This window comes from Spermophilus citellus (assembly GCF_964194105.1).
Source record: "Spermophilus citellus genome assembly, chromosome: 10".
Lineage (NCBI taxonomy): Eukaryota > Metazoa > Chordata > Mammalia > Rodentia > Sciuridae > Spermophilus > Spermophilus citellus.
Genome location: NC_138197.1, coordinates 19497653 through 19641831, shown reverse-complemented (window position 1 = coordinate 19641831; position 144179 = coordinate 19497653).

Here is a 144179-nt window from a genome sequence, read left to right as displayed (position 1 = left end):
TGATCATTACCTGAAAGTGTCATCAAGATTGGGTGAAAAAATGTGTGCTGAGATTGCAGGAAACTCGTAGTTTTTTGGAAGCTTGGCAAACCCTTTCCATGAAAGTGATTTGCGCCAGTCTCTGCTTAGGGCTACATCAATAGGAAACAAACCATAGAGATAGGACTTGGAACTACTTTATTTTGTGAAGTTTCAAAGAGCTAGCACAAACCGTGTTTGATTTAGAGTTCCAACTACATGTATCCCTATAAGAGAAAAGAGAGGGAAACCTAAAAATTAAAACAGTTACTGCCAACGCACGGTTTAACTTAGAAGAACGAAATTTGGTGATCCAAGTGGGATTGGGTTGCTGATCATTACCTGAAAGTGTCATCAAGATTGTGTGAAAAAATGTATGCTGAGATTTCAGGAAACTCGTAGTTTTTTGGAAGCTTGGCAACCCATTTCCATAAAAGTGATTTGCGCCAGTCTCTGATTAGGGCTACAGCAATAGGAAACAAATCATAGAGATAGAACTTGGAATTAATTTATTGTGTCAAGTTTCAAAGAGCTAGCACAAACCATGTTTGATTTAGAGTTCCAACTACATGTATCCCTATAGGAGAAAACAGAGTGAAACCTAAAAATTAAAACTGTTACTGCCAACGAACGGTTTAAACTTGAAGAACGAAATTTGGTGAGCCAAGTGGGATTGGGGTACTGATCATTACCTGAAAGTGTCATGAAGATTGATTGAAAAAATGTGTGCTTAGATTTCAGGAAACTCGTAGTTTTTTGGAAGCTTGGCAACCCCTTTCCATGAATGTGATTTGCGCCAGTCTCTGCTTATGGCTACATCAATAGGAAACAAACCATAGAGATAGAACTTGGTACTACTTTATTGTGTCAAGTTTCACAGAGCTAGCAAAAACCGTGCTTGATTTAGAGTTCCAACTACATGTATCCCTATAGGAGAAAACAGAGTGAAACCTAAAAATTAAAACAGTTACTGCCAACCAACGGTTTAACCTAGAAGAACTATATTTGGTGATCCAAGTGGGATTGGGTTACTGATCATTACCTGAAAGTGTCATCAAGATTGTGTGAAAAAATGTGTGCTGAGATTTCAGGAAACTCTTAGTTTTTTGGAAGTTTGGCAACCCCTTTGCATGATAGTGATTTGTGCCAGTCTCTGCTTACTGCTACAGCAATGGGAAACAAACCATAAAGATAGAACTTTTAACTACTTTACTGTGTCAAATTTCAAAGAGCTAGCGCAAACCGTGTTTGATTTAGAGTTCCAACTACATGTATCCATATAAGAGAAAACAGAGTGAAAGCTAAAAATTAAAACTGTTACTGCAAAGGAATAGTTTAACCTAGAAGAACGAAATTTGGTGAGCCAATTGAGATTGGGGTACTGATCATTACCTGAAAGTGTCATCAAGATTCGGTGAAAAAATGTGTGCTGAGGTTTCAGGAAACACGTAGTTTTTGGAAGTTTGGCAACCCCTTTCCATGAAAGTGATTTGCGCCAGTCTCTGCTTAGGGCTACCTCAATAGGAAACAAACCATAGAGATAGAACTTGGAACTACTTTATTGTGTCAAGTTTCAAAGAGCTAGAATAAACCATGTTTGATTTAGAGTTCCAACTACATGTATCCCTATAGGAGAAAAGAGAGGGAAACCTAAAAATTAAAACAGTTACTGCCAACGCAGAGTTTAACATAGAAGAATGAAATTTGGTGAGCCAAGTGGGATTGGGGTACTTATCATTTCCTGAAAGTGTCATCAAGATTGGCTGAAAAAATGTGTGCTGTGATTTCAGGAAACTCGTAGTTTTTTGGAAGCTTGGCAACCCCTTTTCATGAAAGTGATTTGCGCCAGTCTCTGCTTGGGCTACATCAATAGGAAACAAACCATAGAGATAGGACTTGGAACTACCTTATTTTGTCAAGATTCAAAGAGCTAGCACAAACTGTGTTTGATTTAGACTTCCAACTACATGTATCCCTATAGGAGAAAACAGAGTGAAACCTAAAAATTAAAACTGTTCCTGCCAACCAGTGGTTTAACCTAGAAGAACTAAATTTGGTGAGACAAGTGGGATTGGGGTACTGATCATGATCTGAAAGTGTCATCAAGGTTGGGTGAAAAAATGTGTGCTGAGATTTCAGGAAACTCGTAGTTTTTTGGAAGCTTGGCAACCCCTTTCCATGAAAGTGATTTGCGCCAGTCTCTGCTTAGGGCTACATCATTAGGAAACAAACCATAGAGATAGTATTTGGAATTACTTTATTTTGTCAAGTTTCCAAGAGCTAGCACAAACCGTGTTTGATTTAGTGTTCCAACTACATGTATCCCTATAGGAGAAAAGAGAGGGAAACCTAAAAATTAAAACAGTTACTGCCAACGCCCGGTTTAACTTAGAAGAACGAAATTTGGTGATCCAAGTGGGATTGGGTTACTGATCATTACCTGAAAGTGTCATCAAGATTGTGTGAAAAAATATATGCTGAGATTTCAGGAAAATCGTAGTTTTTTGGAAGCTTGGCAACCCCTTTCCATAAAAGTGATTTGCGCCAGTCTCTGCTTTGGCTAAATCAATAGGAAACAAACCATAGAGATAGGACTCGGAACTACTTTATTTTGTCAAGATTCAAAGAGCTAGCACAAACCGTGTTTGATTTAGACTTCCAACTACATGTATCCATATAGGAGAAAACAGAGTGAAACCTAAAAATTAAAACTGTTACTGCCAACCAGTGGTTTAACCTAGAAGAACTAAATTTGGTGAGACAAGTGGGATTGGGGTACTGATCATGATCTGAAAGTGTCATCAAGGTTGGGTGAAAAAATGTGTGCTGAGATTTCAGGAAACTCGTAGTTTTTTGGAAGCTTGGCAACCCCTTTCTATGAAAGTGATTTGCGCCAGTCTCTGCTTAGGGCTACATCATTAGGAAACAAACCATAGAGATAGTACTTGGAATTACTTTATTGTGTCAAGTTTCCAAGAGCTAGCACAAACCGTGTTTTATTTAGTGTTCCAACTACATGTATCCCTATAGGAGAAAAGAGAGGGAAACCTAAAAATTAAAACAGTTACTGCCAACGCACAGTTTAACTTAGAAGAACGAAATTTGGTGATCCAATTGGGATTGGGTTACTGATCATTACCTGAAAGTGTCATCAAGATTGTGTGAAAAAATGTATGCTGAGATTTCAGGAAACTCGTAGTTTTTTGGAAGATTGGCAACCCCTTTCCATAAAAGTGATTTGCGCCAGTCTCTGATTAGGGCTACAGCAATAGGAAACAAATCATAGAGATAGAACTTGGAATTAATTTATTGTGTCAAGTTTCACAGAGCTAGCACAAACCGTGTTTGATTTAGAGTTCCAACTACATGTATCCCTATAGGAGAAAACAGAGTGAAACCTAAAAATTAAAAAAGTTACTGCCAACGAACGGTTTAAACTTGAAGAACGAAATTTGGTGAGCCAAGTGGGATTGGGGTACTGATCATTACCTGAAAGTGTCATGAAGATTGATTGAAAAAATGTGTGCTTAGATTTCAGGAAACTCGTAGATTTTTGGAAGCTTGGCATCCCCTTTCCATGAAAGTGATTTGCGCCAGTCTCTGCTTAGGGCTACGTCAATAGGAAACACACCACAGATACAGGACTTGGAACTAATTTATTGTGTCAAGTTTCAAAGAGCTAGCACAAACCTTGTTTGATTTTGTGTTCCAACTACATGTATCCCTATAGGAGAAAACAGAGTGAAACCTAAAAATTAAAACTGTTACTGCCAACAAACGGTTTAACCTAGAAGAACGAAATTTGGTGAGCCAAGTGGGATTCGGGTACTGATCATTATCTGAAAGTGTCATCAAGATTGGGTGCAAAAATGTGTGCTGAGATTTCAGGAAACTCGTAGTTTTTTGGAAACTTGTCAACCCCTTTCAATTAATGTGATTTGCGCCAGTCTCTGCTTATGGCTACATCAATAGGAAACACACCATAGAATCAGGACTTGGAACTTCTTTATTGTGTCAAGTTTCAAAAAGCTAGCACAAACCGTGTTTGATTTAGAGTTCCAACTACATGTATCCCTATAGGAGAAAACAGAGTGAAACCTAAAAATTAACACTGTTACTGCCAACGAACGGTTTAACCTAGAAGAACAAAATTTGGTGAGCCAAGTGGGATTGGGGTACTGATCATTACCTGAAAGTGTCATCAAGATTGGGTGAAAAAATATGTGCTGAGATTTCAGGAAACACGTAGTTTTTGGAAGCTTGGCAAACCCTTTCCATGAAAATGATTTGCGCCAGTCTCTGCTTAGGTCTACATCAATAGGAAACAAACCATAGAGATAGAACTTGGAACTACTTTATTGTGTCAAGTTTCCAAGAGCTAGCACAAACCGTGTTTGATTTAGTGTTCCAACTACATGTATCCATATAGGAGAAAACAGAGTGAAACCTAAAAATTTATACTATTACTGCCAACGAACGCTTTAACCTAGAAAAACGAAATTTGGTGAGCCAAGTGGGATTGGTGTACTGATCATTATCTAAAAGTGTCATCAAGATTGGGTGAAAAAATGTGTGCTGAGATTTCAGGAAACTCGTAGTTTTTTGGAAGCTTGGCAACCCCTTTCCATGAAAGTGATTTGCGCCAGTCTCTGCTTCGGGCTACATCAATAGGAAACAAACCATAGAGAGAGAACTTGGAAGTATTTTATTGTGTCAAGTTTCAAAGAGCTACCAAAAACCGTGTTTGATTTAGAGTTCCAACAACATGTATCCACATAGGAGAAAACAGAGAGAAACCTGAAAATTAAAAAAGTTACTGCCAACGAACGGTTTAACTTAGAAGAACGAAATTTGGTGATCCAAGTGGGATTGGGTTACTGATCATTACCTGAAAGTGTCATCAAGATTGTGTGAAAAAATGTGTGCTGAGATTTCAGAAAACTCGTAGTTTTTTGGAAGCTTGGCAAACCCTTTCCATGAAAGGGATTTGCGCCAGTCTCTGCTTAGGGCTACATCAATAGGAAACAAACCATAGACATAGAACATGGAAGTACTTTATTGTGTCAAGTTTCAAAGAGCTACCACAAACCGTGTTTAATTTAGAGTTCCAACAACATGTATCCACATAGGAGAAAACAGAGTGAAACCTGAAAATTAAAACAGTTACTGCCAACGAACGGTTTAACTTAGAAGAACGAAATTTCGTGATCCAAGTGGGATTGGGTTACTGATCATTACCTGAAACTGTCATCAAGATTGTGTGAAAAAATGTGTGCTGAGATTTCAGGAAACTCGTAGTTTATTGGAAGCTTGGAAACCCCTTTCCATGAAAGTGATTTGCGCCAGTCTCTGCTTAGTGCTACTTCAATAGGAAACAAACCATAGAGATAGAACTTGGAACTACTTTATTGTGTCAAGTTTCAAAGAGCTAGCGCAAACCGTGTTTGATTTAGAGTTCCAACTACATGTATCCATATAAGAGAAAACACAGTGAAAGCTAAAAATTAAAACTGTTACTGCAAAGGAATGGTTTAACCTAGAAGAAGGAAATTTGGTGAGCCAATTGAGATTGGGGTACTGATCATTACCTGAAAGTGTCATCAAGATTCGGTGAAAAAATGTGTGCTGAGGTTTCAGGAAACTCGTAGTTTTTGGAAGCTTGGCAACCCCTTTCCATGAAAGTGATTTGCGCCAGTCTCTGCTTAGGGCTACCTCAATAGGAAACAAACCATACAGATAGAACTTGGAACTACTTTATTGTGTCAAGTTTAAAAGAGCTAGAATAAACCGTGTTTGAATTAGACTTCCAACTACATATATCCCTATAGGAGAAAACAGAGTGAAACCTAAAAATTAAAACTGTTCCTGCCAACCAGTGGTTTAACCTAGAAGAACTAAATTTAGTGAGACAAGTGGGATTGGGGTACTGATCATGATCTGAAAGTGCCATCAAGTTTGGGTGAAAAAATGTGTACTGAGATTTCAGGAAACTCGTAGTTTTTTGGAAGCTTGGCAACCCCTTTCCATGAAAGTGATTTGCGCCAGTCTCTGCTTAGGGCTACATCAATAGGAAACAAACCATAGAGATAGAACTTGGAACTACTTTATTGTGTCAAGTTTCACCGAGCTAGCACACACCGTGTTTGATTTAGAGTTCCAACTACATGTATCCATATAGGAGAAAACAGAGTGAAAGCTAAAAATTAAAACTGTTACTGCAAACGAACGGATTAACCTGGAAGATGGAAATTTGGTGAGCCAAGTGGGATTGGGGTACTGATCATTACCTGAAAGTGTCATCAAGATTGGGTGAAAAAATGTGTGCTGAGATTTCAGGAACTCGTAGTTTTTGGAAGCTTGGCAACCCATTTCCATGAAAGTGATTTGCGCCAGTCTCTGCTTAGGGCTACATCAATTGGAAACAAACCATAGAGATAGAACTTGGAACTACTTTATTGTGTCAAGTTTCAAAGATCTACCACAAACCGTGTTTGATTTAGAGTTTCAACAACATGTATCCCAACAGGAGAAAACAGAGTGAAACCTAAAAATTAAAACAGTTACTGCCAACGAACGGTTTAACTTAGAAGAACGAAATTTGGTGATCCAAGTGGGATTGGGTTACTGATCATTACCTGAAAGTGTCATCAAGATTGTGTGAAAAAATGTGTGCTGAGATTTCAGGAAACTCGTAGTTTTTTGGAAGCTTGGCAACCCCTTTTACTGAAAGTGATTTGCACCAGTCTCTGCTTGGGCTACATCAATAGGAAACAAACCATAGAGATAGGACTTGGAACTACTTTATTTTGTCAAGATTCAAAGAGCTAGCACAAACCGTGTTTGATTTAGACTTCCAACTACATGTATCCCTATAGGAGAAAACAGAGTGAAACCTAAAAATTAAAACTGTTCCTGCCAACCAGTGGTTTAACATAGAAGAACTAAATTTGGTGAGACAAGTGGGATTGGGGTACTGATCATGATCTGAAAGTGCCATCAAGGTTGGGTGAAAAAATGTGTGCTGAGATTTCAGGAAACTCGTAGTTTTTTGGAAGCTTGGCAACCCCTTTCCATGAAAGTGATTTGCGCCAGTCTCTGCTTAGGGCTACAGCAATAGGAAACACACCACAGATACAGGACTTGGAACTAATTTATTGTGTCAAGTTTCAAAGAGCTAGCACAAACCTTGTTTGATTTTGTGTTCCAACTACATGTATCCCTATAGGAGAAAACAGAGTGAAACCTAAACATGAAAACTGTTACTGCCAACAAACGGTTTAACCTAGAAGAACGAAATTTGGTGAGCCAAGTTGGATTCGCGTACTGATCATTATCTGAAAGTGTCATCAAGATTGGGTGCAAAAATGTGTGCTTAGATTTCAGGAAACTCGTAGTTTTTTGGAAGCTTGTCAACCCCTTTCAATTAATGTGATTTGCGCCAGTATCTGCTTACGGCTACATCAATAGGAAACACACCATAGAATCAGGACTTGGAACTTCTTTATTGTGTCAAGTTTCAAAAAGCTAGCACAAACCGTGTTTGATTTAGAGTTCCAACTACATGTATCCCTATAGGAGAAAACAGAGTGAAACCTAAAAATTAAAACTGTTACTGCCAACGAACGGTTTAACCTAGAAGAACGAAATTTGGTGAGCCAAGTGGGATTGGGGTACTGATCATTACCTGAAAGTGTCATCAAGATTGGGTGAAAAAATGTGTGCTGAGATTTCAGGAAACTCATAGTTTTTTGGAAGCTTGGCAACCCCTTTCCATGGAAGTGATTTGCGCCAGTCTCTGCTTAGGGCTACATCAATAGGAAACAAACCATAGAGATAGAACTTGGAACTACTTTATTGTGTCAAGTTTCACAGAGCTAGCACACACCGTGTTTGATTTAGAGTTCCAACTACATGTATCCATATAGGAGAAAACAGAGTGAAAGCTAAAAATTAAAACTGTTACTGCAAAGGAATGGTTTAACCTAGAAGAACGAAATTTGGTGAGCCAATTGAGATTGGGGTACTGATCATTACCTGAAAGTGTCATCAAGATTCGGTGAAAAAATGTGTGCTGAGGTTTCAGGAAACTCGTAGTTTTTGGAAGCTTGGCAACCCCTTTCCATGAAAGTGATTTGCGCCAGTCTCTGCTTAGGGCTACCTCAATAGGAAACAAACCATATAGATAGAACTTGGAACTACTTTATTGTGTCAAGTTTCAAAGAGCTAGAATAAACCGTGTTTGATTTAGAGTTCCAAATACATGTATCCCTATAGGAGAAAAGAGAGGGAAACCTAAAAATTAAAACAGTTACTGCCAACGCAGTGTTTAACATAGAAGAATGAAATTTGGTGAGCCAAGTGGGATTGGGGTACTTATCATTACCTGAAAGTGTCATCAAGATTGGGTCAAAAAATGTGTGCTGAGATTTCACGAAACTCGTAGTTTTTTGGAAGCTTGGCAACCCCTTTTAATGAAAGTGATTTGCACCAGTCTCTGCTTGGGCTACATCAATAGGAAACAAACCATAGAGATAGGACTTGGAACTACTTTATTTTGTCAAGATTCAAAGAGCTAGCACAAACCGTGTTTGATTTAGACTTCCAACTACATGTATCCCTATAGGAGAAAACAGAGTGAAACCTAAAAATCAAAACTGTTCCTGCCAACCAGTGGTTTAACATAGAAGAACTAAATTTGGTGAGACAAGTGGGATTGGGGTACTGATCATGATCTGAAAGTGCCATCAAGATTGGGTGCAAAAATGTGTGCTGAGATTTCAGGAAACTCGTAGTTTTTTGGAAGCTTGGCAACCCCTTTCCATGAAAGTGATTTGCGCCAGTCTCTGCTTAGGGTACATCAATAAGAAACAAACCATAGAAATAGAACTTGGAACTACTTTATTGTGTCAAGTTTCACAGAGCTAGCACAAACCGTGTTTGATTTAGAGTTCCAACTACATGTATCCATATTGGAGAAAACAGAGTGAAAGCTAAAATTAAAACTGTTACTGCAAACGTACGGTTTGTCCTAGAAGAACGAAATTTGGTGAGCCAAGTGGGATTGGGTTACTGATCATTACCTGAAAGTGTCATCAAGATTGGGTGAAAATATGTGTGCTGAGATTTCAGGAAACTCGTAGTTTTTTGGAAGCTTGGCAACCCCTTTCCATGAAAGTGATTTGCGCCAGTCTCTGCTTCGGGCTACATCAATAGGAAACAAACCATAGAGATAGAACTTGGAACCACTTTATTGTGTCAAGTTTCAAAGAGCTAGCACAAACCGTGTTTGATTTAGAGTTCCAACTACATGTATCCCTATAGGAGAAAACAGAGTGAAACCCTAAAATTAAAACTGTTACTGCCAACGAACGGTTTAAACTAGGAGAAAAAAAATTGGTTAGCCAAGTGGGATTGGGCTACTGATCATTACCTGAAAGTATCATCAAGATTGGGTGAAAAAAAGTGTGCTGAGATTTCAGGAAACACGTAGTTTTTTGGAAGCTTGGCAAACCTTTTCCATGAAAGTGATTTGCGCCAGTCTCTGCTTAGGGCTACAGCAATAGGAAACAAACCATAGAGATAGAACTTGGAAATAATTTATTGTGTCAAGTTTCAAAAAGCTAGCACAAACCGTGTTTGATTGAGAGTTCAAACTACATGTATCCCTATAGGGGAAAACAGAGTGAAACCTAAAAATTAATACTGTTACTGCCAACGAACGGTTTAACCCAGAAGAACGAAATTTGGTGAGCCAAGTGGGATTGGGGTACTGATCATTTTCTGAAAGTGTCATCAAGATTGGGTGAAAAAATGTGTGCTGAGATTTCAGGAAACTCGTAGTTTTTTGGAAGCTTGGCAAACACTTTCCATGAAAGTGATTTGCGCCAGTCTCTGCTTAGGGCTACATCAATAGGAAACAAACCATAGAGATAGGATTTGGAACTACTTTATTGTGTCAAGTTTCAAAGAGCTAGCACAAACCTTGTTTGATTTAGAGTTCAACTACATGTATCCATATAGGAGAAAACAGAGTGAAACCTAAAAATTAAAACTCTTACTGCCAATGAACGGTTTAAACTAGAAGAACAAAATTTGGTGAGCCAAGTGGGATTGGGTTACTGATCTTTACCTGAAAGTGTCATCATTATTGGGTGAAAAAAAGTGTGCTGAGATTTCAGGAAACACGTAGTTTTTTGGAAGCTTGGCAAACCCTTTCCATGAAAGTGATTTGCGCCAGTCTCTGCTTAGGGCTACAGCAATAGGAAACAATCCATAGAGATAGAACTTGGAACTAATTTATTGTGTCAAGTTTCAAAGAGCTAGCACAAACCGTGTTTGATTTAGAGTTCCAACTACATGTATCCCTATAGGAAAAAACAGAGTGAAACCTAAAAATTAAAACTGTTACTGCCAACGAACGGTTTAACCTAGAAGAACGAAATTTGGTGAACCAACTGGTATTGGGGTATTGATCCTTACCTGAAAGTGTCATCAAGATTGGTTGAAAAAATGTGTGCTGAGATTTCAGGAAACTCTTAGTTATTTGGAAGCTTGGCAACCCCTTTCCATGAAAGTGATTTGCGCCAGTCTCTGCTTAGGGCTACATCAATAGGAAGCAAACCATAGAGATAAAACTTGGAACTACTTTATTGTGTCAAGTTTCAAAGAGCTAGCACAAACCGTGTTTGATATAGAGTTCCAACTACATGTATCCATATAGGAGAAAACAGAGTGTAACCTAAAAATTAAAACATTTCCTGCAAACGAACGTTTTAACCTAGAAGAACGAAAGTTGGTGACCCAAGTGGAATTGGGGTACTGATCCTTATCTGAAAGTGTCATAGAGATTGGGTGAAAAATTGTGTGCTGAGATTTCAGGAAACACGTAGTTTTTTGGAAGCTTGGCAACCTCTTTCCATGAAAGTGATTTGCTCCAGTCTATGCTTAGGGCTATATCAATAGCAAAAAAGCCATAGAGATAGAACTTGGAACTACTATATTGTGTCAAGTTTCAAAGAGCTAGCACAAACAGTGTTTCATTTAGAGTTCCAACTACATGTATCCCTATAGGAGAAAACAGAGTGAAACCAGAAAATTAAAACTGTTACTACCAACGAACGGTTTAAACTTGAAGAACGAAATTTGGTGAGCCAAGTGGGATTGGGGTACTGATCATTACCTGAAAGTGTCATCAAGATTGGGTGAAAAAATGTGTGCTGAGATTTCAGAAAACTCGCAGTTTTTTGGAAGCTTGGCAACCCCTTTCCATGAAAGTGATTTGCGCCAGTCTCTGCTTAGGGCTACATCAATAAGAAACAAAGCATAGAAATAGAACTTGGAACTACTTTATTGTGTCAAGTTTCACAGAGCTAGCACAAACCGTGTTTGATTTAGAGTTCCAACTACATGTATCCATATTGGAGAAAACAGAGTGAAAGCTAAAATTAAAACTGTTACTGCAAACGTACGGTTTGTCCTAGAAGAACGAAATTTGGTGAGCCAAGTGGGATTGGGTTACTGATCATTACCTGAAAGTGTCATCAAGATTGGGTGAAAAAATGTGTGCTGAGATTTCAGGAAACTCGTAGTTTTTTGGAAGCTTGGCAACCCCTTTCCATGAAAGTGATTTGCGCCAGTCTCTGCTTCGGGCTACATCAATAGGAAACAAACCATAGAGATAGAACTTGGAACTACTTTATTGTGTCAAGTTTCAAAGAGCTAGCACAAACCGTGTTTGATTTAGAGTTCCAACTACATGTATCCCTATAGGAGAAAACAGAGTGAAACCCTAAAATTAAAACTGTTACTGCCAACGAACGGTTTAAACTAGAAGAAAAAAAATTGGTTAGCCAAGTGGGATTGGGGTACTGATCATTACCTGAAAGTATCATCAAGATTGGGTGAAAAAAAGTGTGCTGAGATTTCAGGAAACACGTAGTTTTTTGGAAGCTTGGCAAACCCTTTCCATGAAAGTGATTTGCGCCAGTCTCTGCTTAGGGCTACAGTAATAGGAAACAAACCATAGAGATAGAACTTGGAAATAATTTATTGTGTCAAGTTTCAAAAAGCTAGCACAAACCGTGTTTGATTGAGAGTTCAAACTACATGTATCCATATAGGGGAAAACAGAGTGAAACCTAAAAATTAATACTGTTACTGCCAACGAACGGTTTAACCCAGAAGAACGAAATTTGGTGAGCCAAGTGGGATTGGGGTACTGATCATTTTCTGAAAGTGTCATCAAGATTGGGTGAAAAAATGTGTGCTGAGATTTCAGGAAACTCGTAGTTTTTTGGAAGCTTGGCAAACACTTTCCATGAAAGTGATTTGCGCCAGTCTCTGCTTAGGGCTACATCAATAGGAAACAAACCATAGAGATAGGATTTGGAACTAATTTATTGTGTCAAGTTTCAAAGAGCTAGCACAAACCTTGTTTGATTTTGTGTTCTAACTACATGTATCCCTATAGGAGAAAACAGAGTGAAACCTAAAAATTAAAACTGTTACTGCCAACGAACGGTTTACCCTAGAAGAACGAAATTTGGTGAGCCAAGTGTGATTGGGGTACTGATCATTACCTGAAAGTGTCATCAAGATTGGGTGAAAAAATGTGTGCTGAGATTTCAGGAAACTCGTAGTTTTTTGGAAGCTTGTCAACCCCTTTCAATTAAAGTGATTTGCCGCAGTCTCTTCTTACGGCTACATCATTAGGAAACACACCATAGATACAGGACTTGGAACTTCTTTTTGTGTTAAGTTTCAAAAAGCTAGCACAAACCGTGTTTGATTTAGAGTTCCAACTACATGTATCCCTATAGGAGAAAACAGAGTGAAACCTAAAAATTAAAACAGTTACTGCCAACGAATGGTTTAACCTAGAAGAACGAAATTTGGTGAGCCAAGTGGGATTGGGGTACTGATCATTATCTGAAAGTGTCATCAAGATTGGGTGAAAAAATGTGTGCTGAGATTTCAGGAAACTCGTAGTTTTTGGAAGCTTGGCAACCCATTTTCATGGAAGTGATTTGCGCCAGTCTCTGCTTAGGGCTACATCAATAGGAAACAAACCATAGAGATAGAACTTGGAACTACTTTATTGTGTCAAGTTTCAAAGTGCTAGCACAAACCATGTTTGATTTAGAGATCCATCTACATGTATCCCTATAGGAGAAAACAGAGTGAAACCTAAAAATTAAAACTGTTACTTCCAACAAACGGTTTAACCAAGAAGAAGGAAATTTGGTGAGCCAAGTGGGATTGGGGTACTGATCATTACCTGAAAGTGTCATCAAGATGCGTGAAAAAATGTGTGCTGAGATTTCAGGAAACTCGTAGTTTTTTGGAAGCTTGGCAACCCCTTTCCATGAAAGTGATTTCCGCCAGTCTCTGCTTAGGGCTACAGCAATAGGAAACAAATCATAGAGATAGAACTTGGAATTAATTTATTGTGTCAAGTTTCAAAGAGCTAGCACAAACCGTGTTTGATTTCGAGTTCCATCTACATGTATCCCTATAGGAGAAAACAGAGTGAAACCTAAAAATTAAAACTGTAACTACCAACGAACGGTTTAAACTTGAAGAACGAAATTTGGTGAGCCAAGTGGGATTGGGGTACTGATCATTACCTGAAAGTGTCATCAAGATTGGGTAAAAAAATGTGTGCTGAGATTTCAGAAAACTCGTAGTTTTTTGGAAGCTTGGCAACCCCTTTCCATGAAAGTGATTTGCGCCAGTCTCTGCTTAAGGCTCCATCAATAGGAAACAAACCATAGAGAAAGAACTTGGAACTACTTTATTGTGTCAAGTTTCAAAGAGCTAGCACAAACCGTGTTTGATTTAGAGTTCCAAATACATGTATCCCTATAGGAGAAAACAGAGTGAAACCTAAAAATTAAAACAGTTACTGCCAACGAAGGGTTTAACCTAGAAGAAGGAAATTTGGTGAGCCAAGTGGGATTGGGGTACTGATAATTATCTGAAAGTGTCATCAAGATTGGATGAAAAAATATGTGCTGAGATTTCAGGAAACTCGTAGTTTTTTGGAAGCTTCGCAACCCCTTTCCATGAAAGTGATTTGCGCCAGTCTTTGCTTAGGGCTACATCAATAGGAAACAAACCATAGAGATAGAACTTGGAACTACTTTATTGTGTCAAGTTTCACAGAGCTAGCACACACCGTGTTTGATTTTGTGTTCCAACTACATGTATCCCTATAGGAGAAAACAGAGTGAAACCTAAAAATTAAAACTGTTACTGCCAACGAACGGTTTAACCTAGAAGAACGAAATTTGGTGAGCCAAGTGGGATTGGGTTACTGATCATTATCTGAAAGTGTCACCAAGATTGGGTGAAAAAATGTGTGCTGAGATTTCAGGAAACTCGTAGTTTTTTGGAAGCTTGGCAACCCCTTTCCATGAAAGTGATTTGCGCCAGTCTCTGCTTAGGGCTACATCAATAGGAAACAAAACATAGAGATAGAACTTGGAACTACTTTATTTTGTCAAGTCAAAGAGCTAGCACAAACCGTGTTTGATTTAGAGTTCCAACTACATGTATCCCTATAGGAGAAAACAGAGTGAAACCAAAAAATTAAAACTGTTACTGCCAACGAACGGTTTACCCTAGAAGAACGAAATTTGGTGAGCCAAGTGGGATTGGGGTACTGATCATTACCTGAAAGTGTCATCAAGATTGGGTGAAAAAATGTGTGCTGAGATTTCAGGAAACTCGTAGTTTTTTGGAAGCTTGTCAACCCCTTTAAATTAAAGTGATTTGCGCCAGTCTCTTCTTACGGCTACATCATTAGGAAACACACCATAGATACAGGACTTGGAACTTCTTTTTGTGTTAAGTTTCAAAAAGCTAGCACAAACCGTGTTTGATTTAGAGTTCCAACTACATGTATCCCTATAGGAGAAAACAGAGTGAAACCTAAAAATTAAAACAGTTACTGCCAACGAATGGTTTAACCTAGAAGAATGAAATTTGGTGAGCCAAGTGGGATTGGGTTACTGATCATTATCTGAAAGTGTCATCAAGATTGGGTGAAAAAATGTGTGCTGATATTTCAGGGAACTCGTAGTTATTTGGAAGCTTGGCAACCCCTTTCCATGAAAGTGATTTGCGCCAGTCTCTGCTTAGGGCTACATCAATAGGAAACAAACCATAGAGATAGAACTTGGAACTACTTTATTGTGTCAAGTTTCACAGAGCTAGCACACACCGTGTTTGATTTAGATTTCCAACTACATGTATCCATATAGGAGAAAACAGAGTGAAAGCTAAAAATTAAAACTGTTACTGCAAACGAACGGTTTAACCTGGAAGATGGAAATTTGGTGAGCCAAGTGGGATTGGGGTACTGATCATTACCTGAAAGTGTCATCAAGATTGGGTGAAAAAATGTGTGCGAGATTTCAGGAAACTCGTAGTTTTTGGAAGCTTGGCAACCCATTTTCATGGAAGTGATTTGCGCCAGTCTCTGCTTAGGGCTACATCAATAGGAAACAAACCATAGAGATAGAACTTGGAACTACTTTATTGCGTCTAGTTTCAAAGAGCTAGCACAAACCTTGTTTGATTTAGAGTTCCAAATACATGTATCCCTATAGGAGAAAACAGAGTGAAACCTAAAAATTAAAACAGTTTCTGCCAACGAACGGTTAAACCTAGAAGAACGAAATTTGGTGAGCCAAGTGGGATTGGGGTACTGATCAATACCTGAAAGTGTCATCAATATTGGGTGAAAAAATGTGTGCTGAGATTTCAGGAAACTCGTAGTTTTTTGGAAGCTTGGCACCCCCTTTCCATGAAAGTGATTTGCTCCAGTCTCTGCTTGGGCTACATCAGTAGGAAACAAACCATAGAGATAGGACTTGGAACTACTTTATTGTGTCAAGTTTCAAAGAGCTAGCACAAACCGTGTTTGATTTAGAGTTCCAACTACATGTATCCATATAGGAGAAAACAGAGTGAAAGCTAAAAATTAAAACTGTTACTGCCAAGGAACGGTTTAACCTAGAAGAACGAAATTTAGTGAGCCAAGTGGGATTGGGGTACTGATCATTATCTGAAAGTGTCATCAAGATTGGGTGAAAAAATGTGTGCTGAGATTTCAGGAAACTCGTAGTTTTTTGGAAGCTTGGCAACCCCTTTCCATGAAAGTGATTTGCGCCAGTCTCTGCTTTGGGCTACATCAATAGGAAACAAACCATAGAGATAGAACTTGGAATTAATTTATTGTGTCAAGTTTCAAAGAGCTAGCACAAACCGTGTTTGATTTAGAGTTCCAAATACATACATCCCTATTGGAGAAAACAGAGTGAAACCTAAAAATTAAAACTGTTACTGCCAACGAACGGTTTAAACTTGAAGAACGAAATTTGGTGAGCCAAGTGGGATTGGGGTACTGATCATTACCTGAAAGTGTCATCAAGATTGGGTGAAAAAATGTGTGCTGAGATTTCAGGAAACTCGTAGTTTTTTGGAAGCTTGGCAACCCCTTTCCATGAAAGTGATTTGCGCCAGTCTCTGCTTAGGGCTACATCAATAGGAAACAAACCATAGAGATAGAACTTGGAACTATTTATTGTGTCAAGTTTCAAAGAGCTAGCACAAACCGAGTTTGATTTAGAGTTCCAACTACATGTATCCCTATAGGAGAAAACAGAGTGAAACCTAAAAATTAAAACAGTTACTGCCAACGAATGGTTTAACCTAGAAGAACGAAATTTAGTGAGCCAAGTGGGATTGGGGTACTGATCATTATCTGAAAGTGTCATCAAGATTTTGTGAAAAATAGTGTGCTGATATTTCAGGAAACTCGTAGTTTTTTGGAAGCTTGGCAACCCCTTTCCATGAAAGTGATTTGCGCCTGTCTCTGCTTTGGGCTACATCAATATGAAACAAACCATAGAGATAGAACTTGGAACTACTTTATTGTGTCATGTTTCACAGAGCTAGCACACACCGTGTTTGATTTAGAGTTCCAACTACATGTATCCATATAGGAGAAAACAGAGTGAAATCTAAAAATTAAAACTGTTACTGCACACGAACGGTTTAACCTAGAAGAAGGAAATTTGGTGAGCCAAGTGGGATTGGGGTAGTGATCATTACCTGAAAGTGTCATCAAGATTGGGTGAAAAAATGTGTGCTGAGATTTCAGGAAACTCGTAGTTTTTGGAAGCTTGACAACCCATTTCCATGAAAGTGATTTGCGCCAGTCTCTTCTTAGGGCTACATCAATAGGAAACAAACCATAGACATAGAACTTGGAACTACTTTATTGTGTCAAGTTTCAAAGAGCTAGCACAAACCGAGATTGATTTAGAGTTCCAACTACATGTATCCATATAGGAGAAAACAGGGTGAAACCTAAAAATTAAAACAGTTACTGCCAACGAACGGTTTAACTTACAGGAATGAAATTTGGTTATCCAAGTGGGATAGGGATACTAATCATTACCTGAGAGTGTCATCAAGATTGGGTGAAAAAATGTGTGCCGAGATTTCAGGAAAACTTAGTTTTTTGGAAGATTGGCAAACCCTTTCCATGAAAGTGATTTTCGCCAGTCTCTGCTTCGGGCTACATCAATAGGAAACAAACCATAGAGATAGAACTTGGAACTAATTTATTGTGTCAAGTGTCAGAGAGCTACCACACACCGTGTTTGATTTAGAGTTCCAACTACATGTATCCATATAGGAGAAAACAGAGTGAAAGCTAAAAATTAAAACTGTTACTGCCAACGAACGGTTTAACCTAGAAGAACGAAATTTGGTGAGCAAAGTGGGATTGCGGTACTGATCATTATCTGAAAGTGTCATCAAGATTGGATGAAAAAATTTGTGCTGATATTTCAGGAAACTCGTAGTTTTTTGGAAGCTTCGCAACCCCTTTCCATGAAAGTGATTTGCGCCAGTCTCTGCTTCGGGCTACATCAATAGGAAACAAACCATAGAGATAGAACTTGGAACTACTTTATTGTGTCAAGTTTCACAGAGCTAGCAGAAACCGTGTTTGATTTAGAGTTCCAACTACAATTATCCATATAGGAGAAAACAGAGTGAAAGCTAAAATTAAAACTGCTACTACAAATGAACGGTTTCTCCTAAAAGAACGAAATTTGGTGAGCCAAGTGGGATTGGGGTACTGATCATTACCTGAAAGTGTCATCAAGTTTGGGTGAAAAAATGTGTGCTGAGATTTCAGGAAACTCGTAGTTTTTTGGAAGCTTGGCAACCCCTTTCCATGAAAGTGATTTGCGCCAGTCTCTGCCTAGGGCTACATCAATAGGAAACAAACTATAGAGATAGAACTTGGAACTACTTTATTGTGTCAAGTTTCAAAGAGCTAGCACAAACCGTGTTTGATTTAGAGTTCCAACTACACGTATCGCTATAGGAGAAAACAGAGTGAAACCTAAAAATTAAAACTGTTACTGCCAACGAACGGTTTAACCTAGAAGAACGATATTTGGTGAGCCAAGTGGGATTGGGGTACTGATCATTACCTGAAATTGTTATCAAGATTTGGTGAAAAAATGTGTGCTGATATTTCAGGAAACTCGTAGTTTTTTGGAAGCTTGGCAACCCCTTTCCATGAAAATGATTTGCGCCAGTCTCTGCTTAGGTCTACATCAATAGGAAACAAACCATAGAGATAGAACTTGGAACTACTTTATTTTGTCAAGTTTCCAAGAGCTAGAACAAACCGTGTTTGATTTACTGTTCCAACTACATGTATCCATATAGGAGAAAATAGAGTGAAACCTAAAAATTAATACTGTTACTGCCAACGAACGGTTTAACCTAGAAGAACGAAATTTGGTGAGCCAAGTGGGATTGGGGTACTGATCATTATCTGAAAGTGTCATCAAGATTGGGTGAAAAAAATGTGTGCTGAGATTTCAAGAAACTCGTAGTTTTTTGGAAGCTTGGCAACCCCTTTCCATGAAAGTGATTTGTGCCAGTCTCTGCTTGGGCTACATCAGTAGGAAACAAACCATAGAGATAGGACTTGGAACTACTTTATTGTGTCAAGTTTCAAAGAGCTAGCACAAACCGTGTTTGATTTAGAGTTCCAACTACATGTATCCCTATAGGAGAAAACAGAGTGAAACCTAAAATTAAAACTGTTACTGCCAACGAACGGTTTAAACTTGAAGAATGAAATTTGGTGAGCCAAGTGGGATTGGGGTACTGATCATCACCTGAACGTGTCATCAATATTGGGTGAAAAAATGTGTGCTGAGATTTCAGGAAACTCGTAGTTTTTTGGAAGCTTGGCAACCCCTTTCCATGAAAGTGATTTGCACCTGTCTCTGCTTTAGGCTATATCTATAGGAAACAAACCATAGAGATAGAACTTGGAACTACTTTATTGTGTCAAGTTTCAGAGAGCTATCACACACCGTGTTTGATTTAGAGTTCCAACTACATGTATCCATATAGGAGAAAACAGAGTGAAAGCTAAAAATTAAAACTGTTACTGCCAACGAACGGTTTAAACTTGAAGAATGAAATTTGGTGAGCAAAGTGGGATTGCGGTACTGATCATTATCTGAAAGTGTCATCAAGATTGGATGAAAAAATTTGTGCTGATATTTCAGGAAACTCGTAGTTTTTTGGAAGCTTCGCAACCCCTTTCCATGAAAGTGATTTGCGCCAGTCTCTGCTTCGGGCTACATCAATAGGAAACAAACCATAGAGATAGAACTTGGAACTACTTTATTGTGTCAAGTTTCACAGAGCTAGCAGAAACCGTGTTTGATTTAGAGTTCCAACTACATGTATCCATATAGGAGAAAACAGAGTGAAAGCTAAAATTAAAACTGCTACTACAAATGAACGGTTTCTCCTAAAAGAACGAAATTTGGTGAGCCAAGTGGGATTGGGGTACTGATCATTACCTGAAAGTGTCATCAATTTTGGGTGAAAAAATGTGTGCTGAGATTTCAGAAAACTCGTAGTTTTTTGGAAGCTTGGCAACCCCTTTCCATGAAAGTGATTTGCGCCAGTCTCTGCCTAGGGCTACATCAATAGGAAACAAACCATAGAGATAGAACTTGGAACTACTTTATTGTGTCAAGTTTCAAAGAGCTAGCACAAACCGTGTTTGATTTAGAGTTCCAACTACATGTATCCCTATAGGAGAAAACAGAGTGAAACCTAAAATTAAAACTGTTATTGCCAACGAACGGTTTAAACTTGAAGAATGAAATTTGGTGAGCCAAGTGGGATTGGGGTACTGATCATTACCTGAACGTGTCATCAATATTGGGTGAAAAAATGTGTGCTGAGATTTCAGGAAACTCGTAGTTTTTTGGAAGCTTGGCAACCCCTTTCCATGAAAGTGATTTGCACCTGTCTCTGCTTTAGGCTATATCAATAGGAAACAAACCATAGAGATAGAACTTGGAACTACTTTATTGTGTCAAGTTTCAGAGAGCTAGCACACACCGTGTTTGATTTAGAGTTCCAACTACATGTATCCATATAGGAGAAAAGAGCGTGAAACCTAAAAATTAAAACAGTTACTGCCAACGAATTTTTTAACTTAGAAGAACGAAATTTGGTGAGCCAAGTGGGATTGGGGTACTGATCATTATCTGAAAGTGTCATCAAGATTGGGTGAAAAAATGTGTGCTGATATTTCAGGAAACTCGTATTTTTTTGGAAGCTTGGCAACCCCTTTCCATGAAAGGGATTTGCGCCAGTCTCTGCTTCGGGCTACATCAATAGGAAAAAACCATAGAGATAGAACTTGGAACTACTTTATTGTGTCAAGTTTCACAGAGCTAGCACACACCGTGTTTGATTTAGAGTTCCAACTACATGTATCCATATAGGAGATAACATAGTGAAATCTAAAAATTAAAACTGTTACTGCAAACGAACGGTTTAACATAGAAGAAGGAAATTTGGTGAGCCAAGTGGGATTGGGGTAGTGATCATTACCTGAAAGTGTCATCAAGATTGGGTGAAAAAATGAGTGCTGAGATTTCAGGAAACTCGTAGTTTTTGGAAGCTTGGCAACCCATTTTCATGAAAGTGATTTGCGCCAGTCTCTGCTTAGGGCTACATCAATAGGAAACAAATCATAGAGATAGAACTTGGAACTACTTTATTGCGTCTAGTTTCAAAGAGCTAGCACAAACCGAGATTGATTTAGAGTTCCAACTACATGTGTCCGTATAGGAGAAAACAGGGTGAAACCTAAAAATTAAAACAGTTACTGCGAACGAACGGTTTAACTTACAAGAATGAAATTTGGTGATCCAAGTGGGATTGGCTTACTGATCATTACCTGAAAGTGTCATCAAGATTGGGTGAAAAAATGTGTGCTGAGATTTCAGGAAACTCGTAGTTTTTTGGAAGCTTGGCAACACCTTTCCATCAAAGTGATTTGCGCCAGTCTCTGCTTCGGGCTACATCAATAAAAAACAAACCATAGATACAGGACTTGGAATTTCTTTATTGTGTCAAGTTTCAAAAAGCTAGCACAAACCGTGTTTGATTTAGAGTTCCAACAACATGTATCCATATAGGAGAAAACAGGGTGAAACCTAAAAATTAAAACAGTTACTGCCAACGAACAGTTTAACTTAGAAGAACGAAATTTGGTGATCCAAGTGGGATTGGGTTACTGATCATTATCTGAGTGTGTCATCAAGATTGGGTGAAAAAATGTGTGCTGAGATGTCAGGAAACACGTAGTTTTTTGGAAGCTTGGCAAACCCTTTCCATGAAAGTGATTTGCACCAGTCTCTGCTTAGGGCTACAGCAATAGGAAACAAACCATAGAGATAGAACTTGGAACTAATTTATTGTGTCAAGTTTCAAAGAGCTAGCACAAACCATGTTTGATTTAGAGTTCCAACTACATGTATCCATATAGGAGAAAACAGAGTGAAACCTAAAAATTAAAACTGTTACTGCCAACGAACGGTTTAGCCTAGAAGAACGATATTTGGTGAGCCAAGTGGGATTGGGGTACTGATCATTACCTGAAATTGTCATCAAGATTGGGTGAAAAAATGTGTGCTGAGATTTCAGAAACTCGTAGTTTTTTGGAAGCTTGGCTACCCCTTTCCATGAAAGTGATTTGCGCCAGTCTATGCTTAGGGCTACATCAATAGGAAAAAAGCCATAGAGATAGAACTTGGAACTACTTTATTGTGTCAAGTTTCACAGAGCTAGCACACACTGTGTTTGATTTAGAGTTCCAACTACATTTATCTATATAGGAGAAAACAGAGTGAAAGCTAAAAATTAAAACTGTTATTGCAAACGAAGGGTTTAACCTAGAAGAAGGAAATTTGGTGAGCCAAGTGGGATTGGGGTACTGATCATTACCTGAATGTGTCATCAAGATTGGGTGAAAAAATGTGTGCTGAGATTTCAGGAAACTCGTAGTTTTTTGGAAGCTTGGCAACCCCTTTCCATGAAAGTGATTTGCGCCAGTCTCTGCTTAGGGCTACATCAATAGGAAAAAAACCATAAAGATAGAACTTGGAACTACTTTATTGTGTCAAGTTTCAAAGAGCTAGCACAAACCTTGTTTGATTTAGTGTTCAACTACATGTATCCTTAAAGAAGAAAACAGAGTGAAACCTAAAAATTAAAACTCTTACTGCCAACGAACGGATTAAACTAGAAGAACAAAATTTGGTGAGCCAAGTGGGATTGGGGTACTGATCATTTCCTGAAAGTGTCATCAAGATTGGGTGAAAAAATGTGTGCTGAGATTTCAGGAAACACATAGTTTTTGGAAGCTTGGCAAACCCTTTCCATGAAAGTGATTTGCGCCAGTCTCTGCTTAGGGGTACAGCAATAGGAAACAAACCATAGAGATAGAACTTGGAACTAATTTATTGTGTCAAGTTTCAAAGAGCTAGCACAAATCGTGTTTGATTTAGAGTTCCAACTACATGTATCCATATTGGAGAAAACAGAGTGAAAGCTAAAATTAAAACTCTTACTGCCAACGAACGGTTTAAACTAGAAGAACAAAATTTGGTGAGCCAAGTGGGATTGGGGTACTGATCATTACCTGAAAGTGTCATCAAGATTGGGTGAATAAATGTGTGCTGAGATTTCAGAAACTCGTAGTTTTTTGGAAGCTTGGCAACCCATTTCCATGAAAGTGATTTGCGCCAGTCTATGCTTAGGGCTACATCAATAGGAAAAAAGCCATAGAGATAGAACTTGGAACTACTTTATTGTGTCAAGTTTCACAGAGCTAGCACACACCGTGTTTGATTTAGAGTTCCAACTACATGTATCCATATAGGAGAAAACAGAGTGAATGCTAAAAATTAAAACTGTTACTGCAAACGAACGGTTTAAACTAGAAGAACGAAATTTGGTGAGACAAGTCGAATTGGGGTACTGATCCTTATCTGAAAGTGTCATCAAGATTGGGTGAAAAAACATGTGCTGAGAATTCAGGAAACTCGTAGTTTTTTGGAAGCTTGGCAACCCCTTTCCATTAAAGTGATTTGCGCCAGTCTATGCTTAGGGCTACATCAATAGGAAAAAAGCCATAGAGATAGAACTTGGAACTACTTTATTGTGTCAAGTTTCAAAGAGCTAGCACAAACCGTGTTTCATTTAGAGTTCCAAATACATGTATCACTATAGGAGAAAACAAAGTGTAACCTAAAAATTTAAACTGTTACTGCCAACGAACGGTTTAACCTAGAAGAACGAAATTTGGTGCACCAAGTGGGAATGGGGTACTGATCATTACCTGAAAGTGTCATCAAGATTGGGTGAAAAAATGTGTGCTTAGATTTCAGGAAACTCGTAGTTTTTTGGAAGCTTGGCAACCCCTTTCCATGAAAGTGATTTGCGCCAGTCTCTGCTTATGGCTACATCAATAGGAAACACACCATAGATACAGGACTTGGAACTAATTTATTGTTTCAAGTTTCAAAGAGCTAGCACAAACCTTGTTTTATTTTGTGTTCCAACTACATGTATCCCTATAGGAGAAAACAGAGTGAAACCTAAAAATTAAAACTGTTACTGCCAACGAACGGTTTCACCTAGAAGAACGAAATTTGGTGAGCCAAGTGGGATTGGGGTACTGATCATTATCTAAAAGTGTCATCAAGATTGGGTGATAAAATGTGTGCTGAGATTTCAGGAAACTCGTAGTTTTTTGGAAGCTTGTCAACCCCTTTCAATTAAAGGGATTTGCGCCAGTCTTTGCTTACGGTTACATCAGTAGGAAACACACCATAGATACAGGACTTGGAACTTCTTTTTCTGTCAAGTTTCAAAAAGCTAGCACAAACCGTGTTTGATTTAGAGTTCCAACTACATGTATCCCTATAGGAGAAAACAGAGTGAAACCTAAAAATTAAAACAGTTACTGCCAAGGAACGGTTTAACCTAGAAGAACGAAATTTGGTGAGCCAAGTGGGATTGGGGTACTGATCATTATCAGAAAGTGTCATCAAGATTGGGTGAAAAAATGTGTGCTGATATTTCAGGAAACTCGTAGTTTTTTGGAAGCTGGGCAACCCTTTCCATGAAAGTGATTTGCGCCAGTCTCTGCTAAGGCCTACATCAATAGGAAACAAACCATAGAGATAGAACTTGGAACTACTTTATTGTGTCAAGTTTCAAAGAGCTAGCACAAACCGTGTTTGATTTAGAGTTCCAACTACATGTATCCATATAGGAGAAAACAGAGTGAAACCTAAAAATTAAAACTGTTACTGCCAACGAACGGTTTAACCCAGAAAAACGAAGTTTGGTGAGACAAGTGGAACTGGGGTACTGATCCTTATCTGAAAGTGTCATCAAGATTGGGTGAAAAAATGTGTGCTTAGATTTCAGGAAACTCGTAGTTTTTTGGAAGCTTGGCAACCCCTTTCCATGAAAGTGATTTGCGCCAGTCTCTGCTTATGGCTACATCAATAGGAAACACACCACAGATACAGGACTTGGAACTAATTTATTGTGTCAAGTTTCAAAGAGCTAGCACAAACCTTGTTTGATTTTGTGTTCCAACTACATTTATCCCTATAGGAGAAAACAGAGTGAAACGTAAAAATTAAAACTGTTACTTCCAACGAACGGTTTAACCTAGAAGAACGAAATTTGGTGAGCCAAGTGGGAATGGCGTACTGATCATTATCTGAAAGTGTCATCAAGATTGGGTGAAAAAATGTGCGCTGAGTTTTCAGGAAACTCGTAGTTTTTTGGAAGCTTGTCAACCCCTTTCAATTAAAGTGTTTTGCGCCAGTCTCTGCTTACGGCTACATCAATAGGAAACACACCATAGATACAGGACTTGGAACATCTTTTTCTGTCAAGTTTCAAAAAGCTAGCACAAACCGTGTTTGATTTAGAGTTCCAACTACATGTATCCCTATAGGAGAAAACAGAGTGAAACCTAAAAATTAAAACAGTTACTGCCAAGGAACGGTTTAACCTAGAAGAACGAAATTTGGTGAGCCAAGTGGGATTGGGGTACTGATCATTATCAGAAAGTGTCATCAAGATTGGGTGAAAAAATGTGTGCTGATATTTCAGGAAACTCGTAGTTTTTTGGAAGCTGGGCAACCCTTTCCATGAAAGTGATTTGCGCCAGTCTCTGCTTCGGCCTACATCAATAGGAAACAAACCATAGAGATAGAACTTGGAACTACTTTATTGTGTGAAGTTTCACAGAGCTAGCACAAACCGTGTTTGATTTACAGTTCCAACTACATGTATCCATATTGGAGAAAACAGAGTGAAAGCTAAAATTAAAACTGTTACTGCAAACGAACAGTTTGTCCTAGAAGAACGAAATTTGGTGAGTCAAGTGGGATTGGGGTACTGATCATTACCTGAAAGTGTCATCAAGATTGGGTGAAAAAATGTGTGCTGAGATTTCAGGAAACTCGTAGTTTTTTGGAAGCTTGGCAACCCCTTTCCATGAAAGTGATTTGCACCAGTCTCTGCTTAGGGCTACATCAATAGGAAACAAACCATAGAGATAGAACTTGGAACTACTTTATTGTGTCAAGTTTCAAAGAGCTAGCACAAACCGTGTTTGATTTAGAGTTCCAACTACATATATCCCTATAGGAGAAAACAGAGTGAAACCTAAAAATTAAAACTGTTACTGCCAACGAACGGTTTAACCTAGAAGAAAAAAATTTGGTGAGATAAGTGGGATTGGGGTACTGATCATTACCTGAAAGTGTCATCAAGATTGGGTGAAAAAATGTGTGCTAAGATTTTAGGAACCACGTAGTTTTTTGGAAGCTTGGCAAATCCTTTCCATGAAAGTGATTTGCGCCAGTCTCTGCTTAGGGCTACAGCAATAGGAAACGAACCATAGAGATAGAACTTGGAACTAATTTATTGTGTCAAGTTTCAAAGAGCTAGCACAAACCTTGTTTGATTTTGTGTTCCAACTACATGTATCACTATAGGAGAAAACAGAGTGAAACCTAAAAATTAAAACTGTTACTGCCAACGAACGGTTTAACCTAGAAGAACGAAATTTGGTGAGCCAAGTGGGATTGGGGTACTGATCATTATCTGAAAGTGTCATCAAGATTGGGAGAAAAAATGTGTGCTGAGATTTCAGGAAACTCGTAGTTTTTTGGAAGCTTGTCAACCCCTTTAAATTAAAGTGATTTGCGCCAGTCTCTGCTTATGGCTACATCAATAGGAAACACACCATAGATACAGGACTTGGAACATCTTTTTGTGTCAAGTTTCAAAAAGCTAGCACAAACCGTGTTTGATTTAGAGTTCCAACTACATGTATCCGTATAGGAGAAAACAGAGTGAAACCTGAAAATTAAAACAGTTACTGCCAACGAACGGTTTAACCTAGAAGAACGAAATTTGGTGAGCCAAGTGGGAATGGGGTACTGATCATTACCTGAAAGTGTCATCAAGATTGGGTGAAAAAATGTGTGCTGAGATTTCAGGAAACTCGTAGTTTTTTGGAAGCTTGGCAACCCCTTTCCATGAAAATGATTTGCGCCAGTCTCTGCTTAGGTCTACATCAATAGGAAACAAACCATAGAGATAGAACTTGGAACTACTTTATTGTGTCAAGTCTCCAAGAGCTAGCACAAACCGTGTTTGATTTAGTGTTCCAACTACATGTATCCATATAGGAGAAAACAGAGTGAAACCTAAAAATTAATACTGTTACTGCCAACGAAAGGTTTAACCTACAAGAACGGAAATTTGGTGAGCCAAGTGGGATTGGGCTACTGATCATTACCTGAAAGTGTCATCAAGATTGGGTGAAAAAATGTGTGCTGAGATTTCAGGAAACTCGTAGTTTTTTGGAAGCTTGGCAAACCCTTTCCATGAAAGTGATTTGCGCCAGTCTCTGCTTCGGGCTACATCAATAGGAAACAAACCATAGAGATAGAACTTGGAACTACTTTATTGTGTCAAGTTTCAGAGAGCTAGCACACACCGTGTTTGTTTTAGAGTTCCAACTACATGTATCCATATAGGAGAAAACAGAGTGGAAGCTAAAAATTAAAACTGTTCCTGCCAACAAACGGTTTAACCTAGAAGAACGAAATTTGGTGAGCCAAGTGGGATTGGGGTACTGATCATTATCTGAAAGTGTCATCAAGATGGGGTGAAAAAATGAGTGCTGAGATTTCAGGAAACTCGTAGTTTTTTGGAAGCTTGGCAACCCCTTTCCATGAAAGTGATTTGCGCCAGTCTCTGCTTAGGACTATATCAATAGGAAACACACCATAGATAAAGGACTTGTAACTTCTTTTTTGTGTCAAGTTTCAAAAAGCTAGCACAAACCGTGTTTGATTTAGAGTTCCAACTACATGAATCCCTATAGGAGAAAACAGAGTGAAACCTAAAAATTAAAACTGTTACTTCCAACGAACGGTTTAACCTAGAGGAAGGAAATTTGGTGAGCCAAGTGGGATTGGGGTACTGATCATTACCTGAAAGTGTCATCAAGATTGGGTGAAAAAATGTGTGCTGAGATTTCGGGAAACTCGTAGTTTTTTGGAAGCATGGCAACCCCTTTCCATGAAAGTGATTTGCGCCAGTCTCTGCTTAGGGCTACAGCAATAGGAAACAAATCATAGTGATAGAACTTGGAATTAATTTATTGTGTCAAGTTTCAAAGAGCTAGCACAAACCGTGTTTGATTTAGAGTTCCAACTACATGTATCGATATAGGAGAAAACAGAGTGAAACCTAAAAATTAAAACTGTTACTTCCAACGAACGGTTTAAACTTGAAGAACGAAATTTGGTGAGCCAAGTGGGATTGGGGTACTGATCATTACCTGAAAGTGTCATCAAGATTGGGTGAAAAAATGTGTGCTGATATTTCAGGAAACTCGTATTTTTTTGGAAGCTTGGCAACCGCTTTCCATGAAAGGGATTTGCGCCAGTCTCTGCTTCGGGCTACATCAATAGGAAAAAACCATAGAGATAGAACTTGGAACTACTTTATTGTGTCAAGTTTCACAGAGCTAGCACACACCGTGTTTGATTTAGAGTTCCAACTACATGTATCCATATAGGAGATAACATAGTGAAATCTAAAAATTAAAACTGTTACTGCAAACGAACGGTTTAACATAGAAGAAGGAAATTTGGTGAGCCAAGTGGGATTGGGGTAGTGATCATTACCTGAAAGTGTCATCAAGATTGGGTGAAAAAATGTGTGCTGAGATTTCAGGAAACTCGTAGTTTTTGGAAGCTTGGCAACCCATTTTCATGAAAGTGATTTGCGCCAGTCTCTGCTTAGGGCTACATCAATAGGAAACAAATCATAGAGATAGAACTTGGAACTACTTTATTGCGTCTAGTTTCAAAGAGCTAGCACAAACCGAGATTGATTTAGAGTTCCAACTACATGTATCCGTATAGGAGAAAACAGGGTGAAACCTAAAAATTAAAACAGTTACTGCGAACGAACGGTTTAACTTACAAGAATGAAATTTGGTGATCCAAGTGAGATTGGCTTACTGATCATTACCTGAAAGTGTCATCAAGATTGGGTGAAAAAATGTGTGCTGAGATTTCAGGAAACTCGTAGTTTTTTGGAAGCTTGGCAACACCTTTCCATGAAAGTGATTTGCGCCAGTCTCTGCTTCGGGCTACATCAATAAAAAACAAACCATAGATACAGGACTTGGAACTTCTTTATTGTGTCAAGTTTCAAAAAGCTAGCACAAACCGTGTTTGATTTAGAGTTCCAACTACATGTATCCATATAGGAGAAAACAGGGTGAAACCTAAAAATTAAAACAGTTACTGCCAACGAACAGTTTAACTTAGAAGAACGAAATTTGGTGATCCAAGTGGGATTGGGTTACTGATCATTATCTGAGTGTGTCATCAAGATTGGGTGAAAAAATGTGTGCTGAGATGTCAGGAAACACATAGTTTTTTGGAAGCTTGGCAAACCCTTTCCATGAAAGTGATTTGCACCAGTCTCTGCTTAGGGCTACAGCAATAGGAAACAAACCATAGAGATAGAACTTGGAACTAATTTATTGTGTCAAGTTTCAAAGAGCTAGCACAAACCATGTTTGATTTAGAGTTCCAACTACATGTATCCATATAGGAGAAAACAGAGTGAAACCTAAAAATTAAAACTGTTACTGCCAACGAACGGTTTAGCCTAGAAGAACGATATTTGGTGAGCCAAGTGGGATTGGGGTACTGATCATTACCTGAAATTGTCATCAAGATTGGGTGAAAAAATGTGTGCTGAGATTTCAGAAACTCGTAGTTTTTTGGAAGCTTGGCAACCCCTTTCCATGAAAGTGATTTGCGCCAGTCTATGCTTAGGGCTACATCAATAGGAAAAAAGCCATAGAGATAGAACTTGGAACTACTTTATTGTGTCAAGTTTCACAGAGCTAGCACACACTGTGTTTGATTTAGAGTTCCAACTACATTTATCTATATAGGAGAAAACAGAGTGAAAGCTAAAAATTAAAACTGTTATTGCAAACGAAGGGTTTAACCTAGAAGAAGGAAATTTGGTGAGCCAAGTGGGATTGGGGTACTGATCATTACCTGAATGTGTCATCAAGATTGGGTGAAAAAATGTGTGCTGAGATTTCAGGAAACTCGTAGTTTTTTGGAAGCTTGGCAACCCCTTTCCATGAAAGTGATTTGCGCCAGTCTCTGCTTAGGGCTACATCAATAGGAAAAAAACCATAAAGATAGAACTTGGAACTACTTTATTGTGTCAAGTTTCAAAGAGCTAGCACAAACCTTGTTTGATTTAGTGTTCAACTACATGTATCCTTAAAGGAGAAAACAGAGTGAAACCTAAAAATTAAAACTCTTACTGCCAACGAACGGATTAAACTAGAAGAACAAAATTTGGTGAGCCAAGTGGGATTGGGGTACTGATCATTTCCTGAAAGTGTCATCAAGATTGGGTGAAAAAATGTGTGCTGAGATTTCAGGAAACACATAGTTTTTGGAAGCTTGGCAAACCCTTTCCATGAAAGTGATTTGCGCCAGTCTCTGCTTAGGGCTACATCAATAGGAAAAAAGCCATAGAGATAGAACTTGGAACTAATTTATTGTGTCAAGTTTCAAAGAGCTAGCACAAACCGTGTTTGATTTAGAGTTCCAACTACATGTATCCCTATAGGAGAAAACAGAGTGAAACCTAAAATTAAAACTGTTACTGCCAACGAACGGTTTAACCTAGAAGAAAAAAATTTGGTGAGCCAAGTGGGATTGGGGTACTGATCATTACCTGAAAGTATCATCAAGATTGGGTGAAAAAATGTGTGCTGAGATTTCAGGAAACTCGTAGTTTTTTGGAAGCTTGGCAACCCCTTTCCATGAAAGTGATTTGCGCCAGTCTCTGCTTAGGGCTACATCAATAGGAAACAAACCATAGAGATAGAACTTGGAACTACTTTATTGTGTCAAGTTTCAGAGAGCTAGCACACACCGTGTTTGTTTTAGAGTTCCAACTACATGTATCCATATAGGAGAAAACAGAGTGAATGCTAAAAATTAAAACTGTTACTGCAAACGAACGGTTTAAACTAGAAGAACGAAATTTGGTGAGACAAGTCGAATTGGGGTACTGATCCTTATCTGAAAGTGTCATCAAGATTGGGTGAAAAAACATGTGCTGAGAATTCAGGAAACTCGTAGTTTTTTGGAAGCTTGGCAACCCCTTTCCATGAAAGTGATTTGCGCCAGTCTCTGCCTAGGGCTACATCAATAGGAAAAAAGCCATAGAGATAGAACTTGGAACTACTTTATTGTGTCAAGTTTCAAAGAGCTAGCACAAACCGTGTTTCATTTAGAGTTCCAAATACATGTATCACTATAGGAGAAAACAAAGTGTAACCTAAAAATTTAAACTGTTACTGCCAACGAACGGTTTAACCTAGAAGAACGAAATTTGGTGCACCAAGTGGGAATGGGGTACTGATCATTACCTGAAAGTGTCATCAAGATTGGGTGAAAAAATGTGTGCTTAGATTTCAGGAAACTCGTAGTTTTTTGGAAGCTTGGCAACCCCTTTCCATGAAAGTGATTTGCGCCAGTCTCTGCTTATGGCTACATCAATAGGAAACACACCATAGATACAGGACTTGGAACTAATTTATTGTTTCAAGTTTCAAAGAGCTAGCACAAACCTTGTTTTATTTTGTGTTCCAACTACATGTATCCCTATAGGAGAAAACAGAGTGAAACCTAAAAATTAAAACTGTTACTGCCAACGAACGGTTTCACCTAGAAGAACGAAATTTGGTGAGCCAAGTGGGATTGGGGTACTGATCATTATCTAAAAGTGTCATCAAGATTGGGTGATAAAATGTGTGCTGAGATTTCAGGAAACTCGTAGTTTTTTGGAAGCTTGTCAACCCCTTTCAATTAAAGGGATTTGCGCCAGTCTTTGCTTACGGTTACATCAATAGGAAACACACCATAGATACAGGACTTGGAACTTCTTTTTGTGTCAAGTTTCAAAAAGCTAGCACAAACCGTGTTTGTTTTAGAGTTCCAACTACATGTATCCCTATAAGAGAAAACAGAGTGAAACCTAAAAATTAAAACAGTTATTGCCAACGAACGGTTTAACCTAGAAGAACGAAATTTGGTGAGACAAGTGGAATTGGGGTACTGATCCTTATCTGAAAGTGTCATCAAGATTGGGTGAAAAAATGTGTGCTGAGATTTCAGAAACTCGTAGTTTTTTGGAAGCTTGGCAACCCCTTTCCATGAAAGTGATTTGCGCCAGTCTCTGCTAAGGCCTACATCAATAGGAAACAAACCATAGAGATAGAACTTGGAACTACTTTATTGTGTCAAGTTTCAAAGAGCTAGCACAAACCGTGTTTGATTTAGAGTTCCAACTACATGTATCCATATAGGAGAAAACAGAGTGAAACCTAAAAATTAAAACTGTTACTGCCAACGAACGGTTTAACCCAGAAAAACGAAGTTTGGTGAGACAAGTGGAACTGGGGTACTGATCCTTATCTGAAAGTGTCATCAAGATTGGGTGAAAAAATGTGTGCTGAGATTTCAGAAACTCGTAGTTTTTTGGAAGCTTGGCAACCACTTTCCATGAAAGTGATTTGCGCCAGTCTATGCTTAGGGCTACATCAATAGGAAAAAAGCCATAGAGATAGAACTTGGAACTACTTTATTGTGTCAAGTTTCAAAGAGCTAGCACAAACCGTGTTTCATTTAGAGTTCCAAATACATGTATCCCTATAGGAGAAAACAGAGTGTAACCTAAAAATTTAAACTATTACTGCCAACGAACGGTTTAACCTAGAAGAACGAAATTTGGTGCACCAAGTGGGAATGGGATACTGATCATTACCTGAAAGTGTCATCAAAATTGGGTGAAAAAATGTGTGCTTAGATTTCAGGAAACTCGTAGTTTTTTGGAAGCTTGGCAACCCCTTTCCATGAAAGTGGTTTGCGCCAGTCTCTGCTTATGGCTACATCAATCGGAAAAACACCATAGATACAGGACTTGGAACTTCTTTTTGTGTCAAGTTACAAAAAGCTAGCACAAACCGTGTTTGATTTAGAGTTCCAACTACATGTATCCCTATAGCAGAAAACAGAGTGAAACCTAAAAATTAAAACAGTTACTGCCAACGAACGGTTTAACCTACAAGAACAAAATTTGGTGAGCCAAGTGGGATTGGGGTACTGATCATTATCTGAAAGTGTCATCAAGATTGGGTGAAAAAATGTGTGCTGGTATTTCAGGAAACTCGTAGTTTTTTGGAAGCTTGGCAACCCCTTTCCATGAAAGTGATTTGCGCCAGTCTCTGCTTAGGGCTACATTAATAGGAAACAAACCATAGAGATAGAAATTGGAACTAATTTATTGTGTCAAGTTTCACAGAGCTAGCACAAACCGTATTTGATTTAGAGTTCCAACTATATGTATCCATATTGGAGAAAACAGAGTGAAAGCTAAAATTAAAACTGTTACTGCAAACGAACGGTTTGTCCTAGAAGAACGAAATTTGGTGAGCCAAGTGGGATTGGGGTACTGATCATTACCTGAAAGTGTCATCAAGATTGGGTGAAAAAATGTGTGCTGAGATTTCAGGAAACTCGTAGTTTTTTGGAAGCTTGGCAACCCCTTTCCATGAAAGTGATTTGCGCCAGTCTCTGCTTATGGCTACATCAATCGGAAAAACACCATAGATACAGGACTTGGAACTTCTTTTTGTGTCAAGTTACAAAAAGCTAGCACAAACCGTGTTTGATTTAGAGTTCCAACTACATGTATCCCTATAGGACAAAACAGAGTGAAACCTAAAAATTAAAACTGTTACTGCCAACGAATTGTTTAACCTAGAAGAAAAAAATTTGGTGAGCCAAGTGGGATTGGGGTACTGATCATTACCTGAAAGTATCATCAAGATTGGGTGAAAAAATGTGTGCTGAGATTTCAGGAAACACATAGTTTTTTGGAAGCTTGGCAAACCCTTTCCATGAAAGTGATTTGCGCCAGTCTCTGCTTAGGGCTACAGCAATAGGAAACAAACCATAGAGATAGAACTTGGAACTACTTTATTGTGTCAAGTTTCACAGAGCTAGCACAAACCGTGTTTGATTTAGAGTTCCAACTACATGTATCCATATTGGAGAAAACAGAGTGAAAGCTAAAATTAAAACTGTTACTGCAAACGAACGGTTTGTCCTAGAAGAACGAAATTTGGTGAGCCAAGTGGGATTGGGGTACTGATCATTACCTGAAAGTGTCATCAAGATTGGGTGAAAAAATGTGTGCTGAGATTTCAGGAAACTCGTAGTTTTTTGGAAGCTTGGCAACCCCTTTCCATGAAAGTGATTTGTGCCAGTCTCTGTTTAGGGCTACATCAATAGGAAACAAACCATAGAGATTGAACTTGGAACTAATTTATTGTGTCAATTTCAAAGAGCTTGCACAAACCGTGTTTGATTTAGAGTTCAACTACATGTATCCTTATAAGAGAAAACAGAGTGAAAACTAAAAATTAAAACTCTTACTGCCAACGAATTGTTTAAACTAGAAGAACAAAATTTGGTGAGACAAGTGGGATTGGGGTACTGATCATTACCTGAAAGTGTCATCAAGATTGGGTGAAAAAATGTTTGCTGAGATTTCAGGAAACACGTAGTTTTTTGGAAGCTTGGCAACCCCTTTCCATGAAAGTGATTTGCGCCAGTCTCTGCTTAGGGCTACATCAATAGGAAACAAACCATAGAGATAGAACTAGGAACTAATTTATTGTGTCAAGTTTCAAAGAGCTAGCACAAACCGTGTTTGATTTAGAGTTCCAACTACATGTATCCCTATAGGAGAAAACAGAGTGAAACCTAAAAAGTAAAACTGTTACTGCCAACGAACGGTTTAACCTAGAAGAACGAAATTTGGTGAGCCAAGTGGAATTGGGGTACTGATCCTTATCTGAAAGTGTCATCAAGATTGGGTGAAAAAATGTGTGCTGAGATTTCAGAAACTCGTAGTTTTTTGGAAGCTTGGCAACCCCTTTCCATGAAAGTGATTTGTGCCAGTCTATGCTTGGGGCTACATCAATAGGAAAAAAGCCATAGAGATAGAACTTGGAACTACTTTATTGTGTCAAGTTTCAAAGAGCTAGCACAAACCGTGTTTCATTTAGAGTTCCAAATACATGTATCCCTATAGGAGAAAACAGAGTGTAACCTAAAAATTTAAACTGTTACTGCCAACGAACGGTTTAACTTAGAAGAACGAAATTTGGTGCACCAAGTGGGAATGGGGTACTGATCATTACCTGAAAGTGTCATCAAGATTGGGTGAAAAAATATGTCCTTAGATTTCAGGAAACTCGTAGTTTTTTGGAAGCTTGGCAACCCCTTTCCATGAAAGTGATTTGCGCCAGTCTCTGCTTATGGCTACATCAATAGGAAACACACCACAGATACAGGACTTGGAACTAATTTACAGTGTCAAGTTTCAAAGAGCTAGCACAAACCTTGTTTTATTTTGTGTTCCAACTACATGTATCCCTATAGGAGAAAACAGAGTGAAACCTAAATTTAAAACAGTTACTGCCAACGAACGGTTTAACCTAGAAGAATGAAATTTGGTGAGCCAAGTGGGATTGGGGTACTGATCATTACCTGAAAGTGTCATCAAGATTGGGTGAAAAAATGTGTGCTGAGATTTCAGGAAACTCGTAGTTTTTGGAAGCTTGGCAACCCCTTTCCATGAAAGTGATTTGCGCCAGTCTCTGCTTAGGGCTACAGCAATAGGAAACAAATCATAGTGACAAAACTTGGAATTAAATTATTGTGTCAAGTTTCAAAGAGCTAGCACAAACCGTGTTTGATTTAGAGTTCCAACTACATGTATCCCTATAGGAGAAAACAGAGTGAAACCTAAAAATTAAAACTGTTACTGCCAACGAACGGTTTAAAGTTGAAGAACGAAATTTGGTGAGCCAAGTGGGATTGGGGTACTGATCATTACCTGAAAGTGTCATCAAGATTGGGTGAAAAAATGTGTGCTGAGATTTCAGGAAACTCGTAGTTTTTTGGAAGCTTGGCAACCCCTTTCCATGAAAGTGATTTGCGCCAGTCTCTGCTTAGGGCTACATGAATAGGAAACAAACCATAGAGATAGAACTTGGAACTACTTTATTGTGTCAAGTTTCAAAGAGCTAGCACAAACCGTGTTTGATTTCGAGTTCCATCTACATATATCCTTATAGGAGAAAACAGAGTGAAACCTAAAAATTAAAACTGTTACTTCCGACGAACGGTTTAACCTAGAAGAAGGAAAATTGGTGAGCCAAGTGGGATTGGGGTACTGATCATTACCTGAAAGTGTCATCAAGATTGGTTGAAAAAATGTGTGCTGAGATTTCAGGAAACACGTAGTTTTTTGGGAGGTTGGCAAACCCTTTCCATGAAAGTGATTTGCGCCAGTCTCTGCTTAGGGCTACAGCAATAGGAAACAAATCATAGTGACAGTACTTGAAATTAATTTATTGTGTCAAGTTTCAAAGAGCTAGCACAAACCGTGTTTGATTTAGAGTTCCAACTACATGTATCCCTATAGGAGAAAACAGAGTGAAACCTAAAAATTAAAACTGTTACTGCCAACGAACGGTTTGAACTTGAAGAACGAAATTTGGTGAGCCAAGTGGGATTGGGGTACTGATCATTACCTGAAAGTGTCATCAAGATTGGGTGAAAAAATGTGTGCTTAGATTTCAGGAAACACGTAGTTTTTTGGAAGGTTGGCAAACCCTTTCCATGAAAGTGACTTGCGCCAGTCACTGCTTAGGGCTACAGCAATAGGAAACAAACCATAGAGATAGAACTTGGAACTACTTTATTGTGTCAAGTTTCCAAGAGCTAGCACAAACCGTGTTTGATTTAGAGTTCCATCTACATGTATCCCTATAGGAGAAAACAGAGAGAAACCTAAAAATTTAAACTGTTACTTCCAATGAACGGTTTAACCTAGAAGAAGGAAATTTGTTGAGACAAGTGGGATTGGGGTACTGATCATTACCTGAAAGTGTCTTCAAGATTGGGTGAAAAAATGTGTGCTGAAATTTCAGGAAACTCGTAGTTTTTTGGAAGCTTGGCAACCCCTTTCCATGAAAGTGATTTGCGCCAGTCTCTGCTTAGGGCTACATCAATAGGAAACAAACCATAGAGATAGAACTTGGAACTACTTTATTGTGTCAAGTTTCAAAGAGCTAGCACAAACCGTGTTTGATTTAGAGTTCCATCTACACGTATCCCTATAGGAGAAAACAGAGTGAAACCTAAAAATTAAAACTGTTACTTCCACCGAACGGTTTAACCTAGAAGAAGGAAATTTGGTGAGCCAAGTGGGATTGGGGTATTGTTCATTACCTGAAAGTGTCATCAAGATTGGGTGAAAAAATGTGTGCTGAGATTTCAGGAAACTCGTAGTTTTTGGAAGCTTGGCAACCCCTTTCCATGAAAGTGATTTGCGCCAGTCTCTGCTTAGGGCTACAGCAATAGGAAACAAATCATAGTGACAGAACTTGGAATTAATTTATTGTGTCAAGTTTCAAAGTGCTAGCAGAAACCGTGTTTGATTTAGAGTTCCAAATACATATATCCCTATTGGAGAAAACAGAGTGAAACCTAAAAATTAAAACTGTTACTGCCAACGAACGGTTTAAACTTGAAGAACGAAATTTGGTGAGCCAAGTGGGATTGGGGTACTGATCATTACCTGAAAGTGTCATCAAGATTGGGTGAAAAAATGTGTGCTGAGATTTCAGGAAACTCGTAGTTTTTTGGAAGCTAGGCAACCCCTTTCCATGAAAGTGATTTGCGCCAGTCTCTGCTTAGTGCTACATCAATAGGAAACAAACCATAGAGATAGAACTTGGAACTACTTTATTGTGTCAAGTTTCAAAGTGCTAGCACAAACCGTGTTTGATTTAGAGTTCCATCTACATGTATCCCTATAGGAAAAAACAGAGTGAAACCTAAAAATTAAAACTGTTACTTCCAACGAACGGTTTAACATACAAGAAGGAAATTTGGTGAGCCAAGTGGGATTGGGGTACTGATCATTACCTGAAAGTGTCATCAAGATTGGGTGAAAAAATGTGTGCTGAGATTTCAGGAAACTCGTAGTTTTTTGGAAGCTTGGCAACCCCTTTCCATGAAAGTGATTTGTGCCAGTCTCTGCTTAGGGCTACAGCAATAGGAAACAAATCATAGTGATAGAACTTGGAATTAATTTATTGTGTCAAGTTTCAAAGAGCTAGCACAACCCGTGTTTGATTTAGAGTTCCAACTACATGTATCCCTATAGGAGAAAACAGAGTGAAACCTAAAAATTAAAACTGTTACTGCCAACGAACGGTTTAACCTAGAAGAACGAATTTTGGTGAGCCAAGTGGGATTGGGGTACGGATCATTACCTGAAAGTGTCATCAAGATTGGGTAAAAAAATGTGTGCTAAGATTTCAGGAAACTCGTAGTTTTTTGGAAGCTTGGCAACCCCTTTCCATGAAAGTGATATGCGCCAGTCTCTGCTTAGGGCTACATCAATAGGAAACAAACCATAGAGATAGAACTTGAACTACATTATTGTGTCAAGTTTCAAAGAGCTAGCACAAACCGTGTTTGATTTAGAGTTCCATCTAATAGTATCCCTATAGGAGAAAACAGAGTGAAACCTAAAAATTAAAACTGTTACTGCCAACGAACGGTTTAAACTTGAAGAACGAAATTTGGTGAGCCAAGTGGGATTGGGGTACTGATCATTACCTGAAAGTGTCATCAAGATTGGGTGAAAAAATGTGTGCTGAGATTTCAGGAAACTCGTAGTTTTTTGGAAGCTTGGCAACCCCTTTCCATGAAAGTGATTTGCGCCAGTCTCTGCTTAGGGCTACATCAATAGGAAACAAACCATAGAGATAGAACTTGGAACTACTTTATTGTGTCAAGTTTAAAAGAGCTAGCACAAACCGTGTTTGATTTAGAGTTCCAAATACATATATCCCTATTGGAGAAAACAGAGTGAAACCTAAAAATTAAAACTGTTACTGCCAACGAACGGTTTAAACTTGAAGAACGAAATTTGGTGAGCCAAGTGGGATTGGGGTACTGATCATTACCTGAAAGTGTCATCAAGATTGGGTGAAAAAATGTGTGCTGAGATTTCAGGAAACTCGTAATTTTTTGGAAGCTTGGCAACCCCTTTCCATGAAATTGATTTGCGCCAGTCTCTGCTTAGGGCTACAGCAATAGGAAACAAATCATAGTGATAGAACTTGGAATTAATTTATTGTGTCAAGTTTCAAAGAGCTAGCACAAACCGTGTTTGATTTAGAGTTCCAACTACATGTATCCCTATAGGAGAAAACAGAGTGAAACCTAAAAATTAAAACTGTTACTGCCAACGAACGGTTTAAACTTGAAGAACGAAATTTGGTGAGCCAAGTGGGATTGGTGTACTGATCATTACCTGAAAGTGTCATCAAGATTGGGTGAAAAAATGTGTGCTGAGATTTCAGGAAACTCGTAGTTTTTTGGAAGCTTGGCAACCCCTTTCCATGAAAGTGATTTGCGCCAGTCTCTGCCTAGGGCTACATCAATAGGAAACACACCATAGATACAGGACTTGGAACTTCTTTATTGTGTCAAGTTTCAAAAAGCTAGCACAAACCGTGTTTGATTTAGAGTTCCAACTACATGTATCCCTATAGGAGAAAACAGAGTGAAACCTAAAAATTAAAACTGTTACTGCCAACAAACGGTTTAACCTAGAAGAACAAAATTTGGTGAGCCAAGTGGGATTGGGGTACTGATCATTACCTGAAAGTGTCATAATGATTGGGTGAAAAAATGTGTGCTGAGATTTCAGGAAACTCGTAGTTTTTTGGAAGCTTGGCAACCCCTTTCCATGAAAGTGATTTGCGCCAGTCTCTGCTTAGGGCTACATCAATAGGAAACAAACCATAGAGATAGAACAAGGAACTACTTTATTGTGTCAAGTTTCACAGAGCAGGCACACACCGTGTTTGATTTAGAGTTGCAACTACATGTATCGATATAGGAGAAAACAGAGTGAAAGCTAAAAATTAAAACTGTTACTGCAAACGAACGGTTTAACCTAGAAGAAGGAAAATTGGTGAGCCAAGTGAGATTGAGGTACTGATCATTACCTGAAAGTGTCATCAAGATTGGGTGAAAAAATGTATGCTGAGATTTCAGGAAACTCGTAGTTTTTGGAAGCTTGGCAACCCATTTCCATGAAAGTATTTTGCGCCAGTCTCTGCTTAGGGCTACATCAATAGGAAAGAAACCATAGAGATAGAACTTAGAACTACTTTATTGCGTCTAGTTTCAAAGAGCTAGCACAAACCGTGTTTGATTTAGAGTTCCAAATACATGCATCCCTATAGGAGAAAACACAGTGTAACCTAAAAATTAAAACTGTTACTGCCAACGAACGGTTTAACCTAGAAGAACGAAATTTTGTGCACCAAGTGTGACTGGGGTACTGATCATTACCTGAAAGTGTCATCAAGATTGGGTGAAAAAATGTGTGCTGAGATTTCAGGAAACTCGTAGTTTTTTGGAAGCTTGGCAACCCCTTTCCATGAAAGTGATTTGTGCCAGTCTCTGCTTATGGCTACATCAATAGGAAACACACCACAGATACAGGACTTGGAACTAATTTACAGTGTCAAGTTTCAAAGAGCTAGCACAAACCTTGTTTGATTTTGTGTTCCAACTACATGTATCCCTATAGGAGAAAACATAGTGAAACCTAAAAATTAAAACTGTTACTGCCAACGAATGGTTTAAACTTGAAGAACGAAATTTGGTGAGCCAAGTGTGACTGGGGTACTGATCATTACCTGAAAGTGTCATCAAGATTGGGTGAAAAAATGTGTGCTGAGATTTGAGGAAACTCGTAGTTTTTTGGAAGCTTGGCAACCCCTTTCCATGAAAGTGATTTGCACCAGTCTCTGCTTATGGCTACATCAATAGGAAACACACCATAGATATAGGACTTGGAACTTCTTTATTGTGCAAGTTTCAAAAAGCTAGCACAAACCGTGTTTGATTTAGAGTTCCAACTACATGTATCCCTATAGGAGAAAACAGAGTGAAACCTAAAAATTAAAACAGTTACTGCCAACGAACGGTTTAACTTATAAGAAGGAAATTTGGTTATCCAAGTTGGATTGGGTTACTGATCATTACCTGAAAGTGTCATCAAGATTGGGTGAAAAAATGTGCGCTGAGATTTCAGGAAAACGTAGTTTTTTGGAAGTTGGCAAACCCTTTCCATGAAAGTGATTTGCGCCAGTCTCTGCTTCGGGCTACATCAATAGGAAACATACCATAGAGATAGAACTTGGAACTACTTTATTGTGTCAAGTTTCAGAGAGCTAGCACACACCGTGTTTGATTTAGAGTTCCAACTACATGTATCCATATAGGAGAAAACATAGTGAAAGCTAAAAATTAAAACTGTTACTGCCAACGAACGGTTTAACCTAGAAGAACGAAATTTGGTGAGCCAAGTGGGACTGGGGTACTGATCATTATCTGAAAGTGTCATCAAGTAGGGTGAAAAAATGAGTGCTGAGATTTCAGGAAATTCGTAGTTTTTTGGAAGCTCGGCAACCCCTTTCCATGAAAGTGATTTGCGCCAGTCTCTGCTTAGGGCTACATCAATAGGAAACACACCATAGATACAGGACTTGGAACTTCTTTTGTGTCAAGTTTCAAAAAGCTAGCACAAACCGTGTTTGATTTAGAGTTCCAACTACATGTATCCCTGTAGGAGAAAACAGAGTGAAACCTAAAAATTAAAACTGTTACTGCCAACAAACGGTTTAACCTAGAAGAACAAAATTTGGTGAGCCAAGTGGGATTGGGGTACTGATCATTACCTGAAAGTGTCATCAAGTTTGGTTGAAAAAATGTGTGCTGAGATTTCAGGAAACATGTAGTTTTTTGGAAGGTTGGCAAACCCTTTCCATGAAAGTGACTTGCGCCAGTCTCTGCTTAGGGCTACAGCAATAGGAAACAAACCATAGAGATAGAACTTGGAACTACTTTATTGTGTCAAGTTTCCAAGAGCTAGCACAAACCGTGTATGATTTAGTGTTCCAACTACATGTATCCATATAGGAGACAACAGAGTGAAACCTAAAAATTAATACTGTTACTGCCAACGAACGGTTTAACCTAGAAGAACGAAATTTGGTGAGCCAAGTGAGATTGGGGTACTGATCATTACCTGAAAGTGTCATCAAGATTGGGTGAAAAAATGTGTGCTGAGATTTCAGGAAACTCGTAGTTTTTGGAAGCTTGGCAACCCCTTTCCATGAAAGTGATTTGCGCCAGTCTCTGCTTAGGGCTACAGCAATGGGAAACAAATCATAGTGACAGAACTTGGAATTAAATTATTGTGTCAAGTTTCAAAGAGCTAGCACAAACCGTGTTTGATTTAGAGTTCCAACTACATGTATCCCTATAGGAGAAAACAGAGTGAAACCTAAAAATTAAAACTGTTACTGCCAACGAACGGTTTAAAGTTGAAGAACGAAATTTGGTGAGCCAAGTGGGATTGGGGTACTGATCATTTCCTGAAAGTGTCATCAAGATTGGGTGAAAAAATGTGTGCTGAGATTTCAGGAAACTCGTAGTTTTTTGGAAGCTTGGCAACCCCTTTCCATGAAAGTGATTTGCGCCAGTCTCTGCTTAGGGCTATATCAATAGGAAAGAAACCATAGAGATAGAACTTGGAACTACTTTATTGCGTCTAGTTTCAAAGAGCTAGCACAGACCGTGTTTGATTTAGAGTTCCAAATACATGTATCCCAATAGGAGAAAACAGAGTGTAACCTAAAATTTAAAACTGTTACTGCCAACGAATGGTTTAACCTAGAAGAACGAAATTTGGAGAGCCAAGTGGGATTGTTGTACTGATCATTACCTGAAATTGTCATCAAGATTGGGTGAAAAAATGTGTGCTGAGATTTCAGGAAACTCGTAGTTTTTGGAAGCTTGGCAACCCCTTTACATGAAAGAGATTTGCACCAGTCTCTGCTTATGGCTACATCAATAGGAAACACATCACAGATACAGGACTTGGAACTAATTTACAGTGTCAAGTTTCAAAGAGCTAGCACAAACCTTGTTTGATTTTGTGTTCCAACTACATGTATCCCTATAGGAGAAAACAGAGTGAAACCTAAATTTAAAACAGTTACTGCCAACGAACGGTTTAACCTAGAAGAATGAAATTTGGTGATCCAAGTGGGATTGGGGTACTGATCATTATCTGAAAGTGTCATCAAGATTGGGTGAAAAAATGTGTGCTGAGATTTCAAGAAACTCGTAGTTTTTTGGAAGCTTGTCAACCCCTTTCAATTAAAGTGATTTGCGCCAGTCTCTGCTTAGGGCTACAGCAATAGGAAACAAACCATAGAGATAGAACTTGGAACTACTTTATTGTGTCAAGGTTCCAAGAGCTAGCACAAACCGTGTTTGATTTAGTGTTCCAACTACATGTATCCATATAGGAGACAACAGAGTGAAACCTAAAAATTAATACTGTTACTGCCAACGAACGGTTTAACCTAGAAGAACGAAATTTGATGAGCCAAGTGGGACTGGGGTACTGATCATTATCTGAAAGTGTCATCAAGATTGGGTGAAAAAATGTGTGCTGAGATTTCAGGAAACTCATAGTTTTTTGGAAGCTTGGCAACCCCTTTCCTTGAAAGTGATTTGTGCCAGTCTCTGCTTAGGGCTACATCAATAGGAAACAAACCATAGAGATAGAACTTGGAACTACTTTATTGTGTCAAGTTTCAAAGAGCTAGCACAAACCGTGTTTGATTTAGAGTCCATCTACATGTATCCCTATAGGAGAAAACAGAGTGAAACCTAAAAATTAAAACTGTTACTTCCGACGAACGGTTTAACCTAGAAGAAGGAAATTTGGTGAGCCAAGTGGGATTGGGGTACTGATCATTACTTGAAAGTGTCATCAAGATTGGGTGAAAAAATGTGTGCTGAGATTTCAGGAAACTCGTAGTTTTTTGGAAGCTTGGCAACCCCTTTCCATGAAAGTGGTTTGCGCCAGTCTCTGCTTAGGGCTACATGAATAGGAAACAAACCATAGAGATAGAACTTGGAATTAAATTACTGTGTCAAGTTTCAAAGAGCTAGCACAAACCGTGTTTGATTTAGAGTTCCAACTACATGTATCCCTATAGGAGAAAACAGAGTGAAACCTAAAAATTAAAACTGTTACTGCCAACGAACGGTTTAAACTTGAAGAACGAAATTTGGTGAGCCAAGTGGGATTGGGGTACTGATCATTACCTGAAAGTGTCATCAAGATTGGGTGAAAAAATGTGTGCTGAGATTTCAGGAAACTCGTAGTTTTTTGGAAGCTTGGCAACCCCTTTCCATGAAAGTGATTTGCGCCAGTCTCTGCTTAGGGCTACATGAATAGGAAACAAACCATAGAGATAGAACTTGGAACTACTTTATTTTGTCAAGTTTCAAAGAGCTAGTACAAACCGTGTTTGATTTAGAGTTCCATCTACATATATCCTTATAGGAGAAAACAGAGTGAAACCTAAAAATTAAAACTGTTACTTCCGACGAACGGTTTAACCTAGAAGAAGGAAAATTGGTGAGCCAAGTGGGATTGGGGTACTGATCATTACCTGAAAGTGTCATCAAGATTGGTTGAAAAAATGTGTGATGAGATTTCAGGAAACACGTAGTTTTTTGGGAGGTTGGCAACCCCTTTACATGAAAGTGATTTGCGCCAGTCTCTGCTTAGGGCTACAGCAATAGGAAACAAATCATAGTGACAGAACTTGAAATTAATTTATTGTGTCAAGTTTCAAAGAGCTAGCACAAACCGTGTTTGATTTAGAGTTCCAACTACATGTATCCCTATAGGAGAAAACAGAGTGAAACCTAAAATTAAAACTGTTACTGCCAACGAAAGGTTTGAACTTGAAGAACGAAATTTGGTGAGCCAAGTGGGATTGGGGTACTGATCATTACCTGAAAGTGTCATCAAGATTGGGTGAAAAAATGTGTGCTTAGATTTCAGGAAACACATAGTTTTTTGGAAGGTTGGCAAACCCTTTCCATGAAAGTGACTTGCGCCAGTCACTGCTTAGGGCTACAGCAATAGGAAACAAACCATAGAGATAGAACTTGGAACTACTTTATTGTGTCAAGTTTCCAAGAGCTAGCACAAACCGTGTTTGATTTAGAGTTCCATCTACATGTATCCCTATAGGAGAAAACAGAGAGAAACCTAAAAATTTAAACTGTTACTTCCAACGAACGGTTTAACCTAGAAGAAGGAAATTTGGTGAGCCAAGTGGGATTGGGATACTGATCATTACCTGAAAGTGTCATCAAGATTGGGTGAAAAAATGTGTGCTGAGATTTTAGGAAACTCGTAGTTTTTGGAAGCTTGGCAACCCATTTCCATGAAAGTATTTTGCGCCAGTCTCTGCTTAGGGCTACATCAATAGGAAAGAAACCTTAGAGATAGAACTTGGAACTACTTTATTGCGTCTAGTTTCAAAGAGCTAGCACAAACCGTGTTTGATTTAGAGTTCCAAATACATGCATCCCTATAGGAGAAAACAGAGTGTAACCTAAAAATTAAAACTCTTACTGCCAACAAACGGTTTAACCTAGAAGAACGAAATTTTGTGCACCAAGTGGGACTGGGGTACTGATCATTACCTGAAAGTGTCATCAAGATTGGGTGAAAAAATGTGTGCTGAGATTTCAGGAAACTCGTAGTTTTTTGGAAGCTTGGCAACCCCTTTCCATGAAAGTGATTTGCGCCAGTCTCTGCTTATGGCTACATCAATAGGAAACACACCACAGATACAGGACTTGGAACTAATTTACAGTGTCAAGTTTCAAAGAGCTAGCACAAACCTTGTTTGATTTTGTGTTCCAACTACATGTATCCCTATAGGAGAAAACAGAGTGAAACCTAAAAATTAAAACTGTTACTGCCAACGAACGGTTTAAACTTGAAGAACGAAATTTGGTGAGCCAAGTGGGATTGGGGTACTGATCATTACCTGAAAGTGTCATCAAGATTGGGTGAAAAAATGTGCGCTGAGATTTCAGGAAAACGTAGTTTTTTGGAAGTTGGCAAACCCTTTCCATGAAAGTGATTTGCGCCAGTCTCTGCTTCGGGCTACATCAATAGGAAACATACCATAGAGATAGAACTTGGAACTACTTTATTGTGTCAAGTTTCAGAGAGCTAGCACACACCGTGTTTGATTTAGAGTTCCAACTACATGTATCCATATAGGAGAAAACATAGTGAAAGCTAAAAATTAAAACTGTTACTGCCAACGAACGGTTTAACCTAGAAGAACGAAATTTGGTGAGCCAAGTGGGACTGGGGTACTGATCATTATCTGAAAGTGTCATCAAGTAGGGTGAAAAAATGAGTGCTGAGATTTCAGGAAATTCGTAGTTTTTTGGAAGCTCGGCAACCCCTTTCCATGAAAGTGATTTGCGCAAGTCTCTGCTTAGGGCTACATCAATAGGAAACACACCATAGATACAGGACTTGGAACTTCTTTTGTGTCAAGTTTCAAAAAGCTAGCACAAACCGTGTTTGATTTAGAGTTCCAACTACATGTATCCCTGTAGGAGAAAACAGAGTGAAACCTAAAAATTAAAACTGTTACTGCCAACAAACGGTTTAACCTAGAAGAACAAAATTTGGTGAGCCAAGTGGGATTGGGGTACTGATCATTACCTGAAAGTGTCATCAAGTTTGGTTGAAAAAATGTGTGCTGAGATTTCAGGAAACATGTAGTTTTTTGGAAGGTTGGCAAACCCTTTCCATGAAAGTGACTTGCGCCAGTCTCTGCTTAGGGCTACAGCAATAGGAAACAAACCATAGAGATAGAACTTGGAACTACTTTATTGTGTCAAGTTTCCAAGAGCTAGCACAAACCGTGTATGATTTAGTGTTCCAACTACATGTATCCATATAGGAGACAACAGAGTGAAACCTAAAAATTAATACTGTTACTGCCAACGAACGGTTTAACCTAGAAGAACGAAATTTGGTGAGCCAAGTGAGATTGGGGTACTGATCATTACCTGAAAGTGTCATCAAGATTGGGTGAAAAAATGTGTGCTGAGATTTCAGGAAACTCGTAGTTTTTGGAAGCTTGGCAACCCCTTTCCATGAAAGTGATTTGCGCCAGTCTCTGCTTAGGGCTACAGCAATAGGAAACAAATCATAGTGACAGAACTTGGAATTAAATTATTGTGTCAAGTTTCAAAGAGCTAGCACAAACCGTGTTTGATTTAGAGTTCCAACTACATGTATCCCTATAGGAGAAAACAGAGTGAAACCTAAAAATTAAAACTGTTACTGCCAACGAACGGTTTAAAGTTGAAGAACGAAATTTGGTGAGCCAAGTGGGATTGGGGTACTGATCATTTCCTGAAAGTGTCATCAAGATTGGGTGAAAAAATGTGTGCTGAGATTTCAGGAAACTCGTAGTTTTTTGGAAGCTTGGCAACCCCTTTCCATGAAAGTGATTTGCGCCAGTCTCTGCTTAGGGCTATATCAATAGGAAAGAAACCATAGAGATAGAACTTGGAACTACTTTATTGCGTCTAGTTTCAAAGAGCTAGCACAGACCGTGTTTGATTTAGAGTTCCAAATACATGTATCCCAATAGGAGAAAACAGAGTGTAACCTAAAATTTAAAACTGTTACTGCCAACGAACGGTTTAACCTAGAAGAACGAAATTTGGAGAGCCAAGTGGGATTGTTGTACTGATCATTACCTGAAATTGTCATCAAGATTGGGTGAAAAAATGTGTGCTGAGATTTCAGGAAACTCGTAGTTTTTGGAAGCTTGGCAACCCCTTTACATGAAAGAGATTTGCACCAGTCTCTGCTTATGGCTACATCAATAGGAAACACATCACAGATACAGGACTTGGAACTAATTTACAGTGTCAAGTTTCAAAGAGCTAGCACAAACCTTGTTTGATTTTGTGTTCCAACTACATGTATCCCTATAGGAGAAAACAGAGTGAAACCTAAATTTAAAACAGTTACTGCCAACGAACGGTTTAACCTAGAAGAATGAAATTTGGTGATCCAAGTGAGATTGGGGTACTGATCATTATCTGAAAGTGTCATCAAGATTGGGTGAAAAAATGTGTGCTGAGATTTCAAGAAACTCGTAGTTTTTTGGAAGCTTGTCAACCCCTTTCAATTAAAGTGATTTGCGCCAGTCTCTGCTTAGGGCTACAGCAATAGGAAACAAACCATAGAGATAGAACTTGGAACTACTTTATTGTGTCAAGTTTCCAAGAGCTAGCACAAACCGTGTTTGATTTAGTGTTCCAACTACATGTATCCATATAGGAGACAACAGAGTGAAACCTAAAAATTAATACTGTTACTGCCAACGAACGGTTTAACCTAGAAGAACGAAATTTGATGAGCCAAGTGGGACTGGGGTACTGATCATTATCTGAAAGTGTCATCAAGATTGGGTGAAAAAATGTGTGCTGAGATTTCAGGAAACTCATAGTTTTTTGGAAGCTTGGCAACCCCTTTCCTTGAAAGTGATTTGTGCCAGTCTCTGCTTAGGGCTACATCAATAGGAAACAAACCATAGAGATAGAACTTGGAACTACTTTATTGTGTCAAGTTTCAAAGAGCTAGCACAAACCGTGTTTGATTTAGAGTCCATCTACATGTATCCCTATAGGAGAAAACAGAGTGAAACCTAAAAATTAAAACTGTTACTTCCGACGAACGGTTTAACCTAGAAGAAGGAAATTTGGTGAGCCAAGTGGGATTGGGGTACTGATCATTACTTGAAAGTGTCATCAAGATTGGGTGAAAAAATGTGTGCTGAGATTTCAGGAAACTCGTAGTTTTTGGAAGCTTGGCAACCCCTTTCCATCAAAGTGATTTCCGCCAGTCTCTGCTTAGGGCTACAGCAATAGGAAACAAATCATAGTGACAGAACTTGGAATTAAATTACTGTGTCAAGTTTCAAAGAGCTAGCACAAACCGTGTTTGATTTAGAGTTCCAACTACATGTATCCCTATAGGAGAAAACAGAGTGAAACCTAAAAATTAAAACTGTTACTGCCAACGAACGGTTTAAACTTGAAGAACGAAATTTGGTGAGCCAAGTGGGATTGGGGTACTGATCATTACCTGAAAGTGTCATCAAGATTGGGTGAAAAAATGTGTGCTGAGATTTCAGGAAACTCGTAGTTTTTTGGAAGCTTGGCAACCCCTTTCCATGAAAGTGATTTGCGCCAGTCTCTGCTTAGGGCTACATGAATAGGAAACAAACCATAGAGATAGAACTTGGAACTACTTTATTTTGTCAAGTTTCAAAGAGCTAGTACAAACCGTGTTTGATTTAGAGTTCCATCTACATATATCCTTATAGGAGAAAACAGAGTGAAACCTAAAAATTAAAACTGTTACTTCCGACGAACGGTTTAACCTAGAAGAAGGAAAATTGGTGAGCCAAGTGGGATTGGGGTACTGATCATTACCTGAAAGTGTCATCAAGATTGGTTGAAAAAATGTGTGATGAGATTTCAGGAAACACGTAGTTTTTTGGGAGGTTGGCAACCCCTTTACATGAAAGTGATTTGCGCCAGTCTCTGCTTAGGGCTACAGCAATAGGAAACAAATCATAGTGACAGAACTTGAAATTAATTTATTGTGTCAAGTTTCAAAGAGCTAGCACAAACCGTGTTTGATTTAGAGTTCCAACTACATGTATCCCTATAGGAGAAAACAGAGTGAAACCTAAAATTAAAACTGTTACTGCCAACGAAAGGTTTGAACTTGAAGAACGAAATTTGGTGAGCCAAGTGGGATTGGGGTACTGATCATTACCTGAAAGTGTCATCAAGATTGGGTGAAAAAATGTGTGCTTAGATTTCAGGAAACACGTAGTTTTTTGGAAGGTTGGCAAACCCTTTCCATGAAAGTGACTTGCGCCAGTCACTGCTTAGGGCTACAGCAATAGGAAACAAACCATAGAGATAGAACTTGGAACTACTTTATTGTGTCAAGTTTCCAAGAGCTAGCACAAACCGTGTTTGATTTAGAGTTCCATCTACATGTATCCCTATAGGAGAAAACAGAGAGAAACCTAAAAATTTAAACTGTTACTTCCAACGAACGGTTTAACCTAGAAGAAGGAAATTTGGTGAGCCAAGTGGGATTGGGATACTGATCATTACCTGAAAGTGTCATCAAGATTGGGTTAAAAAATGTGTGCTGAGATTTCAGGAAACTCGAAGTTTTTGGAAGCTTGGCAACCCATTTCCATGAAAGTATTTTGCGCCAGTCTCTGCTTAGGGCTACATCAATAGGAAAGAAACCTTAGAGATAGAACTTGGAACTACTTTATTGCGTCTAGTTTCAAAGAGCTAGCACAAACCGTGTTTGATTTAGAGTTCCAAATACATGCATCCCTATAGGAGAAAACAGAGTGTAACCTAAAAATTAAAACTCTTACTGCCAACAAACGGTTTAACCTAGAAGAACGAAATTTTGTGCACCAAGTGGGACTGGGGTACTGATCATTACCTGAAAGTGTCATCAAGATTGGGTGAAAAAATGTGTGCTGAGATTTCAGGAAACTCGTAGTTTTTTGGAAGCTTGGCAACCCCTTTCCATGAAAGTGATTTGCGCCAGTCTCTGCTTATGGCTACATCAATAGGAAACACACCACAGATACAGGACTTGGAACTAATTTACAGTGTCAAGTTTCAAAGAGCTAGCACAAACCTTGTTTGATTTTGTGTTCCAACTACATGTATCCCTATAGGAGAAAACAGAGTGAAACCTAAAAATTAAAACTGTTACTGCCAACGAACGGTTTAAACTTGAAGAACGAAATTTGGTGAGCCAAGTGGGATTGGGGTACTGATCATTACCTGAAAGTGTCATCAAGATTGGGTGAAAAAATGTGTGCTGAGATTTCAGGAAACTCGTAATTTTTTGGAAGCTTGGCAACCCCTTTCCATGAAAGTGATTTGCACCAGTCTCTGCTTATGGCTACATCAATAGGAAACACACCATAGATATAGGACTTGGAACTTCTTTATTGTGCAAGTTTCAAAAAGCTAGCACAAACCGTGTTTGATTTAGAGTTCCAACTACATGTATCCCTATAGGAGAAAACAGAGTGAAACCTAAAAATTAAAACAGTTACTGCCAACGAACGGTTTAACCTAGAAGAACGAAATTTGGTGAGCCAAGTGGGATTGGGGTACTGATCATTATCTGAAAGTGTCATCAAGATTGGGTGAAAAAATGTGTGCTGAGATTTCAGGAAACTCGTAGTTTTTTGGAAGTTGGCAAACCCTTTCCATGAAAGTGATTTGCGCCAGTCTCTGCTTCGGGCTACATCAATAGGAAACATACCATAGAGATAGAACTTGGAACTACTTTATTGTGTCAAGTTTCAGAGAGCTAGCACACACCGTGTTTGATTTAGAGTTCCAACTACATGTATCCATATAGGAGAAAACATAGTGAAAGCTAAAAATTAAAACTGTTACTGCCAACGAACGGATTAACCTAGGAGAACGAAATTTGGTGAGCCAAGTGGGACTGGGGTACTGATCATTATCTGAAAGTGTCATCAAGTAGGGTGAAAAAATGAGTGCTGAGATTTCTGGAAATTCGTAGTTTTTTGGAAGCTTGGCAACCCCTTTCCATGAAAGTGATTTGCGCCAGTCTCGGCTTAGGGCTACATCAATAGGAAACACACCATAGATACAGGACTTGGAACTTCTTTTGTGTCAAGTTTCAAAAAGCTAGCACAAACCGTGTTTGATTTAGAGTTCCAACTACATGTATCCCTGTAGGAGAAAACAGAGTGAAACCTAAAAATTAAAACTGTTACTGCCAACAAACGGTTTAACTTAGAAGAACAAAATTTGGTGAGCCAAGTGGGATTGGGGTACTGATCATTACCTGAAAGTGTCATCAAGTTTGGTTGAAAAAATGTGTGCTGAGATTTCAGGAAACACGTAGTTTTTTGGAAGGTTGGCAAACCCTTTCCATGAAAGTGACTTGCGCCAGTCTCCGCGTAGGGCTACAGCAATAGGAAACAAACCATAAAGATACAACTTGGAACTACTTTATTGTGTCAAGTTTCCAAGAGCTAGCACAAACCGTGTTTGATTTAGTGTTCCAACTACATGTATCCTTATAGGAGACAACAGAGTGAAACCTAAAAATTAATACTGTTACTGCCAACGAACGGTTTAACCTAGAAGAACGAAATTTGGTGAGCCAAGTGGGATTGGGGTACTGATCATTATCTGAAAGTGTCATCAAGATTGGGTGAAAAAATGTGTGCTGAGATTTCAGGAAACTCATAGTTTTTTGGAAGCTTGGCAACCCCTTTCCATGAAAGTGATTTGTGCCAGTCTCTGCTTAGGGCTACATCAATAGGAAACAAACCATAGAGATAGAACTTGGAACTACTTTATTGTGTCAAGTTTCAAAGAGCTAGCACAAACCGTGTTTGATTTAGAGTCCATCTACATGTATCCCTATAGGAGAAAAGAGAGTGAAACCTAAAAATTAAAACTGTTACTCCCGACGAACGGTTTAACCTAGAAGAAGGAAATTTGGTGAGCCAAGTGGGATTGGGGTACTGATCATTACCTGAAAGTGTCATCAAGATTGGGTGAAAAAATGTGTGCTGAGATTTCAGGAAACTCGTAGTTTTTGGAAGCTTGGCAACCCCTTTCCATGAAAGTGATTTGCGCCAGTCTCCTCTTAGGGCTACAGCAATAGGAAACAAATCATAGTGACAGAACTTGGAATTAAATTATTGTGTCAAGTTTCAAAGAGCTAGCACAAACCGTGTTTGATTTAGAGTTCCAACTACATGTATCCCTATAGGAGAAAACAGAGTGAAACCTAAAAATTAAAACTGTTACTGCCAACGAACGGTTTAAACTTGAAGAACGAAAATTGGTGAGCCAAGTGGGATTGGGGTACTGATCATTACCTGAAAGTGTCATCAAGATTGGGTGAAAAAATGTGTGCTTAGATTTCAGGAAACACGTAGTTTTTTGGAAGGTTGGCAAACCCTTTCCATGAAAGTGACTTGCGCCAGTCACTGCTTAGGGCAACAGCAATAGGAAACAAACCATAGAGATAGAACTTGGAACTACTTTATTGTGTCAAGTTTCCAAGAGCTAGCACAAACCGTGTTTGATTTAGAGTTCCATCTACATGTATCCCTATAGGAGAAAACAGAGTGAAACCTAAAAATTAAAACTGTTACTGCCAACGAACGGTTTAAACTTGAAGAACGAAATTTGGTGAGCCAAGTGGGATTGGGGTACTGATCATTACCTGAAAGTGTCATCAAGATTGGGTGAAAAAATGTGTGCTGAGATTTCAGGAAACTCGTAGTTTTTGGAAACTTGGCAACCCATTTCCATAAAAGTGATTTGTGCCAGTCTCTGCTTAGGGCTATAACAATAGGAAACAAATCATAGAGATAGAACTTGCAACTACTTTATTGCGTCTAGTTTCAAAGGGCTAGCACAAACCGAGATTGATTTAGAGTTTCAACTACATGTATCCGTATAGGAGAAAACAGGGTGAAACCTAAAAATTAAAACAGTTACTGCCCACGAACGGTTTAACTTACAAGAATGAAATTTGGTGATCCATGTGGGATTGGGTTACTGATCATTACCTGAAAGTGTCATCAAGATTGGGTGAAAAAATGTGTGCTGAGATTTCAGGAAACTCGTAGTTTTTTGGAAGCTTGGCAACCCCTTTCCATGAAAGTGTTTTGCGCCAGTCTCTCCTTAGGGCTACAGCAATAGGAAACAAATCATAGTGACAGAACTTGGAATTAATTTATTGTGTCAAGTTTCAAAGAGCTAGCACAAACCGTGTTTGATTTAGAGTTCCAAATACATGTATCCCTATAGGAGAAAACAGAGTGAAACCTAAAAATTAAAACTGTTACTGCCAACGAACGGTTTAAACTTGAAGAATGAAATTTGGTGAGCCAAGTGGGATTGGGGTACTGATCATTACCTGAAAGTGTCATCAAGATTGGGTGAAAAAATGTGTGCTGAAATTTCAGGAAACTCGTAGTTTTTTGGAAGCTTGGCAACCCCTTTCCATGAAAGTGTTTTGCACCAGTCTCTGCTTAGGGCTACATCAATAGGAAACAAACCATAGAGATAGAACTTGGAACTACTTTATTGTGTCAAGTTTCAAAGAGCTAGCACAAACCGAGTTTGATTTAGAGTTCCAACTACATGTATCCATATAGGAGAAAACAGGGTGAAACCTAAAAATTAAAACAGTTACTGCCAACGAACGGTTTAACTTAGAAGAACGAAATTTGGTGATCCGAGTGAAATTGGGTTACTGATCATTACCTGACAGTGTCATCAAGATTGGGTGAAAAAATGTGTGCTTAAATTTCAGGAAACTCGTAGTTTTTTGGAAGCTTCTCAACCCCTTTCCATGAAAGTGATTTGCGCCAGTCTCTGCTTTGGGCTACATCAATAGAAACAAACCATAGAGATGGAACTTGGAATTAATTTATTGTGTCAAGTTTCAAATAGCTAGCACAAACCGTGTTTCATTTAGAGTTCCAAATACATATATCCCTATTGGAGAAAACAGAGTGAAACCTAAAAATTAAAACTGTTACTGCCAACGAACGGTTTAAACTTGAAGAACGAAATTTGGTTAGCCAAGTGGAATTGGGGTACTGATCATTACCTGAAAGTGGCATCAAGATTGGGTGAAAAAATGTGTGCTGAGATTTCAGGAAACTCGTAGTTTTTTGGAAGCTTGGCAACCCCTTTCCATGAAAGTGATTTACACCAGTCTCTGCTTAGGGTTACATCAATAGGAAACAAACCGTAGAGATAGAACTAGGAACTACTTTATTGTGTCAAGTTTCAAAGAGCTAGCACAAACCGAGTTTGATTTAGAGTTCCAACTACATGTATCCATATAGGACAAAACAGGGTGAAACCTAAAAATTAAAATAGTTACTGCCAATGAACGGTTTAACAAAGAAGAACGAAATTTGGTGATCCAAGTGGGATTGGGTTACTGATCATTACCTGAAAGTGTCATCAAGATTGGGTGAAAAAATGTGTGCTTAAATTTCAGGAAACTCGTAGTTTTTGGAAGCTTGTCAACTCCTTTCCATGAAAGTGATTTGCGCCAGTCTCTGCTTAGGGCTACATCAATAGGAAACAAACCATAGAGATAGAACTTGGAACTATTTATTGTGTCAAGTTTCAAAGAGCTAGCACAAACCGAGTTTGATTTAGATTTCCAACTACATGTATCCATATAGGAGAAAACAGGGTGAAATCTAAAAATTAAAACAGTTACTGCCAACGAACGGTTTAACTTAGAAGAACGAAATTTGGTGAGCCAAGTGGGATTGGGGTACTGATCATTATCTGTAAGTGTCATCAAGATTGGGTGAAAAAATGTGTGCTGATATTTCAGGAAACTCGTAGTTTTTTGGAAGCTTGGCAACCCCTTTCCATGAAAGTGATTTGCGCCAGTCTCTGCATTGGGCTACATCAATAGGAAACAAACCATAGAGATAGAACTTGGAACTACTTTATTGTGTCAAGTTTCACAGAGCTAGCACACACCGTGTTTGATTTAGAGTTCCAAATACATGTATCCATATAGGAGAAAACAGAGTGAAAGCTAAAGGTTAAAACTGTTACTGCCAACGAACGGTTTAACCTAGAAGAACGAAATTTAGTGAGCCAAGTGGGATTGGGGTACTGATCATTATCTGAAAGTGTCATCAAGATGGGGGGAAAAAATGAGTGCTGAGATTTCAGGAAACTCGTAATTTTTTGGAAGCTTGGCAACCCCTTTCCATGAAAGTGATTTGCGCCAGTCTCTGCTTAGGGCTACATCAATAGGAAACACACCATAGATAGAGGACTTGGAACTTGTTTATTGTGTCAAGTTTCAAAAAGCTAGCACAAACCGTGTTTGCTTTAGAGTTCCAACTACATGTATCCCTATAGGAGAAAACAGAGTGAAACCTAAAAATTAAAACTGTTACTGCCAACAAACGGTTTAACCTAGAAGAACAAAATTTGGTGAGCCAAGTGGGATTGGGGTACTGATCATTACCTGAAAGTGTCATCAAGATTGGTTGAAAAAATGTGTGCTGAGATTTCAGGAAACACGTAGTTTTTTGGAAGCTTGGCAAACCCTTTCCATGAAAGTGATTTGCGCCAGTCTCTGCTTAGGGCTACAGCAATAGGAAACAAATCATAGTGACAGAACTTGAAATTAATTTATTGTGTCAAGTTTCAAAGAGCTAGCACAAACCGTGTTTGATTTAGAGTTCCAACTACATGTATCCCTATAGGAGAAAACAGAGTGAAACCTAAAAATTAAAACTGTTACTGCCAACGAACGGTTTAAACTTGAAGAACGAAATTTGGTGAGCCAAGTGGGATTGGGGTACTGATCATTACCTGAAAGTGTCATCAAGATTGGGTGAAAAAATGTGTGCTTAGATTTCAGGAAACACGTAGTTTTTTGGAAGGTTGGCAAACCCTTTCCATGAAAGTGACTTGCGCCAGTCACTGCTTAGGGCTACAGCAATAGGAAACAAACCATAGAGATAGAACTTGGAACTACTTTATTGTGTCAAGTTTCCAGGAGCTAGCACAAACCGTGTTTGATTTAGAGTTCCATCTACATGTATCCCTATAGGAGAAAACAGAGAGAAACCTAAAAATTTAAACTGTTACTTCCAACGAACGGTTTAACCTAGAAGAAGGAAATTTGGTGAGCCAAGTGGGATTGGGGTACTGATCATTACCTGAAAGTGTCATAAAGATTGGGTGAAAAAATGTGTGCTGAGATTTCAGGAAACTCGTAGTTTTTTGGAAGCTTGGCAACCCCTTTCCATGAAAGTGATTTGCGCCAGTCTCTGCTTAGGGCTACATCAATAGGAAACAAACCATAGAGATAGAACAAGGAACTACTTTATTGTGTCAAGTTTCACAGAGCAGGCACACACCGTGTTTGATTTAGAGTTGCAACTACATGTATCGATATAGGAGAAAACAGAGTGAAAGCTAAAAATTAAAACTGTTACTGCAAACGAACGGTTTACCCTAGAAGAAGGAAAATTGGTGAGCCAAGTGAGATTGAGGTACTGATCATTACCTGAAAGTGTCATCAAGATTGGGTGAAAAAATGTGTGCTGAGATTTCAGGAAACTCGTAGTTTTTCGAAGCTTGGCAACCCATTTCCATGAAAGTTATTTGCGCCAGTCTCTGCTTCGGGCTACATCAATAGGAAACAAACCATAGAGATAAAACTTGGAACTACTTTATTGTGTGAAGTTTCACAGAGCTAGCACACACCGTGTTTGATTTAGAGTTCCAACTACATGTATCCATATAGGAGAAAACAGAGTGAAAGCTAAAAATTAAAACTGTTACTGCAAACGAACGGTTTAACCTAGAAGAAGGAAAATTGGTGAGCCAAGTGAGATTGAGGTAATGATCATTACCTGAAAGTGTCATCAAGATTGGGTGAAAAAATGTGTGCTGAGATTTCAGGAAACTCGTAGTTTTTGGAAGCTTGGCAACCCATTTCCATGAAAGTATTTTGCACCAGTCTCTGCTTATGGCTACATCAATAGGAAAGAAACCATAGAGATAGAACTTAGAACTACTTTATTGCGTCTAGTTTCAAAGAGCTAGCACAAACCGTGTTTGATTTAGAGTTCCAAATACATGCATCCCTATAGGAGAAAACAGAGTGTAACCTAAAAATTAAAACTGTTACTGCCAACGAACGGTTTAACCTAGAAGAACGAAATTTTGTGCACCAAGTATGACTGGGGTACTGATCATTACCTGAAAGTGTCATCAAGATTGGGTGAAAAAATGTGTGCTGAGATTTCAGGAAACTCGTAGTTTTTTGGAAGCTTGGCAACCCCTTTCCATGAAAGTGATTTGCGCCAGTCTCTGCTTATGGCTACATCAATAGGAAACACACCACAGATACAGGATTTGGAACTAATTTACAGTGTCAAGTTTCAAAGAGCTAGCACAAACCTTGTTTGATTTTGTGTTCCAACTACATGTATCCCTATAGGAGAAAACAGAGTGAAACCTAAAAATTAAAACTGTTACTGCCAACGAATGGTTTAAACTTGAAGAACGAAATTTGGTGAGCCAAGTGGGATTGGGGTACTGATCATTACCTGAAAGTGTCATCAAGATTGGGTGAAAAAATGTGTGCTGAGATTTGAGGAAACTCGTAGTTTTTTGGAAGCTTGGCAACCCATTTCCATGAAAGTGATTTGCACCAGTCTCTGCTTATGGCTACATCAATAGGAAACACACCATAGATATAGGACTTGGAACTTCTTTATTGTGCAAGTTTCAAAAAGCTAGCACAAACCGTATTTGATTTAGAGTTCCAACTACATGTATCCCTATAGGAGAAAACAGAGTGAAACCTAAAAATTAAAACTGTTACTGCCAACGAACGGTTTAACCTAGAAGAACGAAATTTGGTGAGCCAAGTGGGATTGGGGTACTGATCATTATCTGAAAGTGTCATCAAGATTGGTTGAAAAAATGTGTGCTGAGATTACAGGAAACTCGTAGTTTTTTGGAAGCTTGGCAACCCCTTTCCATGAATGTGATTTGCGCCAGTCTCTGCTTCGGGCTACATCAATAGGAAACAAACCATAGAGATAGAACTTGGAACTACTTTATTGTGTCAAGTTTCACAGAGCTAGCACACAACATGTTTGATTTAGAGTTCCATCTACATGTATCCATATAGGAGAAAAGAGAGTGAAATCTAAAAATTAAAACAGTTACTGCCAACGAAAGGTTTAACTTATAAGAATGAAATTTGGTGATCCAAGTGGGATTGGGTTACTGATCATTACCTGAAAGTGTCATCAAGATTGGGTGAAAAAATGTGCGCTGAGATTTCAGGAAAACGTAGTTTTTTGGAAGTTGGCAAACCCTTTCCATGAAAGTGATTTGCGCCAGTCTCTGCTTCAGGCTACATCAATGGGAAACATACCATAGAGATAGAACTTGGAACTACTTTATTGTGTCAAGTTTCAGAGAGCTAGCACACACCGTGTTTGATTTAGAGTTCCAACTACATGTATCCATATAGGAGAAAACATAGTGAAAGCTAAAAATTAAAACTGTTACTGCCAACGAACGGTTTAACCTAGAAGAACGAAATTTGGTGAGCCAAGTGGGACTGGGGTACTGATCATTATCTGAAAGTGTCATCAAGTAGGGTGAAAAAATGAGTGCTGAGATTTCAGGAAATTCGTAGTTTTTTGGAAGCTTGGCAACCCCTTTCCATGAAAGTGATTTGCGCCAGTCTCTGCTTAGGGCTACATCAATAGGAAACAAGCCATAGAGATAGAACTTGGAACTACTTTGTTGAGTCAAGTTTCCAAGAGCTAGCACAAACCGTGTATGATTTAGTGTTCCAACTACATGTATTCATATAGGAGAAAACAGAGTGAAACCTAAAAATTAATACTGTTACTGCCAACGAACGGTTTAACCTAGAAAAACGAAATTTGGTGAGCCAAGTGAGATTGGGGTACTGATCATTACCTGAAAGTGTCATCAAGATTGGGTGAAAAAATGTGTGCTGAGATTTCAGGAAACTCGTAGTTTTTGGAAGCTTGGCAACCCCTTTCCATGAAAGTGATTTGCGCCAGTCTCTGCTTAGGGCTACATCAATAGGAAACAAATCATAGTGACAGAACTTGGAATTAAATTATTGTGTCAAGTTTCAAAGAGCTAGCACAAACCGTGTTTGATTTAGAGTTCCAACTACATGTATCCCTATAGGAGAAACAGAGTGAAACCTAAAAATTAAAACTGTTACTGCCAACGAACGGTTTAAACTTGAAGAACGAAATTTGGTGAGCCAAGTGGGATTGGGGTACTGATCATTACCTGAAAGTGTCATCAAGATTGGGTGAAAAAATGTGTGCTGAGATTTCAGGAAACTCGTAGTTTTTTGGAAGCTTGGCAACCCCTTTGCATGAAAGTGATTTGCGCCAGTCTCTGCTTAGGGCTACATGAATAGGAAACAAACCATAGAGATAGAACTTGGAACTACTTTATTGTGTCACGTTTCAAAGAGCTAGCACAAACCGTGTTTGATTTGGAGTTCCATCTACATATATCCTTATAGGAGAATACAGAGTGAAACCTAAAAATTAAAACTGTTACTTCCTACGAACGGTTTAACCTAGAACAAGGAAATTTGGTGAGCCAAGTGGGATTGGGGTACTGATCATTACCTGTAATTGTCATCAAGATTGGGTGAAAAAATGTGTGCTGAGATTTCAGGAAACTCGTAGTTTTTTGGAAGCTTGGCAACCCCTTTCCATGAAAGTGATTTGCGCCAGTCTCTGCTTAGGGCTACAGCAATAGGAAACAAATCATAGTGATAGAACTTGGAATTAATTTATTGTGTCAAGTTTCAAAGAGCTAGCACAAACCGTGTTTGATTTAGAGTTCCAACTACATGTATCCCTATAGGAGAAAACAGAGTGAAACCTAAAAATTAAAACTGTTACTGCCAACGAACGGTTTAAAGTTGAAGAACGAAATTTGGTGAGCCAAGTGGGATTGGGGTACTGATCATTTCCTGAAAGTGTCATCAAGATTGGGTGAAAAAATGTGTGCTGAGATTTCAGGAAACTCGTAGTTTTTTGGAAGCTTGGCAACCCCTTTCCATGAAAGTGATTTGCGCCAGTCTCTGCTTAGGGCTATATTAATAGGAAAGAAACCATAGAGATAGAACTTGGAACTACTTTATTGCGTCTAGTTTCAAAGAGCTAGCACAAACCGTGTTTGATTTAGAGTTCCAAATACATGTATCCCTATAGGAGAAAACAGAGTGAAAGCTAAAAATTAAAACTGTTACTGCCAACGAACGGTTTAACCTAGAAGAACGAATTTTGGAGAGCCACGTGGGATTGTTGTACTGATCATTACCTGAAATTGTCATCAAGATTGGGTGAAAAAATGTGTGTTGAGATTTCAGGAAACTCGTAGTTTTTGGAAGCTTGGCAAACCCTTTACATGAAAGTGATTTGCACCAGTCTCTGCTTATGGCTACATCAATAGGAAACACACCACAGATACAGGACTTGGAACTAATTTACAGTGTCAAGTTTCAAAGAGCTAGCACAAACCTTGTTTGATTTTGTGTTCCAACAACATGTATCCCTATAGTAGAAAACAGAGTGAAACCTAAATTTAAAACAGTTACTGCCAACGAACAGTTCAACCTAGAAGAATGAAATTTGGTGAGCCAAGTGGGATTGGGGTACTGATCATTATCTGAAAGTGTCATCAAGATTGGGTGAAAAAATGTGTGCTGAGATTTCAAGAAACTCGTAGTTTTTTGGAAGCTTGTCAACCCCTTTCAATTAAAGTGATTTGCGCCAGTCTCTGCTTAGGGCTACAGCAATAGGAAACAAACCATAGAGATAGAACTTGGAACTACTTTATTGTGTCAAGTTTCCAAGAGCTAGCACAAACCGTGTTTGATTTAGTGTTCCAACTACATGTATCCATATAGGAGACAACAGAGTGAAACCTAAAAATTAATACTGTTACTGCCAACGAACGGTTTAACCTAGAAGAACGAAATTTGGTGAGCCAAGTGGGATTGGGGTACTGATCATTATCTGAAAGTGTCATCAAGATTGGGTGAAAAAATGTGTGCTGAGATTTCAGGAAACTCGTAGTTTTTGGAAGCTTGGCAACCCATTTCCATGAAAGTATTTTGCGCCAGTCTCTGCTTAGGGCTACATCAATAGGAAAGAAACCATAGAGATAGAACTTAGAACTACTTTATTGCGTCTAGTTTCAAAGAGCTAGCACAAACTGTGTTTGATTTAGAGTTCCAAATACATGCATCCCTATAGGAGAAAACAGAGTGTAACCTAAAAATTAAAACTGTTACTGCCAACGACGGTTTAACCTAGAAGAACGAAATTTTGTGCACCAAGTGTGACTGGGGTACTGATCATTACCTGAAAGTGTCATCAAGATTGGGTGAAAAAATGTGTGCTGAGATTTCAGGAAACTCGTAGTTTTTTGGAAGCTTGGCAACCCCTTTCCATGAAAGTGATTTGCGCCAGTCTCTGCTTATGGCTACATCAATAGGAAACACACCACAGATACAGGACTTGGAACTAATTTACAGTGTCAAGTTTCAAAGAGCTAGCACAAACCTTGTTTGATTTTGTGTTCCAACTACATGTATCCCTATAGGAGAAAACAGAGTGAAACCTAAAAATTAAAACTGTTACTGCCAACGAACGGTTTAAACTTGAAGAACAAAATTTGGTGAGCCAAGTGGGATTGGGGTTCTGATCATTACCTGAAAGTGTCATCAAGATTGGGTGAAAAAATGTGTGCTGAGATTTCAGGAAACTCATAGTTTTTTGGAAGCTTGGCAACCCCTTTCCATGAAAGTGATTTGCACCAGTCTCTGCTTATGGCTACATCAATAGGAAACACAGCATAGATATAGGACTTGGAACTTCTTTATTGTGCAAGTTTCAAAAAGCTAGCACAAACCGTGTTTGATTTAGAGTTCCAACTACATGTATCCCTATAGGAGAAAACAGAGTGAAACCTAAAAATTAAAACAGTTACTGCCAACGAATGGTTTAACTTATAAGAATGAAATTTGGTGATCCAAGTTGGATTGGGTTACTGATCATTACCTGAAAGTGTCATCAAGATTGGGTGAAAAAATGTGCGCTGAGATTTCAGGAAAACGTAGTTTTTTGGAAGTTGGCAATCCCTTTCCATGAAAGTGATTTGCGCCAGTCTCTGCTTCGGGCTACATCAATTGGAAACATACCATAGAGATAGAACTTGGAACTACTTTATTGTGTCAAGTTTCAGAGAGCTAGCACACACCGTGTTTGATTTAGAGTTCCAACTACATGTATCAATATAGGAGAAAACATAGTGAAAGCTAAAAATTAAAACTGTTACTGCCAACGAACGGTTTAACCTAGAAGAACGAAATTTGGTGAGCCAAGTGGGACTGGGGTACTGATCATTATCTGAAAGTGTCATCAAGTAGGGTGAAAAAATGAGTGCTGAGATTTCAGGAAATTCGTAGTTTTTTGGAAGCTCGGCAACCCCTTTCCATGAAAGTGATTTGCGCCAGTCTCTGCTTAGGGCTACATCAATAGGAAACACACCATAGATACAGGACTTGGAACTTCTTTTGTGTCAAGTTTCAAAAAGCTAGCACAAACCGTGTTAGATTTAGAGTTCCAACTACATGTATCCCTGTAGGAGAAAACAGAGTGAAACCTAAAAATTAAAACTGTTACTGCCAACGAACGGTTTAACCTAGAAGAACGAAATTTGGTGAGCCAAGTGGGATTGGGGTACTGATAATTACCTGAAATTGTCATCAAGATTGGGTGAAAAAATGTGTGCTGAGATTTCAGAAACTCGTAGTTTTTTGGAAGCTTGGCAACCCATTTCCATGAAAGTGATTTGCGCCAGTCTATGCTTAGGGCTACATCAATAGGAAAAAAGCCATAGAGATAGAACTTGGAACTACTTTATTGTTTCAAGTTTCACAATGCTAGCACACACCGTGTTTGATTTAGAGTTCCAACTACATGTATCCATATAGGAGAAAACAGAGTGAAAGCTAAAAATTAAAACTGTTACTGCAAACGAACGGTTTAACCTAGAAGAACGAAATTTGGTGAGACAAGTGGAATTGGGGTACTGATCCTTATCTGAAATTGTCATCAAGATTGGGTGAAAAAATGTGTGCTTAAATTTCAGGAAATTCGTAGTTTTTTGGAAGCTTGGCAAACCCTTTCCATGAAAGTGATTTGCGCCAGTCTCTGCTTAGGGCTACATCAATAGGAAACACACCACAGATACAGGACTTGGAACTAATTTATTGTTTCAAGTTTCAAAGAGCTAGCACAAACCTTGTTTGATTTTGTGTTTCAACTACATGTATCCCTATAGGAGAAAACAGAGTGAAACCTAAAAATTAAAACTGTTACTACCAACGAACAATTTAAACTTGAAGAACGAAATTTGGTGAGCCATGTGGGATTGGGGTACTGATCATTACCTGAAAGTGTCATCAAGATTGGGTGAAAAAATGTGTGCTGAGATTTCAGGAAACTCGTAGTTTTTTGGAAGCTTGGCAACCCCTTTCCATGAAAGTGATATGCGCCAGTCTCTGCTTAAGGCTACATCAATAGGAAACAAACCATAGAGATAGAACTTGGAACTACTTTATTGTGTCAAGTTTCAAAGAGCTAGCACAAACCGTGTTTGATTTAGAGTTCCAAATACATGTATCCCTATAGGAGAAAACAGAGTGAAACCTAAAAATTAAAACAGTTACTGCCAACGAACGGTTTAACCTAGAAGAACGAAATTTGGTGAGGCAAGTGGGATTGGGGTAGTGATCATTACCTGAAAGTGTCATCAAGATTGGGTGAAAAAATGTGTGCTCAGATTTCAGGAAACTCGTAGTTTTTTGGAAGCTTCGCAACCCCTTTCCATGAAAGTGATTTGCGCCAGTCTCTGCCTAGGGCTACATCAATAGGAAACAAACCATAGAGATAGAACTTGGAACTACTTTATTGTGTCAAGTTTCACAGAGCTAGCACCAACCGTGTTTGATTTAGAGTTCGATCTACATGTATCCATATAGGAGAAAACAGAGTGAAAGCTAAAATTTAAACTGTTACTGCCAACGAACGGTTTGTCCTAGAAGAACGAAATTTGGTGAGCCAAGTGGGATTGGGGTACTGATCATTATCTGAAAGTGTCATCAAGATTGGGTGAAAAAATGTGTGCTGAGATTTCAGGAAGCTCGTAGTTTTTTGGAAGCTTGGCAAACCCTTTCCATGAAAGTGATTTGCGCCAGTCTCTGCTTAGGGCTACATCAATAGGAAACAAACCATAGAGATAGAACTTGGAACTACTTTATTGTGTCAAGTTTCAAAGTGCTAGCACAAACCATGTTTGATTTAGAGTTACATCTACATGTATCCCTATAGGAGAAAACAGTGTGAAACCTAAAAATTAAAACTGTTACTTCCAACGAACGGTTTAACCTAGAAGAAGGAAATTTGGTGAACCAAGTGGGATTGGGGTACTGATCATTACCTGAAAGTGTCATCAAGATGCGTGAAAAAATATGTGCTGAGATTTCAGGAAACTCGTAGTTTTTTGGAAGCTTGGCAACCCCTTTCCATGAAAGTGATTTGCGCCAGTCTCTGCTTAGGGTTACAGCAATAGGAAACAAATCATAGAGATAGAACTTGGAATTAATTTATTGTGTCAAGTTTCAAAGAGCTAGCACAAACCGTGTTTGATTTAGAGTTCCAACTACATGTATCCATATAGGAGAAAACAGAGTGAAACCTAAAAATTAAAACTGTTACTGCCAACGAACGGTTTAACCTAGAAGAACGAAATTTGGTGAGACAAGTGGAATTGGGGTACTGATCCTTATCTGAAAGTGTCATCAAGATTGGGTGAAAAAATATGTGCTGAGATTTCAGAAACTCGTAGTTTTTTTGGAAGCTTGTCAACCCCTTTCCATGAAAGTGATTTGCGCCAGTCTCTGCTTAGGGCTACATCAATAGGAAACAAACCATAGAGATAGAACTTGGAACTACTTTATTGTGTCAAGTTTCACAGAGCTAGCACAAACCGTGTTTGATTAAGAGTTCCAACTACATGTATCCATATAGGAGAAAACAGAGTGAAAGCTAAAATTTAAACTGTTACTGCCAACGAACAGTTTGTCCTAGAAGAACGAAATTTGGTGAGCCAAGTGGGATTGGGGTACTGATAATTACCTGAAAGTGTCATCAAGATTGGGTGAAAAAATGTGTGCTGAGATTTCAGGAAACTCGTAGTTTTTTGGAAGCTTAGCAACCCCTTTCCATGAAAGTGATTTGTGCCAGTCTCTGCTTAGGGCTACATCAATAGGAAACAAACCATAGAGATAGAACTTGGAACTAATTTATTGTTTCAAGTTTCAAAGAGCTAGCACAAACCGTGTTTGATTTAGAGTTCCAACTACATGTATCCCTATAGGAGAAAACATAGTGAAACCTAAAAATTAAAACTGTTACTGCCAAGGAACGGTTTAACCTAGAAGAACGATATTTGGTGAGCCAAGTGGAATTGGGGTACTGATCCTTATCTGAAAGTGTCATCAAGATTGGGTGAAAAAATGTGTGCTGAGATTTCAGAAACTCGTAGTTTTTTGGAAGCTTGGCAACCCCTTTCCATGAAAGTGATTTTCGCCAGTCTATGCTTAGGGCTACATCAATAGGAAAAAAGCCATAGAGATAGAACTTGGAACTACTTTTTGTGTCAAGTTTCAAAGAGCTAGCACAAACCGTGTTTCATTTAGAGTTCCAAATACATGTATCCCTATAGGAGAAAAGAGAGTGTAACCTAAAAATTTAAACTGTTACTGCCAGCGAACGGTTTAACCTAGAAGACGAAATTTGGTGCGCCAAGTGGGAATGGGGTACTGATCATTACCTGAAAGTGTCATCAAGATTGGGTGAAAAAAATGTGTGCTAAGATTTCAGGAACCTCGTAGTTTTTTGGAAGCTTGTCAACCCCTTTCAATTAAAGTGATTTGCGCCAGTCTCTACTTATGGCTACATCAATAGGAAACACTCCATAGATACAGGACTTGGAACTTCTTTTTGTGTCAAGTTTCAAAAAGCTAGCACAAACCGTGTTTGATTTAGAGTTCCAACTACACGTATCCCTATAGGAGAAAACAGAGTGAAAGCTAAAATTAAAACTGTTACTGCAAACGAACGGTTTGTCCTAGAAGAACGAAATTTGGTGAGCCAAGTGGGATTGGGGTACTGATCATTACCGGAAAGTGTAATCAAGTTTGGGTGAAAAAATGTGTGCTGAGATTTCAGGAAACTCGTAGTTTTTTGGAAGCTTGGCAACCCCTTTCCATGAAAGTGATTTGCGCCAGTCTCTGCTTAGGGCTACATCAATAGGAAACAAACCATAGAGATAGAACTTGGAACTACTTTATTGTGTCAAGTTTAAAAGAGCTAGCACAAACCGTGTTTGATTTAGAGTTCCAACTACATGTATCCCTATAGGAGAAAACAGAGTGAAACCTAAAAATTAAAACTGTTACAGCCAACGAACGATTTAACCTAGAAGAAAAAAATTTGGTGAGCCAAGTGGGATTGGAGTAGTGATCATTACCTGAAAGTATCATCAAGATTGGGTGAAAAAATGTGTGCTGAGATTTCAGTAAACACGTAGTTTTTTGGAAGCTTGGCAAACCCTTTCCATGAAAGTGATTTGTGCCAGTCTCTGCTTAGTGCTACAGCAATAGGAAACAAACCATAGAGATAGAACTTGGAACTAATTTATTGTGTCAAGTTTCAAAAAGCTAGCACAAACCGTGTTTGATTGAGAGTTCCAACTACATGTATCCCTATAGGAGAAAACAGAGTGAAACCTAAAAATTAATACTGTTACTGCCAACGAACGGTTTAACCCAGAAGAACGAAATTTGGTGAGCCAAGTGGGATTGGGGTACTGATCATTATCTGAAAGTGTCATCAAGATTGGGTGAAAAAATGTGTGCTGAGATTTCAGGAAACTCGTAGTTTTTTGGAAGCTTGGCAAACCCTTTCCATGAAAGTGATTTGCGCCAGTCTCTGCTTAGGGCTACATCAATAGGAAACAAACCACAGAGATAGAACTTGGAACTACTTTATTGTGTCAAGTTTCAAAGTGCTAGCACAAACCATGTTTGATTTAGAGTTCCATCTACATGTATCCCTATAGGAGAAAACAGAGTGAAACCTAAAAATTAAAACTGTTACTACCAACGAACGGTTTAAACTTGAAGAACGAAATTTGGTGAGCCAAGTGCGATTGGGGTACAGATCATTACCTGAAAGTGTCATCAAGATTGGGTGAAAAAATGTGTGCTGAGATTTCAGAAAACTCGTAGTTTTTTGGAAGCTTGGCAACCCCTTTCCATGAAAGTGATTTGCGCCAGTCTCTGCTTAGGGCTACATCAATAGGAATCAAACCATAGAGATAGAACTTGGAACTACTTTATTGTGTCAAGTTTCACAGAGCTAGCAAAAACCGTGTTTGATTTAGAGTTCCAACTACATGTATCCATATTGGAGAAAACAGAGTGAAAGCTAAAATAAAAACTGTTACTGCAAACGAATGGTATGTCCTAGAAGAACGAAATTTGGTGAGCCAAGTGGGATTGTGGTACTGATCATTACCTGAAAGTGTCATCAAGATTGGGTGAAAAAATGTGTGCTGAGATTTCAGGAAACTCGTAGTTTTTTGGAAGCTTGGCAACCCCTTTCCATGAAAGTGATTTGCGCCAGTCTCTGCTTAGGGCTACATCAATAGGAAACAAACCATAGAGATAGAACTTGGAACTACTTTATTGTGTCAAGTTTCAAAGAGCTAGCACAAACCGTGTTTGATTTAGAGTTCCAACTACCTGTATCACTATAGGAGAAAAAAGAGTGAAACCTAAAAATTAAAACTGTTACTGCCAACGAACGGTTTAACCTAGAAGAACAAAATTTGGTGAGCCAAGTGGGATTGGGGTACTGATCATTACCTGAAAGTGTCATCAAGATTGGGTGAAAAAATGTGTGCTGAGATTTCAGGAAACTCGTAGTTTTTTGGAAGCTTGGCAACCCCTTTCCATGAAAGTGATTTGCGCCAGTCTCTGCTTAGGGTTACAGCAATAGGAAACAAATCATAGAGATAGAACTTGGAATTAATTTATTGTGTCAAGTTTCAAAGAGCTAGCACAAACCGTGTTTGATTTAGAGTTCCAACTACATGTATCCATATAGGAGAAAACAGAGTGAAACCTAAAAATTAAAACTGTTACTGCCAACGAACGGTTTAACCTAGAAGAACGAAATTTGGTGAGACAAGTGGAATTGGGGTACTGATCCTTATCTGAAAGTGTCATCAAGATTGGGTGAAAAAATATGTGCTGAGATTTCAGAAACTCGTAGTTTTTTGGAAGCTTGTCAACCCCTTTCCATGAAAGTGATTTGCGCCAGTCTCTGCTTAGGGCTACATCAATAGGAAACAAACCATAGAGATAGAACTTGGAACTACTTTATTGTGTCAAGTTTCACAGAGCTAGCACAAACCGTGTTTGATTAAGAGTTCCAACTACATGTATCCATATAGGAGAAAACAGAGTGAAAGCTAAAATTTAAACTGTTACTGCCAACGAACAGTTTGTCCTAGAAGAACGAAATTTGGTGAGCCAAGTGGGATTGGGGTACTGATAATTACCTGAAAGTGTCATCAAGATTGGGTGAAAAAATGTGTGCTGAGATTTCAGGAAACTCGTAGTTTTTTGGAAGCTTAGCAACCCCTTTCCATGAAAGTGATTTGTGCCAGTCTCTGCTTAGGGCTACATCAATAGGAAACAAACCATAGAGATAGAACTTGGAACTAATTTATTGTTTCAAGTTTCAAAGAGCTAGCACAAACCGTGTTTGATTTAGAGTTCCAACTACATGTATCCCTATAGGAGAAAACATAGTGAAACCTAAAAATTAAAACTGTTACTGCCAAGGAACGGTTTAACCTAGAAGAACGATATTTGGTGAGCCAAGTGGAATTGGGGTACTGATCCTTATCTGAAAGTGTCATCAAGATTGGGTGAAAAAATGTGTGCTGAGATTTCAGAAACTCGTAGTTTTTTGGAAGCTTGGCAACCCCTTTCCATGAAAGTGATTTTCGCCAGTCTATGCTTAGGGCTACATCAATAGGAAAAAAGCCATAGAGATAGAACTTGGAACTACTTTTTGTGTCAAGTTTCAAAGAGCTAGCACAAACCGTGTTTCATTTAGAGTTCCAAATACATGTATCCCTATAGGAGAAAAGAGAGTGTAACCTAAAAATTTAAACTGTTACTGCCAGCGAACGGTTTAACCTAGAAGACGAAATTTGGTGCACCAAGTGGGAATGGGGTACTGATCATTACCTGAAAGTGTCATCAAGATTGGGTGAAAAAAATGTGTGCTAAGATTTCAGGAACCTCGTAGTTTTTTGGAAGCTTGTCAACCCCTTTCAATTAAAGTGATTTGCGCCAGTCTCTACTTATGGCTACATCAATAGGAAACACTCCATAGATACAGGACTTGGAACTTCTTTTTGTGTCAAGTTTCAAAAAGCTAGCACAAACCGTGTTTGATTTAGAGTTCCAACTACACGTATCCCTATAGGAGAAAACAGAGTGAAAGCTAAAATTAAAACTGTTACTGCAAACGAACGGTTTGTCCTAGAAGAACGAAATTTGGTGAGCCAAGTGGGATTGGGGTACTGATCATTACCGGAAAGTGTAATCAAGTTTGGGTGAAAAAATGTGTGCTGAGATTTCAGGAAACTCGTAGTTTTTTGGAAGCTTGGCAACCCCTTTCCATGAAAGTGATTTGCGCCAGTCTCTGCTTAGGGCTACATCAATAGGAAACAAACCATAGAGATAGAACTTGGAACTACTTTATTGTGTCAAGTTTAAAAGAGCTAGCACAAACCGTGTTTGATTTAGAGTTCCAACTACATGTATCCCTATAGGAGAAAACAGAGTGAAACCTAAAAATTAAAACTGTTACTGCCAACGAACGATTTAACCTAGAAGAAAAAAATTTGGTGAGCCAAGTGGGATTGGAGTAGTGATCATTACCTGAAAGTATCATCAAGATTGGGTGAAAAAATGTGTGCTGAGATTTCAGTAAACACGTAGTTTTTTGGAAGCTTGGCAAACCCTTTCCATGAAAGTGATTTGTGCCAGTCTCTGCTTAGTGCTACAGCAATAGGAAACAAACCATAGAGATAGAACTTGGAACTAATTTATTGTGTCAAGTTTCAAAAAGCTAGCACAAACCGTGTTTGATTGAGAGTTCCAACTACATGTATCCCTATAGGAGAAAACAGAGTGAAACCTAAAAATTAATACTGTTACTGCCAACGAACGGTTTAACCCAGAAGAACGAAATTTGGTGAGCCAAGTGGGATTGGGGTACTGATCATTATCTGAAAGTGTCATCAAGATTGGGTGAAAAAATGTGTGCTGAGATTTCAGGAAACTCGTAGTTTTTTGGAAGCTTGGCAAACCCTTTCCATGAAAGTGATTTGCGCCAGTCTCTGCTTAGGGCTACATCAATAGGAAACAAACCACAGAGATAGAACTTGGAACTACTTTATTGTGTCAAGTTTCAAAGTGCTAGCACAAACCATGTTTGATTTAGAGTTCCATCTACATGTATCCCTATAGGAGAAAACAGAGTGAAACCTAAAAATTAAAACTGTTACTACCAACGAACGGTTTAAACTTGAAGAACGAAATTTGGTGAGCCAAGTGCGATTGGGGTACAGATCATTACCTGAAAGTGTCATCAAGATTGGGTGAAAAAATGTGTGCTGAGATTTCAGAAAACTCGTAGTTTTTTGGAAGCTTGGCAACCCCTTTCCATGAAAGTGATTTGCGCCAGTCTCTGCTTAGGGCTACATCAATAGGAATCAAACCATAGAGATAGAACTTGGAACTACTTTATTGTGTCAAGTTTCACAGAGCTAGCAAAAACCGTGTTTGATTTAGAGTTCCAACTACATGTATCCATATTGGAGAAAACAGAGTGAAAGCTAAAATAAAAACTGTTACTGCAAACGAATGGTATGTCCTAGAAGAACGAAATTTGGTGAGCCAAGTGGGATTGTGGTACTGATCATTACCTGAAAGTGTCATCAAGATTGGGTGAAAAAATGTGTGCTGAGATTTCAGGAAACTCGTAGTTTTTTGGAAGCTTGGCAACCCCTTTCCATGAAAGTGATTTGCGCCAGTCTCTGCTTAGGGCTACATCAATAGGAAACAAACCATAGAGATAGAACTTGGAACTACTTTATTGTGTCAAGTTTCAAAGAGCTAGCACAAACCGTGTTTGATTTAGAGTTCCAACTACCTGTATCACTATAGGAGAAAAAAGAGTGAAACCTAAAAATTAAAACTGTTACTGCCAACGAACGGTTTAACCTAGAAGAACAAAATTTGGTGAGCCAAGTGGGATTGGGGTACTGATCATTACCTGAAAGTGTCATCAAGATTGGGTGAAAAAATGTGTGCTGAGATTTCAGGAAACTCGTAGTTTTTTGGAAGCTTGGCAACCCCTTTCCATGAAAGTGATTTGCGCCAGTCTCTGCTTAGGGTTACAGCAATAGGAAACAAATCATAGAGATAGAACTTGGAATTAATTTATTGTGTCAAGTTTCAAAGAGCTAGCACAAACCGTGTTTGATTTAGAGTTCCAACTACATGTATCCATATAGGAGAAAACAGAGTGAAACCTAAAAATTAAAACTGTTACTGCCAACGAACGGTTTAACCTAGAAGAACGAAATTTGGTGAGACAAGTGGAATTGGGGTACTGATCCTTATCTGAAAGTGTCATCAAGATTGGGTGAAAAAATATGTGCTGAGATTTCAGAAACTCGTAGTTTTTTGGAAGCTTGTCAACCCCTTTCCATGAAAGTGATTTGCGCCAGTCTCTGCTTAGGGCTACATCAATAGGAAACAAACCATAGAGATAGAACTTGGAACTACTTTATTGTGTCAAGTTTCACAGAGCTAGCACAAACCGTGTTTGATTAAGAGTTCCAACTACATGTATCCATATAGGAGAAAACAGAGTGAAAGCTAAAATTTAAACTGTTACTGCCAACGAACAGTTTGTCCTAGAAGAACGAAATTTGGTGAGCCAAGTGGGATTGGGGTACTGATAATTACCTGAAAGTGTCATCAAGATTGGGTGAAAAAATGTGTGCTGAGATTTCAGGAAACTCGTAGTTTTTTGGAAGCTTAGCAACCCCTTTCCATGAAAGTGATTTGTGCCAGTCTCTGCTTAGGGCTACATCAATAGGAAACAAACCATAGAGATAGAACTTGGAACTAATTTATTGTTTCAAGTTTCAAAGAGCTAGCACAAACCGTGTTTGATTTAGAGTTCCAACTACATGTATCCCTATAGGAGAAAACATAGTGAAACCTAAAAATTAAAACTGTTACTGCCAAGGAACGGTTTAACCTAGAAGAACGATATTTGGTGAGCCAAGTGGAATTGGGGTACTGATCCTTATCTGAAAGTGTCATCAAGATTGGGTGAAAAAATGTGTGCTGAGATTTCAGAAACTCGTAGTTTTTTGGAAGCTTGGCAACCCCTTTCCATGAAAGTGATTTTCGCCAGTCTATGCTTAGGGCTACATCAATAGGAAAAAAGCCATAGAGATAGAACTTGGAACTACTTTTTGTGTCAAGTTTCAAAGAGCTAGCACAAACCGTGTTTCATTTAGAGTTCCAAATACATGTATCCCTATAGGAGAAAAGAGAGTGTAACCTAAAAATTTAAACTGTTACTGCCAGCGAACGGTTTAACCTAGAAGACGAAATTTGGTGCACCAAGTGGGAATGGGGTACTGATCATTACCTGAAAGTGTCATCAAGATTGGGTGAAAAAAATGTGTGCTAAGATTTCAGGAACCTCGTAGTTTTTTGGAAGCTTGTCAACCCCTTTCAATTAAAGTGATTTGCGCCAGTCTCTACTTATGGCTACATCAATAGGAAACACTCCATAGATACAGGACTTGGAACTTCTTTTTGTGTCAAGTTTCAAAAAGCTAGCACAAACCGTGTTTGATTTAGAGTTCCAACTACACGTATCCCTATAGGAGAAAACAGAGTGAAAGCTAAAATTAAAACTGTTACTGCAAACGAACGGTTTGTCCTAGAAGAACGAAATTTGGTGAGCCAAGTGGGATTGGGGTACTGATCATTACCGGAAAGTGTAATCAAGTTTGGGTGAAAAAATGTGTGCTGAGATTTCAGGAAACTCGTAGTTTTTTGGAAGCTTGGCAACCCCTTTCCATGAAAGTGATTTGCGCCAGTCTCTGCTTAGGGCTACATCAATAGGAAACAAACCATAGAGATAGAACTTGGAACTACTTTATTGTGTCAAGTTTAAAAGAGCTAGCACAAACCGTGTTTGATTTAGAGTTCCAACTACATGTATCCCTATAGGAGAAAACAGAGTGAAACCTAAAAATTAAAACTGTTACTGCCAACGAACGATTTAACCTAGAAGAAAAAAATTTGGTGAGCCAAGTGGGATTGGAGTAGTGATCATTACCTGAAAGTATCATCAAGATTGGGTGAAAAAATGTGTGCTGAGATTTCAGTAAACACGTAGTTTTTTGGAAGCTTGGCAAACCCTTTCCATGAAAGTGATTTGTGCCAGTCTCTGCTTAGTGCTACAGCAATAGGAAACAAACCATAGAGATAGAACTTGGAACTAATTTATTGTGTCAAGTTTCAAAAAGCTAGCACAAACCGTGTTTGATTGAGAGTTCCAACTACATGTATCCCTATAGGAGAAAACAGAGTGAAACCTAAAAATTAATACTGTTACTGCCAACGAACGGTTTAACCCAGAAGAACGAAATTTGGTGAGCCAAGTGGGATTGGGGTACTGATCATTATCTGAAAGTGTCATCAAGATTGGGTGAAAAAATGTGTGCTGAGATTTCAGGAAACTCGTAGTTTTTTGGAAGCTTGGCAAACCCTTTCCATGAAAGTGATTTGCGCCAGTCTCTGCTTAGGGCTACATCAATAGGAAACAAACCACAGAGATAGAACTTGGAACTACTTTATTGTGTCAAGTTTCAAAGTGCTAGCACAAACCATGTTTGATTTAGAGTTCCATCTACATGTATCCCTATAGGAGAAAACAGAGTGAAACCTAAAAATTAATAAAACTGTTACTACCAACGAACGGTTTAAACTTGAAGAACGAAATTTGGTGAGCCAAGTGCGATTGGGGTACAGATCATTACCTGAAAGTGTCATCAAGATTGGGTGAAAAAATGTGTGCTGAGATTTCAGAAAACTCGTAGTTTTTTGGAAGCTTGGCAACCCCTTTCCATGAAAGTGATTTGCGCCAGTCTCTGCTTAGGGCTACATCAATAGGAATCAAACCATAGAGATAGAACTTGGAACTACTTTATTGTGTCAAGTTTCACAGAGCTAGCAAAAACCGTGTTTGATTTAGAGTTCCAACTACATGTATCCATATTGGAGAAAACAGAGTGAAAGCTAAAATAAAAACTGTTACTGCAAACGAATGGTATGTCCTAGAAGAACGAAATTTGGTGAGCCAAGTGGGATTGTGGTACTGATCATTACCTGAAAGTGTCATCAAGATTGGGTGAAAAAATGTGTGCTGAGATTTCAGGAAACTCGTAGTTTTTTGGAAGCTTGGCAACCCCTTTCCATGAAAGTGATTTGCGCCAGTCTCTGCTTAGGGCTACATCAATAGGAAACAAACCATAGAGATAGAACTTGGAACTACTTTATTGTGTCAAGTTTCAAAGAGCTAGCACAAACCGTGTTTGATTTAGAGTTCCAACTACCTGTATCACTATAGGAGAAAAAAGAGTGAAACCTAAAAATTAAAACTGTTACTGCCAACGAACGGTTTAACCTAGAAGAACAAAATTTGGTGAGCCAAGTGGGATTGGGGTACTGATCATTACCTGAAAGTGTCATCAAGATTGGGTGAAAAAATGTGTGCTGAGATTTCAGGAAACTCGTAGTTTTTTGGAAGCTTGGCAACCCCTTTCCATGAAAGTGATTTGCGCCAGTCTCTGCTTAGGGTTACAGCAATAGGAAACAAATCATAGAGATAGAACTTGGAATTAATTTATTGTGTCAAGTTTCAAAGAGCTAGCACAAACCGTGTTTGATTTAGAGTTCCAACTACATGTATCCATATAGGAGAAAACAGAGTGAAACCTAAAAATTAAAACTGTTACTGCCAACGAACGGTTTAACCTAGAAGAACGAAATTTGGTGAGACAAGTGGAATTGGGGTACTGATCCTTATCTGAAAGTGTCATCAAGATTGGGTGAAAAAATATGTGCTGAGATTTCAGAAACTCGTAGTTTTTTGGAAGCTTGTCAACCCCTTTCCATGAAAGTGATTTGCGCCAGTCTCTGCTTAGGGCTACATCAATAGGAAACAAACCATAGAGATAGAACTTGGAACTACTTTATTGTGTCAAGTTTCACAGAGCTAGCACAAACCGTGTTTGATTAAGAGTTCCAACTACATGTATCCATATAGGAGAAAACAGAGTGAAAGCTAAAATTTAAACTGTTACTGCCAACGAACAGTTTGTCCTAGAAGAACGAAATTTGGTGAGCCAAGTGGGATTGGGGTACTGATCATTACCTGAAAGTGTCATCAAGATTGCGTGAAAAAATGTGTGCTGAGATTTCAGGAAACTCGTAGTTTTTTGGAAGCTTAGCAACCCCTTTCCATGAAAGTGATTTGTGCCAGTCTCTGCTTAGGGCTACATCAATAGGAAACAAACCATAGAGATAGAACTTGGAACTAATTTATTGTGTCAAGTTTCAAAGAGCTAGCACAAACCGTGTTTGATTTAGAGTTCCAACTACATGTATCCCTATAGGAGAAAACATAGTGAAACCTAAAAATTAAAACTGTTACTGCCAAGGAACGGTTTAACCTAGAAGAACGATATTTGGTGAGCCAAGTGGAATTGGGGTACTGATCCTTATCTGAAAGTGTCATCAAGATTGGGTGAAAAAATGTGTGCTGAGATTTCAGAAACTCGTAGTTTTTTGGAAGCTTGGCAACCCCTTTCCATGAAAGTGATTTTCGCCAGTCTATGCTTAGGGCTACATCAATAGGAAAAAAGCCATAGAGATAGAACTTGGAACTACTTTTTGTGTCAAGTTTCAAAGAGCTAGCACAAACCGTGTTTCATTTAGAGTTCCAAATACATGTATCCCTATAGGAGAAAAGAGAGTGTAACCTAAAAATTTAAACTGTTACTGCCAACGAACGGTTTAACCTAGAAGACGAAATTTGGTGCACCAAGTGGGAATGGGGTACTGATCATTACCTGAAAGTGTCATCAAGATTGGGTGAAAAAAATGTGTGCTAAGATTTCAGGAACCTCGTAGTTTTTTGGAAGCTTGTCAACCCCTTTCAATTAAAGTGATTTGCGCCAGTCTCTGCTTATGGCTACATCAATAGGAAACACTCCATAGATACAGGACTTGGAACTTCTTTTTGTGTCAAGTTTCAAAAAGCTAGCACAAACCGTGTTTGATTTAGAGTTCCAACTACATGTATCCCTATAGGAGAAAACAGAGTGAAAGCTAAAATTAAAACTGTTACTGCCAACGAACGGTTTAAACTTGAAGAACGAAATTTGGAGAGCCAAGTGGGATTGGGGTACTGATCATTACCTGAAAGTGTCATCAAGATTGGGTGAAAAAATATGTGCTGAGATTTCAGGAAACTCGTAGTTTTTTGGAATCCAGGCAACCCCTTTCCATGAAAGTGATTTGCGCCAGTCTCTGCTTAGAGCTACATCAATAGGAAACAAACCATAGAGATAGAACTTGGAACTACTTTATTGTGTCAAGTTTCAAAGAGCTAGCACAAACCGTGTTTGATTTAGAGTTCCAACTGCATGTATCCACATAGGAGAAAAGAGAGTGAAACCTAAAAATTAAAACAGTTACTGCCAACAAACGGTTTAACTTAGAAGAAAGAAATTTGGTGATCCAAGTGGGATTGGGTTACTGATCATTACCTGAAAGTGTCATCAAGATTGGGTGAAAAAATGTGTGCTGAGATTTCAGGAAACTCGTAGTTTTTTGGAAGCTTGGCAACCCCTTTCCATGAAAGGGATTTGCGCCAGTCTCTGATTAGGGCTACATCAATAGGAAACAAACCATAGAGATAGAACAAGGAACTACTTTATTGTGTCAAGTTTCACAGAGAAGGCACACACCGTGTTTGATTTAGAGTTCCAACTACATGTATCGATATAGGAGGAAACAGAGTGAAAGCTAAAAATTAAAACTGTTACTGCAAACGAACGGTTTAACCTAGAAGAAGGAAAATTGGTGAGCCACGTGAGATTGAGGTACTGATCATTACCTGAAAGTGTCATCAAGATTGGGTGAAAAAATGTGTGCTGAGATTTCAGAAACTCGTAGTTTTTTGGAAGCTTGGCAACCCCTTTCCATGAAAGTGATTTGCGCCAGTCTATGCTTAGGGCTACATCAATAGGAAAAAAGCCATAGAGATAGAACTTGGAACTACTTTATTGTGTCAAGTTTCAAAGAGCTAGCACAAACCGTGTTTCATTTAGAGTTCCAAATACATGTATCCCTATAGGAGAAAACAGAGTGTAACCTAAAAATTTAAACTGTTACTGCCAACGAACGGTTTAACTTAGAAGAACGAAATTTGGTGCACCAAGTGGGAATGGGGTACTGATCATTACCTGAAAGTGTCATCAAGATTGGGTGAAAAAATATGTGCTTAGATTTCAGGAAACTCGTAGTTTTTTGGAAGCTTGGCTACCCCTTTCCATGAAAGTGATTTGCGCCAGTCTCTGCTTATGGCTACATCAATAGGAAACACACCACAGATACAGGACTTGGAACTAATTTATTGTGTCAAGTTTCAAAGAGCTAGCACAAACCTTGTTTGATTTTGTGTTCCAACTACATTTATCCCTATAGGAGAAAACAGAGTGAAACGTAAAAATTAAAAATGTTACTTCCAACGAACGGTTTAACCTAGAAGAACGAAATTTGGTGAGCCAAGTGGGATTGGGGTACTGATCATTATCTGAAAGTGTCATCAAGATTGGGTGAAAAAATGTGCGCTGAGTTTTCAGGAAACTCGTAGTTTTTTGGAAGCTTGTCAACCCCTTTCAATTAAAGTGATTTGCGCCAGTCTCTGCTTACGGCTACATCAATAGGAAACACACCATAGATACAGGACTTGGAACATCTTTTTCTGTCAAGTTTCAAAAAGCTAGCACAAACCGTGTTTGATTTAGAGTTCCAACTACATGTATCCACATAGGAGAAAAGAGAGTGAAACCTAAAAATTAAAACAGTTACTGCCAATGAACGGTTTAACCTAGAAGAACGAAATTTGGTGAGCCAAGTGGGATTGGGGTACTGATCATTATCAGAAAGTGTCATCAAGATTGGGTGAAAAAATGTGTGCTGATATTTCAGGAAACTCGTAGTTTTTTGGAAGCTTGGCAACCCCTTTCCACGAAAGTGATTTGCGCAGTCTCTGCTTCGGCCTACATCAATAGGAAACAAACAATAGAGATAGAACTTGGAACTACTTTATTGTGTCAAGTTTCACAGAGCTAGCACAAACCGTGTTTGATTTACAGTTCCAACTACATGTATCCATATTGGAGAAAACAGAGTGAAAGCTAAAATTAAAACTGTTACTGCAAACGAACGGTTTGTCCTAGAAGAACGAAATTTGGTGAGCCAAGTGGGATTGGGGTACTGATCATTACCTGAAAGTGTCATCAAGATTGGGTGAAAAAATGTGTGCTGAGATTTCAGGAAACTCGTAGTTTTTTGGAAGCTTGGCAACCCCTTTCCATGAAAGTGATTTGCACCAGTCTCTGCTTAGGGCTACATCAATAGGAAACAAACCATAGAGATAGAACTTGGAACTACTTTATTGTGTCAAGTTTCAAAGAGCTAGCACAAACCTTTTTTGATTTTGTGTTCCAACTACATGTATCACTATAGGAGAAAACAGAGTGAAACCTAAAAATTAAAACTGTTACTGCCAACTAACGGTTTAACCTAGAAGAACGAAATTTGGTGAGCCAAGTGGGATTGGGGTACTGATCATTATCTGAAAGTGTCATCAAGATTGGGAGAAAAAATGTGTGCTGAGATTTCAGGAAACTCGTAGTTTTTTGGAAGCTTGTCAACCCCTTCAATTAAAGTGATTTGCGCCAGTCTCTGCTTACGGCTACATCAATAGGAAACACACCATAGATACAGGACTTGGAACATCTTTTTGTGTCAAGTTTCAAAAAGCTAGCACAAACCGTGTTTGATTTAGAGTTCCAACTACATGTATCCGTATAGGAGAAAACAGAGTGAAACCTGAAAATTAAAACAATTACTGCCAACGAACGGTTTAACCTAGAAGAACGAAATTTGGTGAGCCAAGTGGGATGGGGGTACTGATCATTACCTGAAAGTGTCATCAAGATTGGGTGAAAAAATGTGTGCTGAGATTTCAGGAAACACGTAGTTTTTTGGAAGCTTGGCAAACCCTTTCCATGAAAGTGATTTGCGCCAGTCTCTGCTTAGGGCTACAGCAATAGGAAACAAACCATAGAGATAGAACTTGGAACTAATTTATTGTGTCAAGTTTCAAAGAGCTAGCAAAAACCGTGTTTGATTTAGAGTTCCAACTACATGTATCCCAATAGGAGAAAACAGAGTGAAACCTAAAAATTAAAACTGTTACTGCCAACGAACGGTTTAAACTTGAAGAACGAAATTTGGAGAGCCAAGTGGGATTGGGGTACTGATCATTACCTGAAAGTGTCATCAAGATTGGGTGAAAAAATGTGTGCTGAGATTTCAGGAAACTCGTAGTTTTTTGGAATCCAGGCAACCCCTTTCCATGAAAGTGATTTGCGCCAGTCTCTGCTTAGAGCTACATCAATAGGAAACAAACCATAGAGATAGAACTTGGAACTACTTTATTGTGTCAAGTTTCAAAGAGCTAGCACAAACCGTGTTTGATTTAGAGTTCCAACTGCATGTATCCACATAGGAGAAAAGAGAGTGAAACCTAAAAATTAAAACAGTTACTGCCAACAAACGGTTTAACTTAGAAGAAAGAAATTTGGTGATCCAAGTGGGATTGGGTTACTGATCATTACCTGAAAGTGTCATCAAGATTGGGTGAAAAAATGTGTGCTGAGATTTCAGGAAACTCGTAGTTTTTTGGAAGCTTGGCAACCCCTTTCCATGAAAGGGATTTGCGCCAGTCTCTGATTAGGGCTACGTCAATAGGAAACAAACCATAGAGATAGAACAAGGAACTACTTTATTGTGTCAAGTTTCACAGAGAAGGCACACACCGTGTTTGATTTAGAGTTCCAACTACATGTATCGATATAGGAGGAAACAGAGTGAAAGCTAAAAATTAAAACTGTTACTGCAAACGAACGGTTTAACCTAGAAGAAGGAAAATTGGTGAGCCACGTGAGATTGAGGTACTGATCATTACCTGAAAGTGTCATCAAGATTGGGTGAAAAAATGTGTGCTGAGATTTCAGAAACTCGTAGTTTTTTGGAAGCTTGGCAACCCCTTTCCATGAAAGTGATTTGCGCCAGTCTATGCTTAGGGCTACATCAATAGGAAAAAAGCCATAGAGATAGAACTTGGAACTACTTTATTGTGTCAAGTTTCAAAGAGCTAGCACAAACCGTGTTTCATTTAGAGTTCCAAATACATGTATCCCTATAGGAGAAAACAGAGTGTAACCTAAAAATTTAAACTGTTACTGCCAACGAACGGTTTAACTTAGAAGAACGAAATTTGGTGCACCAAGTGGGAATGGGGTACTGATCATTACCTGAAAGTGTCATCAAGATTGGGTGAAAAAATATGTGCTTAGATTTCAGGAAACTCGTAGTTTTTTGGAAGCTTGGCTACCCCTTTCCATGAAAGTGATTTGCGCCAGTCTCTGCTTATGGCTACATCAATAGGAAACACACCACAGATACAGGACTTGGAACTAATTTATTGTGTCAAGTTTCAAAGAGCTAGCACAAACCTTGTTTGATTTTGTGTTCCAACTACATTTATCCCTATAGGAGAAAACAGAGTGAAACGTAAAAATTAAAAATGTTACTTCCAACGAACGGTTTAACCTAGAAGAACGAAATTTGGTGAGCCAAGTGGGATTGGGGTACTGATCATTATCTGAAAGTGTCATCAAGATTGGGTGAAAAAATGTGCGCTGAGTTTTCAGGAAACTCGTAGTTTTTTGGAAGCTTGTCAACCCCTTTCAATTAAAGTGATTTGCGCCAGTCTCTGCTTACGGCTACATCAATAGGAAACACACCATAGATACAGGACTTGGAACATCTTTTTCTGTCAAGTTTCAAAAAGCTAGCACAAACCGTGTTTGATTTAGAGTTCCAACTACATGTATCCACATAGGAGAAAAGAGAGTGAAACCTAAAAATTAAAACAGTTACTGCCAATGAACGGTTTAACCTAGAAGAACGAAATTTGGTGAGCCAAGTGGGATTGGGGTACTGATCATTATCAGAAAGTGTCATCAAGATTGGGTGAAAAAATGTGTGCTGATATTTCAGGAAACTCGTAGTTTTTTGGAAGCTTGGCAACCCCTTTCCATGAAAGTGATTTGCGCAGTCTCTGCTTCGGCCTACATCAATAGGAAACAAACAATAGAGATAGAACTTGGAACTACTTTATTGTGTCAAGTTTCACAGAGCTAGCACAAACCGTGTTTGATTTACAGTTCCAACTACATGTATCCATATTGGAGAAAACAGAGTGAAAGCTAAAATTAAAACTGTTACTGCAAACGAACGGTTTGTCCTAGAAGAACGAAATTTGGTGAGCCAAGTGGGATTGGGGTACTGATCATTACCTGAAAGTGTCATCAAGATTGGGTGAAAAAATGTGTGCTGAGATTTCAGGAAACTCGTAGTTTTTTGGAAGCTTGGCAACCCCTTTCCATGAAAGTGATTTGCACCAGTCTCTGCTTAGAGCTACATCAATAGGAAACAAACCATAGAGATAGAACTTGGAACTACTTTATTGTGTCAAGTTTCAAAGAGCTAGCACAAACCTTGTTTGATTTTGTGTTCCAACTACATGTATCACTATAGGAGAAAACAGAGTGAAACCTAAAAATTAAAACTGTTACTGCCAACTAACGGTTTAACCTAGAAGAACGAAATTTGGTGAGCCAAGTGGGATTGGGGTACTGATCATTATCTGAAAGTGTCATCAAGATTGGGAGAAAAAATGTGTGCTGAGATTTCAGGAAACTCGTAGTTTTTTGGAAGCTTGTCAACCCCTTCAATTAAAGTGATTTGCGCCAGTCTCTGCTTACGGCTACATCAATAGGAAACACACCATAGATACAGGACTTGGAACATCTTTTTGTGTCAAGTTTCAAAAAGCTAGCACAAACCGTGTTTGATTTAGAGTTCCAACTACATGTATCCGTATAGGAGAAAACAGAGTGAAACCTGAAAATTAAAACAATTACTGCCAACGAACGGTTTAACCTAGAAGAACGAATTTTGGTGAGCCAAGTGGGATGGGGGTACTGATCATTACCTGAAAGTGTCATCAAGATTGGGTGAAAAAATGTGTGCTGAGATTTCAGGAAACACGTAGTTTTTTGGAAGCTTGGCAAACCCTTTCCATGAAAGTGATTTGCGCCAGTCTCTGCTTAGGGCTACAGCAATAGGAAACAAACCATAGAGATAGAACTTGGAACTAATTTATTGTGTCAAGTTTCAAAGAGCTAGCAAAAACCGTGTTTGATTTAGAGTTCCAACTACATGTATCCCAATAGGAGAAAACAGAGTGAAACCTAAAAATTAAAACTGTTACTGCCAACGAACGGTTTAAACTTGAAGAACGAAATTTGGAGAGCCAAGTGGGATTGGGGTACTGATCATTACCTGAAAGTGTCATCAAGATTGGGTGAAAAAATGTGTGCTGAGATTTCAGGAAACTCGTAGTTTTTTGGAATCCAGGCAACCCCTTTCCATGAAAGTGATTTGCGCCAGTCTCTGCTTAGAGCTACATCAATAAAAAACAAACCATAGAGATAGAACTTGGAACTACTTTATTGTGTCAAGTTTCAAAGAGCTAGCACAAACCGTGTTTGATTTAGAGTTCCAACTGCATGTATCCACATAGGAGAAAAGAGAGTGAAACCTAAAAATTAAAACAGTTACTGCCAACAAACGGTTTAACTTAGAAGAAAGAAATTTGGTGATCCAAGTGGGATTGGGTTACTGATCATTACCTGAAAGTGTCATCAAGATTGGGTGAAAAAATGTGTGCTGAGATTTCAGGAAACTCGTAGTTTTTTGGAAGCTTGGCAACCCCTTTCCATGAATGGGATTTGCGCCAGTCTCTGATTAGGGCTACATCAATAGGAAACAAACCATAGAGATAGAACAAGGAACTACTTTATTGTGTCAAGTTTCACAGAGAAGGCACACACCGTGTTTGATTTAGAGTTCCAACTACATGTATCGATATAGGAGGAAACAGAGTGAAAGCTAAAAATTAAAACTGTTACTGCAAACGAACGGTTTAACCTAGAAGAAGGAAAATTGGTGAGCCAAGTGAGATTGAGGTACTGATCATTACCTGAAAGTGTCATCAAGATTGGGTGAAAAAATGTGTGCTGAGATTTCAGGAAACTCGTAGTTTTTCGAAGCTTGGCAACCCATTTCCATGAAAGTTATTTGCGCCAGTCTCTGCTTCGGGCTACATCAATAGGAAACAAACCATAGAGATAGAACTTGGAACTACTTTATTGTGTGAAGTTTCACAGAGCTAGCACACACCGTGTTTGATTTAGAGTTCCAACTACATGTATCCATATAGGAGAAAACAGAGTGAAAGCTAAATTTAAAACTGTTACTGCAAAGGAACTGTTTAACCTAGAAGAAGGAAATTTGGTGAGCCAAGTGGGATTGGGGTACTGATCATTACCTGAATGTGTCATCAAGATTGGGTGAAAAAATGTGTGCTGAGATTTCAGGAAACTCGTAGTTTTTGGAAGCTTGGCAACCCATTTCCATGAAAGTATTTTGCGCCAGTCTCTGCTTAGGGCTACATCAATAGAAAAGAAACCATAGAGATAGAACTTGCAACTACTTTATTGCGTCTAGTTTCAAAGAGCCAGCACAAACCGTGTTTGATTTAGAGTTCCAATACATGTATCCCTATAGGAGAAAAAGGAGTGTAACCTAAAAATTAAAACTGTTACTGCCAACGAACGGTTTAACCTAGAAGAACGAAATTTGGTGCACCAATGTGACTGGGGTACTGATCATTATCTGAAAGTGTCATCAAGATTGGGTGAAAAAATGTGTGCTGAGATTTCAGGAAACTCGTAGTTTTTTGGAAGCTTGTCATCCCCTTTCAATTTAAGTGATATGCGCCAGTCTCTGCTTATGGCTACATCAATAGGAAACACACCATAGATACAGGACTTGGAACTTCTTTATTGTGTCAAGTTTCAAAGAGCTAGAACAAACCGTGTTTGATTTAGAGTTCCAACTACATGTATCGGTATAGGAGAAAACAGAGTGAAACCTAAAAATTAAAACTGTTACTGCCAACGAACGGTTTAACCTAGAAGAACGATATTTGGTGAGCCAAGTGGGATTGGGGTACTGATCATTACCTGAAATTGTCATCAAGATTGGGTGAAAAAATGTGTGCTGAGATTTCAGGAAACTCGTAGTTTTTTGGAAGCTTGGCAACCCCTTTCCATGAAAATGATTTGCGCCAGTCTCTGCTTAGGTCTACATCAATAGGAAACAAACCATAGAGATAGAACTTGGAACTACTTTATTGTGTCAAGTCTCCAAGAGCTAGCACAAACCGTGTTTGATTTAGTGTTCCAACTACATGTATCCATATAGGAGAAAACAGAGTGAAACCTAAAAATTAATACTGTTACTGCCAACGAAAGGTTTAACCTACAAGAACGGAAATTTGGTTAGCCAAGTGGGATTGGGCTACTGATCATTACCTGAAAGTGTCATCAAGATTGGGTGAAAAAATGTGTGCTGAGATTTCAGGAAACTCGTAGTTTTTTGGAAGCTTGGCAAACCCTTTCCATGAAAGTGATTTGCGCCAGTCTCTGCTTCGGGCTACATCAATAGGAAACAAACCATAGAGATAGAACTTGGAACTACTTTATTGTGTCAAGTTTCAGAGAGGTAGCACACACCGTGTTTGTTTTAGAGTTCCAACTACATGTATCCATATAGGAGAAAACAGAGTGAAAGCTAAAAATTAAAACTGTTACTGCCAACGAACGGTTTAACCTAGAAGAACGAAATTTGGTGAGCCAAGTGGGATTGGGGTACTGATCATTATCTGAAAGTGTCATCAAGATTGGGAGAAAAAATGTGTGCTGAGATTTCAGGAAACTCGTAGTTTTTTGGAAGCTTGTCAACCCCTTTCAATTAAAGTGATTTGCGCCAGTCTCTGCTTACGGCTACATCAATAGGAAACACACCATGGATACAGGACTTGGAACTTCTTTATTGTGTCAAGTTTCAAAAAGCTAGCACAAACCGTGTTTGATTTAGAGTTCCAACTACATGAATCCCTATAGGAGAAAACAGAGTGAAACCTAAAAATTAAAACTGTTACTTCCAACGAACGGTTTAAACTTGAAGAACGAAATTTGGTGAGCCAAGTGGGATTGGGGTACTGATCATTACCTGAAAGTGTCATCAAGTTTGGGTGAAAAAATGTGTGCTGAGATTTCAGGAAACTCATAGTTTTTTGGAAGCTTGGCAACCCCTTTCCATGAAAGTGATTTGCGCCAGTCTCTGCTTAGGGCTACATCAATAGGAAACAAACCATAGAGATAGAACTTGGAACTACTTTATTGTGTCAAGTTTCAAAGAGCTAGCACAAACCGAGTTTGATTTAGAGTTCCAAATACATGTATACATATAGGAGTAAACAGGGTGAAACCTAAAAATTAAAACAGTTACTGCCAACGAATGGTTTAACTTAGAAGAACGAAATTTGGTGATCCAAGTGGGATTGCATTACTGATCATTACCTGAAAGTGTCATCAAGATTGGTGAAAAAATGTGTTTTAAAATTTCAGGAAACTCGTAGTTTTTTGGAAGCTTGGCAAACCCTTTCCATGAAAGTGATTTGCGCCAGTCTCTGCTTTGGGCTACATCAATAGAAACAAACCATAGAGATAGAACTTGGAAATAATTTATTGTGTCAAGTTTCAAAGAGCTAGCACAAACCGTGTTTGATTTAGAGTTCCAAATACATATATCCCTATTGGAGAAAACAGAGTGAAACCTAAAAATTAAAACTGTTACTGCCAACGAACGGTTTAAACTTGAAGAACGAAATTTGGTGAGCCAAGTGGGATTGGGGTACTGATCATTACCTGAAAGTGTCATCAAGATTGGGTGAAAAAATGTGTGCTGAGATTTCAGGAAACTCGTAGTTTTTGGAAGCCTGGCAACCCATTTCCATGAAAGTATTTTGCGCCAGTCTCTGCTTAGGGCTACATCAATAGGAAAGAAACCATAGAGATAGAACTTGCAACTACTTTATTGCGTCTAGTTTCAAAGAGCCAGCACAAACCGTGTTTGATTTAGAGTTCCAACTACATGTATCCCTATAGGAGAAAACAGAGTGTAACCTAAAAATTAAAACTGTTACTGCCAACGAACGGTTTAACCTAGAAGAACGAAATTTGGTGCAACAAGTGTGACTGGGGTACTGATCATTATCTGAAAGTGTCATCAAGATTGGGTGAAAAAATGTGTGCTGAGATTTCAGGAAACTCGTAGTTTTTTGGAAGCTTGGCAACCCCTTTCCATGAAAGTGATTTGCGCCAGTCTCTGCTTATGGCTACATCAATAGGAAACACACCACAGATACAGGACTTGGAACTAATTTACAGTGTCAAGTTTCAAAGAGCTAGCACAAACCTTGTTTGATTTTGTGTTCCAACTACATGTATCCCTATAGGAGAAAACAGAGTGAAACCTAAAAATTAAAACTGTTACTGCCAATGAACGGTTTAACCTAGAAGAACGAAATTTGGTGAGCCAAGTGGGATTGGGGTACTGATCATTATCTGAAAGTGTCATCAAGATTGGGTGAAAAAATGTGTGCTGAGATTTCAAGAAACTCGTAGTTTTTTGGAAGCTTGTCATCCCCTTTCAATTAAAGTGATATGCGCCAGTCTCTGCTTATGGCTACATCAATAGGAAACAAATTATAGAGATAGATCTTGGAACTTCTTTATTGTGTCAAGTTTCAAAAAGCTAGCACAAACCGTGTTTGATTTAGAGTTCCAACTACATGTATCACTATAGGAGAAAACAGAGTGAAACCTATAAATTAAAACAGTTACTGCCAACGAACGGTTTAACCTAGAAAAACGATATTTGGTGAGCCAAGTGGGATTGGGGTACTGATCATTACCTGAAAGTGTCATCAAGATTGGGTGAAAAAATGTGTGCTGAGATTTCTGGAAACTCGTAGTTTTTTGGAAGCTTGGCAACACCTTTCCATGAAAATGATTTGCGCCAGTCTCTGCTTAGGTCTACATCAATAGGAAACAAACCATAGAGATAGAACTTGGAACTACTTTATTGTGTCAAGTTTCAAAGAGCTAGCCCAAACCGTGTTTGATTTAGAGTTCCAACTACATGTATCGCTATAGGAGAAAACAGAGTGAAACCTAAAAATTAAAACTGTTACTGCCAACGAACGGTTTAACCTAGAAGAACGATATTTGGTGAGCCAAGTGGGATTGGGGTACTGATCATTACCTGAAATTGTCATCAAGATTGGGTGAAAAAATGTGTGCTGAGATATCAGGAAACTCGTAGTTTTTTGGAAGCTTGGCAACCCCTTTCCATGAAAATGATTTGGCCAGTCTCTGCTTAGGTCTACATCAATAGGAAACAAACCATAGAGATAGAACTTGGAACTACTTTATTGTGTCAAGTTTCCAAGAGCTAGCACAAACCGTGTTTGATTTAGTGTTCCAACTACATGTATCCATATAGGAGAAAACAGAGTGAAACCTAAAAATTAATACTGTTACTGCCAACGAACGGTTTAACATAGAAGAACGGAAATTTGGTGAGCCAAGTGGGATTGGGCTACTGATCATTACCTGAAAGTGTCATCAAGATTGGGTGAAAAAATGTGTGCTGAAATTTCAGGAAACTCGTAGTTTTTGGAAGCTTGGCAACCCATTTCCATAAAAGAGATTTGTTCCAGTCTCTGCTTAGGGCTATAACAATAGGAAACAAATCAGAGAGATAGAACTTGCAACTACTTTATTGCGTCTAGTTTCAAAGAGCTAGCACAAACCGAGATTGATTTAGAGTTTCAGCTACAGGTATCCGTATAGGAGAAAACAGGGTGAAACCTAAAAATTAAAACAGTTACTGCCAACGAACGGTTTAACTTACAAGAATGAAATTTGGTGATCCAAGTGGGATTGGGTTACTGATCATTACCTGAAAGTGTCATCAAGATTGGGTGAAAAAATGTGTGCTGAGATTTCAGGAAAACGTAGTTTTTTGGAAGCTTGGCAAACCCTTTCCATGAAAGTGATTTGCGCCAGTCTATGCTTCGGGCTACATCAATAGGAAACAAACCATAGAGATAGAAATTGGAACTACTTTATTGTGTCAAGTTTCAGGGAGCTTGCACACACCGTGTTTGATTTAGAGTTCCAACTACATGTATCCATATAGGAGAAAACAGAGTGAAAGCTAAAAATTAAAACAGTTACTGCCAACGAACGGTTTAACCTAGAAGAACGAAATTTGGTGAGCCAAGTGGGATTCGGGTACTGATCATTATCTGAAAGTGTCATCAAGATGGGGTGAAAAAATGAGTGCTAAGATTTCAGGAAACTCGTAGTTTTTTGGAAGCTTGGCAACCCCTTACCATGGAAGTGATTTGCGCCATTCTCTGCTTAGGGCTACATCAATAGGAAACACACCATAGATACAGGACATGGAACTTCTTTTGTGTCAAGTTTCAAAAAGCTAGCACAAACCGTGTTTGATTTAGAGTTCCAACTACATGTATCCCTATAGGAGAAAACAGAGTGAAACCTAAAAATTAAAACTGTTATTTCCAACGAACGGTTTAACCTAGAACAAGGAAATTTGGTGAGCCAAGTGGGATGGGGGTACTGATCATTACCTGAAAGTGTCATCAAGATTGGGTGAATAAATATGTGCTGAGATTTCAGGAAACTCGTAGTTTTTTGGAAGCTTGGCAAACCCTTTCCATGAAAGTGATTTGCGCCAGTCTCTGCTTAGGGCTACAGCAATAGGAAACAAACCATAGAGATAGAATTTGGAACTACTTTATTGTGTCAAGTTTCCAAGAGCTAGCACAAACCGTGTTTGATTTAGTGTTCCAACTACATGTATACATATAGGAGAAAACAGAGTGAAACCTAAAAATTAATACTGTTACTGCCAACGAACGGTTTAACCTAGAAGAACGAAATTTGGTGAGCCAAGTGGGATTGGGGTACTGATCATTATCTGAAAGTGTCATCAAGATTGGGTGAAAAAATGTGTGCTGAGATTTCAGGAAACTCGTAGTTTTTTGGAAGCTTGGCAAACCCTTTCCATGAAAGTGATTTGCGCCAGTCTCTGCTTAGGGCTACATCAATAGGAAACAAACCATAGAGATAGAACTTGGAACTACTTTATTGTGTCAAGTTTCAAAGAGCTAGCACAAACCGTGTTTGATTTAGAGTTCCATCTACATGTATCCCTATAGGAGAAAACAGAGTGAAACCTAAAAATTAAAACTGTTACTTCCAACAAACGTTTTAACCTAGAACAAGGACATTTGGTGAGCCAAGTGGGATGGGGGTACTGATCATTACCTGAAAGTGTCATCAAGATTGGGTGAAAAAATGTGTGCTGAAATTTCAGGAATCTCGTAGTTTTTTGGAAGCTTGGCAACCCCTTTCCATGAAAGTGTTTTGCGCCAGTCTCTCCTTAGGGCTACAGCAATAGGAAACAAATCATAGTGACAGAACTTGGAATTAATTTATTGTGTCAAGTTTCAAAGAGCTAGCACAAACCGTGTTTGATTTAGAGTTCCAAATACATGTTTCCCTATAGGAGAAAACAGAGTGAAACCTAAAAATTAAAACTGTTACTGCCAACGAACGGTTTAAACTTGAAGAATGAAATTTGGTGAGCCAAGTAGGATTGGGGTACTGATCATTACCTGAAAGTGTCATCAAGATTGGGTGAAAAAATGTGTGCTGAAATTTCAGGAAACTCGTAGTTTTTTGGAAGCTTGGCAACCCCTTTCCATGAAAGTGTTTTGCGCCAGTCTCTGCTTAGGGCTACATCAATAGGAAACAAACCATAGAGATAGAACTTGGAACTACTTTATTGTGTCAAGTTTCAAAGAGCTAGCACAAACCGAGTTTGATTAGAGTTCCAACTACATGTATCCATATAGGAGAAAACAGGGTGAAACCTAAAAATTAAAACAGTTACTGCCAACGAACGGTTTAACTTAGAAGAACGAAATTTGGTGATCCGAGTGAAATTGGGTTACTGATCATTACCTGACAGTGTCATCAAGATTGGGTGAAAAAATGTGTGCTTAAATTTCAGGAAACTCGTAGTTTTTTGGAAGCTTCTCAACCCCTTTCCATGAAAGTGATTTGCGCCAGTCTCTGCTTTGGGCTACATCAATAGAAACAAACCATAGAGATAGAACTTGGAACTATTTATTGTGTCAAGTTTCAAAGAGCTAGCACAAACCGAGTTTGATTTAGATTTCCAACTACATGTATCCATATAGGAGAAAACAGGGTGAAATCTAAAAATTAAAACAGTTACTGCCAACGAACGGTTTAACTTAGAAGAACGAAATTTGGTGAGCCAAGTGGGATTGGGGTACTGATCATTACCTGAAAGTGTCATCAAGATTGGGTGAAAAAATGTGTGCTGATATTTCAGGAAACTCGTAGTTTTTTGGAAGCTTGGCAACCCCTTTCCATGAAAGTGATTTGCGCCAGTCTCTGCTTCGGGCTACATCAATAGGAAACAAACCATAGAGATAGAACTTGGAACTACTTTATTGTGTGAAGTTTCACAGAGCTAGCACACACCGTGTTTGATTTAGAGTTCCAACTACATGTATCCATATAGGAGAAAACAGAGTGAAAGCTAAATTTAAAACTGTTACTGCAAACGAACGGTTTAACCTAGAAGAAGGAAATTTGGTGAGCCAAGTGGGATTGGGGTACTGATCATTACCTGAAATTGTCATCAAGATTGGGTGAAAAAATGTGTGCTGAGATTTCAGGAAACTCGTAGTTTTTGGAAGCTTGGCAACCCATTTCCATGAAAGTATTTTGCGCCAGTCTCTGCTTAGGGCTACATCAATAGGAAAGAAACCATAGAGATAGAACTTAGAACTACTTTATTGCGTCTAGTTTCAAAGAGCTAGCACAAACCGTGTTTGATTTAGAGTTCCAAATACATGCATCCCTATAGGAGAAAACAGAGTGTAACCTAAAATTAAAACTGTTACTGCCAACGAACGGTTTACCCTAGAAGAACGAAATTTTGTGCACCAAGTGTGACTGGGGTACTGATCATTACCTGAAAGTGTCATCAAGATTGGGTGAAAAAATGTGTGCTGAGATTTCAGGAAACTCGTAGTTTTTTGGAAGCTTGGCAACCCCTTTCCATGAAAGTGATTTGCGCCAGTCTCTGCTTATGGCTACATCAATAGGAAACACACCACAGATACAGGACTTGGAAATAATTTACAGTGTCAAGTTTCAAAGAGCTAGCACAAACCTTGTTTGATTTTGTGTTCCAACTACATGTATCCCTATAGGAGAAAACAGAGTGAAACCTAAAAATTAAAACTGTTACTGCCAACGAACGGTTTAAACTTGAAGAACGAAATTTGGTGAGCCAAGTGGGATTGGGGTACTGATCTTTATCTGAAAGTGTCATCAAGATTGGTTGAAAAAATGTGTGCTGAGATTTCAGGAAACTCGTAGTTTTTTGGAAGCTTGGCAACCCGTTTCCATGAATGTGATTTGCGCCAGTCTCTGCTTCGGGCTACATCAATAGGAAACAAACCATAGAGATAGAACTTGGAACTACTTTATTGTGTCAAGTTTCACAGAGCTAGCACACAACGTGTTTGATTTAGAGTTCCATCTACATGTATCCATATAGGAGAAAACAGAGTGAAATCTAAAAATTAAAACAGTTACTGCCAACGAACGGTTTAACTTATAAGAATGAAATTTGGTGATCCAAGTGGGATTGGGTTACTGATCATTACCTGAAAGTGTCATCAAGATTGGGTGAAAAAATGTGCGCTGAGATTTCAGGAAAACGTAGTTTTTTGGAAGTTGGCAAACCCTTTCCATGAAAGTGATTTGCGCCAGTCTCTGCTTCGGGCTACATCAATAGGAAACATACCATAGAGATAGAACTTGGAACTACTTTATTGTGTCAAGTTTCAGAGAGCTTGCACACACCGTGTTTGATTTAGAGTTCCAACTACATGTATCCATATAGGAGAAAACATAGTGAAAGCTAAAAATTAAAACTGTTACTGCCAACAAACGGTTTAACCTAGAAGAACAAAATTTGGTGAGCCAAGTGGGATTGGGGTACTGATCATTACCTGAAAGTGTCATCAAGTTTGGTTGAAAAAATGTGTGCTGAGATTTCAGGAAACACGTAGTTTTTTGGAAGGTTGGCAACCCCTTTCCATGAAAGTGATTTGCGCCAGTCTCTGCTTAGGTCTACATCAATAGGAAACAAGCCATAGAGATAGAACTTGGAACTACTTTGTTGTGTCAAGTTTCCAAGAGCTAGCACAAACCGTGTATGATTTAGTGTTCCAACTACATGTATTCATATAGGAGAAAACAGAGTGAAACCTAAAAATTAATACTGTTACTGCCAACGAACGGTTTAACCTAGAAGAACGAAATTTGGTGAGCCAAGTGAGATTGGGGTACTGATCATTACCTGAAAGTGTCATCAAGATTGGGTGAAAAAATGTGTGCTGAGATTTCAGGAAACTCGTAGTTTTTGGAAGCTTGGCAACCCCTTTCCATGAAAGTGATTTGCGCCAGTCTCTGCTTAGGGCTCCAGCAATAGGAAACAAATCATAGTGACAGAACTTGGAATTAAATTATTGTGTCAAGTTTCAAAGAGCTAGCACAAACCGTGTTTGATTTAGAGTTCCAACTACATGTATCCCTATAAGAGAAAACAGAGTGAAACCTAAAAATTAAAACTGTTACTGCCAACGAACGGTTTAAACTTGAAGAACGAAATTTGGTGAGCCAAGTGGGATTGGGGTACTGATCATTACCTGAAAGTGTCATCAAGAAAGGGTGAAAAAATGTGTGCTGAGATTTCAGGAAACTCGTAGTTTTTTGGAAGCTTGGCAACCCCTTTCCATGAAAGTGATTTGCGCCAGTCTCTGCTTAGGGCTATATCAATAGGAAAGAAACCATAGAGATAGAACTTGGAACTACTTTATTGCGTCTAGTTTCAAAGAGCTAGCACAAACCGTGTTTGATTTAGAGTTCCAAATACATGTATCCCTATAGGAGAAAACAGAGTGTAACCTAAAAATTGAAACTGTTACTGCCAACGAACGGTTTAACCTAGAAGAACGAAATTTGGAGAGCCACGTGGGATTGTTGTACTGATCATTACCTGAAATTGTCATCAAGATTGGGTGAAAAAATGTGTGTTGAGATTTCAGGAAACTCGTAGTTTTTGGAAGCTTGGCAACCCCTTTACATGAAAGTGATTTGCACCAGTCTCTGCTTATGGCTACATCAATAGGAAACACACCACAGATACAGGACTTGGAACTAATTTACAGTGTCAAGTTTCAAAGAGCTAGCACAAACCTTGTTTGATTTTGTGTTCCAACTACATGTATCCCTATAGGAGAAAACAGAGTGAAACCTAAATTTAAAACAGTTACTGCCAACGAACTGTTTAACCTAGAAGAATGAAATTTGGTGAGCCAAGTGGGATTGGGGTACTGATCATTATCTGAAAGTGTCATCAAGATTGGGTGAAAAAATGTGTGCTGAGATTTCAAGAAACTCTTAGTTTTTTGGAAGCTTGTCAACCCCTTTCAATTAAAGTGATTAGCGCCAGTCTCTGCTTAGGGCTACAGCAATAGGAAACAAACCATAGAGATAGAACTTGGAACTACTTTATTGTGTCAAGTTTCCAAGAGCTAGCACAAACCGTGTTTGATTTAGTGTTCCAACTACATGTATCCATATAGGAGACAACAGAGTGAAACCTAAAAATTAATACTGTTACTGCCAACGAACGGTTTAACCTAGAAGAACGAAATTTGGTGAGCCAAGTGGGATTGGGGTACTGATCATTATCTGAAAGTGTCATCAAGATTGGGTGAAAAAATGTGTGCTGAGATTTCAGGAAACTCGTAGTTTTTGGAAGCTTGGCAACCCATTTCCATGAAAGTATTTTGCGCCAGTCTCTGCTTAGGGCTACATCAATAGGAAAGAAACCATAGAGATAGAACTTAGAACTACTTTATTGCGTCTAGTTTCAAAGAGCTAGCACAAACCGTGTTTGATTTAGAGTTCCAAATACATGCATCCCTATAGGAGAAAACAGAGTGTAACCTAAAAATTAAAACTGTTACTGCCAACGAACGGTTTCACCTAGAAGAACGAAATTTTGTGCACCAAGTGTGACTGGGGTACTGATCATTACCTGAAAGTGTCATCAAGATTGGGTGAAAAAATGTGTGCTGAGATTTCAGGAAACTCGTAGTTTTTTGGAAGCTTGGCAACCCCTTTCCATGAAAGTGATTTGCGCCAGTCTCTGCTTATGGCTACATCAATAGGAAACACACCACAGATACAGGACTTGGAACTACTTTACAGTGTCAAGTTTCAAAGAGCTAGCACAAACCTTGTTTGATTTTGTGTTCCAACTACATGTATCCCTATAGGAGAAAACAGAGTGAAACCTAAAAATTAAAACTGTTACTGCCAACGAACTGTTTAAACTTGAAGAACGAAATTTGGTGAGCCAAGGGGGATTGGGGTACTGATCATTACCTGAAAGTGTCATCAAGATTGGGTGAAAAAATGTGTGCTGAGATTTCAGGAAACTCATAGTTTTTTGGAAGCTTGGCAACCCCTTTCCATGAAAGGGATTTGCACCAGTCTCTGCTTATGGCTACATCAATAGGAAACACACCATAGATATAGGACTTGGAACTTCTTTATTGTGCAAGTTTCAAAAAGCTAGCACAAACCGTGTTAGATTTAGAGTTCCAACTACATGTATCCCTATAGGAGAAAACAGAGTGAAACATAAAAATTAAAACAGTTACTGCCAACGAACGGTTTAACTTATAAGAATGAAATTTGGTGATCCAAGTTGGATTGGGTTACTGATCATTACCTGAAAGTGTCATCAAGATTGGGTGAAAAAATGTGCACTGAGATTTCAGGAAAACGTAGTTTTTTGGAAGTTGGCAAACCCTTTCCATGAAAGTGATTTGCGCCAGTCTCTGCTTCGGGCTACATCAATAGGAAACATACCATAGAGATAGAACTTGGAACTAATTTATTGTGTCAAGTTTCAGAGAGCTAGCACACACCGTGTTTGATTTAGAGTTCCAACTACATGTATCCATATAGGAGAAAACATAGTGAAAGCTAAAAATTAAAACTGTTACTGCCAACGAACGGTTTAACGTAGAAGAACGAAATTTGGTGAGCCAAGTGGGACTGGGGTACTGATCATTATCTGAAAGTGTCATCAAGTAGGGTGAAAAAATGAGTGCTGAGATTTCAGGAAATTCGTAGTTTTTTGGAAGCTTGGCAACCCCTTTCCATGAAAGTGATTTGCGCCAGTCTCTGCTTATGGCTACATCAATAGGAAACACACCACAGATACAGGACTTGGAACTAATTTACAGTGTCAAGTTTCAAAGAGCTAGCACAAACCTTGTTTGATTTTGTATTCCAACTACATGTATCCCTATAGGAGAAAACAGAGTGAAACCTAAATTTAAAACAGTTACTGCCAACGAACTGTTTAACCTAGAAGAATGAAATTTGGTGATCCAAGTGGGATTGGGGTACTGATCATTATCTGAAAGTGTCATCAAGATTGGGTGAAAAAATGTGTGCTGAGATTTCAAGAAACTCGTAGTTTTTTGGAAGCTTGTCAACCCCTTTCAATTAAAGTGATTAGCGCCAGTCTCTGCTTAGGGCTACAGCAATAGGAAACAAACCATAGAGATAGAACTTGGAACTACTTTATTGTGTCAAGTTTCCAAGAGCTAGCACAAACCGTGTTTGATTTAGTGTTCCAACTACATGTATCCATATAGGAGACAACAGAGTGAAACCTAAAAATTAATACTGTTACTGCCAACGAACGGTTTAACCTAGAAGAACGAAATTTGGTGAGCCAAGTGGGATTGGGGTACTGATCATTATCTGAAAGTGTCATCAAGATTGGGTGAAAAAATGTGTGCTGAGATTTCAGGAAACTCGTAGTTTTTGGAAGCTTGGCAACCCATTTCCATGAAAGTATTTTGCGCCAGTCTCTGCTTAGGGCTACATCAATAGGAAAGAAACCATAGAGATAGAACTTAGAACTACTTTATTGCGTCTAGTTTCAAAGAGCTAGCACAAACCGTGTTTGATTTAGAGTTCCAAATACATGCATCCCTATAGGAGAAAACAGAGTGTAACCTAAAAATTAAAACTGTTACTGCCAACGAACGGTTTCACCTAGAAGAACGAAATTTTGTGCACCAAGTGTGACTGGGGTACTGATCATTACCTGAAAGTGTCATCAAGATTGGGTGAAAAAATGTGCACTGAGATTTCAGGAAAACGTAGTTTTTTGGAAGTTGGCAAACCCTTTCCATGAAAGTGATTTGCGCCAGTCTCTGCTTCGGGCTACATCAATAGGAAACATACCATAGAGATAAAACTTGGAACTAATTTATTGTGTCAAGTTTCAGAGAGCTAGCACACACCGTGTTTGATTTAGAGTTCCAACTACATGTATCCATATAGGAGACAACAGAGTGAAACCTAAAAATTAATACTGTTACTGCCAACGAACGGTTTAACCCAGAAGAACGAAATTTGGTGAGCCAAGTGGGACTGGGGTACTGATCATTATCTGAAAGTGTCATCAAGTAGGGTGAAAAAATGAGTGCTGAGATTTCAGGAAATTCGTAGTTTTTTGGAAGCTTGGCAACCCCTTTCCATGAAAGTGATTTGCGCCAGTCTCTGCTTATGGCTACATCAATAGGAAACACACCACAGATACAGGACTTGGAACTAATTTACAGTGTCAAGTTTCAAAGAGCTAGCACAAACCTTGTTTGATTTTGTATTCCAACTACATGTATCCCTATAGGAGAAAACAGAGTGAAACCTAAAAATTAAAACTGTTACTGCCAACGAACGGTTTAAACTTGAAGAACGAAATTTGGTGAGCCAAGTGGGATTGGGGTACTGATCATTACCTGAAAGTGTCATCAAGTTTGGTTGAAAAAATGTGTGCTGAGATTTCAGGAAACACGTAGTTTTTTGGAAGCTTGGCAACCCCTTTCCATGAAAGTGACTTGCGCCAGTCTCTGCTTAGGGCTACATCAATAGGAAACACACCATAGATACAGGACTTGGAACTTCTTTTCTGTCAAGTTTCAAAAAGCTAGCACAAACCGTGTTTGATTTAGAGTTCCAACTACATGTATCCCTGTAGGAGAAAACAGAGTGAAACCTAAAAATTAAAACTGTTACTGCCAACAAACGGTTTAACCTAGAAGAACAAAATTTGGTGAGCCAAGTGGGATTGGGGTACTGATCATTACCTGAAAGTGTCATCAAGTTTGGTTGAAAAAATGTGTGCTGAGATTTCAGGAAACACGTAGTTTTTTGGAAGTTTGGCAAACCCTTTCCATGAAAGTGACTTGCGCCAGTCTCTGCTTAGGGCTACAGCAATAGGAAACAAACCATAGAGATAGAACTTGGAACTACTTTATTGTGTCAAGTTTCCAAGAGCTAGCACAAACCGTGTATGATTTAGTGTTCCAACTACATGTATCCATATAGGAGACAACAGAGTGAAACCTAAAAATTAATACTGTTACTGCCAACGAACGGTTTAACCCAGAAGAACGAAATTTGGTGAGCCAAGTGAGATTGGGGTACTGATCATTACCTGAAAGTGTCATCAAGATTGGGTGAAAAAATGTGTGCTGAGATTTCAGGAAACTCGTAGTTTCTGGAAGCTTGGCAACCCCTTTCCATGAAAGTGATTTGCGCCAGTCTCTGCTTAGGGCTACAGCAATAGGAAACAAATCATAGTGACAGAACTTGGAATTAAATTATTGTGTCAAGTTTCAAAGAGCTAGCACAAACCGTGTTTGATTTAGAGTTCCAACTACATATATCCCTATAGGAGAAAACAGAGTGAAACCTAAAAATTAAAACTGTTACTGCCAACGAACGGTTTAAAGTTGAAGAACGAAATTTGGTGAGCCAAGTGGGATTGGGGTACTGATCATTTCCTTAAAGTGTCATCAAGATTGGGTGAAAAAATGTGTGCTGAGATTTCAGGAAACTCGTAGTTTTTTGGAAGCTTGGCAACCCCTTTCCATGAAAGTGATTTGGGCCAGTCTCTGCTTAGGGCTATATCAATAGGAAATAAACCATAGAGATAGAACTTAGAACAACTTTATTGCGTCTAGTTTCAAAGAGCTAGCACAAACCGTGTTTGATTTAGAGTTCCAAATACATGTATCCCTATAGGAGAAAACAGAGTGTAACCTAAAATTTAAAACTGTTACTGCCAACGAACGGTTTAACCTAGAAGAACGAAATTTGGAGAGCCAAGTGGGATTGTTGTACTGATCATTACCTGAAATTGTCATCAAGATTGGGTGAAAAAATGTGTGCTGAGATTTCAGGAAACTCGTAGTTTTTGGAAGCTTGGCAACCCCTTTACATGAAAGTGATTTGCACCAGTCTCTGCTTATGGCTACATCAATAGGAAACACATCACAGATACAGGACTTGGAACTAATTTACAGTGTCAAGTTTCAAAGAGCTAGCACAAACCTTGTTTGATTTTGTGTTCCAACTACATGTATCCCAATAGGAGAAAACAGAGTGAAACCTCAATTTAAAACAGTTACTGCCAACGAACGGTTTAACCTAGAAGAATGAAATTTGGTGAGCCAAGTGGGATTGGGGTACTGATCATTATCTGAAAGTGTCATCAAGATTGGGTGAAAACATGTGTGCTGAGATTTCAAGAAACTCGTAGTTTTTTGGAAGCTTGTCAACCCCTTTCAATTAAAGTGATTTGTGCCAGTCTCTGCTTAGGGCTACAGCAATAGGAAACAAACCATAGAGATAGAACTTGGAACTACTTTATTGTGTCAAGTTTCCAAGAGCTAGCACAAACCGTGTTTGATTTAGTGTTCCAACTACATGTATCCCTATAGGAGAAAACAGAGTGAAACCTAAAAATTAAAACTGTTACTGCCAACGAACGGTTTAAACTTGAAGAACGAAATTTGGTGAGCCAAGTGGGATTGGGGTACTGATCATTACCTGAAAGTGTCATCAAGATTGGGTGAAAAAATGTGTGCTGAGATTTCAGGAAACTCGTAGTTTTTTGGAAGCTTGGCAACCCCTTTCCATGAAAGTGATTTGCACCAGTCTCTGCTTATGGCTACATCAATAGGAAACACACCATAGATATAGGACTTGGAACTTCTTTATTGTGCAAGTTTCAAAAAGCTAGCACAAACCGTGTTTGATTTAGAGTTCCAACTACATGTATCCCTATAAGAGAAAACAGAGTGAAACCTAAAAATTAAAACTGTTACTGCCAACGAACGGTTTAAACTTGAAGAACGAAATTTGGTGAGCCAAGTGGGATTGGGGTACTGATCATTACCTGAAAGTGTCATCAAGATTGGGTGAAAAAATGTGTGCTGAGATTTCAGGAAACTCGTAGTTTTTTGGAAGCTTGGCAACCCCTTTCCATGAAAGTGATTTGTGCCAGTCTCTGCTTAGGGCTACATGAATAGGAAACAAACCATAGAGATAGAACTTGGAACTACTTTATTTTGTCAAGTTTCAAAGAGCTAGTACAAACCGTGTTTGATTTAGAGTTCCATCTACATATATCCTTACAGGAGAAAACAGAGTGAAACCTAAAAATTAAAACTGTTACTTCCGATGAACGGTTTAACCTAGAAGAAGGAAAATTGGTGAGCCAAGTGGGATTGGGGTACTGATCATTACCTGAAAGTGTCTTCAAGATTGGTTGAAAAAATGTGTGATGAGATTTCAGGAAACACGTAGTTTTTTGGGAGGTTGGCAAACCCTTTCCATGAAAGTGATTTGCGCCAGTCTCTGCCTAGGGCTACAGCAATAGGAAACAAATCATAGTGACAGAACTTGAAATTAATTTATTGTGTCAAGTTTCAAAGAGCTAGCACAAACCGTGTTTGATTTAGAGTTCCAACTACATGTATCCCTGTAGGAGAAAACAGAGTGAAACCTAAAAATTAAAACTGTTACTGCCAACAAACGGTTTAACCTAGAAGAACAAAATTTGGTGAGCCAAGTGGGATTGGGGTACTGATCATTACCTGAAAGTGTCATCAAGTTTGGTTGAAAAAATGTGTGCTGAGATTTCAGGAAACACGTAGTTTTTTGGAAGGTTGGCAAACCCTTTCCATGAAAGTGACTTGCGCCAGTCTCTGCTTAGGGCTACAGCAATAGGAAACAAACCATAGAGATAGAACTTGGAACTACTTTATTGTGTCAAGTTTCCAAGAGCTAGCACAAACCGTGTTTGATTTAGTGTTCCAACTACATCTATCCTTATAGGAGACAACAGAGTGAAACCTAAAAATTAATACTGTTACTGCCAACGAACGGTTTAACCTAGAAGAATGAAATTTGGTGAGCCAAGTGGGATTGGGGTACTGATCATTATCTGAAAGTGTCATCAAGATTGGGTGAAAAAATGTGTGCTGAGATTTCAGGAAACTCATAGTTTTTTGGAAGCTTGGCAACCCCTTTCCATGAAAGTGATTTGTGCCAGTCTCTGCTTAGGGCTACATCAATAGGAAACAAACCATAGAGATAGAACTTGGAACTACTTTATTGTGTCAAGTTTCAAAGAGCTAGCACAAACCGTGTTTGATTTAGAGTCCATCTACATGTATCCCTATAGGAGAAAACAGAGTGAAACCTAAAAATTAAAACTGTTACTTCCGACGAACGGTTTAACGTAGAAGAAGGAAATTTGGTGAGCCAAGTGGGATTGGGGTACTGATCATTACCTGAAAGTGTCATCAAGATTGGGTGAAAAAATGTGTGCTGAGATTTCAGGAAACTCGTAGTTTTTGGAAGCTTGGCAACCCCTTTCCATGAAAGTGATTTGTGCCAGTCTCTGCTTAGGGCTACAGCAATAGGAAACAAATCATAGTGACAGAACTTGGAATTAAATTATTGTGTCAAGTTTCAAAGAGCTAGCACAAACCGTGTTTGATTTAGAGTTCCAACTACATGTATCCCTATAGGAGAAAACAGAGTGAAACCTAAAAATTAAAACTGTTACTGCCAACGAACGGTTTAAGCTTGAAGAACGAAATTTGGTGAGCCAAGTGGGATTGGGGTACTGATCATTACCTGAAAGTGTCATCAAGATTGGGTGAAAAAATGTGTGCTGAGATTTCAGGAAACTCGTAGTTTTTTGGAAGCTTGGCAACCCCTTTCCATGAAAGTGATTTGCGCCAGTCTCTGCTTAGGGCTACATGAATAGGAAACAAACCATAGAGATAGAACTTGGAACTACTTTATTGTGTCAAGTTTCAAAGAGCTAGCACAAACCGTGTTTGATTTAGAGTTCCATCTACATATATCCTTATAGGAGAAAACAGAGTGAAACCTAAAAATTAAAACTGTTACTTCCGACGAACGGTTTAACCTAGAAGAAGGAAAATTGGTGAGCCAAGTGGGATTGGGGTACTGATCATTACCTGAAAGTGTCATCAAGATTGGTTGAAAAAATGTGGGCTGAGATTTCAGGAAACACGTAGTTTTTTGGGAGGTTGGCAAACCCTTTCCATGAAAGTGACTTGCGCCAGTCTCTGCTTAGGGCTACAGCAATAGGAAACAAACTATAGAGATAGAACTTGGAACTACTTTATTGTGTCAAGTTTCCAAGAGCTAGCAAAAACAGTGTTTGATTTAGTGTTCCAACTACATGTATCCATATAGGAGACAACAGAGTGAAACCTAAAAATTAATACTGTTACTGCCAACGAACGGTTTAACCTAGAAGAACGAAATTTGGTGAGCCAAGTGAGATTGGGGTACTGATCATTACCTGAAAGTGTCATCAAGATTGGGTGAAAAAATGTGTGCTGAGATTTCAGGAAACTCGTAGTTTTTTGGAAGCTTGGCAACCCCTTTCCATGAAAGTGATTTGCGCCAGTCTCTGCTTAGGGTTACATGAATAGGAAAAAAACCATAGAGATAGAACTTGGGACTACTTTATTGTGTCAAGTTTCAAAGAGCTAGCACAAACCGTGTTTGATTTAGAGTTCCATCTACATGTATACCTATAGGAGAAAAAAGAGTGAAACCTAAAAATTAAAACTGTTACTTCCAACGAACGGTTTAATCTAGAACAAGGAAATTTGGTGAGCCAAGTGGGATTGGGATACTGATCATTACCTGAAAGTGTCATCAAGATTGGGTGAAAAAATGTGTGCTGAGATTTCAGGAAACTCGTAGTTTTTTGGAAGCTTGGCAACCCCTTTCCATGAGAGTGATTTGCGCCAGTCTCTGCTAAGGGCTACAGCAATAGGAAACAAATCATAGTGATAGAACTTGGAATTAATTTATTGTGTCAAGTTTCAAAGAGCTAGCACAAACCGTGTTTGATTTAGAGTTCCAACTACATGTATCCCTATAGGAGAAAACAGAGTGAAACCTAAAAATTAAAACTGTTACTGCCAACGAACGGTTTAACCTAGAAGAAGGAAATTTGGTGAGCCAAGTGGGATTGGGGTACTGATCATTTCCTGAAAGTGTCATCAAGATTGGGTGAAAAAATGGGTGCTGAGATTTCAGGAAACTCGTAGTTTTTTGGAAGCTTGGCAACCCCTTTCCATGAAAGTGATTTGCGCCAGTCTCTGCTTAGGGCTATATCAATAGGAAAGAAACCATAGAGATAGAACTTGGAACTACTTTATTGCGTCTAGTTTCAAAGAGCTAGCACAAACCGTGTTTGATTTAGAGTTCCAAATACATGTATCCCTATATGAGAAAACAGAGTGTAACTAAAATTAAAACTGTTACTGCCAACGAACGGTTTAACCTAGAAGAACAAAATTTGGAGAGCCAAGTGGGATTGTTGTACTGATCATTACCTGAAATTGTCATCAAGATTGGGTGAAAAAATGTGTGCTGAGATTTCAGGAAACTCGTAGTTTTTGGAAGCTTGGCAACCCCTTTACATGAAAGTGATTTGCACCAGTCTCTGCTTATGGCTACATCAATAGGAAACACACCACAGATACAGGACTTGGAACTAATTTCCAGTGTCAAGTTTCAAAGAGCTAGCACAAACCTTGTTTGATTTTGTGTTCCAACTACATGTATCCCTATAGGAGAAAACAGAGTGAAACCTAAATTTAAAACAGTTACTGCCAACGAACGGTTTAACCTAAAAGAACGAAATTTGGTGAGCCAAGTGGGATTGGGGTACTGATCATTATCTGAAAGTGTCATCAAGATTGGGTGAAAAAATGTGTGCTGAGATTTCAGGAAACTCATAGTATTTTGGAAGCTTGGCAACCCCTTTCCATGAAAGTGATTTGTGCCAGTCTCTGCTTAGGGCTACATCAATAGGAAGCAAACCATAGAGATAGAACTTGGAACTACTTTATTGTGTCAAGTTTCAAAGAGCTAGCACAAACCGTGTTTGATTTAGAGTCCATCTACATGTATCCCTATAGGAGAAAACAGAGTGAAACCTAAAAATTAAAACTGTTACTTCCGACGAACGGTTTAACCTAGAAGAAGGAAATTTGGTGAGCCAAGTGGGATTGGGGTACTGATCATTACCTGAAAGTGTCATCAAGATTGGGTGAAAAAATGTGTGCTGAGATTTCAGGAAACTCGTAGTTTTTGGAAGCTTGGCAACCCCTTTCCATGAAAGTGATTTGCGCCAGTCTCTGCTTAGGGCTACAGCAATAGGAAACAAATCATAGTGACAGAACTTGGAATTAAATTATTTTGTCAAGTTTCAAAGAGCTAGCACAAACCGTGTTTGATTTAGAGTTCCAACTACATGTATCCCTATAGGAGAAAACAGAGTGAAACCTAAAAATTAAAACTGTTACTGCCAACGAACGGTTTGAACTTGAAGAACGAAATTTGGTGAGCCAAGTGGGATTGGGGTACTGATCATTTCCTGAAAGTGTCATCAAGATTGGGTGAAAAAATGTGTGCTTAGATTTCAGGAAACACGTAGTTTTTTGGAAGGTTGGCAAACCCTTTCCATGAAAGTGACTTGCGCCAGTCACTGCTTAGGGCTACAGAAATAGGAAACAAACCATAGAGATAGAACTTGGAACTACTTTATTGTGTCAAGTTTCCAAGAGCTAGCACAAACCGTGTTTGATTTAGAGTTCCATCTACATGTATCCCTATAGGAGAAAACAGAGTGAAACCTAAAAATTAAAACTGTTACTGCCAACGAACGGTTTAACCTAGAAGAAGGAAATTTGGTGAGCCAAGTGGGATTGGGGTACTGATCATTACCTGAAAGTGTCATCAAGATTGGGTGAAAAAATGTGTGCTGAGATTTCAGGAAACTCGTAGTTTTTTGGAAGCTTGGCAACCCCTTTCCATGAAAGTGATTTGCGCCAGTCTCTGATTAGGGCTACATCAATAGGAAACAAACCATAGAGATAGAACAAGGAACTACTTTATTGTGTCAAGTTAAACAGAGCAGGCACACACCGTGTTTGATTTAGAGTTCCAACTACATGTATCCCTATAGGAGAAAACAGAGTGAAAGCTAAAAATTAAAACTGTTACTGCCAACGAACGGTTTAAACTTGAAAAACGGAATTTGGTGAGCCAAGTGGGATTGGGGTACTGATCATTACCTGAAAGTGTCATCAATATTGGGTGAAAAAATGTGTGCTGAGATTTCAGAAAACTCGTAGTTTTTTGGAAGCTTGGCAACCCCTTTCCATGAAAGTGATTTGCGCCTGTCTCTGCTTTGGGCTACATGAATAGGAAACAATCCATAGAGATAGAACTTGGAACTACTTTATTGTGTCAAGTTTCAGAGAGCTAGCACACACCGTGTTTGATTTAGAGTTCCAACTACATGTATCCATATAGGAGAAAACAGAGTGAAAGCTAAAAATTAAAACTGTTACTGCCAACGAATGGTTTAACCTAGAAGAACGAAATTTGGTGAGCCAAGTGGGATTGGGGTACTGATCATTATCTGAAAGTGTCATCAAGATTGGGTGAAAAAATGTGTGCTGAGATTTCAGGAAACTCGTAGTTTTTTGGAAGCTTGGCAACCCCTTTCCATGAAAGTGATTTGCGCCAGTCTCTGCTTTGGGCTACATCAATAGGAAACAAACCATAGAGATAGAACTTGGAATTAATTTATTGTGTCAAGTTTCAAAGAGCTAGCACAAACCGTGTTTGATTTAGAGTTCCAAATACATATATCCCTATTGGAGAAAACAGAGTGAAACCTAAAAATTAAAACTGTTACTGCCAACGAACGGTTTAAACTTGAAGAACGAAATTTGGTGAGCCAAGTGGGATTGGGCTACTGATCATTACCTGAAAGTGTCATCAAGATTGGGTGAAAAAATGTGTGCTGAGATTCAGGAAACTCGTAGTTATTTGGAAGCTTGGCAACCCCTTTCCATGAAAGTGATTTGCGCCAGTCTCTGCCTAGGCCTACATCAATAGGAAACAAACCATAGAGATAGATCTTGGAACTACTTTATTGTGTCAAGTTTCAAAGAGCTAGCACAAACCGTGTTTGATTTAGACTTCCAACTACACGTATCGCTATAGGAGAAAACAGAGTGAAACCTAAAAATTAAAACTGTTACTGCCAACGAACGGTATAACCTAGAAGAACGAAATTTGGTGAGCCAAGTGGAATTGGGGTACTGATCATTATCTGAAAGTGTCATCAAGATTGGGTGAAAAAATGTGTGCTGACATTTCAGGAAACTCGTAGTTTTTTGGAAGCTTGGCAACCCCTCTCCATGAAAGTGATTTGCGCCAGTCTCTGCTTCGGGCTACATCAATAGGAAACAAATCATCATAGAGATAGAAATTGGAACTACTTTATTGTGTCAAGTTTCACAGAGCTAGCACACACCGTGTTTGATTTAGAGTTCCAACTACATGTATCCATACAGGAGAAAACAGAGTGAAAGCTAAAATTAAAACTGCTACTGCAAACGAACGGTTTGTCCTAGAAGAACGAAATTTGGTGAGCCAAGTGGGATTGGGGTACTGATCATTACCTGAAAGTGTCATCAAGATTGGGTGAAAAAAATGTGTGCTGAGATTTCCGGAAACTCGTAGTTTTTTGGAAGCTTGGCAAACCCTTTCCATGGAAGTGATTTGCGCCAGTCTCTGCTTAGGGCTACAGCAATAGGAAACAAACCATAGAGATAGAACTTGGAACTAATTTATTGTGGCAAGTTTCAAAGAGCTAGCACAAACCGTGTTTGATTTAGAGTTCCAACTACATGTATCCCTAAACGAGAAAACAGAGTGAAACCTAAAAATTAAAACTGTTACCTCCAACGAATGGTTTAACCTAGAAGAACGATATTTGGTGAGCCAAGTGGGATTGGGGTACTGATCATTGCCTGAAATTGTCATCAAGATTGGGTGAAAAAATGTGTGCTGAGATTTCAGAAACTCGTAGTTTTTTGGAAGCTTGGCAACCCCTTTCCATGAAATTGATTTGCGCCAGTCTATGCTTAGGGCTACATCAATAGGAAAAAAGCCATAGAGATAGATCTTGGAACTACTATATTGTGTCAAGTTTCACAGAGCTAGCACACACCGTGTTTGATTTAGAGTTCCAACTACATGTATCCATATAGGAGAAAACAGAGTGAAACCTAAAAATTAAAACTGTTACTGCAAACGAACGGTTTAACCTAGAAGAAGGAAATTTGGTGAGTCAAGTGGGATTGGGGTACTGATCATTACCTGAAAGTGTCATCAAGATGGGGTTAAAAAATGTGTGCTGAGATTTCAGGAAACTCGTAGTTTTTGGAAGCTTGGCAACCCATTTCCATGAAAGTTATTTGTGCCAGGCTCTGCTTAGGGCTACATCAATTGGAAAAGAACTATAGAGATAGAACTTGGAACTACTTTATTGCGTCTAGTTTCAAAGAGCTAGCACAAACCGTGTTTGATTTAGAGTTCGATCTACATGTATCCATACAGGAGAAAACAGAGTGAAAGCTAAAATTAAAACTGCTACTGCAAACGAACGGTTTGTCCTAGAAGAACGAAATTTGGTGAGCCAAGTGGGATTGGGGTACTGATCATTACCTGAAAGTGTCATCAATATGGGGTGAAAAAATGTGTGCTGAGATTTCAGGAAACTCGTAGATTTTTGGAAGCTTGGCAACCCCTTTCCATGAAAGTGATTTGCGCCAGTCTCTGCTTAGGCCTACATCAATAGGAAACAAACCATAGAGATAGAACTTGGAACTACTTTATTGTGTCAAGTTTCAAAGAGCTAGCACAAACCTTGTTTGATTTAGAGTTCAACTATATGTATCCTTAAAGGAGAACACAGAGTGAAACCTAAAAATTAAAACTCTTACTGCCAAAGAACCGCTTAAACTAGAAGAACAAAATTTGGTGAGCCAAGTGGGATTGGGGTACTGATCATTACCTGAAAGTGTCATCAAGATTGGGTGAAAAAATGTGTGCTGAGATTTCAGGAAACACGTAGTTTTTTGGAAGCTTGGCAACCCCTTTCCATGAAAGTGATTTGCGCCAGTCTCTGCTTAGGGCTACATCAATAGGAAACACACCATAGAGATAGATCTTGGAACTACTTTATTGTGTCAAGTTTCAAAGAGCTAGCACAAACCGTGTTTGATTTAGACTTCCAACTACACGTATCGCTATAGGAGAAAACAGAGTGAAACCTAAAAATTAAAACTGTTACTGCCAACGAACGGTGTAACCTAGAAGAACGAAATTTGGTGAGCCAAGTGGAATTGGGGTACTGATCATTATCTGAAAGTGTCATCAAGATTGGGTGAAAAAATGTGTGCTGACATTTCAGGAAACTCGTATTTTTTTGGAAGCTTGGCAACCCCTCTCCATGAAAGTGATTTGCGCCAGTCTCTGCTTCGGGCTACATCAATAGGAAACAAATCATCATAGAGATAGAAATTGGAACTACTTTATTGTGTCAAGTTTCACAGAGCTAGCACACACCGTGTTTGATTTAGAGTTCCAACTACATGTATCCATACAGGAGAAAACAGAGTGAAAGCTAAAATTAAAACTGCTACTGCAAACGAACGGTTTGTCCTAGAAGAACGAAATTTCGTGAGCCAAGTGGGATTGGGGTACTGATCATTACCTGAAAGTGTCATCAAGATTGGGTGAAAAAATGTGTGCTGAGATTTCCGGAAACTCGTAGTTTTTTGGAAGCTTGGCAAACCCTTTCCATGGAAGTGATTTGCGCCAGTCTCTGCTTAGGGCTACAGCAATAGGAAACAAACCATAGAGATAGAACTTGGAACTAATTTATTGTGGCAAGTTTCAAAGAGCTAGCACAAACCGTGTTTGATTTAGAGTTCCAACTACATGTATCCATAAACGAGAAAACAGAGTGAAACCTAAAAATTAAAACTGTTACTGCCAACGAATGGTTTAACCTAGAAGAACGATATTTGGTGAGCCAAGTGGGATTGGGGTACTGATCATTGCCTGAAATTGTCATCAAGATTGGGTGAAACAATGTGTGCTGAGATTTCAGGAAACTCGTAGTTTTTTGGAAGCTTGGCAACCCCTTTCCATGAAACTGATTTGCGCCAGTCTCTGCTTAGGGCTACATCAGTAGGAAACAAACCATAGAGATAGAACTTGGAATTTCTTTATTGTGTCAAGTTTCACAGAGCTATCCCAAACCGTGTTTGATTTAGAGTTCCAACTACATGTATCCATATAGGAAAAAACAGAGTGAAAGCTAAAATTTAAACTGTTACTGCAAACGAACGGTTTGTCCTAGAAGAACGAAATTTGGTGAGCCAAGTGGGATTGGGGAACTGATCATTACCTGAAAGTGTCATCAAGATTGGGTGAAAAAATGTGTGCTGAGATTTCAGGAAACTCGTAGATTTTTGGAAGCTTGGCAACCCCTTTCCATGAAAGTGATTTGCGCCAGTCTCTGCTTAGGCCTACATCAATAGGAAACAAACCATAGAGATAGAACTTGGAACTACTTTATTGTGTCAAGTTTCAAAGAGCTAGCACAAACCGTGTTTGATTTACAGTTCCAACTACATGTATCCCTATTGGAGAAAACAGAGTGAAACCTAAAAATTAAAACTGTTACTGCAAACGAACAGTTTAACCTAGAAGAACGAAATTTGGTGAGCCAAGTGGGATTGGGGTACTGATCATTACTTGAAAGTGTCATCAAGATTGGGTGAAAAAATGTGTGCTGAGATTTCAGGAAACTCGTAGTTTTTTGGAAGCTTGGCAAACCCTTTCCATGAAAGTGATTTGCGCCAGTCTCTGCTTAGGGCTACAGCAATAGGAAACAAACCATAGAGATAGAACTTGGAACTAATTTATTGTGTCAAGTTTCAAAGAGCTAGCACAAACCGTGTTTGATTTACAGTTCCAACTACATGTATCCCTATAGGAGAAAACAGAGTGAAACCTAAAAATTAAAAAAGTTACTGCCAAAAAACGGTTTAACCTAGAAGAAGGAAATTTGGTGAGGCAAGTGGGATTGGGGTACTGATCATTACCTGAAAGTGTCATCAAGATTGGGTGAAACAATGTGTGCTGAGATTTCAGGAAACTCGTAGTTTTTTGGAAGCTTGGCAAACCCTTTCCATGAAAGTGATTTGCGCCAGTCTCTGCTTAGGGCTACATCAATAGGAAACAAACCATAGTGATAGAACTTGGAACTACTTTATTGTTTCAAGTTTCACAAAGCTAGCACACACCGTGTTTGATTTAGAGTTCCAACTACATGTATCCATATAGGAGAAAACAGAGTGAAAGCTAATAATTAAAACTGTTACTGCAAACGAACGGTTTAACCTAGAAGAACGAAATTTGGTGAGACAAGTGGAATTGGGGTACTGATCCTTATCTGAAAGTGTCATCAAGATTGGGTGAAAAAATGTGTGCTGAGATTTCAGAAACTCGTAGTTTTTTGGAAGCTTGGCAACCCCTTTCCATGAAAGTGATTTGCGCCAGTCTATGCTAAGGGCTACATCAATAGGAAACAAACCATAGTGATAGAACTTGGAACTACTTTATTGTTTCAAGTTTCAAAGAGCTAGCACAAACCGTGTTTGATTTAGAGTTCCAACTACATGTATCCATATAGGAGAAAACAGAGTGAAACCTAAAAATTAAAACTGTTACTGCCAACGAACGGTTTAACCTAGAAGAACGAAATTTGGTGAGACAAGTGGAATTGGGTACTGATCCTTATCTGAAAGTGTCAGCAAGATTGGGTGAAAAAATATGTGCTGAGATTTCAGAAACTCGTAGTTTTTTGGAAGCTTGGCAACCCCTTTCCATGAAAGTGATTTGCGCCAGTCTATGCTTAGGGCTACATCAATAGGAAAAAAGCCATAGAGATAGAACTTGGAACTACTTTATTGTGTCAAGTTTCAAAGAGCTAGCACAAACCGTGTTTCATTTAGAGTTCCAAATACATGTATCCCTATAGGAGAAAACAGAGTGTAACCTAAAAATTTAAACTGTTACTGCCAACGAACGGTTTAACCTAGAAGAACGAAATTTGGTGCACCAAGTGGGAATGGGGTACTGATCATTACCTGAAAGTGTCATCAAGATTGGGTGAAAAAATGTGTGCTTAGATTTCAGGAAACTCGTAGTTTTTTGGAAGCTTGGCAACCCCTTTCCATGAAAGTGATTTGCGCCAGTCTCTGCTTAGGGCTACATCAATAGGAAACACACCACAGATACAGGACTTGGAACTAATTTATTGTTTCAAGTTTCAAAGAGCTAGCACAAACCTTGTTTGATTTTGTGTTTCAACTACATGTATCCCTATAGGAGAAAACAGAGTGAATCCTAAAAATTAAAACTGTTACTACCAACGAACAATTTAAACTTGAAGAACGAAATTTGGTGAGCCATGTGGGATTGGGGTACTGATCATTACCTGAAAGTGTCATCAAGATTGGGTGAAAAAATGTGTGCTGAGATTTCAGAAAACTCGTAGTTTTTTGGAAGCTTGGCAACCCCTTTCCATGAAAGTGATTTGCGCCAGTCTCTGCTTAAGGCTACATTAATAGGAAACAAACCATAGAGATAGAACTTGGAACTACTTTATTGTGTCAAGTTTCAAAGAGCTAGCACAAACCGTGTTTGATTTAGAGTTCCAAATACATGTATCCCTATAGGAGAAAACAGAGTGAAACCTAAAAATTAAAACAGTTACTGCCAACAAACGGTTTAACCTAGAAGAACGAAATTTGGTGAGGCAAGTGGGATTGGGGTAGTGATCATTACCTGAAAGTGTCATCAAGATTGGGTGAAAAAATGTGTGCTCAGATTTCAGGAAACTCGTAGTTTTTTGGAAGCTTCGCAACCCCTTTCCATGAAAGTGATTTGCGCCAGTCTCTGCCTAGGGCTACATCAATAGGAAACAAACCATAGAGATAGAACTTGGAACTACTTTATTGTGTCAAGTTTCACAGAGCTAGCACCAACCGTGTTTGATTTAGAGTTCCATCTACATGTATCCATATAGGAGAAAACAGAGTGAAAGCTAAAATTTAAACTGTTACTGCCAACGAACGGTTTGTCCTAGAAGAACGAAATTTGGTGAGCCAAGTGGGATTGGGGTACTGATCATTATCTGAAAGTGTCATCAAGATTGGGTGAAAAAATGTGTGCTGAGATTTCAGAAACTCGTAGTTTTTTGGAAGCTTGGCAACCCCTTTCCATGAAAGTGATTTGCGCCAGTCTATGCTAAGGGCTACATCAATAGGAAACAAACCATAGTGATAGAACTTGGAACTACTTTATTGTTTCAAGTTTCAAAGAGCTAGCACAAACCGTGTTTGATTTAGAGTTCCAACTACATGTATCCATATAGGAGAAAACAGAGTGAAACCTAAAAATTAAAACTGTTACTGCCAACGAACGGTTTAACCTAGAAGAACGAAATTTGGTGAGACAAGTGGAATTGGGGTACTGATCCTTATCTGAAAGTGTCAGCAAGATTGGGTGAAAAAAATATGTGCTGAGATTTCAGAAACTCGTAGTTTTTTGGAAGCTTGGCAACCCCTTTCCATGAAAGTGATTTGCGCCAGTCTATGCTTAGGGCTACATCAATAGGAAAAAAGCCATAGAGATAGAACTTGGAACTACTTTATTGTGTCAAGTTTCAAAGAGCTAGCACAAACCGTGTTTCATTTAGAGTTCCAAATACATGTATCCCTATAGGAGAAAACAGAGTGTAACCTAAAAATTTAAACTGTTACTGCCAACGAACGGTTTAACCTAGAAGAACGAAATTTGGTGCACCAAGTGGGAATGGGGTACTGATCATTACCTGAAAGTGTCATCAAGATTGGGTGAAAAAATGTGTGCTTAGATTTCAGGAAACTCGTAGTTTTTTGGAAGCTTGGCAACCCCTTTCCATGAAAGTGATTTGCGCCAGTCTCTGCTTAGGGCTACATCAATAGGAAACACACCACAGATACAGGACTTGGAACTAATTTATTGTTTCAAGTTTCAAAGAGCTAGCACAAACCTTGTTTGATTTTGTGTTTCAACTACATGTATCCCTATAGGAGAAAACAGAGTGAAACCTAAAAATTAAAACTGTTACTACCAAAGAACAATTTAAACTTGAAGAACGAAATTTGGTGAGCCATGTGGGATTGGGGTACTGATCATTACCTGAAAGTGTCATCAAGATTGGGTGAAAAAATGTGTGCTGAGATTTCAGAAAACTCGTAGTTTTTTGGAAGCTTGGCAACCCCTTTCCATGAAAGTGATTTGCGCCAGTCTCTGCTTAAGGCTACATCAATAGGAAACAAACCATAGAGATAGAACTTGGAACTACTTTATTGTGTCAAGTTTCAAAGAGCTAGCACAAACCGTGTTTGATTTAGAGTTCCAAATACATGTATCCCTATAGGAGAAAACAGAGTGAAACCTAAAAATTAAAACAGTTACTGCCAACAAACGGTTTAACCTAGAAGAACGAAATTTGGTGAGGCAAGTGGGATTGGGGTAGTGATCATTACCTGAAAGTGTCATCAAGATTGGGTGAAAAAATGTGTGCTCAGATTTCAGGAAACTCGTAGTTTTTTGGAAGCTTTGCAACCCCTTTCCATGAAAGTGATTTGCGCCAGTCTCTGCCTAGGGCTACATCAATAGGAAACAAACCATAGAGATAGAACTTGGAACTACTTTATTGTGTCAAGTTTCACAGAGCTAGCACCAACCGTGTTTGATTTAGAGTTCCATCTACATGTATCCATATAGGAGAAAACAGAGTGAAAGCTAAAATTTAAACTGTTACTGCCAACGAACGGTTTGTCCTAGAAGAACGAAATTTGGTGAGCCAAGTGGGATTGGGGTACTGATCATTATCTGAAAGTGTCATCAAGATTGGGTGAAAAAATGTGTGCTGAGATTTCAGGAAACTCGTAGTTTTTTGGAAGCTTGGCAAACCCTTTCCATGAAAGTGATTTGCGCCATCTCTGCTTAGGGCTACATCAATAGGAAACAAACCATAGAGATAGAACTTGGAACTACTTTATTGTGTCAAGTTTCAAAGTGCTAGAACAAACCATGTTTGATTTAGAGTTTCATCTACATGTATCCCTATAGGAGAAAACAGTGTGAAACCTAAAAATTAAAACTGTTACTTCCAACGAACGGTTTAACCTAGAAGAAGGAAATTTGGTGAACCAAGTGGGATTGGGGTACTGATCATTACCTGACAGTGTCATCAAGATGCGTGAAAAAATATGTGCTGAGATTTCAGGAAACTCGTAGTTTTTTGGAAGCTTGGCAACCCCTTTCCATGAAAGTGATTTGTGCCAGTCTCTGCTTAGGCTTACAGCAATAGGAAACAAATCATAGAGATAGATCTTGGAATTAATTTATTGTGTCAAGTTTCAAAGAGCTAGCACAAACCGAGTTTGATTTAGAGTTCCAACTACATGTATCCCTATAGGAGAAAACAGAGTGAAACCTAAAAATTAAAACAGTTACTGCCAACGAACGGTTTAACCTAGAAGAACGAAATTTGGTGAGCCAAGTGGGATTGGGGTAGTGATCATTACCTGAAAATGTCATCAAGATTGGGTGAAAAAATGTGTGCTGAGATTTCAGGAAACTCGTAGTTTTTTGGAAGCTTGGCAACCCCTTTCCATGAAAGTGATTTGCGCCAGTCTCTGCTTAGGGCTACATCAATAGGAAACAAACCATAGAGATAGAACTTGGAACTACTTTATTGTGTCAAGTTTCACAGAGCTAGCACAAACCGTGTTTGATTAAGAGTTCCAACTACATGTATCCATATAGGAGAAAACAGAGTGAAAGCTAAAATTTAAACTGTTACTGCCAACGAACAGTTTGTCCTAGAAGAACGAAATTTGGTGAGCCAAGTGGGATTGGGGTACTGATCATTACCTGAAAGTGTCATCAAGATTGGGTGAAAAAATATGTGCTGAGATTTCAGGAAACACGTAGTTTTTTGGAAGCTTGGCAAACACTTTCCATGAAAGTGATTTGCGCCAGTCTCTGCTTAGGGCTACAGCAATAGGATACGAACCATAGAGATAGAACTTGGAACTAATTTATTGTGTCAAGTTTCAAAAAGCTAGCACAAACCGTGTTTGATTTAGAGTTCCAACTACATGTATCCCTATAGGAGAAAACAGAGTGAAACCTAAAAATTAATACTGTTACTGCCAACGAACGGTTTAATATAGAAGAACGAAATTTGGTGAGCGAAGTGGGATTGGGGTACTGATCATTATCTGAAAGAGTCATCAAGATTGGGTGAAAAAGTGTGTGCTGAGATTTCAGGAAACTCGTACTTTTTTGGAAGCTTGGCAAACCCTTTCCATGAAAGTGATTTGCGCCAGTCTCTGCTTAGGGCTACAGCAATAGGAAACGAACCATAGAGATAGAACTTGGAACTAATTTATTGTGTCAAGTTTCAAAAAGCTAGCACAAACCGTGTTTGATTTAGAGTTCCAACTACATGTATCCCTATAGGAGAAAACAGAGTGAAACCTAAAAATTAATACTTTTACTGCCAACGAACGGTTTAACCCAGAAGAACGAAATTTGGTGAGCCAAGTGGGATTGGGGTACTGATCATTATCTGAAAGTGTCATCAAGATTGGGTGAAAAAATGTGTGCTGAGATTTCAGGAAACTCGTAGTTTTTTGGAAGCTTGGCAAACCCTTTCCATGAAAGTGATTTGCGCCAGTCTCTGCTTAGGGCTACATCAATAGGAAATAAACCACAGAGATAGAACTTGGAACTACTTTATTTTGTCAAGTTTCAAAGTGCTAGCACAAACCATGTTTGATTTAGAGTTCCATCTACATGTATCCCTATAGGAGAAAACAGAGTGAAACCTAAAAATTAAAACTGTTACTACCAACGAACGGTTTAAACTTGAAGAACGAAATTTGGTGAGCCAAGTGGGATTGGGGTACAGATCATTACCTGAAAGTGTCATCAAGATTGGGTGAAAAAATGTGTGCTGAGATTTCAGAAAACTCGTAGTTTTTTGGAAGCTTGGCAACCCCTTTCCATGAAAGTGATTTGCGCCAGTCTCTCCTTAGGGCTACATCAATAGGAATCAAACCATAGAGATAGACCTTGGAACTACTTTATTGTGTCAAGTTTCACAGAGCTAGCACAAACCGTGTTTGATTTAGAGTTCCAACTACATGTATCCCTATAGGAGAAAACAGAGTGAAACCTAAAAATTAAAACTGTTACTGCCAACGAACGATTTAACCTAGAAGAAAAAAATTTGGTGAGCCAAGTGGGATTGGAGTATTGATCATTACCTGAAAGTATCATCAAGATTGGGTGAAAAAATGTGTGCTGAGATTTCAGGAAACACGTACTTTTTTGGAAGCTTGGCAACCCCTTTCCATGAAAGTGATTTGCGCCAGTCTCTGCTTAGGGCTACATCAATAGGAAACAAACCATAGATATAGAACTTGGAACTACTTTATTGTGTCAAGTTTCAAAGAGCTAGCACAAACCTTGTTTGATTTAGAGTTCAACTACATGTATCCTTATAGGAGAAAACAGAGTGAAACCTAAAAATTAAAACTCTTACTGCCAACCAACGGTTTAAACTAGAAGTACAAAATTTGGTGATCCAAGTGGGATTGGGGTACTGATCATTACCTGAAAGTGTCATCAAGATTGGGTGAAAAAATGTGTGCTGAGATTTCAGGAAACTCGTAGTTTTTTGGAAGCTTGGCAAACCCTTTCCATGAAAGTGATTTGCGCCAGTCTCTGCTTAGGGCTACATCAATAGGAAATAAACCATAGAGATAGAACTTGGAACTACTTTATTGTGTCAAGTTTCAAAGAGCTAGCACAAACCGTGTTTGATTTAGAGTTCCAACTTCCTGTATCCCTATAGGAGAAAAAAGAGTGAAACCTAAAAATTAAAACTGTTACTGCCAACGAACGGTTTAACCTAGAAGAACAAAATTTGGTGAGCCAAGTGGGATTGGGGTACTGATCATTACCTGAAAGTGTCATCAAGATTGGGTGAAAAAATGTGTGCTGAGATTTCAGGAAACACGTAGTTTTTTGGAAGCTTGGCAAACCCTTTCCATGAAAGTGATTTGCGCCAGTCTCTGCTTAGGGCTACAGCAATAGGAAACGAACCATAGTGATCGAACTTGGAACTAATTTATTGTGTCAAGTTTCAAAAAGCTAGCACAAACCATGTTTCATTTAGAGTTCCAACTACATGTATCCCTATAGTAGAAAACCGAGTGAAACCTAAAAATTAATACTGTTACTGCCAACGAACGGTTTAACCTAGAAGAACAAAATTTGGTGAGCCATGTGGGATTGGGGTACTGATCATTACCTGAAAGTGTCATCAAGATTGGGTGAAAAAATGTGTGCTGAGATTTCAGAAAACTCGTAGTTTTTTGGAAGCTTGGCAACCCCTTTCCATGAAAGTGATTTGCGCCAGTCTCTGCTTAGGGCTACATCAATAGGAAACAAACCATAGAGATAGAACTTGGAACTACTTTATTGTGTCAAGTTTCACAGAGCAAGCAAAACCGTGTTTGATTTAGAGTTCCAACTACATGTATCCATATTGGAGAAAACAGAGTGAAAGCTAAAATTAAAACTGTTAATGCAAACGAACGGTTTGTCCTAGAAGAACGAAATTTGGTGAGCGAAGTGGGATTGGGGTACTGATCATTACCTGAAAGTGTCATCAAGATTGGGTGAAAAAATGAGTGCTGAGATTTCAGGAAACTCGCAGTTTTTTGGCATCTTGGCAACCCCTTTCCATGAAAGGGATTTGCGCCAGTCTCTGCTTAGGGCTACATCAATAGGAAACAAACCATAGAGATAGAACTTGGAACTACTTTTTGTGTCAAGTTTCAAAGAGCTAGCACAAACCCTGTTTCATTTAGAGTTCTAAATACATGTATCCCTATAGGAGAAAACAGAGTGTAACCTAAAAATTTAAACTGTTACTGCCAACGAACGGCTTAACCTAGAAGAATGAAATTTGGTGCACCAAGTGGGAATGGGGTACTCATCTATACCTGAAAGTGTCATCAAGATTGGGTGAAAAAAATGTGTGCTTAGATTTCAGGAAACTTGTAGTTTTTTGGAAGCTTGTCAACCCCTTTCAATTAAAGTGATTTGCGCCAGTCTCTGCTTACGGCTACATCAATAGGAAACACACCATAGATACAGGACTTGGAACTTCTTTTTGTGTCAAGTTTCAAAAAGCTAGCACAAACCGTGTTTTATTTAGAGTTCCAACTACATGTATCCCTATAGGAGAAAACAGAGTGAAACCTAAAAATTTAAACAGTTACTGCCAACGAACGGTTTAACCTAGAAGAACGAAATTTGGTGAGCCAAGTGGGATTTGGGTACTGATCATTATCTGAAAGTGTCATCAAGATTGGGTGAAAAAATATGTGCTGATATTTCAGGAAACTCGTAGTTTTTTGGAAGCTTGGCAACCCCTTTCCATGAAAGTGATTTGCGCCAGTCTCTGCTTAGGGCTACATCAATAGGAAACAAACCATAGAGATAGAACTTGGAACTACTTTATTGTGTCAAGTTTCAAGGAGCTAGCACAAACCGTGTTTGATTTAGAGTTCCAACTACATGTATCCATATTGGAGAAAACAGAGTGAAAGCTAAAATTAAAACTGTTACTGCAAACGAACGGTTTGTCCTAGAAGAACGAAATTTGGTGAGCCAATTGGGATTGGGGTACTGATCATTACCTGAAAGTGTCATCAAGATTGGGTGAAAAAATGTGTGCTGAGATTTCAGGAAACTCGTAGTTTTTTGGAAGCTTGGCAACCACTTTCCATGAAAGTGATTTGCGCCAGTCTCTGCTTAGGGCTACATCAATAGGAAGCAAACCATAGAGATAGAACTTGAAACTACTTTATTGTGTCAAGTTTCAAAGACCTAGCACAAACCGTGTTTGATTTAGAGTTCCAACTACATGTATCCCTATAGGAGAAAACAGAGTGAAACCTAAAATTAAAACTGTTACTGCCAATGAACGGTTTAACCTAGAAGAAAAAAATTTGGTGAGCCAAGTGGGATTGGGGTACTGATCATTACCTGAAAGTATCATCAAGATTGGGTGAAAAAATGTGTGCTGAGATTTCAGGAAACACGTAGTTTTTTGGAAGCTTGGCAAACCCTTTCCATGAAAGTGATTTGTGCCAGTCTCTGCTTAGGGCTACAGCAATAGGAAACAAACCATAGAGATAGAACTTGGAACTAATTTATTGTGTCAAGTATCAAAAAGCTAGCACAAACCGTGTTTGATTGAGAGTTCCAAATACATGTATCCATATAGTAGAAAAGAGAGTGAAACCTAAAAATTAATACTGTTACTGCCAAGAACGGTTTAACCCAGAAGAACGAAATTTGGTGAGCCAAGTGGGATTGGGGTACTGATCATTATCTGAAAGTGTCATCAATATTGGGTGAAAAAATGTGTGCTGAGATTTCAGGAAACTCGTAGTTTTTTGGAAGCTTGGCAAACCCTTTCCATGAAAGTGATTTGCGCCAGTCTCTGCTTAGGGCTACATCAATAGGAAACAAACCGTAGAGATAGAACTTGGAACTACTTTATTGTGTCAAGTTTCAAAGTGCTAGCACAAACCATGTTTGATTTAGAGTTCCATCTAAATGTATCCCTATAGGAGAAAACAGAGTGAAACCTAAAAATTAAAACTGTTACTTCCAACGAACGGTTTAACCTAGAAGAAGGAAATTTGGTGAACCAAGTGGGATTGGGGTACTGATCATTACCTGAAAGTGTCATCAAGATTGGGTGAAAAAATGTGTGCTGAGATTTCAGAAAACTCGTAGTTTTTTGGCAGCTTGGCAACCCCTTTCCATGAAAGTGATTTGCGCCAGTCTCTGCTTAGGGCTACATCAATAGGAAACAAACCATAGAGATAGAACTTGGAACTACTTTATTGTGTCAAGTTTCAAAAAGCTAGCACAAACCGTGTTTGATTTAGAGTTCCAACTACATGTATCCCTATAGGAGAAAACAGAGTGAAACCTAAAATTAAAACTGTTACTGCCAACGAACGGTTTAACCTAGAAGAAAAAAATTTGGTGAGCCAAGTGGGATTGGGGTACTGATCATTACCTGAAAGTATCATCAAGATTGGGTGAAAAAATGTGTGCTGAGATTTCAGAAAACACGTAGTTTTTTGGAAGCTTGGCAAACCCTTTCCATGAAAGTGATTTGCGCCAGTCTCTGCTTAGGGCTACAGCAATAGGAAACAAACCATAGAGATCGAACTTGGAACTAATTTATTGTGTCAAGTTTCAAAAAGCTAGCACAAACCGTGTTTGATTGAGAGTTCCAACTACATGTATCCCTATAGGAGAAAACAGAGTGAAACCTAAAAATTAGTACTGTTACTGCCAACGAACGGTTTAACCCAGAAGAACGAAATTTGGTGAGCCAAGTGGGATTGGGGTACTGATCATTATCTGAAAGTGTCATCAAGATTGGGTGAAAAAATGTGTGCTGAGATTTCAGGAAACTCGTAGTTTTTTGGAAGTTTTGCAAACCCTTTCCATGAAAGTGATTTGCGCCAGTCTCTGCTTAGGGCTACATCAATAGGAAACAAACCATAGAGATAGAACTTGGAACTACTTTATTGTGTCAAGTTTCAAAGTGCTAGCACAAACCGTGTTTGATTTAGAGTTCCATCTACATGTATCCATATAGGAGAAAACAGAGTGAAACCTAAAAATTAAAACTGTTACTTCCAACGAACGGTTTAACCTAGAAGAAGGAAATTTGGTGAACCAAGTGGGATTGGGGTACTGATCATTACCTGAAGGTGTCATCAAGATTGGTTGAAAAAATGTGTGCTGAGATTTCAGAAAACTCGTAGTTTTTTGGAAGCTTGGCAACCCCTTTCCATGAAAGTGATTTGCGCCAGTCTCTGCTTAGGGCTACATCAATAGGAAACAAACCATAGAGATAGAACTTGGAACTACTTTATTGTGTCAAGTTTCACAGAGCAAGCACAAACCGTGTTTGATTTAGAGTTCCAACTACATGTATCCATATTGGAGAAAACAGAGTGAAAGCTAAAATTAAAACTGTTACTGCAAACGAACGGTTTGTCCTAGAAGAACGAAATTTGGTGAGCGAAGTGGGATTGGGGTACTGATCATTACCTGAAAGTGTCATCAAGATTGGGTGAAAAAATGTGTGCTGATATTTCAGGAAACTCGCAGTTTTTTGGCAGCTTGGCAACCCCTTTCCATGAAAGGGATTTGCGCCAGTCTCTGCTTAGGGCTACATCTATAGGAAACAAACCATAGAGATAGAACTTGGAACTACTTTATTGTGTCAAGTTTCAAAGAGCTAGCACAAACCGTGTTTGATTTAGAGTTCCAACTACATGTATCCCTATAGGAGAAAACAGAGTGAAACCTAAAATTAAAACTGTTACTGTCAACGAACGGTTTAACCTAGAAGAAAAAAATTTGGTGAGCCAAGTGGGATTGGGGTACTGATCATTACCTGAAAGTATCATCAAGATTGGGTGAAAAAATGTGTGCTGAGATTTCAGGAAACACGTAGTTTTTTGGAAGCTTGGCAAACCCTTTCCATGAAAGTGATTTGCGCAAGTCTCTGCTCAGGGCTACAGCAATAGGAAACAAACCATAGAGATCGAACTTGGAACTAATTTATTGTGTCAAGTTTCAAAAAGCTAGCACAAACCGTGTTTGATTGAGAGTTCCAACTACATGTATCCCTATAGGAGAAAACAGAGTGAAACCTAAAAATTAATACTGTTACTGCCAACGAACGGTTTAACCCAGAAGAACGATATTTGGTGAGCCAAGTGGGATTGGGGTACTGATCATTATCTGAAAGTGTCATCAAGATTGGGTGAAAAAATGTGTGCTGAGATTTCAGGAAACTCGTAGTTTTTTGGAAGTTTTGCAAACCCTTTCCATGAAAGTGATTTGCGCCAGTCTCTGCTTAGGGCTACATCAATAGGAAACAAACCATAGAGATAGAACTTGGAACTACTTTATTGTGTCAAGTTTCAAAGTGCTAGCACAAACCATGTTTGATTTAGAGTTCCATCTACATGTATCCATATAGGAGAAAACAGAGTGAAACCTAAAAATTAAAACTGTTACTTCCAACGAACGGTTTAACCTAGAAGAAGGAAATTTGGTGAACCAAGTGGGATTGGGGTACTGATCATTACCTGAAGGTGTCATCAAGATTGGGTGAAAAAATGTGTGCTGAGATTTCAGAAAACTCGTAGTTTTTTGGAAGCTTGGCAACCCCTTTCCATGAAAGTGATTTGCGCCAGTCTCTGCTTAGGGCTACATCAATAGGAAACAAACCATAGAGATAGAACTTGGAACTACTTTATTGTGTCAAGTTTCACAGAGCAAGCACAAACCGTGTTTCATTTAGAGTTCCAACTACATGTATCCATATTGGAGAAAACAGAGTGAAAGCTAAAATTAAAACTGTTACTGCAAACGAACGGTTTGTCCTAGAAGAACGAAATTTGGTGAGCGAAGTGGGATTGGGGTACTGATCATTACCTGAAAGTGTCATCAAGATTGGGTGAAAAAATGTGTGCTGAGATTTCAGGAAACTCGCAGTTTTTTGGCAGCTTGGCAACCCCTTTCCATGAAAGGGATTTGCGCCAGTCTCTGCTTAGGGCTACATCAATTGGAAACAAACCATAGAGATAGAACTTGGAACTACTTTATTGTGTCAAGTTTCAAAGAGCTAGCACAAACCGTGTTTGATTTAGAGTTCCAACTACATGTATCCCTATAGGAGAAAACAGAGTGAAACCTAAAATTAAAACTGTTACTGCCAATGAACGGTTTAACCTAGAAGAAAAAAATTTGGTGGGCCAAGTGGGATTGGTGTACTGATCATTACCTGAAAGTATCATCAAGATTGGGTGAAAAAATGTGTGCTGAGATTTCAGGAAACACGTAGTTTTTTGGAAGCTTGGCAAACCCTTTCCATGAAAGTGATTTGTGCCAGTCTCTGCTTAGGGCTACAGCAATAGTAAACAAACCATAGAGATAGAACTTGGAACTAATTTATTGTGTCAAGTATCAAAAAGCTAGCACAAACCGTGTTTGATTGAGAGTTCCAACTACATGTATCCATATAGTAGAAAACAGAGTGAAACCTAAAAATTAATACTGTTACTGCCAAGAACGGTTTAACCCAGAAGAACGAATTTGGTGAGCCAAGTGGGATTGGGGTACTGATCATTATCTGAAAGTGTCATCAAGATTGGGTGAAAAAATGTGTGCTGAGATTTCAGGAAACTCGTAGTTTTTTGGAAGCTTGGCAAACCCTTTCCATGAAAGTGATTTGCGCCAGTCTCTGCTTAGGGCTACATCAATAGGAAACAAACAGTAGAGATAGAACTTGGAACTACTTTATTGTGTCAAGTTTCAAAGTGCTAGCACAAACCATGTTTGATTTAGAGTTCCATCTACATGTATCCCTATAGGAGAAAACAGAGTGAAACCTAAAAATTAAAACTGTTACTTCCAACGAACGGTTTAACCTAGAAGAAGGAAATTTGGTGAACCAAGTGGGATTGGGGTACTGATCATTACCTGAAAGTGTCATCAAGATTGGGTGAAAAAATGTGTGCTGAGATTTCAGAAAACTCGTAGTTTTTTGGCAGCTTGGCAACCCCTTTCCATGAAAGTGATTTGCGCCAGTCTCTGCTTAGGGCTACATCAATAGGAAACAAACCATAGAGATAGAACTTGGAACTACTTTATTGTGTCAAGTTTCAAAGAGCTAGCACAAACCGTGTTTGATTTAGAGTTCCAACTACATGTATCCCTATAGGAGAAAACAGAGTGAAACCTAAAATTAAAACTGTTACTGCCAACGAACGGTTTAACCTAGAAGAAAAAAATTTGGTGAGCCAAGTGGGATTGGGGTACTGATCATTACCTGAAAGTATCTTCAAGATTGGGTGAAAAAATGTGTGCTGAGATTTCAGGAAACACGTAGTTTTTTGGAAGCTTGGCAAACCCTTTCCATGAAAGTGATTTGCGCCAGTCTCTGCTCAGGGCTACAGCAATAGGAAACAAACCATAGAGATCGAACTTGGAACTAATTTATTGTGTCAAGTTTCAAAAAGCTAGCACAAACCGTGTTTGATTGAGAGTTCCAACTACATGTATCCCTATAGGAGAAAACAGAGTGAAACCTAAAAATTAATACTGTTACTGCCAACGAACGGTTTAACCCAGAAGAACGATATTTGGTGAGCCAAGTGGGATTGGGGTACTGATCATTATCTGAAAGTGTCATCAAGATTGGGTGAAAAAATGTGTGCTGAGATTTCAGGAAACTCGTAGTTTTTTGGAAGTTTTGCAAACCCTTTCCATGAAAGTGATTTGCGCCAGTCTCTGCTTAGGGCTACATCAATAGGAAACAAACCGTAGAGATAGAACTTGGAACTACTTTATTGTGTCAAGTTTCAAAGTGCTAGCACAAACCATGTTTGATTTAGAGTTCCATCTACATGTATCCATATAGGAGAAAACAGAGTGAAACCTAAAAATTAAAACTGTTACTTCCAACGAACGGTTTAACCTAGAAGAAGGAAATTTGGTGAACCAAGTGGGATTGGGGTACTGATCATTACCTGAAGGTGTCATCAAGATTGGGTGAAAAAATGTGTGCTGAGATTTCAGAAAACTCGTAGTTTTTTGGAAGCTTGGCAACCCCTTTCCATGAAAGTGATTTGCGCCAGTCTCTGCTTAGGGCTACATCAATAGGAAACAAACCATAGAGATAGAACTTGGAACTACTTTATTGTGTCAAGTATCACAGAGCAAGCACAAACCGTGTTTGATTTAGAGTTCCAACTACATGTATCCATATTGGAGAAAACAGAGTGAAAGCTAAAATTAAAACTGTTACTGCAAACGAACGGTTTGTCCTAGAAGAACGAAATTTGGTGAGCGAAGTGGGATTGGGGTACTGATCATTACCTGAAAGTGTCATCAAGATTGGGTGAAAAAATGTGTGCTGAGATTTCAGGAAACTCGCAGTTTTTTGGCAGCTTGGCAACCCCTTTCCATGAAAGGGATTTGCGCCAGTCTCTGCTTAGGGCTACATCAATTGGAAACAAACCATAGAGATAGAACTTGGAACTACTTCATTGTGTCAAGTTTCAAAGAGCTAGCACAAACCGTGTTTGATTTAGAGTTCCAACTACATGTATCCCTATAGGAGAAAACAGAGTGAAACCTAAAATTAAAACTGTTACTGCCAATGAACGGTTTAACCTAGAAGAAAAAAATTTGGTGAGCCAAGTGGGATTGGGGTACTGATCATTACCTGAAAGTATCATGAAGATTGGGTGAAAAAATGTGTGCTGAGATTTCAGGAAACACGTAGTTTTTTGGAAGCTTGGCAAACCCTTTCCATGAAAGTGATTTGTGCCAGTCTCTGCTTAGGGCTACAGCAATAGTAAACAAACCATAGAGATAGAACTTGGAACTAATTTATTGTGTCAAGTATCAAAAAGCTAGCACAAACCGTGTTTGATTGAGAGTTCCAACTACATGTATCCATATAGTAGAAAACAGAGTGAAACCTAAAAATTAATACTGTTACTGCCAAGAACGGTTTAACCCAGAAGAACGTTTTTGGTGAGCCAAGTGGGATTGGGGTACTGATCATTATCTGAAAGTGTCATCAAGATTGGGTGAAAAAATGTGTGCTGAGATTTCAGGAAACTCGTAATTTTTTGGAAGCTTGGCAAACCCTTTCCATGAAAGTGATTTGCGCCAGTCTCTGCTTAGGGCTACATCAATAGGAAACAAACCGTAGAGATAGAACTTGGAACTACTTTATTGTGTCAAGTTTCAAAGTGCTAGCACAAACCATGTTTGATTTAGAGTTCCATCTACATGTATCCCTATAGGAGAAAACAGAGTGAAACCTAAAAATTAAAACTGTTACTTCCAACGAACGGTTTAACCTAGAAGAAGGAAATTTGGTGAACCAAGTGGGATTGGGGTACTGATCATTACCTGAAAGTGTCATCAAGATTGGGTGAAAAAATGTGTGCTGAGATTTCAGAAAACTCGTAGTTTTTTGGCAGCTTGGCAACCCCTTTCCATGAAAGTGATTTGCGCCAGTCTCTGCTTAGGGCTACTTCAATAGGAAACAAACCATAGAGATAGAACTTGGAACTACTTTATTGTGTCAAGTTTCAAAGAGCTAGCACAAACCGTGTTTGATTTAGAGTTCCAACTACATGTATCCCTATAGGAGAAAACAGAGTGAAACCTAAAATTAAAACTGTTACTGCCAACGAACGGTTTAACCTAGAAGAAAAAAATTTGGTGAGCCAAGTGGGATTGGGGTACTGATCATTACCTGAAAGTATCTTCAAGATTGGGTGAAAAAATGTGTGCTGAGATTTCAGGAAACACGTAGTTTTTTGGAAGCTTGGCAAACCCTTTCCATGAAAGTGATTTGCGCCAGTCTCTGCTCAGGGCTACAGCAATAGGAAACAAACCATAGAGATCGAACTTGGAACTAATTTATTGTGTCAAGTTTCAAAAAGCTAGCACAAACCGTGTTTGATTGAGAGTTCCAACTACATGTATCCCTATAGGAGAAAACAGAGTGAAACCTAAAAATTAATACTGTTACTGCCAACGAACGGTTTAACCCAGAAGAACGAAATTTGGTGAGCCAAGTGGGATTGGGGTACTGATCATTATCTGAAAGTGTCATCAAGATTGGGTGAAAAAATGTGTGCTGAGATTTCAGGAAACTCGTAGTTTTTTGGAAGTTTTGCAATCCCTTTCCATGAAAGTGATTTGCGCCAGTCTCTGCTTAGGGCTACATCAATAGGAAACAAACCATAGAGATAGAACTTGGAACTACTTTATTGTGTCAAGTTTCAAAGTGCTAGCACAAACCATGTTTGATTTAGAGTTCCATCTACATGTATCCCTATAGGAGAAAACAGAGTGAAACCTAAAAATTAAAACTGTTACTTCCAACGAACGGTTTAACCTAGAAGAAGGAAATTTGGTGAACCAAGTGGGATTGGGGTACTGATCATTACCTGAAAGTGTCATCAAGATTGGGTGAAAAAATGTGTGCTGAGATTTCAGGAAACTCGTAGTTTTTTGGAAGCTTGGCAACCCCTTTCCATGAAAGTGATTTGTGCCAGTCTCTGCTTAGGGCTACATCAATAGGAAACAAACCATAGAGATAGAACTTGGAACTAATTTATTGTGTCATGTTTCAAAGAGCTAGCACAAACCGTGTTTGATTTAGAGTTCAACTACATGTATCCTTATAGGAGAAAACAAAGTGAAACCTAAAAATTAAAACTCTTACTGCCAACGAACGGTTTAACCTAGAAGAAAAAAATTTGGTGAGCCAAGTGGGATTGGGGTACTGATCATTACCTGAAAGTGTCATCAAGATTGGGTGAAAAAATGTGTGCTGTGATTTCTGGAAACACGTAGTTTTTTGGAAGCTTGGCAACCCCTTTCCATGAAAGTGATTTGCGCCAGTCTCTGCTTAGGGCTACATCAATTGGAAACCAACCATAGAGATAGAACTTGGAACTAATTTATTGTGTCAAGTTTCAAAGAGCTAGCACAAACCGTGTTTGATTTAGAGTTCCAACTACATGTATCCCTATAGGAGAAAACAGAGTGAAACCTAAAAATTAAAACTGTTACTGCCAACGAACGGTTTAACCTAGAAGAACGAAATTTGGTGAGCCAAGTGGAATTGGGGTACTGATCCTTATCTGAAAGTGTCATCAAGATTGGGTGAAAAAATGTGTGCTGAGATTTCAAGAAACTCGTAGTTTTTTGGAAGCTTGGCAACCCCTTTCCATGAAAGTGATTTGCGCCAGTATATGCTTAGGGCTACATCAATAAGAAAAAAGCCATAGAGATAGAACTTGGAAATACTTTATTGTGTCAAGTTTCAAAGAGCTAGCACAAACCGTGTTTCATTTAGAGTTCCAAATACATGTATCCCTATAGGAGAAAACAGAGTGTAACCTAAAAATTTAAACTGTTACTGCCAACGAACGGTTTAACCTAGAAGAACGAAATTTGGTGCACCAAGTGGGAATGGGGTACTGATCATTACCTGAAAGTGTCATCAAGATTGGGTGAAAAAATGTGTGCTTAGATTTCAAGAAACTCGTAGTTTTTTGGAAGCTTGGCAACCCCTTTCCATGAAAGTGATTTGCGCCAGTCTCTGCTTATAGCTACATCAATAGGAAACACACCACAGATACAGGACTTGGAACTACTTTATTGTGTCAAGTTTCAAAGAGCTAGCACAAACCTTGTTTGATTTCGTGTTCCAACAACATTTATCCCTATAGGAGAAAACAGAGTGAAACCTAAAAATTAAAACTGTTACTTCCAACGAACGGTTTAACCTAGAAGAACGAAATTTGGTGAGCCAAGTGGGATTGGGGTACTGATCATTACCTGAAAGTGTCATCAAGATTGGGTGAAAAAATGTGTGCTTAGATTTCAGGAAACTCGTAGTTTTTTGGAAGCTTGGCAACCCCTTTCCATGAAAGTGATTTCCGCCAGTCTCTGCTTAGGGCTACATCAATAGGAAACAAACCATAGAGATAGAACTTGGAACTACTTTATTGTGTCAAGTTTCAAAAGCTAGCACAAACCGTGTTTGATTTAGAGTTCAACTACATGTATCCTTATAGGAGAAAACAGAGTGAAACCTAAAAATTAAAACTCTTACTGCCAACGAACGGTTTAAATTAGAAGAACAAATTTGGTGAGCCAAGTGGGATTGGGGTACTGATCATTACCTGAAAGTGTCATCAAGATTGGTTGAAAAAATGTGTGCTGAGATTTCTGGAAACACGTAGTTTTTTGGAAGCTTGGCAACCCCTTTCCATGAAAGTGATTTGCGCCAGTCTCTGCTTAGGGCTACATCAATAGGAAACAAACCATAGAGATAGAACTTGGAACTACTTTATTGTGTCAAGTTTCACAGAGCAAGCACAAACTGTGTTTGATTTAGAGTTCCAACTACATGTATCCATATTGGAGAAAACAGAGTGAAAGCTAAAATTAAAACTGTTACTGCAAACGAACGGTTTGTCCTAGAAGAACGAAATTTGGTGAGCGAAGTGGGATTGGGGTACTGATCATTACCTGAAAGTGTCATCAAGATTGGGTGAAAAAATGTGTGCTGAGATTTCAGGAAACTCGCAGTTTTTTGGCAGCTTGGCAACCCCTTTCCATGAAAGGGATTTGCGCCAGTCTCTGCTTAGGGCTACATCAATTGGAAACAAACCATAGAGATAGAACTTGGAACTACTTTATTGTGTCAAGTTTCAAAGAGCTAGCACAAACCGTGTTTGATTTAGAGTTCCAACTACATGTATCCCTATAGGAGAAAACAGAGTGAAACCTAAAATTAAAACTGTTACTGCCAATGAACGGTTTAACCTAGAAGAAAAAAATTTGGTGAGCCAAGTGGGATTGGGGTACTGATCATTATCTGAAAGTGTCATCAATATTGGGTGAAAAAATGTGTGCTGAGATTTCAGGAAACACGTAGTTTTTTGGAAGCTTGGCAAACCCTTTCCATGAAAGTGATTTGCGCCAGTCTCTGCTTAGGGCTACATCAATAGGAAACAAACCATAGAGATAGAACTTGGAACTACTTTATTGTGTCAAGTTTCAAAGAGCTAGCACAAACCGTGTTTGATTTAGAGTTCCAACTACATGTATCCCTATAGGAGAAAACAGAGTGAAACCTAAAAATTAATACTGTTACTGCCAACGAACGGTTTAACCCAGAAGAATGAAATTTGGTGAGCCAAGTGGGATTGGGGTACTGATCATTATCTGAAAGTGTCATCAAGATTGGGTGAAAAAATGTGTGGTGAGATTTCAGGAAACTCGTAGTTTTTTGGAAGTTTTGCAATCCCTTTCCATGAAAGTGATTTGCGCCAGTCTCTGCTTAGGGCTACATCAATAGGAAACAAACCATACAGATAGAACTTGGAACTACTTTATTGTGTCAAGTTTCAAAGTGCTAGCACAAACCATGTTTGATTTAGAGTTCCATCTACATGTATCCCTATAGGAGAAAACAGAGTGAAACCTAAAAATTAAAACTGTTACTTCCAACGAACGGTTTAACCTAGAAGAAGGAAATTTGGTGAACCAAGTGGGATTGGGGTACTGATCAGTACCTGAAAGTGTCATCAAGATTGGGTGAAAAAATGTGTGCTGAGATTTCAGGAAACTCGTAGTTTTTTGGAAGCTTGGCAACCCCTTTTCATGAAAGTGATTTGTACCAGTCTCTGCTTAGGGCTACATCAATAGGAAACAAACCATAGAGATAGAACTTGGAACTAATTTATTGTGTCAAGTTTCAAAGAGCTAGCACAAACCGTGTTTGATTTAGAGTTCAACTACATGTATCCTTATAGGAGAAAACAAAGTGAAACCTAAAAATTAAAACTCTTACTGCCAACGAACGGTTTAATTTAGAAGAAAAAAATTTGGTGAGCCAAGTGGGATTGGGGTACTGATCATTACCTGAAAGTGTCATCAAGATTGGGTGAAAAAATGTGTGCTGTGATTTCAGGAAACACGTAGTTTTTTGGAAGCTTGGCAACCCCTTTCCATGAAAGTGATTTGCGCCAGTCTCTGCTTAGGGCTACATCAATAGGAAACCAACCATAGAGATAGAACTTGGAACTAATTTATTGTGTCAAGTTTCAAAGAGCTAGCACAAACCGTGTTTGATTTAGAGTTCCAACTACATGTATCCCTATAGGAGAAAACAGAGTGAAACCTAAAAATTAAAACTGTTACTGCCAACGAACGGTTTAACCTAGAAGAACGAAATTTGGTGAGCCAAGTGGAATTGGGGTACTGATCCTTATCTGAAAGTGTCATCAAGATTGGGTGAAAAAATGTGTGCTTAGATTTCAGAAACTCGTAGTTTTTTGGAAGCTTGGCAACCCCTTTCCATGAAAGTGATTTGCGCCAGTCTATGCTTAGGGCTACATCAATAAGAAAAAAGCCATAGAGATAGAACTTGGAACTACTTTATTGTGTCAAGTTTCAAAGAGCTAGCACAAACCGTGTTTCATTTAGAGTTCCAAATACATGTATCCCTATAGGAGAAAACAGAGTGTAACCTAAAAATTTAAACTGTTACTGCCAACGAACGGTTTAACCTAGAAGAACGAAATTTGGTGCACCAAGTGGGAATGGGGTACTGATCATTACCTGAAAGTGTCATCAAGATTGGGTGAAAAAATGTGTGCTGAGATTTCAGAGACTCGTAGTTTTTTGGAAGCTTGGCAACCCCTTTCCATGAAAGTGATTTGCGCCAGTCTATGCTTAGGGCTACATCAATAGGAAAAAAGCCATAGAGATAGAACTTGGAACTACTTTTTGTGTCAAGTTTCAAAGAGCTAGCACAAACCGTGTTTCATTTAGAGTTCTAAATACATGTATCCCTATAGGAGAAAACAGAGTGTAACCTAAAAATTTAAACTGTTACTGCCAACGAACGGTTTAACCTAGAAGAACGAAATTTGGTGCACCAAGTGGGAATGGGGTACTCATCTATACCTGAAAGTGTCATCAAGATTGGGTGAAAAAAATGTGTGCTTAGATTTCAGGAAACTTGTAGTTTTTTGGAAGCTTGTCAACCCCTTTCAATTAAAGTGATTTGCGCCAGTCTCTGCTTACGGCTACATCAATAGGAAACACACCATAGATACAGGACTTGGAACTTCTTTTTGTGTCAAGTTTCAAAAAGCTAGCTCAAACCGTGTTTTATTTAGAGTTCCAACTCATGTATCCCTATAGGAGAAAACAGAGTGAAACCTAAAAATTAAAACAGTTACTGCCAAAGAACGGTTTAACCTAGAAGAACGAAATTTGGTGAGCCAAGTGGAATTGGGGTACTGATCTTTATCTGAAAGTGTCATCAAGATTTGGTGAAAAAATGTGTGCTGAGATTTCAGAAACTCGTAGTTTTTTGGAAGCTTGGCAACCCCTTTCCATGAAAGTGATTTGCGCCAGTCTATGCTTAGGGCTACATCAATAGGAAAAAAGCCATAGAGATAGAACTTGGAACTACTTTTTGTGTCAAGTTTCAAAGAGCTAGCACAAACCGTGTTTCATTTAGAGTTCTAAATACATGTATCCCTATAGGAGAAAACAGAGTGTAACCTAAAAATTTAAACTGTTTCTGCCAACGAACGGTTTAACCTAGAAGAACGAAATTTGGTGCACCAAGTGGGAATGGGGTACTCATCTATACCTGAAAGTGTCATCAAGATTGGGTGAAAAAAATGTGTGCTTAGATTTCAGGAAACTTGTAGTTTTTTGGAAGCTTGTCAACCCCTTTCAATTAAAGTGATTTGCGCCAGTCTCTGCTTACGGCTACATCAATAGGAAACACACCATAGATACATTACTTGGAACTTCTTTTTGTGTCAAGTTTCAAAAAGCTAGCACAAACCGTGTTTGATTTAGAGTTCCAACTACATGTATCCCTATAGGAGAAAACAGAGTGAAACCTAAAATTAAAACTGTTACTGCCAACGAACGGTTTAACCTAGAAGAAAAAAATTTGGTGAGCCAAGTGGGATTGGGGTACTGATCATTACCTGAAAGTATCATCATGATTGGGTGAAAAAATGTGTGCTAAGATTTCAGGAAACACGTAGTTTTTTGGAAGCTTGGCAAACCCTTTCCATGAAAGTGATTTGCGCCAGTCTCTGCTTAGGGCTACAGCAATAGGAAACAAACCATAGAGATCGAACTTGGAACTAATTTATTGTGTCAAGTTTCAAAAAGCTAGCACAAACCGTGTTTGATTGAGAGTTCCAACTACATGTATCCCTATAGCAGAAAACAGAGTGAAACCTAAAAATTAATACTGTTACTGCCAACGAACGGTTTAACCCAGAAGAACGAAATTTGGTGAGCCAAGTGGGATTGGGGTACTGATCATTATCTGAAAGTGTCATCAAGATTGGGTGAAAAAATCTGTGATGAGATTTCAGGAAACTCGTAGTTTTTTGGAAGGTTTGCAAACCCTTTCCATGAAAGTGATTTGCGCCAGTCTCTGCTTAGGGCTACATCAATAGGAAACAAACCATAGAGATAGAACTTGGAACTACTTTATTGTGTCAAGTTTCAAAGTGCTAGCACAAACCATGTTTGATTTAGAGTTCCATCTACATGTATCCCTATAGGAGAAAACAGAGTGAAACCTAAAAATTAAAACTGTTACTTCCAACGAACGGTTTAACCTAGAAGAAGGAAATTTGGTGAACCAAGTGGGATTGGGGTACTGATCATTACCTGAAAGTGTCATCAAGATTGGGTGAAAAAATGTGTGCTGAGATTTCAGAAAACTCGTAGTTTTTTGGAAGCTTGGCAACCCCTTTCCATGAAAGTGATTTGCGCCAGTCTCTGCTTAGGGCTACATCAATAGGAAACAAACCATAGAGATAGAAATTGGAACTACTTTATTGTGTCAAGTTTCACAGAGCAAGCACAAACCGTGTTTGATTTAGAGTTCCAACTACATGTATCCATATTGGAGAAAACAGAGTGAAAGTTAAAATTAAAACTGTTACTGCAAACGAACGGTTTGTCCTAGAAGAAAGAAATTTGGTGAGTGAAGTGGGATTGGGGTACTGATCATTACCTGAAAGTGTCATCAAGATTTGGTGAAAAAATGTGTGCTGAGATTTCAGGAAACTCGTAGTTTTTTGGCAGCTTGGCAACCCGTTTCCATGAAAGGGATTTGCGCCAGTCTCTGCTTAGGGCTACATCAATAGGAAACAAACCATAGAGATAGAACTTGGAACTACTTTATTTTTTCAAGTTTCAAAGAGCTAGCACAAACCGTGTTTGATTTAGAGTTCCAACTACATGTATCCCTATAGGAGAAAACAGAGTGAAACCTAAAATTAAAACTGTTACTGCCAACAAACGGTTTAACCTAGAAGAACGAAATTTGGTGACCCAAGTGGGATTGGGGTACTGATCATTACCTGAAAGTATCATCAAGATTGGGTGAAAAAATGTGTGCTGAGATTTCAGGAAACACGTAGTTTTTTGGAAGCTTGGCAAACCCTATCCATGAAAGTGATTTGCGCCAGTCTCTGCTTAGGGCTACAGCAATAGGAAACAAACCATAGAGATCGAACTTGGAACTACTTTATTGTGTCAAGTTTCAAAAAGCTAGCACAAACCGTGTTTGATTGAGAGTTCCAACTACATGTATCCCTATAGGAGAAAACAGAGTGAAACCTAAAAATTAATACTGTTACTGCCAACGAACGGTTTAACCCAGAAGAACGAAATTTGGTGAGCCAAGTGGGATTGGGGTACTGATCATTATCTGAAAGTGTCATCAAGATTGGGTGAAAAAATGTGTGCTGAGATTTCAGGAAACTCGTAGTTTTTTGGAAGCTTGGCAATCCCTTTCCATGAAAGTGATTTGCGCCAGTCTTTGCTTAGGGCTACACCAATAGGAAACAAACCATAGAGATAGAACTTGGAACTACTTTATTGTGTCAAGTTTCAAAGTGCTAGCCCAAACCATGTTTGATTTAGAGTTCCATCTACATGTATCCCTATAGGAGAAAACAGAGTGAAACCTAAAAATTAAAACTGTTACTTCCAACGAACGGTTTAACCTAGAAGAAGGAAATTTGGTGAACCAAGTGGGATTGGGGTACTGATCATGACCTGAAAGTGTCATCAAGATTGGGTGAAAAAATGTGTGCTGAGATTTCAGAAACTCGTAGTTTTTTGGAAGCTTGGCAACCCCTTTCCATGAAAGTGATTTGCGCCAGTCTATGCTTAGGGCTACATCAATAGGAAAAAAGCCATAGAGATAGAACTTGGAACTACTTTTTGTGTCAAGTTTCAAAGAGCTAGCACAAACCGTGTTTCATTTAGAGTTCTAAATACATGTATCCCTATAGAAGAAAACAGAGTGTAACCTAAAAATTTAAACTGTTACTGCCAACGAACGGTTTAACCTAGAACAACGAAATTTGGTGCACCAAGTGGGAATGGGGTACTCATCTATACCTGAAAGTGTCATCAAGATTGGGTGAAAAAAATGTGTGCTTAGATTTCAGGAAACTTGTAGTTTTTTGGAAGCTTGTCAACCCCTTTCAATTAAAGTGATTTGCGCCAGTCTCTGCTTACGGCTACATCAATAGGAAACACACCATAGATACATTACTTGGAACTTCTTTTTGTGTCAAGTTTCAAAAAGCTAGCACAAACCGTGTTTGATTTAGAGTTCCAACTACATGTATCCCTATAGGAGAAAACAGAGTGAAACCTAAAAATTAAAACAGTTACTGCCAACGAACGGTTTAACCTAGAAGAACGAAATTTGGTGAGCCAAGTGGGATTGGGGTACTGATCATTATCTGAAAGTGTCATCAAGATTGGGTGAAAAAATATGTGCTGATATTTCAGGAAACTCGTAGTTTTTTGGAAGCTTGGTAACCCCTTTCCATGAAAGTGATTTGCGCCAGTCTCTGCTTAGGGCTACATCAATAGGAATCAAACCATAGAGATAGAACTTGGAACTACTTTATTGTGTCAAGTTTCAAGGAGCTAGCACAAACCGTGTTTGATTTAGAGTTCCAACTACATGTATCCATATTGGAGAAAACAGAGTGAAAGCTAAAATTAAAACTGTTACTGCAAACGAACGGTTTGTCCTAGAAGAACGAAATTTGGTGAGCCAAGTGGGATTGGGGTACTGATCATTACCTGAAAGTGTCATCAAGATTGGGTGAAAAAATGTGTGCTGAGATTTCAGGAAACTCGTAGTTTTTTGGAAGCTTGGCAACCCCTTTCCATGAAAGTGATTTGTGCCAGTCTCTGCTTAGGGCTACATCAATAGGAAACAAACCATAGAGATAGAACTTGAAACTACTTTATTGTGTCAAGTTTCAAAGAGCTAGCACAAACCGTGTTTGATTTAGAGTTCCAAATACATGTATCCCTATAGGAGAAAACAGAGTGAAACCTAAAATTAAAACTGTTACTGCCAACGAACGGTTTAACCTAGAAGAACAAAATTTGGTGAGCCAAGTGGGATTGGGGTACTGATCATTACCTGAAAGTATCATCAAGATTGGGTGAAAAAATGTGTGCTGAGATTTCAGGAAACACGTAGTTTTTTGGAAGCTTCGCAAACCCTTTCCATGAAAGTGATTTGCGCCAGTCTCTGCTTAGGGCTACAGCAATAGGAAACAAACCATAGAGATAGAACTTGGAACTAATTTATTGTGTCAAGTATCAAAAAGCTAGCACAAACCGTGTTTGATTGAGAGTTCCAAATACATGTATCCCTATAGTAGAAAACAGAGTGAAACCTAAAAATTAATACTGTTACTGCCATGAACGGTTTAACCCAGAAGAACGAAATTTGGTGAGCCAAGTGGGATTGGGGTACTGATCATTATCTGAAAGTGTCATCAAGATTGGTTGAAAAAATGTGTGCTGAGATTTCAGGAAACTCGTAGTTTTTTGGAAGCTTGGCAAACCCTTTCCATGAAAGTGATTTGCGACAGTCTCTGCTTAGGGCTACATCAATAGGAAACAAACCGTAGAGATAGAACTTGGAATTACTTTATTGTGTCAAGTTTCAAAGTGCTAGCAAAAACCATGTTTGATTTAGAGTTCCATCTACATGTATCCCTATAGGAGAAAACAGAGTGAAACCTAAAAATTAAAACAGTTACTTCCAACGAACGGTTTAACCTAGAAGAAGGAAATTTGGTGAAGCAAGTGGGATTGGGGTACTGATCATTACCTGAAAGTGTCATCAAGATTGGGTGAAAAAATGTGTGCTGAGATTTCAGAAAATTCGTAGTTTTTTGGCAGCTTGGCAACCCCTTTCCATGAAAGTGATTTGCGCCAGTCTCTGCTTAGGGCTACATCAATAGGAAACAAACCATAGAGATAGAACTTGAAACTACTTTATTGTGTCAAGTTTCAAAGAGCTAGCACAAACCGTGTTTGATTTAGAGTTCCAAATACATGTATCCCTATAGGAGAAAACAGAGTGAAACCTAAAATTAAAACTGTTACTGCCAACGAACGGTTTAATCTAGAAGAAAAAAATTTGGTGAGCCAAGTGGGATTGGGGTACTGATCATTACCTGAAAGTATCATCAAGATTGGGTGAAAAAATGTGTGCTGAGATTTCAGGAAACACGTAGTTTTTTGGAAGCTTGGCAAACCCTTTCCATGAAAGTGATTTGCGCCAGTCTCTGCTTAGGGCTGCAGCAATAGGAAACAAACCATAGAGATCGAACTTGGAACTAATTTATTGTGTCAAGTTTCAAAAAGCTAGCACAAACCGTGTTTGATTGAGAGTTCCAACTACATGTATCCCTAAAGGAGAAAACAGAGTGAAACCTAAAATTAAAACTCTTACTGCCAACGAACGGTTTAACCTAGAAGAAAAAAAATTGGTGAGCCAAGTGGGATTGGGGTACTGATCATTACCTGAAAGTATCATCAAGATTGGGTGAAAAAATGTGTGTTGAGATTTCAGGAAACACGTAGTTTTTTGGAAGCTTGGCAAACCCTTCCCATGAAAGTGATTTGCGCCAGTCTCTGCTTAGAGCTGCAGCAATAGGAAACAAACCATAGAGTTCGAACTTGGTACTAATTTATTGTGTCAAGTTTCAAAAAGCTAGCACAAACCGTGTTTGATTTAGAGTTCCAACTACATGTATCCCTATAGGAGAAAACAGAGTGAAACCTAAAAATTAATACTGTTACTGCCAACGAACGGTTTAACCCAGAAGAACGAAATTTGGTGAACCAAGTGGGATTGGGGTACTGATCATTACCTGAAAGTGTCATCAAGATTGGGTGAAAAAATGTGTGCTGAGATTTCAGAAACTCGTAGTTTTTTGGAAGCTTGGCAACCCCTTTCCATGAAAGTGATTTGCGCCAGTCTCTGCTTAGGGCTGCATCAATAGGAAAAAAAACGTAGAGATAGAACTTGGAACTACTTTATTGTGTCAAGTTTCAAAGTGCTAGCAAAAACCATGTTTGATTTAGAGTTCCATCTACATGTATCCCTATAGGAGAAAACAGAGTGAAACCTAAAAATTAAAACTGTTACTTCAAACAAACGGTTTAACCTAGAAGAAGGAAATTTGGTGAACCAAGTGGGATTGGGGTACTGATCATTACCTGAAAGTGTCATCAAGATTGGGTGAAAAAATGTGTGCTGAGATTTCAGAAAACTCGTAGTTTTTTGGAAGCTTGGCAACCCCTTTCCATGAAAGTGATTTGCGCCAGTCTCTGCTTAGGGCTACATCAATAGGAAACAAACCATAGAGATAGAAATTGGAACTACTTTATTGTGTCAAGTTTCACAGAGCAAGCACAAACCGTGTTTGATTTAGAGTTCCAACTACATGTATCCATATTGGAGAAAACAGAGTGAAAGCTAAAATTAAAACTGTTACTGCAAACGAACGGTTTGTCCTAGAAGAACGAAATTTGGTGAGCGAAGTGGGATTGGGGTACTGATCATTACCTGAAAGTGTCATCAAGATTGGGTGAAAAAATGTGTGCTGAGATTTCAGGAAACTCGTAGTTTTTTGGAAGCTTGGCAACCCCTTTCCATGAAAGTGATTTGCGCCAGTCTCTGCTTAGGGCTACATCAATAGGAAACAAACCATAGAGATAGAACTTGGAACTACTTTATTGTGTCAAGTTTCAAAGAGCTAGCACAAACCGTGTGTGATTTAGAGTTCCAACTACATGTAACCCTATAGGAGAAAAGAGAGTGAAACCTAAAAATTAAAACTCTTACTGCCAACGAACGGTTTAACCTAGAAGAAAAAAATTTGGTGAGCCAAGTGGGATTGGAGTACTGATCATTACCTGAAAGTATCATCAAGATTGGGTGAAAAAATATGTACTGAGATTTCAGGAAACACGTAGTTTTTTGGCAGCTTGGCAACCCCTTTCCATGAAAGTTATTTGCACCAGTCTCTGCTTAGGGCTACATCAATAGGAAACAAACCATAGAGATAGAACTTGGAACTACTTTATTGTGTCAAGTTTCAAAGAGCTAGCACAAACCGTGTTTGATATAGAGTTCCAACTACATGTATCCCTATAGGAGAAAACAGAGTGAAACCTAAAATTAAAACTCTTACTGCCAACGAACGATTTAACCTAGAAGAAAAAAATTTGGTGAGCCAAGTGGGATTGGGGTACTGATCATTACCTGAAAGTATCATCAAGATTGGGTGAAAAAATGTGTGCTGAGATTTCAGGAAACACGTAGTTTTTTGGAAGCTTGGCAAACCCTTTCCATGAAAGTGATTTGCGCCAGTCTCTGCTTAGGGCTGCAGCAATAGGAAACAAACCATAGAGATCGAACTTGGAACTAATTTATTGTGTCAAGTTTCAAAAAGCTAGCACAAACCGTGTTTGATTGAGAGTTCCAACTACATGTATCCCTATAGGAGAAAACAGAGTGAAACCTAAAAATTAATACTGTTACTGCCAACGAACGGTTTAACCCAGAAGAACGAAATTTGGTGAGCCAAGTGGGATTGGGGTACTGATCATTATCTGAAAGTGTCATCAAGATTGGGTGAAAAAATGTGTGCTGAGATTTCAGGAAACTCGTATGTTTTTTGGAAGGTTGGCAACCCATTTCCATGAAAGTGATTTGCGCCAGTCTCTGCTTATGGCTACATCAATAGGAAACAAACCATAGAGGTAGAACTTGGAACTACTTTATTGTGTCAAGTTTCAAAGTGCTAGCACAAACCATGTTTGATTTAGAGTTCCATCTACATGTATCCCTATAGTAGAAAACAGAGTGAAAGCTAAAATTAAAACTCCTACTGCAAACGAACGGTTTGTCCTAGAAGAACGAAATTTGGTGAGCCAAGTGCGATTGGGGTACTGATCATTACCTGAAAGTGTCATCAAGATTGGGTGAAAAAATGTGTGCTGAGATTTCAGAAAACTCGTAGTTTTTTGGAAGCTTGGCAACCCCTTTCCATGAAAGTGATTTGCGCCAGTCTCTGCTTAGGGCTACATCAATAGGAAACAAACCATAGAGATAGAACTTGGAACTACTTTATTGTGTCAAGTTTCACAGAGCAAGCACAAACCGTGTTTGATTTAGAGTTCCAACTACATGTATCCATATTGGAGAAAACAGAGTGAAACCTAAAATTAAAACTGTTACTGCCAACGAACGGTTTAACCTAGAAGAAAAAAATTTGGTGAGCCAAGTGGGATTGGGGTACTGATCATTACCTGAAAGTATCATCAAGATTGGGTGAATAAATGTGTGCTGAGATTTCAGGAAACACGTAGTTTTTTGGAAGCTTGGCAAACCCTTTCCATGAAAGTGATTTGCGCCAGTCTCTGCTTAGGGCTACATCAATAGGAAACAAACCATAGAGATAGAACTTGGAACTACTTTATTGTGTCAAGTTTCAAAGTGCTAGCACAAACCATGTTTGATTTAGAGTTCCATCTACATGTATCCCTATAGTAGAAAACCGAGTGAAAGCTAAAATTAAAACTCCTACTGCAAACGAACGGTTTGTCCTAGAAGAACGAAATTTGGTGAGCCAAGTGGGATTGGGGTACTGATCATTACCTGAAAGTGTCATCAAGATTGGGTGAAAAAATGTGTGCTGAGATTTCAGAAAACTCGTAGTTTTTTGGAAGCTTGGCAACCCCTTTCCATGAAAGTGATTTGCGCCAGTCTCTGCTTAGGGCTACATCAATAGGAAACAAACCATAGAGATAGAACTTGGAACTACTTTATTGTGTCAAGTTTCACAGAGCAAGCACAAACCGTGTTTGATTTAGAGTTCCAACTACATGTATCCATATTGGAGAAAACAGAGTGAAAGCTAAAATTAAAACTGTTACTGCAAACGAACGGTTTGTCCTAGAAGAACGAAATTTGGTGAGCGAAGTGGGATTGGGGTACTGATCATTACCTGAAAGTGTCATCAAGATTGGGTGAAAAAATGTGTGCTGAGATTTCAGGAAACTCGTAGTTTTTTGGCAGCTTGGCAACCCCTTTCCATGAAAGGGATTTGCACCAGTCTCTGCTTAGGGCTACATCAATAGGAAACAAACCATAGAGATAGAACTTGGAACTACTTTATTGTGTCAAGTTTCAAAGAGCTAGCACAAACCGTGTTTGATTTAGAGTTCCAACTACATGTATCCCTATAGGAGAAAACAGAGTGAAACCTAAAATTAAAACTGTTACTGCCAACGAACGGTTTAACCTAGAAGAAAAAAATTTGGTGAGCCAAGTGGGATTGGGGTACTGATCATTAACTGAAAGTATCATCAAGATTGGGTGAATAAATGTGTGCTGAGATTTCAGGAAACACGTAGTTTTTTGGAAGCTTGGCAAACCCTTTCCATGAAAGTGATTTGCGCCAGTCTCTGCTTAGGGCTACAGCAATAGGAAACAAACCATAGAGATCGAACTTGGAACTAATTTATTGTGTCAAGTTTCAAAAAGCTAGCACAAACCGTGTTTGATTGAGAGTTCCAACTACATGTATCCCTATAGGAGAAAACAGAGTGAAACCTAAAAATTAATACTGTTACTGCCAACGAACGGTTTAACCCAGAAGAACGAAATTTGGTGAGCCAAGTGGGATTGGGGTACTGATCATTATCTGAAAGTGTCATCAAGATTGGGTGAAAAAATGTGTGCTGAGATTTCAGGAAACTCGTAGTTTTTTGGAAGCTTGGCAACCCCTTTCCATGAAAGTGATTTGCGCCAGTCTCTGCTTAGGGCTACATCAATAGGAAACAAACCATAGAGATAGAACTTGGAACTACTTTATTGTGTCAAGTTACAAAGAGCTAGCACAAACCGTGTGTGATTTAGAGTTCCAACTACATGTAACCCTATAGGAGAAAAGAGAGTGAAACCTAAAAATTAAAACTGTTACTGCCAACGAACGGTTTAACCTAGAAAAAAAAAATTTGGTGAGCCAAGTGGGATTGGAGTACTGATCATTACCTGAAAGTATCATCAAGATTGGGTGAAAAAATGTGTACTGAGATTTCAGGAAACACGTAGTTTTTTGGCAGCTTGGCAACCCCTTTCCATGAAAGTTATTTGCGCCAGTCTCTGCTTAGGGCTACATCAATAGGAAACAAACCATAGAGATAGAACTTGGAACTACTTTATTGTGTCAAGTTTCAAAGAGCTAGCACAAACCGTGTTTGATTTAGAGTTCCAACTACATGTATCCCTATAGGAGAAAACAGAGTGAAACCTAAAATTAAAACACTTACTGCCAACGAACGGTTTAACCTAGAAGAAAAAAATTTGGTGAGCCAAGTGGGATTGGGGTACTGATCATTACCTGAAAGTATCATCAAGATTGGTTGAAAAAATGTGTGCTGAGATTTCAGGAAACACGTAGTTTTTTGGAAGCTTGGCAAACCCTTTCCATGAAAGTGATTTGCGCCAGTCTCTGCTTAGGGCTGCAGCAATAGGAAACAGACCATAGAGATCGAACTTGGAACTAATTTATTGTGTCAAGTTTCAAAAAGCTAGCACAAACCGTGTTTGATTGAGAGTTCCAACTACATGTATCCCTATAGGAGAAAACAGAGTGAAACCTAAAAATTAATACTGTTACTGCCAACGAACGGTTTAACCCAGAAGAACGAAATTTGGTGAGCCAAGTGGGATTGGGGTACTGATCATTATCTGAAAGTGTCATCAAGATTGGGTGAAAAAATGTGTGCTGAGATTTCAGGAAACTCGTATGTTTTTTGGAAGGTTGGCAACCCCTTTCCATGAAAGTGATTTGCGCCAGTCTCTGCTTAGGGCTACATCAATAGGAAACAAACCATAGAGATAGAACTTGGAACTACTTTATTGTGTCAAGTTTCAAAGTGCTAGCACAAACCATGTTTGATTTAGAGTTCCATCTACAT